Source organism: Sus scrofa, chromosome 11, assembly GCF_000003025.6.
Source record: "Sus scrofa isolate TJ Tabasco breed Duroc chromosome 11, Sscrofa11.1, whole genome shotgun sequence".
Taxonomy (NCBI): domain Eukaryota; kingdom Metazoa; phylum Chordata; class Mammalia; order Artiodactyla; family Suidae; genus Sus; species Sus scrofa.
Window position 1 is genome coordinate 74,571,160 of NC_010453.5, and position 144,179 is coordinate 74,715,338.

At 43.4% G+C, this 144,179-nt stretch overlaps 3 long non-coding RNA genes across 6 annotated transcripts; 1 reads left to right on the top strand and 2 right to left on the bottom strand.

Annotated features, from left to right (window-relative positions):
- LOC106505351 lies at window positions 45,091-103,899 on the top strand. Of its 3 annotated transcripts, XR_002336758.1 has the most exons (5): window positions 45,091-48,197; window positions 49,430-49,558; window positions 51,988-52,089; window positions 55,868-56,022; window positions 102,988-103,899. It is a non-coding gene; the product is annotated as an uncharacterized LOC106505351 (long non-coding RNA). The 3 variants fall into 3 exon arrangements; XR_002336756.1 differs by having other exon boundaries at window positions 45,091-49,558; XR_002336757.1 differs by lacking the exon at window positions 51,988-52,089 and having other exon boundaries at window positions 45,091-49,558.
- On the bottom strand, window positions 56,017-61,569 carry LOC106505353. The gene is made up of 3 exons (XR_001299682.2): window positions 60,084-61,569; window positions 59,076-59,252; window positions 56,017-57,010 (listed from the first exon to the last, which is right to left on the bottom strand). It is a non-coding gene; the product is annotated as an uncharacterized LOC106505353 (long non-coding RNA).
- LOC110255855 lies at window positions 65,817-111,589 on the bottom strand. Of its 2 annotated transcripts, XR_002336755.1 has the most exons (4): window positions 110,483-111,589; window positions 106,928-107,575; window positions 71,991-72,197; window positions 65,817-69,748 (listed from the first exon to the last, which is right to left on the bottom strand). It is a non-coding gene; the product is annotated as an uncharacterized LOC110255855 (long non-coding RNA). The 2 variants fall into 2 exon arrangements; XR_002336754.1 differs by having other exon boundaries at window positions 65,817-72,197.

Below are 144,179 nucleotides of genomic sequence, written 5' to 3' on the forward strand. Positions count from 1 at the left end.
AGTGTGCACGTGCCAGTTCCAGATCCCCAGTCCCCTGCCTCCTTTAGGCTCTCATCTTAACCCAACTAATTACATCTGCAAGGACCACATTTCTATATCAGGGCACTTTCTGAGGTACTGGGGGGCAGGACTGCAACATGCCTTTTTAGGGGGACCTATATCCATTCATAAGGACTTCTGGTGGAACATGCCTTTGTAGAAACAACTCATGATTTTCAGAGCAGCCCTTTACGCAAGCAACTTCTGATGTGTTCAGATACTGGAAAAGAAGGGAGATTAACTCATGGGTTGTAGGAAACAAAATCACAGAACCTTAGAGCTGAGAGTTACCTCAGACAACTTTAGTGACTTCCTTTTTTAATTTAAAATAATAAAACAGCACAAGTTTATGATAAAAAATACTCAACTATATTAAAGAATGAAATTCCTCATACACTATTTCTTATCTTTGGAGGAAATCAGTGTTAATTTTTATGTTTGTTCTTTCTGCAATAGTCTATGTATATTTAAGAATATATATGTATATATACACACAGATACATATGCATCTGTGTGTATATATAAGTGTATAAATGGAGTTACACTAAATACACTTCTGTGTAATTTGCCTTTTTTATTTTATAATAAAGCTTGTAGCCCAAAGGTATAACACACTAGTTTTCAAAATGAGCTCTATACAACCCTGGGCTACACACAGGTGTTTCTGGGGCTATAAAAATTAAACATTTATTTTCACCAGACAATTAAAATGTATGCTGCCTGAGGGTCCTTTTTATTACTTTCATCTATTTTTTTATATTTGGGGGTTCCTTAATAAGATTTCATTTGAAAATAAGAGTTTTATTGCAAAAAGTGAATGCAGAGAAAAGTAGAAAGAATGGATTAGAAAGAATTCATCTGGAGTTCCCGTCGTGGCGCAGTGGTTAACGAATCCGACTAGGATCCATGAGGTTGCGGGTTCGGTCCCTGCCCTTGCTCAGTGGGTTAACGATCCGGCGTTGGCGTGAGCTGTGGTGTAGGTTGCAGACGCGGCTCGGATCCCGCGTTGCTGTGGCTCTGGCGTAGGCCGGTGGCTACAGCTCCGATTCAACCCCTAGCCTGGGAACCTCCATATGCCGCAGGAGCGGCCCAAGAAATAGCAACAACAACAACAACAAAAGACAAAAGACAAAAAAAAAAAAAAAAAAAAAAATTCATCTATTTCAATCATCTCATTCTAATGCTGAGGAAACACAGGTCCAGAAAAGGGCATTAAAGCCGTAACGGGAGGCAGTGTATGTCCTAATTTTCCTGGTGCTCTACAAGGTCGAAAGCTTTCCTGTGATGGGTGAACCTCTGATGCCGTGTTTGTGGGAGCTTCCTTTGTCTTCCTTTTGTTGCTCACTGGATCTCAGCTCCTTGCTTCAGGATTCTAGAATTGATGAGGGTCATGATTTTGTCGGAGGGTGGTGCGGATAGAAGTGGGAGTTAAAGGAAACGAAAGGTTCTGGTGAAAGGCTGTCTCACCTGGAGACCAAACCAGGTGGACAGGAGGTGAAGCCATGACGGTCAACATAATGCGGAGAAATTCAGGAATGGAGAGCATGGAGTCTTGGGAGAAGATAAAGTGGGTACCACGGGTTACTGGCATCTGTTGGTCAGAGAATGAAACACAGAGTTGAAAATATGATGGAGAGAAGTTCTGGCGATGAGACGCAGCAAACTCTGGTTGTGGGTGATGACGAGTGACCTGGAAAAGAGATGAAGCTGGGAAAGAGGTAAATGACCACGTGGAAACTCCATGTGGATATCAAAGAACTTCATGACACTGGTGGAAGCTGGGGTGTAGAGTAACACTGTCCCCCTTTTGATAAACCCCCCAGGGACTGGCGAGCCAGCCAGGAGCTCTGGAGATGATGCTGACATGGCAGGATTACAGGACATTTAAGCAGGAGTGAAGGAGGGGGACCATGGAGCCAACAGGAGGGGAAAATACCTCATTGCTTGAGGCACTGAGGCTTTGCAACACAGCTTCTGAAGACGGTACAAGGGATGTAATTTCTGGATAGGGCCCAGAAGATGAGGACATGCTTAGGAGAGAGTTCTGGTTTTTGCAAGGTCAAACCTACATGACTGCACTGGGAAACTCTTCGAGACTGGCCCTAATAGAGGAGAAGGGACCCACCTTGACAGAGTCTATAAATGGGGTCCGACTGACGAATATCTGTCCGGCATCCCCGTGCGTGATTTCGAGGAGGAGATGGACGTATATTTCAATTGCACATGGCCTGTCCGACTTTCATGTTAACTCCCTCTTGTTAACGCATCCTTTTGTTGTTCCCTGAAATGTCAAAGGACAGAGGGTAATGAAGACGGTGGGTGGAGAAGAGAATGCGCTTCCCTTTCAACCCTTCTTTTTCTTTTCTCATGGCTCCTTTCACTGTTTTCAGCATGAGGGAAGCTGTCCACTATGGATTACTGTAAGTGCCATGTAGAAGATGTGGGTTTTGATGAAAAGTGCCCCCTGGCAGATAAAAGAGGAGGCCAATCAGGGCTAACCCTAGAGAAATAAGGTGTGAGGTGTCATTCGGGTCCCGCTGTCGGACTGTTTTAACTGGGCTCCATGATGGAATGATGAGGATGAAGATAAGGGGGCATAAAGAGACAGTCCATGTGGACTCGGGGCTTTGGATCATGGATTGCACCCAGCAACTGATTCTGCACTGACCTTAGAAGTAAACAGTGCTGGGACCAGAATTACGTGGCATTTAATAAATAATCTATGCAGATGAAGCGTTTGAAAAGCACTACCATAGATATGCTTTTGCTCTGAGTGTTCTGGAAGAGAAGTCCCTTTAAAATGACCCCAAAGAATTAGAAAGATTATATCACAAAGCAGAAAGATATGTAAAGACACAATTTTATAGCCCTAGATTTATAACTCACCAATTGCTCTTATTTCCTCCATGTGAACCACATTCATAACTCTGAATCTTTATTCATGACGCTCAGTCTTTTTGATATTTTTCCAAACATGGCAATCTGTCTTCTGGAGATGGTCTTAAATAAACCAAACCAGTGTTAAGATAATAAAAGAATTTAATTTTGCCATTTTTCTATGTGCTTTATATCATTTTCTTCTCAAACTGTCTGTGGTAAAAAGCCAGATTTTTACATTTGCTGCTCATTGCAAAACCATGTATTTGTAATATACAAACAAAGCGAAGTGCTAGGAAAATGAAAAGAGAAGAAAGGCACACAAAATACACGTCTCAATCTTTTAAATTATCACATTGGACAGACATAAAATCCGTCTGTCACAGTGGCTCGATGTCTGTCTAGCCCAGAGCAGGTAGCCGTTTTGGACTGAGAAGCATGGTTTACCCGGATAAACTCCCTCAGTCCAGCGGGGGCACATCCACTGCTCCCTGCTGGGAAACCTCCACCGTCCCCAGCAGGGCTTTCAAGATGCCTAAGTCCCACTTCCCTTCCCTAAAGGGCTCAGTCTGATGCGAAATTTCTGCTATTTCGGGCGCTTGCTAACTCAGCCCTACACAATTTTCTTGGAAGCCTCTTTTGTTAAATCATCATTTTTAAAGGTAAAACCATGAATTCCATCATTTTAAAATGCCCTTTGCCTGGAGTTTGTGTTGTGGCTCTGTGGTTATCCGACTAGCAACCACAAGCATGCGGGTTCGATCCCTGGCCTCCCTCAGTGGGTTAAAGATCCAGCATTGCTGTGAGCTGTGGTGTAGACCGCAGACACAACTCCAATCCTGCATTGCTGTGGCTGTGGTGTAGGCCAGCAGCTACAGCTCTGATTCGACCCCTAGCCTGGGAACCTTCATATGCTGCAGGGGCAGCCCTAAAAAGACAAAAGACCAAAAATAATAACAATGATAATAAAATGCCCTTTGCCCTCAAATCTAGTTCTGTAATGAATTTTTTGTTGTTGTTACTGAATAATTACCCGCATTTGTATTTCAGTTCAAATTCTAGATTTTTTTTCTTTTTAATACATGCCTGGAAATTCCTTCATGGTCCTTTCTTATTCGATTTCCTTTTTTGTTATTCAACAAGAAAAATATCCTGGTATCTATCTTTCCCCATGCTGCGAGCTTCACTCTGTTTATTACTTCAGTATTCTTTTGACTTTTAATACTATTACTAAAGGTGGTAATTGTACCTCTTAGATTTTTATTGGTTCATTTGATAAGAGTTTAGTCTGTTGGTGGCTCAGAGGGTTAAGGATCTGGTGTTGTCACGGCCAGGGCTTGGGTTCCATCCTTGGCCTGGGAACTTCTGCATAATAAAAGAAAGTGATGAAAATGCTTTAAAAAATAAGAGCATGGTCTATTTTTTATATGGTAAAGTAAAAAATATCAAATGGTCCTAGATGCCCATGAACATCTTACAAAATCTCGCTTTATGAAGCTATAAACTTGAAATGTAATTATTCACTGATTAATATTTCAGTGAGACACCACAGTTATGTCTGTGCCCAAGGGACTTTATGATGACCTCCAGTCCTAGTTCATATTTACCCAGATTATATGGGAATGTTACAAGGGACTATAAACTTTATTAGTGAAGAAATACGGTGCCATGTTGCCCTCGAATTTACCAGGCTCTCACTATCGTAGGAAGAAATTATAAAACTTAGACAACCTTTTGCTTCACGATGGCGGTGAATTATTATCTATCACGATGCGCTCTCCGCCCTGCTTGCAAGTTGATTTTTGGATGATTTGTTCCGGTTTTTCCAGGTAAGGAAAATAAGCTGATGCCTGTAGTTCCGGGGTCATTGTTCATCCCACTTTTAAATACAGACACTGCCTTTGCCCTTTTCGGATCCTCTGGTGCTTTACTGGTGTCCTCCATGTGTCCTTAAAAATCACTGCCAGTCACCTGATGAATATGCAGCCAAGTCCTCTGACATAATAAACTGGTAGACCGACGCATTTGAACAAATCTATTCTTTAAAAAATTTTTTTTTTTCTTAAGTAGAAGGAAACAGGAAGACGGAGTCCCCAGCAGTACAGAGATAGAAAACCAGAGTCTCCTGGCGGCCTAGTGGATTAAGGAGCTGGGATTGTTACCATTGTGGCACAAGTTCAGTATCTGGCCTGGGAATTTCTACATGCCAAGGGCATGGCCAAAAAGAGAGAGAGAGAGAGAAATCTCTTAAAGATAGAAAACCATTTACTTCCAGGAGCCTATTTGGTTCTGATAAGAGAACACCAACCAAGCTTTGATAGGAAAGCTCCATTAAATATGATTTCTAAAGAGTTCCCATCGTGGTACAGCAGAAACGAATCCGACTAGGAACCATGAGATTGCAAGTTCGATCCCTGGCCTTGTTCAGTGGGTTAAGGATCTGGTGTTGCTGTGAGCTGTGGTGTAGATCACAGATGAGGCTCGGACCTGGCCTTGCTGTGGCTGTGGTGTGGGCTGGCGGCTACAGTTCTGATTAGACCCCTAGCCTGGGAAACTCCATATGCCATGGGTACGGCCCTAAAAAGACAAATAAATAAATGTGATTTCTATTTTTACTTTTTTTTCATTTTTTAAAAGTTGTATTGCAGTGTAGTTGACTTACAAGGCTGTGACAGATTCTGTTGTACAGCAGAGGGATTCAGTTAGACATGTACACACATCCTTTCTCTCTCAGATTCCCCATACTGATGATCACAGAATATTGCTGCACCGCAGGTCCCGGTGAGCCAGTCTTTCCACCTCCCTCAGGGTGCATGTGCCAATCCCAAACCCCCAGTCCATCCCTCCCGCCGACCCGGTCTATTTGTTCTTATACAAACACCGTGATGTATTCAAATACTGGCATGCTAGTTTTATGCCCCCTCCCACAAGGCAGGCCGAAAATGAACAGCACTTGTCACCCTTACCAGGATCTCCACCAGCATTGCAAATCCACGTGGCCCCCAGAGAGGGCTAGGCTGAGGCGGAGCGACCAGCAGCCGTGTGAGGGCGGAGACCCGGTTCCGGAAGAGCTCGGGAGCTTTCGGTGGATGCTGCGAATGAACGAAGGCACAGCGCTGGGGTCAGCTCTGCCCTCTCCCTGAGCTTACTGCTGGGAGGGTAGGTTCTTTCTGACTTTTAGTAGGATGCTCTCAGAAGCTCTCGGCCCAAACCAGCAGTTTGTCCTCACTCGCCGAGGGGAGAGGATTTAGGGCAGAATTCTTCCCCATCTCCACTCACTTGTCCGGATCAACCCAGGGAAGGGCTTGGCCCTCCCTCCAGGGAGGCCCGCGTCTTCACGTGTCCATTCTGGGGGCGGGGGGAGGGGGTGGCAGGGGTGTTGCAAACTAAGTCTGGGGGCCTCGCATCCGTGTTCTGTAGTTGTATCTTCTGGTACCCAGTCCCGAGAACTAGATGTCGGTCTTGTCATCTGGCAAGCTCAGTTAATGGGTTAATTTGCTTATAAAATATTTAAGAAAAGCCTATCTGTTGCCTGAAGCAGGCAGTCATCTCCGTACATAAATCTGGCTAGTTGGAGCAGATAATGCTGCACGACGATTCCCCTAACTTTACATTTCTGGGAGAAATAGAATGCACGTTTCCTAGGCTTTCCAAACCATCTGGAGTTGTGGGGGTGGGAAAACGACATTTACTGAATGAAGCTCTAAATCTCTCTACCGAAGCCAACCTCCACCCCTGCCCCCACCCCCACAGCAAAAATGGTAGGTAGAGCAGAGGTGTAATAACCACCTTTACCTTTGAATACCAAACGCCACTTCTACAAAGCCTAGGTGAGTGCATCATTGATCATGTATTTCTATGCAGATCTCAAAGAGGGACATTTAACACGCGGAGACACATCAATGATACCCAAGTTCCTAATGATCAAGGATAGGAGTTCCCTGGTGGCTCAGTGGGTTAAGGATCCAGCATCACTACTATGGCTCATGGTTACTGCTGTGGCTCGGGTGACCACTGTGGGGTGGGTTCAATCCCTGGCCTGGGAACTTCTGCAAGTCAAGGGTACAGCCAAATAAAAAAAGGAATAGACAGATATTTAGCATACTTGGACAGAGGCTCTGAGTAGTCTGAGAAAGCTGATAACTGTAGTTAATATGCCTTCGTCTTCACGTGTTCACTGGCACCAAAGTGCCTTCCATAACAGGGACTGAGCAAGTGAAAGAAGTATTCATTGTGGCCCCAAGGGGGGGAAAATGTACTTCTTTTGTTGGTATTGATGGCCACTCAGTGTTTAACTTTAGGTGTTATTGTTAAAATACTACACGTGCGTTTTTGGTACAACCTGTACGTTTGGAAAGCATGTCATTACAATTGGCAGAATTTGTATTAAGAGTTTAGTTGTAGCTATCAGAGAATCTACAAATACAAGCTTGGTGATAAAAACAGAATTTAAATCTTGAACTAGAGAAAAATGAGAAATGAACGGGTAAACGGAAAAGCAGAGAGTGAGAGAGGTTTGTTTCATTTTTTTTTTTTTTTAACCTAATTGCGAGGAAAAAAAAAAGGAAAAGAAATGGGAACTTGGCATGCCTTGAACTGAAGGTGACCTGGCAGGGTCCATCAGAGGCAGCATTTTGTTATATAATTTAATGACCCTCACATACTTCTATCAAGGTGTCTGAAGCATTTTTTCCCCCTTTCATACAAATCTCATGGTAACCTTTGCTCCCCAGTGGTTTAAATCACATTCTTAAGGGATTAAACTGTTATGACAAAAGAGGAATGTTTAGATATTGTGCTTTGCAGCTCCAAATTTGTCAGATTAGAAACTGTGTATTTTATAATCTTTAGATCAAAGAAGCTCTCCATCAAAGCTTTATGTCTACTACAATATTTTCCCAACCTTTGTTGAACCTGAATTGTTTTGGATTATCTCACATCGGGTTCACTGAGTAAGCCTAGACTAATGTGTGCAGGGAAAAGCTTTCGTCCAAATATTTTAAACATTTTGCATGTGCAGGGCTGGGGCGCTAAGCTCCAGGTATTCACTGACGGAGTGGGCAGTCTGCCTTGACAGGCTTTGTAACTCCGGTCTCATAGGGATGCTTTCTGAGATGAGTATGACAGCTAAAACCCTATAGGGCCACCGTTTACCTTCCATTAAGAACCCTGCTCACTTTCTTTAACTGGCTGACCAGAGCGCTCAGTAAAGAGGCCTTTATAGAGTTTTTTACATCTCCATGGATTACGTATCATTACCCCTTTGGAAAAAGAACAGCTCAATTTTCTCAGAAGAATGGTTTGTCAGAGCCAGGCAGTTTGTCTTTATCCATCTCTAAATCCAGCCATCATGTTTCCCAAACAGGCACAAAGCAATGATCATTCAAAGTTCAAACTGCCAATTAATTTAGAACCTGCTCCCTGAATTCCTTTATTACGGTACTGCTGTGAATCCAGAAAGGCAAGCATGAGGTCAAAGTAACTTGATGGTATCCCTCATAAAGATCTTTGTATGTTAAAGGAACAACAAAAAAAATCGATACCGTCTTTCTTTCAACAGAAGATATTTTCAAAATCACATCTATGGCTAGACAATATGTTTTTAAGGGAAGCCAAAATTAAGATTAAGTGCTTTAAAAATCACTTTTTGCTATAATGAATAGGGCAATGCAAGGATGCAGCACATGGAAGATGTAAGTCGATTGCATTTATTTCTGCATGAAAGATGTCTTTCCTTCAGAGATCATAGAGTGTAAGGTGCGTTGCAGAAGAGATGAAGGACTTATTGAAGATTGTAAATATGAACATGCTGTTTTCTCTTCTAGACCAGCACCTATATTGTCACGTGCTGGTCTATTTCTCAAATGGATTGAGGAGAGGACCAGATTTGAGAGGGTGCAGCCCTTACATTTATTGTTACTCATAGAATTGTGTTCATCACATAAACCCACAGGAGCAATGTCTTGTGTTTTAGTACTGGGAAGAGTTGTGGGGTTTTGTTTTTTGTTTTTTGTTTTTAAAGCGACTGCTTTGTTTATAACTCAGGTGCACAGTAACTCCTGCATCTGAGCGTTCCCTCCCATCCTTCTGACTGCTGGAACCCCTCAGTCTAGGTTTGCAATCTGTCTCCAGCAGGGTGGAGAGGAATTTTCCAACATCTCTTTGCAACCTAACTCTACTCTCGATGGATCCCATTTTGCTTTTCAACTTGTCATGTTACCTTGAGATTGTTTTTATTACCTATCTTCGTTAACTTTCTTCCTGTTCTATTGTACATATCTTTGTAAGTTAACATGCTCTTGGGAACAAGGAAAGGATAAGACAACAACAACAAAAAACATAGGGCCTAGGAGTTCCCTGGTGGCTCAGTGGGTTAAAGATCAACTGTGGCTCGGGTCACTGCTGTGGCTCAGATTCAATCCCTGGCCCAGGAATTTCCACATGTCACAAATTTAGCCAAAGAAAAAATATAGAGCTTATATTTTTGTAAAAATCCCTGTGAAGTAAAAGGCAGAAGTTGAAGATGTGCAGATACATAACATCATTAGAACAACGTTGCACTGGTCTGGAGTGGGTCCCGGGAGACGCTTCTGTTTCTGCAGGCGCTGTCCATCAATGTACACCTGGCCAGAGTCCACCAGCGGCATTGCTCACTTTGCCTAGTCCCAGAAACCAGCCAACTGGGCAGCAATAATCCTTCCCCGACAAAGGTCTGTCCTAGAAGAAGTTACATGGTGTCAGAAAACATCCTCTCTGTTCTCAGGGATCCAGTGCTTTGCTGAGGGAGACAGATTAAAATGCCTTTAGATGCAACTAGCACTTATGTCAGTCTAGACATAACTAGCTCTAGCTTTGCAGAGCTATCTTTGCATCTGCAGGAAAAGGAGCTGCTGGGGTGGTTGAGGAGAAAGGAAATGGGGAATGCTGGGAAACTGTGCGGTCCTAACTCAGGGGTCAAGGAGAATGTGGGGAGCAGCCAACAGGGTACTGGCCACGGCTGGACCCTGGAGAGTGCAGTGAGATTTAGAATACCTGCTTTTCCCCAAGTCAGGGTCATTAGAAGGCTTAGCTGATTCAGTTTGGGAGAATGTTGCTGTTATTTTTAAATTAAAAAAAGTAGAAGAGAGATTTAAGGAGTTCCCTGGTGGCCCAGTGGGTTGAGGATCTGGCATTGTCACTGTTGCAACTCGGCTGACTGCTGTGCTCAGGTTTGATCCCTGATGTGGGAACTTCCACATGCCACAGGCACAGCCAAATAAAATAAAATAAAATAAAATGAAATAAAATAAAATTACAGACTGTGGGAAGTAACCACTGATTAATTTGAAAATTAATGTCCTTAACAACTGCAATTTACTAAGCAGTATTTTGTCCTTGCTTTTCAGTTTGTAGCCACTGTTACGCATACTCTTTATGGCTGTCTTGAGATGCAGTCATTGGTCCTATAATTTACAGATGAACAAACACACGGACACACTCATTGTGGTCCCTCAGCAAATCATGACGAAAGCAAGACTCGAACCCAGGTCTAGCCCCCAGTGATGTAACTCATGGGGTGATTTATGTTGACTCCCAAGAATAAATGCCTCTTTCATGCTGGTTTTCTAAGCTTTATTGAAATTGGCCCATTCTGGATATTTCACATACACTGATCATATAAAACACGTGACTGGCTCCTTTCACTTACCATAATGCTTTCAAAGGTCATCCATAGAATGACTTGAGTGAACATGTTTTAGCGCTCTGTTCCTTTTTATTGCCTAATAATGTATGGATTTACCCCATTTACGTACTCATCCACCGACTGAGAGACATTCTTTCCACTTTTTGGCTATGATGGACAACAGGGCTCTGAGTGTGTGCACAGCTTTTTGTGTGGACACATGTTTTCATTTCTCTTGGATAAATACCTAAGAGTGGAACTGCTTCCTGATGCGGAGTGCTACGTTTCGCATTTGGACAAACTACCAAGCTGTTGCTGGGATGGCCTCGCCACTTTCTCCACATCTTGCCAGTGTCTGTCTCTTTGATTCTGGTCGTTCTGGTGTGTGTGAGGTGGTGTTTCAGTGTGGCTTCGATCTGCATGTCCGCAATGGCTAGTGATGCCGAGCATCTATTCCTCGACGTCTGGGCCATGTGTACGTCTTTGCAGCCTGCCCCCTCCCCAGGAAGCTTCCATAACCCGAGACTGGGTCGCGGGGACACAGGGAGGTCTGCATTCAGGTTGGCGCTCACCTGCAGGGGCACTTCCATTACGATGAGCAGAACTGGGGAGGGAGTGGGCTTGGCTCAAATGCCACAGACTCCTGGTGCTCTTACTGAGATTTAGTTGACATTCTTCAATAAAGGTTTTTCCTTTTTTTACTGTAGTTCATTAGGACAGGTTCCAGGGGGCTGGTTGTGTGTGTGTGTGTGTGTGTGTGTGTGTGTGTGTGTTTAGTAATTTCCCCCAGTTACAGTTATTGAACTAGGAAAATTGTCCATGGAGCTCCTCACACTGCCATCTGGAAAGTGTCACCTCTGACTTTTTTTGTAACATTCACTTCATTGATGACTTAGCTTGAGGTCAGTCATAACTCTTCCTGGATCTTTCTGCTAGATATTGGATTTCCTTGATGTCTCACCGATTTTACCTTCACATTCCAATGACATGTACTTCCGATTTCTCTGGTCATTCAGGCTCGAATTTACTCCCATCATTTTGTAATATCACATTCCCCACTGATGTGGTGATTTTTCATTTTATATCTGTATTTTATAGAGTAAGTATTAAGAATTCTGCCTAATGGGGCATGTGCGGAATCGGAAGCAGCAGTCCTTTCTGGCAGTCAACGTAATCTTGCAGTAGCTTCTAAATATATCTCAACATTTGATGGTCAGATTCTCTGTTCCTCCAAGTAGATCATTAATGCCTAAGTCTAATAGCTTAGGTGCTACAGTCATTTTTATGCTACAGCCCAAACTCACATTGCACTCCTAGCTGAATCTCTTTAGGATAGGACACTTCACTAAAAGCCTTAACTACATGGTCCCAGTACATAGAAACCATACCACATGCTCTCATCAACCAGCAAGCTCCGTCATGATAGGGCTCTAGGGGTCAGACTCCGAAGCCTCATCATCGTTGACGGTCTGTGTTTATTGTTGTCCTTTTGCTGATGTGGCTGCTAGGCTCTCAGAGACAGAAAATGAACCATCTTGCCTCATTTGCTTCTTACGAAGCCATTTCGATTGTTCCAAAGTGGCACAGTCCTGTGGTGCTTACAGAGTATGGATTTCTGTGCACGTGTCCCGACGCATGTGTGATGAGGATGTGCTGGGGTAACCAGAGGGGAGAGAACTTCAAGGGGGTTGTGGCACCACTGCCAGCCTGTGTCTGTGGCTACCTTTTACGTCCATGGCTCTTGTCATTTCTAGATGTGTCTAGAATGTAGATATTGAATGTAGATATTTGATATATTTGTGGAGTAAGCTAAGAGACTCTTACATCCAATTTTTAGAAATAGCTTATTCATACTTGCATTATACCATTCCTACTTACATTATTAAATTTACTTTTATCGATTTCATCATGTGTCAACATCATATTTTAAGCACTCCCTAAATTATATAGACTGCTCTTATGAGCTTTCATTTCAGTGTTTTCCTCTTTTACCTTCTCCACCTTGTAAGATTTCACTGCTTCCTGGGACGTTTTTTACAAGTTCCTTCCCTTTACACACACACATACACACATGTGCACACGGGTTCCTACTCTCCCCTTTTACTTTATGGTAGTGTGGGTATGTGTATGTTCTACAAAGACCGTCAGCAAGGTAAACCTCTAGGGTCCTCCGTCTCCCCACCATCAATGCTGCTTCTTTGTCTCTGATCTTGAATGTCAGTCCAGAGTTATGAAAAATACCAATGAACTTCGCCTTCACCGAGAAGTAAAGGATAAATAAGAATTCTGCAGACAGTCCCCCCCCAAAAAAAAGCCACCTCTGAGAAGGCATTGAAATTTACATTTATAGCAAAATCATGCGTGGTGTGCTACCTTGTGCTGTTAGAGCATTGGCTGGAAAGATGCATTAGACTTCATGTGTAAAAAGCCATTGAGTGCCATGGTGGGAGTTTCATGTTTAATCTGTAAGAGGGAAATTGGGAAAGCCATTTTTGTAGAAGCAGGTGATGTTATCTCAGCTCTATTTTATATGGATAGTACATTAATACCAAGGAGAGATGGATAGCCGACCAGAGGGAGAAAAAGGCTGGGGACAAGAAGATAAATGAGGGGATTGCTAGTGTAGCCTGGGGCAGGTAATATGAGTCCCTGAACTTAAGCAGTGCCAGTGGAAATGGGGTAAGTTGTTGGGCTGAAGTTCCCCAAAGTTGGGAAGACTTAAATGTACCCCACTGGGCTTCTGAGTAGCAGAGGAAGTGATGCTGGCTCTGTGTTCTCCAGTTTGGGGATCAGCTTTGTGGTGATTCCACTAACTGAGACATGGAAGGAATGCGCTCATTTACCCTGGAGTTTGAGATCTCTGTAGCACATCTAAGAAGAACCGTCTAAAGGGAACTTTACAATAGGATGCTCAAAGACCAAGAGAGAATCAGTGGCTGAAGAAATAAATAGAGAGTCAGCATACAGCTGGAAATTGAAGATGGGATGGATGCCATTACGTAGGAAGATGGTGCAGGAGGAGAAGAGAGAGGCTGTAGGGTTAAAAGAAGGGCTAGAAAGAGCCTCAGTGGGATGGTGACATGTGAGAGCAGGCTCGTCACCCAAGGGGACGGGGAGCTGGCAGAAGAATCAGGATGGGGGGTACTGATGGGGTGTATCAGGGAAAAGATCATTGACGCCGGACTCATCTGTAAATAACAAATTTACCCAGTATTTCACCCTTCTATCAGGAGCTTACAGAGTGACAGGGTGGGCAATAGCCAGCTGCCATTCATCTATAAAGAGTTAGCTGTCTTTGCAGGTTGTATCTGCAGTCTTAACTAGAATCCATTTTTCACATGGAAAAGCTGAAGATCAGGTGACAAAGCAAATCTGATTCCAGTTCTAGTCCATTTCCCCCTGCTCTGAGCTCTTGGTATTATAAGTCACCTGTACCATCAAACTCATACTTCTCAAGTATAGGAATCACCTTGTTAAAATGCGCTCGACCTGGAGTCTGGACTGAGATTCTGCACTGATAATATTCCCAGGTATTGACAATGCTGATGAGCCACAGACCACACCTGGAGTGTGGAAGCATTAAAAGATTTTTTTCTTTTATTCAGAGCTAAAGATCTAATTTCTTTCCTTTCTCAAGAAACTACTTTCTTTTTTCATCATGTATTATAGGAAAAGAGATTGGAAATGGGGCAGAAATAGATCCAATATACATTCAAATAGCTTCTTCCTTAAAAATTGTATTGATAGGAGGTTCCCTAGTGGCTCAGCAGGTTAATGATCTGGCATTGTCACTGCTAAGGCACGGGTTCGATCCCTGGCTCGGGAACTTCCACATGCTGTGGGTGCAAAAAAAAGTAGTGAATATAATAACGCCTCCCTTACATTTATTGCATGATAGTGTAGAGTTCTTTTAGAACTATTTCCTCACTTGCCACTGTCCTAATTATCTAAATATTCAGCCACTATCATTACATAAATTATGTATATATATATATATATATATATATATATATAATTGAGATCACTTAACATTTATTTTACTTATAAATTTTTATTCAGGGTGACATTTGTGATGATTAAAAATTTCAGAGATGATTATCTGTAATGAAAAATTTTATGTCCTCTTGGACATAAAGTAAGTACAATTGAACCCCCAATAGCCAGGTTACCCTAAAATCAGAGCTCTAACTAAAATATGTGGAGGCCCTTTGTCTCAATACAAAGTATCTAACACAGGTGAATTTCTTAATGAGAAAAAGTAGGTTGCAATAATAAATACTGCCATTTATGGATTTTTTTTCCCTCCTTAAATCATGTCAGTATCAGTTCACCTCTGTTCAAATTGGTTTTTATCATCACCCACACTAAGACCCCAAATGACTTTCCCTAGATTCTTCTTCCCTTTTCCTCTGTTGCCCTATGTGCTAGGTCAGCGCCCAAACCCTCCCTATCCTTGCTCAATCTAAGTTCTCCTTCCCAAAATCTCACTGTAGAACCCAGTTCTCTTGCTGCCTTTTTCATGCCCAGGCTTCTCTCTCCATCCAGATTCTCCGCCCTCCTTTCTCGAATTCCCTGGGCCCTGAGTTCATCTCTTCTGGCACTTACGGCCGGTATTGTAGGTATTTGCTTATGATCCATAATGGGGTGCAGGAGCCACGAGCTGTTTTCCTCTTCTTCCCAGTCCTTGCCATGCCTGGGACGTTTGCGTCTCCACAGCGACCGCTTGGAAGCAGGTTGAATGAATTAAGCGGAGTTCTCAGGCGTGTACATTGGGTTCAGCAGGAGAATTGGGGTGTGGGGGTGCTCAGGCCCCTGTCTCCCAGGCCTGGACTTCCTCCTCTTCCCAGAAAATGCCGTTCCTCCTGGACATGCATCTCTTCCTCCATACTCTGGCATATGTGCTTTAAGAAGAGTAAACTTGGGGAGTTCCCGTCATGGCTCAGTGGTTAATGAATCCGACTAGGAACCATGAGGTTGAGGGTTCCATCCCTGGCCTTGCTCAGTGGGTTGACAATCCGGCGTTGCCGTGAGCTGTGGTGTGGGTAGCAGACGTGGCTCGGATCCCACTTTGCTGTGGCTCTGGCATAGGCCAGCGGCTATGGCTCCGATTCAACCCCTAGCCTGGGAACCTCCATATGCCGAGGGAGCGGCCCAAGAAATGGCAAAAAGACAAAAAAAAAAAAAAAAAAAAAAAAAGAGTAAACTTGGAGCTTTTGAAAACATTTTTCCTTCCCATTTCTTTGAAAGCCTGTGATGAGCTGCTTTACATCTTAATTTCACAGCATTGCATGCCACATTTTACGATTCAAGGTTCACTTTTTTGCTTAGTTTTTCATAATTCAGACTATTCTTTCTTAAAAATAAAATGACTCACCATCAAAATACTTATCCATAAGTATTCAAAATACTTAGAAGAACTTACCATGTGAACATTTTTAATCCAACAATCTCAGTAGACTGTGAACACTGGTTACCAAAACAGGGCTACAAGAAAACCTACAGAAACCCTATATCATTAAAGAAATGCATGGTATGCTTTTCAGTTTAATTTAGCAAGAAATAGCCATTACACCATCTGAACATTTCAACTGAGGAACTTCTTATACATGAATCAAATATCAGGATTAATACTGCAATGATTCCATTTTTTATGACTCTTCTAGTTTTATGGTAGTTTTATTTCTTCAGTGGAAGCATTTCTAGGTCTAATAAATTTTTGCAAATATTGGAGCATTTATTTAATAAAATAAAGCAAGTTCCTTTGCTTTGATGTTACCTACAAAAGCATATCTTGAACTTGTCGGGTCATAAAAAATATTAATGAGTTTGTGATTTGTCATGAAATCTTTGGGACCAAAGAAATGAGTTTTAAGAAATAAATATGCCTTGAACCTTCTAGAATACTTTCTCCTCCTTTGCTTTAGAAGACAGAGTAATGTATTCATAATCGAGAGAATTTAGAGATTTCTCTGTGAGGTGAGCTGAAATAAGATTTCAAAACACTGTTGGGCTCTTCATGCTTGAGTAGCACAAAGATAATTATTTGTCATAACTGTTGCTGCCTAGCAGAATGACAGAATTAGGGAATTGTATTTTCGAACAAATAGTTTATTACTTTCTGCATTATTTTAAGCTAACATCAGTGTATAACTAAAGGGAAGGTTTTTTTCCTTTTTTCTTTTCTTTTTGAGTGAAGATAATAAGTTTATGCACAGTAGCCACTGTTCTGTTTTTCAAACTTTCAAATTTCACAATGAGATGAACTGAAATACCTCTTAATGCAAATACATCAGTGCCTGGTTAGCCTGTTTTAAGCCTCTGTGATTGACCGTCAGTTTCTTGGTCACCTGTCCTATGAGCCAAGTTTTCATTGACTATCCACTTTTTTTTTTTTTTTTTTTTTTTTGCTTTTTAGGGCCACACCTGAGGCACATGGAAGCTCCCAGGCTAGGGGTCTAATCAGAGCTACAGCTGCCGGCCTAATCACAGCCACAGCAATGCAGCATCAGAGCCACGTCTGCCACCTACACCACAGCTCACAGCAATGCCAGATCCTTAACCCACCGAGCAGGGCCAGGGATTGAACCTGTGTCCTCATGGATGCTAGGCAGATTTGTTAACTGCAGAGCCACGACAGGAACTCCAAGTATCCACATTTTCAAAGACCCTGGGTCGTATAAGACTTGCAGAGGCTTAGTTAGGACTCAGTTTGTCCTGGAGAAATTTACAAATTCTGGGAGAACGGACCATTTTCTAATTCATGCCCTTCCCTGCTTGTCAAAGATGAACGCCATGCCCGACAGGCTTTGTTCAAGTTCGTACTGAAAATTGGCTATTGATTCAAATTGGGATGGGTAATGCTTTGTCATCTTTGGGTTTAGTAAAGTTTTCATGGTGGGTGAATATCCTTAAGTTATAATCCCTCTGAGTGTTTGTCATCAGGATAACTAGCAAGGCCCCCTCCCCCCATACATTTTTCTTGAGACTTTCTGGGTTGGCAGCCAGTGTGTTTACTGACAAATCTATATGGCCATTGCATATACTGAGGGAAAAACTACAGCATCATCTAGATGATTATAATCTTGTTTAAATGTTGACAGATGTGATATCTGTGTAATATATATATTTACTCATAAGTATTATAAATACAGTCATACACATCTGTGTTTATTTGCCCTCTTTGTATTATGCCTCTTTAAAATTGTAAATATTTAATGAAATATTTGATCAGACTTAAATGAAGATGTAATGTTATATTGGAAAGGGTGACAACTGCATTCTACATAAACAGTACTTATTTTTTACGTAGAACCTACGAGCGAGAACACAAAAGGGAATAAAGGACCAAGGTTAAGAGCATAAAAGCTAATTGATATTTACTTCTTTATTTAAAAACCAAATAAAGCAATGCTTATTTGGTCCAAAACCTTAGACCATGCCAACATTTAGAGTAAATAAGAATATATAGAAAAGTGTGGATCTCGGCTAGGTGATTAATAACTTTTTATCAGGGGATATTCTAATTTAGTGTCATTAAGATGCATGAAATACATATACTGAGCCCATACTAATTACATTAATATGCAACTCCGTATTAATGTAATTAAGACAAGATGGCGTCCATTCAAACTCGCCCCAAACAAAAATGCTCTTAAGACCGTAGTTCACAGATAATTCGAAGCTTTAGAAGTTCTTTGTCGCATTGTCTCTTTGTTTACATCTTGATCCAGACTTCTGTGTGACAAGCAAAAGCATAATAGCTAGCATCTCACTCAGCAGCTTCAAAATGTTCATCCCTTGATATTACTTAGACACTGTTACAGAGCGTTGTTTAGATAAGGTGGCCCCGTTATCTGCAGCACTGACCTTACAATGGAGCTGATTTGATCAGATGGCTTTAGGCTGTATCAGTAAATAATCTTGGTGCTGAGGAAATTATCTTGGGTCAGCCCTTGGATGAAGGGCTGTACAAAATAACAGGTCAAAACCTGACCCTCTCTTTACCTGTCTCCCAAACCCATATCCACACTCACTGTTTAATTAAGAGGATTGAATGCTCCATAGCTATAGGAAAAAGTGAAAACAAAACCAATGACTTTGAAAAGCTAGGTTCTTAAGTTTATAAGCGTTCTCCAGTGGGCTTTAGATGTGAATGCAAGTAAAACAGCCCCCTTGTCAGTGGATCTCAAACTTGCATGGGTATTGGAATCTGTGTTGAAAGACCAATTGCTGGCGCCCCTCCCTCAGAGTTTCTGACTCAGTGGTTAGGACCGGACCTAAGAGTCTGGGTGTCCAGTGTCCCAACCCACGTTGGAGAACCAGCGCTCTGCTTCTGGGTTCCACTTGGAAACAGTTTTGTCTCCTGTTTTAAAAGCAGTAGGGCTGCCTTGGAGGAAGGTTTTTCCTTTCTTCATTCCAAAAGGAGTCATGTAAACTCTGGTCATGTGTCTTGTGTGCTTGGTGGTGCTGCTCTAGGATGCCAGATGGAATACAGGACACTCAGTTAGGCATGACGTGAAGGTAAAAATCAATAGCTTTTCAGCCTGAGCATATCCCATGGGTAGATTTGCTAAGTTTGGAAAACCTACATTGAGTCATAAAATGTTAGATCATAGCCTATTTGTTTTGTCCTGAAGTATATATAATCTTTTCAGTTAAGCAAATTGCCACCTTAATGGGAAAAAATGTGTAGTCTCTGACAATGTTAAAATTTCTGTGATACCTGAACATGTAAATAAGTCTGAGGTCATTTTTTTGTAGTTTTAAATAAAAATGCTGCAATGCTGCAAATTTGAGATGATCACTGTTCATTAATTATGAGATTTAATTTTTTTCCTTAAATGTCTTTTTTTTTTTTTTTTTGTCCGCACCCACAGCATACAGAAGATCCTGGGCTGGGGATAGAACCTGCATCACAGCAGTGACCTGAGCTACAGCAGTGCCAATGCTGGATCCTTAACCCACTGAGCCACCAGGTAACTTCCATTAAAGCCTTTTCAAAATGATTTTCTCCAAATTAAGGCAAGTGCTACAGAGGTAAATTAGCTGACTGATTTAACTTTAAGAGGTTTAGAACTCACTCCAGCTTTGTCGAATTATAAAAGCAATGGCAGCCATGGAGAGTGGACAGTCAGGGATGTGGATCAGTTGTAATCGCAGGTCACCATGAGCCTTTGAGAAAGCCAATGGCCTCCGTTTTCTAACTTGTAAAGAGGATTGCAAGGGATCAAGGCTGCACATTTGGTAAATATTAGACTTCAGAAACTCAATGTTGAATTGGGGCTCCTTGATCACCCTTGAGCTGATGGATAAGAATCCAAGTACAAAGGTGTTGCCCACGTGGATTTCAAAGGATGATTGACTAGAAGACCCCGTTTCAGATTGATGCACAGCTTCTGACAACACTGGTTGGCATTTCAGGAGTTAACCGGCATCAGAGCTATGATTTCTTAAATGCCTCAAAATTCTCCTGTAAAGCTCATGTTTTCATCTTCCCTTCCATGCAAAAGAACCTTTCTAGTAGACAGAAATTGATTGCAGTTCACTCTGGCAGGCGCCCATGTGCTTCTTATTCATTGGAAAGAGAAGGAGTTATTATTAGAAAGCCAAGTGGTGACCATGATTTCAGAGATTTCATTAATATTTTTTACTGCCATCTGATCCCTTTAATTATCTGACATGACAAAGATGTGTCCTTCTATCTCTCTGTATAGAGTCCACGGTAGATTATGTTCCTTCTGGCACAAAAACTAATAACTGAGCCCAGTATCTACAACTTTAAAATATGTCTTCTGACTCTTTTCTCTCTAGTACTTGCGGTTGATATAGTTTTTATTTTTACAAAGTGAAAATTTGAGTTGCTTCTAGGCTGAGAAATATTTTGCATGAAGGGCTATGAAAACTACAAGAAAAATGATGTAGACTTTGGTATTTTGGTACTTATACACAAGAAGAAGCTTTTAGGAGATTATTCCGAAAAAAAGAAATGCCAGCTTTCCAGGATTTCTTAGTAATCATACTCTAGCCTACAATTTTCAAGGAAAAAAATGCCTGTAGATTTCTGGATGAAAAGCCAACTCGAGTGCTGATTTGGAACATCCCTATGGAAGGAACTTTGCCACCAGGATTGCTGTAAACTAGACGGTGTTTGCCAAGCTGCTCAAGTAACACCTCAGCTCAACAGTATCCCCCTGTGTCTTTCAGACATTTTTATAAGAAAACAACCCATTTATTGCTTTGCTTAAAAAAAAAGAAAGAAGTTCTTATTGCCAATCCACTCAATAAAGCAAGCTTTGGAGAAAAACTCCTGGTACCTAAGAAACCATTTCTTTCTTCCCTTTCTTCCCTAGTTCACTGCAGTTTGGTCTCCTCTCACTACCATCCACCCCTAAGTCATCAGTGGCCTCCACGTTGCAAATTCCTTGGCCGTTTGGGTCCTTGTGTTGGTTTTCCCTCAGGAGCATTTGATGGAAATGATACTCTGCTTTGAGATGTTTTCTTTTCTTGGTTTTAAAGAGGCCACCTTGTCTGGGTTTCCTCCTGTCTTCCCAGCTGCCCCTCCCCAGGCTCCTCCATCTCCCTGATGCCTAGAAAGCTCAGAACTGGTACCTTCCTTCTTCCTCTGCAATCCCTGGGGACTCTTATGGCTTTACCCATCATCCAGAGATTGTTTCCCAGGTTCATATCTAATCTAGACTTTTCTCTCTAGACACAAGTGTCCAACTAACTTCCTGAATTCCCACTTGACTCTCACACTGAAAATAGATACTAGGCCCCTGATATTTCCTGACATGTGACCCCACTCCCAACCCAACCCCTTTCAGGTAAGTGGACTCTATTCCTCCAATTCCTTAAGCCGACTGGCGTGATGTCAACCTTGACATCCTTCTTCTTATTTTTTCTCATTCCTTGAGCTGTTCTATCTCAACCCCCAACCTGGTACTTTATATTCATTTATATTCCTTAGCATGTAGGATTATCTAACATGTTACATATCTACTTTTCATTTTATTGCCTCTAGTCACATAGTTCTATTGAAGCAGAGATTTTTTTGTTTGTTTTGTTCACTACTCTAACTCTAGACCAGAGACGTGTCTGATGTAGAGTATTTGCAAAATAAATATTTTTTTGAAAAAAAAAAAGAGTGAATAAACAACAAATTACATTAAAGATCTCTTTTAACCCCAGATACTGCAGTGGGAGAAAGAGATTGTTAAAGTTGGGAGGGATGCAGAAAACTGTTCCCACAAACTTAGAATAAAATACTTCAATTAGGAAACACTTCTAGTTAATACTCTACCCAGAAATTATTCTGTCTTTGCCCAAACCAGAGAATTCTATAAAATTTCTCTCACATATTTTATTGTGTCACCATTTTTTACAACAGGTAGTTTTACAGAGAGCATTAATATTAGAGAAGATTAGTTTTTCTGACACTTCAAGGATCTGTGGAACAGCAATTAGGAGGAGAAAATGCTGAAATGACAGAAATTCAGTAGGTGAAATCAATAAAATTTAATAAGTCAACTTTGAGATGGAAGAGGAACTGACTACCCTCTCTAATTAATACATCCACCCTTATTAAGATATTTGGCCAAGACAAAAGACTACAGGGAGAACTAAAGGTATAGCCCAAATGAGAAGAAAGACATTCTTAAGGCTGGGGATTTCTTTAGTGGCTGGTCATTCCTTATGGCTTGTTTTCCATGGATTTATTCCTTAGTATTCTGCTTAATATTTTTCATCTTAGGGTTCCTGTAGTCTCAACTTTGTTGATGGCTCAAAAGAGTGTGTAAAGTATTACTGCTATTATTTAAAATTGTATTGAAGTATAGTTGATTTACAATTTGTGTTAGCTTCAGGTGTATAGGGGAGCAAATCAGTCCTACATATACATGTATCCATACCTTTTCAGATTCTTTTCCCATGTAGGTTATTACACAGTATTGAGTGGATTCCCCTGTGCTATAAAAAGGCCCTTGAAACTTAGCTATTTTATATATAGTAGTGTGTATATTTTAATGTCAACCTCCAAATTTATCCTTCCCCTCAGTGTTTCCCCTTTGGTAAACATAAATTTGGTTTTGAAATCTTTGAATATGTTCCTGTCTTGTGAATAAGTTCTTTTATATCATTTTTATTCAATTCCATATATGATTGAACTCATGTTTGTCTTTCTCTGCCTGACTTACTTCATTTAGTATGATAATTGCTAGGTCTATTCATGTTGCTTCAAATGGCATTATATCATTCTATTTATGATTGAATAATATTTCACTGAATACATGTACCACATCATCTTTATCCATTCCTCTGTTGATGGATATTTAGGTTGCTTCCCTATCTTGGCTATTGTAAATAGTGCTGCAGTGAACACTGGGATGCATGTATCTTTTTGAATTATGGTTTTCTCTGGATATATGCCCAGAAGTGGGATTGCTAGAAAACTCTAAGACACTGATAAAGGAAACTGAAGATTACACAAACAGAAGATGTACCATGCTGTTGGATTAGAAGAATCAATATTGTCAAAATAACTATACTACCCAAGGCAATCTACAGATTCAATGCAATCCCTATTAAATTACCAATGGCATTTTTCACAGAACTGGAATGAAAAGTTTTTAAATTTGCATGGAAACACAAAAGACCTCAAGTAGCCAAAGCCATTCTGAGAAAGAAAAATGGAGCTGGAAGAATCAGGCCCTCTGGCTTCAGACTACATTACCAAGCTACAGTTATCAAAAAGTATGGTACTGGCACAAAAACAGAAATATAGATCAATGGAGCAGGATAGAAAGCCCATAAATAAACCCATGTACCTATGGTCAACTAATCTACAACAAAGGAGGAAAGAATATACAATGGAGAAAAGAGATAGTCTCCTCAAAAATCATGCTGGGAAAACTATACTGCTACATGTGAAAGAATGAAATTAGAACATTCTAGTATACTTTGCACAAATATAAACTCAAAATGGAATAAAGACTTAAATGTAAGGCTAGGCACTATATAACTTTTAGAGGAAAACACAGGCAGAACACTTTGCCGTAAATCACAGCAATATCTTTGTGATCTCTCCTAGAGTAATGACAATAGAAACAAGAATAAACCAATGGAACCTAATTAGACTTAAAAGCTCATGCACAGCCAAGGGCATAATAAAAAAAAAATGAAATGACAACCCACAGAATGGGAGAAAATCTTTGCAAAGGAAGCAGCCAACAAGGGATTAATCCCTAATATATAGAAACATCTCATAGAGCTTTATATCAAAAAAAAAAAACCCCAAACAACTCAATTTAAAAATGTCTAAATAGACATTTCTCTCAAAAAAGATAGATGGCCAAAAAGCACATGGAAAGATGTTCAACATCATTAATTATTAGAGAAATGAAGATCAAAATAACAATGCAGTATCATCTCATAGGAATCAGAATGGCCATCATCAAAATGTCTGTAAACAATATGTACTGGAGGGGATGTGGAGAAAAGGGAACCCTCCTACACTGTTGGTGGGAATGTAAGCTGGTGCAACCACTATGGAGAACAATATAGATGCTCCTTGAAAAACTAAATATGAAGTATTATTAAAGAGAGGATCTTGAACTGGGTGTGCTATTACCATCCTAGACACATTTGGGAAAGAAGCATTTCCTTACAAAATGGCAACCAAGTAAGACCCATTGCCAAATGGCAGTCTTAACTGATAGCTAGATAAATACCAGAGCTAGTTGCAAGAGCCATGCATGTTTAGTTTCATCTCAGGCCCACCATAGGACATTGTAGGAAACTGGCTGAGCGAGAATGTGAAGACAGAGATGTTGGCAGTGAGTTGGGTGAGTAGTGATTGATTAGCTTTAGTTAGCACTAAGAATCTGTTGTTCAAAGCCAGAGATTCGAGTTGGATTGGCAGGTAGGTTTACCATGGCAACAGGCACTGTCTGCCACTCATATTTCCCTGATGCCCTGGAGATTATTGGGGCCTTTTTTCCTACTTATATTTCCACAGCCTCCTACCTTATAAGATTTCTTTCCAGGACCACTTCTTGGGTAAGAACATGGCAACTTTTTCCCATGTTTTGGTAGCAGTGAAAGAGAAGCTACCAGAACAAATCTTAAGGGAGGGGTGTTGTGCCCACCCTAGAAGGCATGAGATTAATTGGTGAGCTGTGCTCCTTTGTTACCACCTTCAGCCCCACCTATGTAATCAGGATAAAGCATCTGGCTCAATGGTGTGTATGCCTTTGAGCTTTGTTTGTTTGAGAAAGAATATCTTAGGACCAAGTAACTCAGTTTGGGAAACAGTTCTTTAGAAGGTCCATGACTTATTATCAATAAAATAATAAGACAGGCTTCTTTGTTCTGACGTTTGCCTAAATTTACTAACCATGAGGCATAGCAGGCAAAACTCACGTCTTCCCATATTCCTACCTTCTTTACTCCACTTTATCTCAGCCTGCTTTGCAAGACTTAATGGGGGTTACTCCCCCTGCCAAAAAGCAAACAAACAAACAAACAACCCTTCACTTGAACCAACAGAGTCTTGGGAGAATTTGACTCATGGAGATTATCGGTACTAGAAACTCTCTTCTTTCTTTCTTTCCTCCTCTCTCTCTTTCTTTCTTCTTTCTTTGTTTTTTCTGTGCCTGCAGTATGTGGAGGGATCAAACCCAAGCCACATCAGGGACCCAAGCTGCTGCAGTGACAACGCCAGATCCTTAACCCATTGAGCCACACAGGAATTCCAAAAGTCTACTCTTTAAATCAGGCTTTTCTGGTCCTTCTCTGCCTTCTTCCTGGTACCACCATCCCAATGTTGCCATATTGCCTTGTGCAGGACTCTGCACACATTAGGTACCTAATACACGCTTTTTGTTATTTAGTTGCACTCGTGAGGTATGTTGTCACCATTATTACTGCCAAGAGGGGAAAAAATGAGAGGGTGTTTGATGGTAACATGGCGGCACCACAAAGTTCACAGGTAAATTCTCCTCTTGAGATATTTTTAAATGAATGTGTGACACTTTATGGGTATCACTATAACTTCTGAGGAAAATAAGTCAGTGAATCAGAAAATGTCTATTAGCCCATGTGCTGTTATTTCATAAAGCACTTCTTCCACTCGTGATAAAATTGGCAGCCAGGGGAGAGAAAAAATTTGGAAGCGTTTGATCCCTGGATCCCAGATGAATTGCAGAAATACAGTGCATATTACATGAGAAATGCTGTTCTTTCATTTCACTGTGACGTTTAGAAAAGTACTATTTTTAGGATGTTATCTTTCCTCCAACTCAGTTTCATTAAAACATTTCATGATTATAATGTTAAGAGGGAAGGCCACGTTCATTCATTTATTCTCCTCCTTCCTTTCAACAACTAGCTCCTGATGTCTGCAAATTACTAATTGGTTTCTCATCTGTTTTCCATTCCATGTTCTATAATAGTTATGCTACTGGTCACTCTGCCTTCTCCTCCATCACAGGCAGCACATCTAAGTTTTATGATAGTTTTTTGTTACACTTGGGGAAAGATAAAAGAAGATGGGGACTAACACATCTCAGCAGAGCTATGAAGCAGGTCAGAAGGATGCTGTCCTGTTGGCTGCAAGTTCCCCACAAAGCAGGCCTCCTCACCTTGCCTTCCACTCTGCACGGAACTTGCTCAAGACCCCATGGGTTTTTGGCTTTGCTATGCCTGTTGGATTTGGGAGTTCAAACAGCACCTGTCCCAGAAGCAAATAGGGAGCAAATAAGAAGTTTGCCTGGTGGCCTGTGCCTTTCCTGTTTCCTTGTTTCCTCCTTTCCTCATCCCAGAAGCCAGGATGTCACTTCATCCCAGGCAGGGGTCAGCAAGGCATGGAGAACAGGAGCAATCGCACTCCTGGGCATCTATCCAGAGAAAACCGTAATTGGAAGAGATACATGCATCCCACTGTCTATTGTCTGTCCATTATCTATCCATTATGGACTTTCTGGAGAACAAATGAAAATGGAAGTTAAATAAATTGTCTACAATTTCACTCTCCTAAGATAAATAACAGGTACATATTATTAAGATTACTTCTAGTCTTTTTAATATACAAATATATACAGGAGACAAGAGATGATCCCTGTTTGGGGGCTGGAGCAGGACAGGGTATCTGGTGAGTTTCCAGCGAGAGCAGGAAGGGGTCTGACAGCAGACTGCGCTCTTCCAGTGACCGTGCAAGCTTAGATGCTCAAATCGCCCTTGAGATTTGAAAAATGTAAATACAAAACATTGTTCACAAACAAAATGCGCTCATCTTCATGGAGAAAGTATACATCGTTTCTCTCATGTGTCTAAAAGGTGATGTGGCCTCTGCCCTTCCCCAGAGAATGGGCTGTGACGTCCTGGAAAACTCCATCCGTGCCCTCCTCTTCCCCATCAGTGTGTATGTGCAGAACGGCGTCACTCTGTGGTCCAGCAGAAGTTCTCACAACACTGCGAATCAACCGTACTTCAACCAAACTTTAAACAAATGAAAAGCAAAAGAAAAAACTTCTAGATAGGATTTTCTCTTGGAACACCTTCAGTCTTTTGTGGATTTCATGTCAAATTCAGAGCTTTTTTAAAAAAATATTTGCCATAAATATTGTTCGATCCATCTTTTCAGAAATATGCTACTGAGTTGGATAGTCTCCCTGGGCTGCGTCTTTGGGTCTTCCGGGCACGGGGGTGGGGTGGGGTGGGGGTGGGTGGATCTCCGGGCCGCCTGTCTGCGTGAGTGGTGTGGGTGAGGGGACACCACGCAACACAGTGAACGCGAACTGCTCCGCACAGTGAACTCCCCCAGTCCCCCAGGCTGGACCGAGGTCTCCCCTCCCTCCCTTATTCAGAGCTCCCTCCAGTGAGCACTTCCTCCGTGTCTTAACCTCATCCAAATGTCACCTCGCAGTCACAATGCTGCGTAATGAGGACAAGAAGTTGCCCTCGGGGGCCGTTGTTATTGTTGGGATTGAGCTGAAGCTAAGGTGGCTTAGGAGGAAGAGCGGTGAGCATCCACGTTGCTCTACTTTTGCATAACAGCTGGGAGGAATCAGCTCGGCCTACAAGCGCGGGCTGCTGCTGGCCAGCTGGCAGGGAGCACAGCAGAGCAAGAGTGCCAGATACTTAACAGCTGTATTATGGCTGATCCATCTGTAGCGCAAACCACATGCCAAACCCCAAAGGTGGGGAGGGGATCCCGTTAAAAAGAGATTTTCAAAGCCGCAGAGAGAAGGCGTTTTTCCTGTAACGTACAGGCTTTGATCTCAGATTCCCAGGCGCCATTCTCCCTTCTTCACCCGAGCACAACACCCCTGGTCCTTTAGAATCGATGCAAAATAGTAAGGGGCATGGTGCTTGGTCAACTTCAGGAAGTCATTTTTCAGGGAACTTGGAAAGAAAGCTAACACCTGTATGCATTTTAAAAAGAATCATATAATCCTTTAATTTGGGAAAACCTCTCAGGATGTTTTAAACCCTTTGTCTTAAGTTTTCATCATCCTACCCTGTTTTGAACTGTCTTTGAAAAGCATAGAATAAGTACCTTTAGGAAAAAGTCCAAGATTTTCTTCCTCATAGTAATTTTAGAAGCTCATAATCGACAGTTAAGGAACACCATATCCCAATAAGACCATCCAGTCCTTCCTTCCCTTCCAAGGTCAATGGGGGATCGTGAGAACTGAACTCCAGCGGCTGTCTGCTCAGATCCCTCATCTTATAAAAGGAGATGCCCGCTTAAGTAAATGTGAATGCAAGAACGAGCACTGTTTAGAGTGAGTCAATCACTTACAGAAATTATTTCCTGCTGGAAACAAGAAGAAAATATTTTCCCACTCTTTTGCGAACATCTCAAAATACAAATGGCAAAGGGCCAGCAGACACGAGAATACGGAAGGACTTGCAGGGGTCACCCAGAGATGGCAGAGCCACCCCGTGACGCAGAACCCAGCTGCCTTCCGAGCTGGTGGTCTCCTGTGAGGCACTTCTGTCCTGTAACTTGGCCAAGCACGGCGGTCACGGCAGTCCTGGCTGAGTGATGGAAAAGCCAAGGCTTTATTGCATTTCCCCCCTTTATCAGCTTTTACTTTGATTTCTGAGTCTTCCTCCTTAATTCGTGAAGTTAAGAGCAAATTTCACATCTACATATGGCTTTGCTGTTTAAGAAGTGTCTATTTACAAAAGAAGCCCTTTGAAGAGCCGTCCAGGCCTGAAAAGCGGGGAGTCCCTCAGAAAGTGCCACACTCGGTAGAAGTAATCAGGGCCTCACTGTTTGGTGACTTATTTTTACATCATCCTAAATGTAAGCCACGGGGCCATCGGCTCCGCATGGAGTGGCATTTGATAAAGAGGGCAAAGGAGTTCTAATGTTCACTTTTATTTTTCAAATTACATTGAAGGGAATCCATTCTCTAATTTTCAGCAGCACTTCTTAAGAGCTCTCTTTACTCAGTTTCCAATTGTTTACTCCTTCTCCAGATTCTGAATCACAAGGAATCTAGGTTGGCAGAATCTTTGGCTGGCATCATAGGTGCAGTGTGTGTGTGTGTGTGTGTGTGTGTGTGTGTATGTGTGTGTGTATCTGTGTGTACTGTATGTATATATTATGTTTATACACACACATATATAATGTACAGATATATTGCTCACAGACATATTTATACACATGTGTAAACTTACATATCCACTACATACACATGTAATACTCATGAATGTAGAATAACACGAACACACACACCTGCGAATATATGCACATTTATGCTTCAGTTTAAGCATATATTTGTATGTTAAAAAGTCGAGAAGGAATCTTAACAACACACACTTGCTATTTATCTTCTGATGGTGGAATTGTAGATAATTTCTTTAATTTCCATTTTCATTTATTCTCCAAAAAAGTCTATAATGGCTATACTAAAAACATGCTCCAGTAGCATTATTGCATAGGACAGGAATCTCTGTCCTCGCCTTGAGTTGCCGGAGTTTAGAGAGTCAAGAGGAATAGCTCCACACCGTCAGTCTAGTCGCCGGGGCCCTGGGGAAGGAGGAGCCCCACCCGTGGGTCTGGAAGAAGTTGAGGGGGGCACAGAGGGGTGACTGTGAGAACCATGCAACAAGACTGTCTTAGTCGGCTGGGGACGCCACAAGAAACTCCCATGGATGAGGGGCTTAGACTCTGATTTTCTCGGAGTCTAGAGACGGGAAATGCAAGGTCAGGGTGCCAGCACTATGGGCTTCTGGTGAGGGTTCTGTTCGCAGCTTGCAGACGGCTGCCTCCTTGCTGCGTCCTCACTGTAAGAGAGACAGGGAGAGAGAAAGAGAGAGGGGGCGAAGGGTCTCTGGTGCGTCTTCTTACAAGCGCAGGAATCCCAGCCCAACCCACCCTCTGACCGCCTCTGACCTTAATGACTTCCCTGAGACCCCATCACGTTGGGGGTTAGGGCTTCAACACATGAACTTGGGGGTGGGAGGAACACATTCAGCCCCTAGCAGCAGGCGTGCGTGGTTGTATGTCAGTGAGTTTTCCAGGCTTATGAAATAACTAAGGGGAGGTTTTCAGGGACACACAGCTTCGTTTCCGTCCCCTCACACGGAGGTGGCTGCATGGCAATGGCCACATGATCCATAAAGAGGTAGCACACATGTCCTTTTGGAGTCTCCCCAGGGTGCAAGGTAATAGCATCCTAGAAATGGCCCCAAAGCCTTTTAACCCAACATGCTATTTTCAATTCAGTGCAGATGATAGGAAAAAGGCATACACAGAAATTAAAAGAAAAACAAATTCAAAACAGATGTCAGGAAATACTTTGCTCCCCAGAGGAGGGAAAAAAAATAGATGAGAAGAATATTTAAACAAGGCAGTTTACTGAGCTAAGAAGTCAGGATCATCATTTAAAAATAGAGATGGGGCGCTGGGCTGCAGGAGAGGCCGGGCAGATGCTAAACTTAGAGAAGTGTGACCTCGTGCATGAGAGCAAGCCCAGGGTCAGTTGGCCGGCGGCCTGGACTCCCTGCCCCTGGGCCCTCGTCCTTCCTCGGGCATTTGAAAGGTGTGTTCTAGTTGCACTTAGAAGACAGGAAATATATGTTTTAGCAGGAAATAAATCTGTCCCCTGCACAGATGGCTGTGTATTTCATTAAGTCGGGAGCCAACGGTGCCCTTTCCACCTGCGTTTTCCACTTTGAATTCCCTCACACGGACAGAGCTTTCCAGACGAAGGTCTTAAAGCCGGTTTTCTGAGTGACTCCAGGTCAGGTTTACAGACCAAAATTTCCTGAGTCCTCTTTCAGCTGTGCGTCTCACACTCTCTCTGGTTTCAAGGGTCGGGTAGCTGGGGGCTGAGAAGCTGAGGGAAGTTTGGGACCAAGAGAATTTCAGTTTATTTTAGGAATGCGAGTCCGAGGAAAAGCCAAGGAATGTGAAGCTCCTTGGACACATCACTGTGGGTTCCTTCCTCTCTGTACCACTGAGTCCCTCCTCAAACCAGCCCAGGGAATTAGGCTGCCATAACAAAGAAGGAAATAATGCCATTTGCAGCAATGTGGCTGGCCCTAGAGATGAAGACACTGAATGAAGGAAATCAAAGACAAATATCATATGATATCACTTATATGTGGAATATAAAATGTGATGCAAATGAACTTATTTGTGAAACAGAAAGAGACTCGCAGACATAGAGAACAGACTTGTGGTTGCCAAGGGGAAGGCGTGTGGGGCAGGGTTGGACGGGGAGTTTGGGGTTAGCAGATGCAAGCTATTACACTGACGATGGATTAACAACAAAGTCCTACTGTACAGCTCAGGGAACTATCGTCAACGTGCTACAATAAACCAAAATGTAAAAGAATATATATATACTGTATATACATAATGGAATTGCTTTTCTGTGCACCGGAAACTAGCAGAACATTGTAATCTATCATACTTCAATAAAAAATTATTTTTAAAATTTTTTTATGATAGTTGATTTGCAATGTTCTGTCAAGGTCTGCTGTACAGCAAAGTGACCTAGTTAAACATATATATATATACACATTCTTTTTCTCATATTATCTTCCCTCATGTTCCATCTCAAGTGACCAGATCTAGTTTCCTGTGCTGTACAGCAGGACCTCATTGCTTATCCACCCCAAATGCAATAGTTTGCATCTACTAACCCCAACCACAAGTCTGTTCTCCACATTCCTGAGTTTCTTTTTTGTAGATTGGTTCGTTTGTGCCTTAAAAAAAAAAGAAAAAAAAAAAAAGAAATGAGGCTGCCTGATAATGATGCATAAATAGAGGAAAACGTTAGAAAGGGAAGATTTGGATAAATTCTGTATGAAACTGAGAAAGAAAACACACAAGAAAATGGAGTTCCTGACGTCAAGATGCTCACAGGGAAGCGGAAAGTCGGTTTTGCTAAATGTGGTGGAAAACCCTGTCTCCCTCCCTGACCCGGGCCGGTGCCCAGCGGCCAGCGCGCCGCGTTCTAAGCGTTCCTTCGGAACCAGGTTGCGTTTCTCCGCTTGGTTCACATCACTCCCACTTTACCTTTGTTTTCCACGCAGCACGCCGCTCTGTGATACATGTAGCATCACTTTAAACACCTCTTCTGGCAGCATTCCAGAAGAGATGCCTTACTCCCCAGCCCCCACGCCGCAGAAATTTCCTGTTCCCTCCTCTGAGCGCTCAGAGACCTCTGGCCATGCTGTTATTATAATATTCTATTGTGGCCATGTGTCTATTTGTCTCACCCTTTCAGGAAAAGCCACCCCTCCCTGAGATCAGAAGAGTGTGTGGCCGCATTGCTTGTATTCAAACCCCAGCACATTTCCTAGCAGAGCCAATGCCCAGTACAAGCTGATTAAACGGAAGGGATCTGGGAAACTGTTTTAGTTTGGGTTCACCTCCCAAAAGAGCTTGACATGAGGTCTGGGGTGCAGGTGGTCTATTTGAAGGGTGGTTCCAGGAGTGAGGGAGGAGGAAGGAGACAGAGAAGGAAAAAGCCAAAGGGAAAAATCATGCACCAATGAAGGGTGCATTCGCTGGGAGCAACTGGGGCCCAGCCCTCTTACCACCCCCTGAGAAATCACAGAACGGAACTCCCTCCAAAGGAAGATGCTGACGAATTTATCTATCCCTGTCTCCACCTGCTGGTGCTAGTCCTGGGGCCAGCACCCCACCGCTCCTTGGCTGTCCTGGCTGCCCAGACTGGACGACTCTTAAGGCTTTGAGGAAGCCGAGAGACCAAAACAAGGCTGAGTCAGGGAAGCTGCTAGCAAGCAAGGATCTGTCTGTCCAGCAGCAGCGAAGGCAAAGGAAGTGGCCTGGACGACAGTGGTGTCTGAATGGACTTTCCAGCTGCAGTGAAGGCAGAGGAGGTGGCCTGGGCTATGATGGTGTCTGCAATGGACTGAGGCTCACTGAGGAGCAGGGAGAAGCCTGGAGAACGCGGCCCGTGCAAGCATGCATGGCCTCCAGCTAGCCTCCTGTGATGCAGGCAGAGATGGAGTTGGTGGCTGCTTCTAGTGGTCTTTCTTCTTCCCACCCAAGCTGACAGTGACCTCTTTAGAGGGTCATAGCGTAAGAAAATGAGGGACCATAGCAGATTTACAGCTGCGGCTATTGTGCCTTATAGAATCAGGAGGGAACAAGATGTCTTGCCTGCTGCCTTAAAGAATACCGTCCCTCTCCCCACTCTAACCACTGTATCTGTGAAACTGCCTCTTTTTTTGTTAATATCACTAGTTGTATTTGTAATTTTTAAATTTTTTTTTCTTTTTAGGGCCTCACCTGGGACATATGGAAGTTCCCTGGGGCTAGGGGGTCAAACTGGAGAGCAGCAGAGGCCTATAGCACGGCCACCGCAATGCGGGATCCAAGCTGCATCTTCAGCCTACACTGCAGCTTGCAGCAATGCTGAATCCTTAACCCACTGAGTGAGGCCATGTATGGAACCTGCATCTTCATGGATACTAGTCAGGTTCATAACCACTGAGCCACAGTGGGAACTCACTGTTGTATTTCTTAGATTCCACATATACTTGATAACATAGCGTCTTTGTCTTTCTCGGAGTTATTTCACGTAGCATGATGCCCTTCAAGTCCATCCATGTTTTGGCAAGTGGTGTTATTTCATTTATTTCACTATCGTAATTTCATTATTATCATCATTATTATCGCTTCATTATGATTTATGACTGGGTATATTCTATTGTATATATAAACTACCTCTTCCTTATCCATTCATTGCTTGATGGACACTTAGGTTGCTTCCAGAGCTTGGCAGTTGTACATAATGCTGCAATAAACATTGGGGTACATGTATCTTTCCAAAGTAATGTTTTTGTTTTTTGTAGACATATGTGCAGGAGTGGAATTTTTGGTTTTGAGAACCGCTGCGCTGTTTTCCACTGTGGCTGCAATAATTTACATTCCCGCCAGCCGTGTACCAGGGTTCCCTTTTCCACAGGCTTTTATTAACTCCCACATTCATAACCACTGACCTTTAGGGCCTCATGTTGAGTTGTAGAGGATATATTAAAATATCTGTGTCCAATATCTTTGAAAATCCTTAGATATTTATTTACTAATCCTAATCGTGCCCTCCCCCAGAACAGAGAGTTCATTTTATAGGTAGGAAACATCTGATACAGAAATGAAAGAATTGGCAATTAGTGATGGGGAAAGAAACACATTCCCTGACTTTTAACTTCAGCACCATCTCCTGAACTTAGTAACAGTATTGAGTCAACCAGGCAAATCCTTTCATGTAAGACAAAGTGAATGACTTGCTGGAAAGGACCCATGAAAAGCATCACAATGATGGAAACATTTTAAAAAAATTGAGGAGTTCCCGTCGTGGCGCAGTGGTCAACGAATCCGACTAGGAACCATGAGGTTGCGGGTTCGGTCCCTGGCCTCGATCAGTGGGTTAAGGATCCGGTGTTGCTGTGAGCTGTGGTGTAGGTTGCAGATGCGGCTCGGATCCCGCGTTGCTGTGGCTCTGGCATAGGCCGGTGGCTACAGCTCCGATTAGACCCGTAGCCTGGGAACCTCCATATGCCGCAGGAGCGGCCCAAAGAAATAGCAACAACAACAACAAAAGGCAAAAAGACAAAAGACAAATAAATAAATAAATAAATAAATAAATAAATAAATAAAATTAAAAAAAATTGATGGCTCCCCTCTGTGGCAGACATTGATCAGATTGGTTTATCTGTAGACATTTTTTTGCCCTCAAATTATGTTTGACTTTGGAGTGAGAGGAAACTTGATATTTTACTTGGTAGAGAATTAACCCAATTTAAAATTTAAAGGCTGAGATGACATAAAAGAGCATGGGTGATATTTAAACAAAAACGAGGATTTCAGAGATTTGGAAAGTCGCCTATCTAGAGACATAAAGCTATATTTAAAAATAAAAGAGATTTGTGTTTTCTGTAAGAAATACTATGACTAATGCAAGTTAGCCATCTTCTGGTTGAAGCTGAAACAAGGAAAAGGTTACATTTTGAGTCAGGACACATATTCTGGGGAAGTATACTGTAAAATAGTGACTCACTAACGCTATGACAGTAAGTCCCTTTGGGATCACAAGTGAATCAAACCTAATATTTGAGAAATAATTGACTCAGAAGACCCTGTTTATGAATAGGCTGGCTCAAGAAATAAGGAATGCAAGTGTTAGGAGGTAATTCTGGGAAGCTGTCTTTGACGGCATCTTCACAAGTCAGCTGAATCAGAACAGCTTTATGGGTGGGAAACTTCTGTCCAATCATGCTCTCAGCGGCGACCTTCTCACGGATAAACCCATGCTGTACAAACAACGACGTACCGGGTAACAAAGATAAAAGCTATTTAGAAAAGATAAATTCCACGGTATCGGGGTAGAATAGTCAATAATTTATTTGGTCTGAAATACATTCTGCATATCTGCAGAAGCCAAGTTGGGTGAGCCAGGGGAATTGATATTTATCCTGTTCTTAACAGAGGAAGATCTTGGGCAGATGTTTGTGAAGGATTATTGAGTTGTTCAGACGCACGTGGAATTTAACACAAGGTGAGGTCTGGTTGCTCCTCCATTGAAGGCTGGGGACAACTTCCGGTCCTGTCTTCAGTGGGCCAGAGAGGAAAAAAAAAGTTTCATTTTTAAGGAATCACAGTCTCTCAGGATTAAAAGGTACATTAGTATTCAAGTTTAATTGCCTATATGAAGCTTAAGGCTTTTCTCTACTTTCCTTATAAATGGTCCTGCTTGCATTTCAGCATCACTGAAGCATCTCAGACCTCCTCAGACTGCTTATTCTGTATTGACAGATGTGATTTCTTGGACAGCTTACAATTACTTGGGCGCTTTCCAGTGCATACCTAGATATTCTTAAAATATAGCCTCGGGACATTCCAAAAATGATCTGAAAGTACAGAATGGTACATTTATCATTTAATAAATTATGCAACTCTTAATGTAGCTGAAGATCACATTGGCTTTGGTTTGGCAGTTAGTCACACAACACTGTTGATTTATAAAAAGCTTACTCCACCTACGACCTCTTTTATGCCTGCTGCCGCCAGGGCATATATTCTCAGTTGTCTTCTTGTAGAAGAAGTTTTGAAAATCGAAGGTGCCCTAATAATTTTGAATCCAGTAGGTAATTTCATCAGATTCTAGATAGAGTCTATAGTCTCTGCCTGTGCTTCTCTCTTCCCTCACTGGCTTGGGATGCCAAGGTCGTATGGCAGGAATGTGCTGTGGGCTGTATCCCTTCCCAGCTCTGGGTGCCTTGAAAGCCCCTGCACCTGCATGTATATAGGACAGTGGTTTTCAAGTGGAGGCAGTTTTGCTCCCCCCCGCCCCCGCCCCAGGAACAATGGGCAGTGTCTGAAGATACGTTTGGTGCCACAACTGGGAAAGAGTGAACTGGCATCTAAGAGACAGAGCCTAGGAATGCTGCTAAAATCCTGCAAAGCATAGGGCAGCCCCCAACAACAAGATTCTTACAGCCCCAAACATCGCTCGTGCCAAGTTTGGAACTCCTGATGGTCACCATTATCATTAACTAGTTCACAATATCAGTGAAGTGCCCTTCTGTGTGTACTGCTAAGAATTAAATTTAGTTCTTGTCCTCAAGGTGTTTATGCTCTAATTGGAGGGGTGCAGAATGTACTGAGGAAAAACACAATAGTCAATAAAAACAGGTTTATCATGGCATTTCCAGACACATTTAAAAAGAAGACCTGCGACAATTTCTTCTGAGAGAGTAAGTGTCAGAAGTTCATTATGTTAGAGTCACAGTTAAACCCACACGAGTAAGACAATGTGAACCCAAGTGTGAATCCTGAGTACTGGTTGTCACAAGGTGGACGATAGGTATTATGCCCTATATTATTCAAGTCGATACAAGCTATAATCCTTTTAGTTAAGTAACATTAATTGCAATTCCAGAGAGAGAAAGATTTGTCTAAGGCTTTACCCCATCTTTTTTTTATTCATTGTAAATTTACCAATGCAATCCCAAATTTCAGATTTATGATCTTTGGCTCAGCCTCAATGTGACTTATGCCTTAGGCAGCACCTATAGAAATGTATGCTTTCTATGAAAATATTAGCTATTATTGTCCTGATTGATTTGTAAAGGAAGTTGATGTAGTCTTTTTCCAATGATAGCTATTTTTATTGCAAATGTTCTTCCTTCAAATTTAAAATTTTGAGATAAACTCTCAGATACATTCGTTAATCTCTGACTTGATCTCTTCTGAAAGCCCTCCATCCCCGAGCGTCTCCTTAATAATTCATGTCACTATCTTCATAGCTTGTGTTTCTTATACTATAGTAACGTGAGTGGGTCTAAGGCATTGTGCTGTTCATCCTGCACCCTCCACCTCTCATTCTCTACTTGAGTAAATATTAGTTAAGTTAAAAATATTAGCACTCAGTATTTACAAGTTCTTGTCCATTTGGGGAATATTGGGCCAAGATAAGTCTCAGAGCAGGAAGTTCCTTTAGTCAGAACAATTACTTGCTCATCCATTAAATCACAGTCACTATCGTTTATTGAGCATGTACTCTGTGCTGGGGTTACTCCAAGTGCATTACGAGTACAAGTTCACTCAGCTCCCATGACCACTAAGGAGGTGGGTGCTATGATTATCCCCATCTTAAGAGCTCAAGCACTTGGTAAATAACTTGCCCACTGCTAGGGGAGGGACTGAACCCAGCTAATCTCCATGAAACACGTGAGATCAAGCTTCTGCTTCTCCGTCTGACATGAGACCCATGCAAGGCCCTAAATGGGCCCTAGCAAGGAGATATTTGTCATTTTGTATTCTTTTTTTTTTTTTTTTTTTTTTTGCTTTTTAGGGCTGCATCTGTGACATGTGGAAGATCCCAGGCCAGGGGTCACATCTGCAACCTACACCACAGCTCACGGCAACGCCAGATCCTTAACCCACAGAGTGAGGCCAGGGATCAAACAGCGCATCCTCATGGATAGTCGTGGGGTCCTTAACCTGATGAGCCACAATAGGAACTCCATGTCGTTTTGAACTCTTTTTGTTAAAGGAGGTGTAAAAAACTGTTAAGCTTCAGGCTCTGCAGAACCTGAATCAGCCCCTAATCTTTACCATTATGTAAAACAAGATTGCTAGAGGTAGGGAGGCATAAATGAGGAGTTTGGGATTGAGATATACACACTACTGTACAGAAAGTAGATAACCAACAAGGTCCTACTGTATAGGGAACGCTGCTCAGCACTTCTTAATAAACTGTAAGGGAAAAGAATCTGGAAAAAAAATAGATAAATATGTATATGTATAATTGAATCACCTTGCTGTACACCTGAAACTAATACAACATTGTAAATCAACTATACTTCAATTTTTAAAAAAAGAGATTGATGGATATTTTGTTTATACTTAAGGAAATTGCTAAGTGTACTTTTCTTACGTATAATACAGTATAAATTTAGTTCTATCAATGAACTGTTTTCTAATCTTTTAAAAATACCAAATAAAAAAAAACAGCCTGTGTTTTAGATTTTAAGTACCAGATAAATCCAACTGTCTTATAATGCCGCTCTCGTGGGGTCAAGATTGTGAAAACAAGGCAATAACATTCATTCCACTTATCACAGTCGGGACTGTGTCTGTTTCCACCGCCACCACCACCCCATTTAGCCTAACACAAGCAATGTGTTTGAACTGCGACCAGTTTAAAAGGTAAACTTCTAAAACTGAAGCTGCCCAGGTTGGTGGCAAAATATTGGAAGATAAAGATGTGAGCTCCTTTCTCTTAAGAATGCACTTGGAAGTTAGTCCTTAGAATTGCACAGTCACAGGCTAGAACGGGTGGGAATAAAGACCGAAGAGCGAGTTTTGTCTGATAGAAACAAACGAGTGTGTGGTCTGAGTAGCAGGCAGAAAACGAAGAGTATTTGTTTTACGGTCCGTTTCAGGACAGCAGTGCAAAAGGCTGGTAAACCCACAACTGTTGTTCGATATTTGCAGGAAGGCTGTTGGGTGGAATAGCTCCCCTTGGTCTTCTTGCCTTGGCTCTGGGCAGCCTTTTCTGCACTATGTGAGCAGATGCACAGCAAGAGGAAACAAGCCCCCCTCCCGATGGGTGTCTGGGTCCAGATACTCTGAGGTCGGGATTTTAACCTTCACACGCGCAGCCCAGCAAGCTGAGCCCTGCGGAGTGGGTCCTCAGGTAAGGTCTTAGGAGCCGGCCAGAGCCCACCCCCTGGAGTACAAAGGGGCAAAGAAGAGTCCTAGCCAGCTCATGTGGCCGTAACAAAATACTGCAGACTGGGGGCTTGAACAGCACAGGTCTGTTCCTCCCAGTCAGAAGCTGCAAGTCTGAGATTAGGCTGCCCGCATCGTCAGGTTCCGGGGAGGGTCCCCTTCCAGGCTTGTAGGTGGCCACCTTCTCACCTTGGCTCACGTGGGAGAGAGAGAGCCCCGTGCCTCTTCCTCTTCTTCTGAGGCCACGACTTCCATCAGCGGAGGTGGGGCGGGGGGCACAGAATTCAGTCCCTAATAAGAAGCAAGACCAGAGCAAGAAACAAAACACTACTGGGTCATCTCTCGCCTGCGGGGACACTCCGTTTTGATATAAAAACGATTCTATTGTTTCGATTCCCTTTTTTTCCTATCCAGTTTCTTCTTCCTATTTTATTCCTTCTCCCCTTCTTTCCCCCTCCTTCCTTCCTTTCCCCCTTCCTCCTTCCTTCCCCCCTCCCCTTCCCTCCCCTTCTCTCCCCTTCCCCCTCCTACTTCCCTTCCTTCTTCCCTCTCCCTCCCCCTCCCCCCTCCTACTTCTCTTCCTCCCCCCTCCCTCCCCACCTCCTTCCCTTCCTTCCCCCCTTCCCCTCTCCTACTTCCCTTCCTTCCTCCCTCTCCTCCCACCTCCTACTTCCCTTCCCCCTCCTACTCCCCCCGCCACTTCCCTTCCTCCCCCCCACTTCCCTTCCTTCCTCCCCCTCCCTTCCCCTCCTCCTTCCCTTCCTCCCCCCCCTTCCTTCCTTCCTTTCCTCCTTCCTTCTTCCTTCCTTCCTCTCTCCCTTTCTTCCTTTCTGTTGCTGGCATCAGCAATTTAAAATTAATGGACTAAAAGTTGTTCTGTTTTCTTGTTTCCTGAGGTCAAAACCATTAATGGCAAATAGGCTTTAGGCAACCTTTCATCCAACTGTAACTTAATTTGTAATTCTCTATTTCTAATTTAGAAAAAAGCCCTCTTTGCAGAAAATTGAATATGACTTAGACAGTTATTTCCTATTAAAAGATGAAAGTTTAAGGAATAAAAGAATACAATGTGTCAAATTAGAAGCAAGGGTATATAATATTTTAAATAAGTGTGGTATCAGCTGTTTCATAGAACATACCTGGGGGTGCAGGAGACAGGTGATAATAGTTTCTATAGCATTAAACTCTCTAAAATGAAAGTTTGCATCCTTTAAAAAGTTTGACCATCAAATATTGTAAAGATTTCTTCTAGAAAGCACTCATGAGCATTTCTTTATGTCAGTTTGACACTGGCCAAATAACGGGCCAGAAATTAAACGCTTGGCCATTTATAAAACTGTAAAAAAAAAAAAAGGCATTTAAAATCGTTTAGTGCACATTAGCCTGGGAAGTATGATATAACGTCTTGCTCCTTGGATTCCTACGTGTTTGGCAGATTATTGCACTTATTCTCTGTTATTGATATTGATGGACCACTCTTTATTGTAATATGGCAGGTTATTAAATCTCAAGGCCACCCATCATAATTTATAGCACCATAATTTGAAATATTGGAATCAGAATTTGTACTTAAGATATTCTTATGTAGGGGACAAAGAGGAATGAATAGTTTCTTTTTCCTCGTTTCAAGGCCTCCTTCTTTCTCCTCCTTTGGCCGTATAGGAGTTTGATGGGGCATTTTGTCTCCTCCCACATCTGACTAGACCCTGTGGAAACCATGTAAAGATACAGCCATTAACACTGGCAATTTTGGGTTCTTTAAAGAAGCTCTTTAACTATCAGTTCATACAACAGTCTTATTTTGCAAGTTTGTGTGACTTTATCCCAGTAGAAGCATAATTCTGAACCATAATGAGTAGCGATAAATAATGCATGACTAACTGGAACCAAGTAGGCACCAAACAGCCACACTCCTGACCACTCGGCCCTGAAGGCCTGTTCTTCCCATAGTCTTTGCGTTCTCATTAACGACAAGGCCTTCCTTCCAGGCGTTGAGGTCTAAAATGGAGCTATCTTTGTTCAGTCTTTGGAGTAGAGCATGATGGAAGGGGGGTGAGAAAAGGAATGTATATATATATATATATATATATATATACACACACACACACACGTGGCTGGGTCACTAGCTGTACAGCGGAAATTGACGCAACGCTGTAAATCAACTACACGCCAATGAAAAGTAAATAAAAATACAACAAAAATAAAATAGTTATCTTGGATGCCTGTCTTCTTCTCACAGTGTATCCTGTCAACTTTACCCTCAAAGTGTCCACAGCCTGACTCTCTCTGTTTGTACCACACTGGAGCCCCTGCACTGGCTGGACACCCTGGGAGCCTCCGGGCTCTTTCCTTGGCTTCTCCTTTGCCCCTGGAATCCATGCTCAGCAGAGGAGGCCGAAGATCCTTTCAGCATCCATGCTGGTTAATCCCCTCTGCTCAGTCCTGAGACCAATTCAAGTAAAAGCCAGAGGCTCAAAATGGGGCGTTCTCAGGATCTGCCTCCAGGGCCTCCGCCTTCCAGCCGCCCCCCTTTTCCTCCAGCTCCCCTGGCCCCCTGGCTGATTTTTCCAGGGCCTTTGCATGTGCTGTTCTTCCACCTGGAATGTTCGCCCCAGGACCATAAGGCTCCTTCTTCACCTTGCTGGTTGGTGGTTACTCAGATATCACTTCAGCCTCGCTCAAAACTTCAGCCCTTGTGGACACGCCATGTCCACAGGTAACACACGTTATGCATTGATTGGGCGTCTAGCTCCCTCCCCCAGTGACCACCATAGACTCATGTCAGTTCTGTGAAGGCAGAGATATATTTCTGTTTTGTCAGTGTTGTGCTGCTGGGGGGAGAACAGGGACAGGCACAGAGATGGAACACCACCCCCCACAAGATACTGGCAAAAGGAATGAGTAATAACAAATGTTTCTAAAATTTGTTCTTAAAGATGTGTGTCATCTCATTTTCTCTCCCCCCCAGTATGGCTCTCTGTTCATTACTGACGCGCTCCTGAGCCAGAGGGCCCGTCATCCATCCCTGCCTCCCCCTCAGACCAGCCGCTCCTCCTCCATCTAACTCCCAGGGTGACACCTGCCGGAAGCGCTCTCACCTCTTGCAGAGACTGACTGAGGCTGGGTCATGCCTTGTTCCGTGCGTATTTGTGTGTCTTAACTTACACCCACGTTAAATGCCTCCAAAGTCAAAGGACACATCTTATCCAGGCCTGGGGCACGTAGTTACGACTGTTTGCTCCCTAGATACTTGTTAAATGACTAGACGAAGACACGAATAAAGGTGAAGCAATAAACTAATGACAAATGCCAAGCTCTTTGGCGAATAGGAAGAGTGTACAAGATCTGGAAAGGTTTATTTAGGGTGTATTAGAAAAACCTCAAATACGCATTGATGGATTAGGCTGCTGCTACCTTTTATTCATACGCATCTTAGGTGAGTTTTCATCTGATTGAACTTCTTTTGGAAGAGATTATTTACTGAAAACTTATCAAAGCCAAAAGTCACATTTTAAAGATGAAACTTCTACCACCCCCTGCCCTGATAATGACTCTTCTTTTCCTATTGGAAGTTAACTTCTGTATTGCTTTTTATTTTATTTTATTATCTTTAATTATTTTTGGTTTAAGTAAATTCAACTTGAAGAGGTTTTTTAAACAAAGCCCAACCCATTGTCACACAATTCTGAAAGAAAATTTTTTTACATACTAATTCAGGTGTTTGTTACAAAGGTTATTCCTGACGCAATTTAATGAAAGAACTATATATGATGCATAATTAGACTACTCCAAAATATGGAATAATATTAAACCTTTTTTACATTTTTAAAATCTAATTTTATTGGCGTATAGGTGACTTATAATGTCTTAGTTTCAGGTGTACAGCAAAGTGAATCAGTCACGTATAAAAATATACCCATTCTTTTTCCCATATAGGTTATTACAAACCTGTGCTGTACAGTAGGCTATCTTTAATCATCTATTTTATTTTATTTTATTTTTTGTCTTTTTGTTTTTTTAGGGCCGCACCTGTGCAATATGGAGGTTCCCAGACTAGGGGTCAAATCGAAGCTGTAGCCACCGGCCTACATCACAGCCACAGCAACGCCAGATCCAAGCCACATCTGTGACCTACACCACAGCTCATGGCAATGCCGGATCCTCAACCCACTGAGCGAGGCCAGGGATCAAACCCACAACCTCATGGTTCCTAGTTGGATTCATTTCTGCTGCACCAAGACAGGAACTCCTAATCATCTATTTTACACAGTTGTGTGTATATGCTATTCCCACCCTCCCAATTTCTCCCTCGCCCCAGTGGTTTCACCGATGATAACCATAAGTGGCTTTGAAATCTGTGAGTTTATTCTGTTTCTTAAATAAGTTCTTCTGTTTCATTTTTATTAGATTCCACATATAAGTGATATCTCTAGGTCCATCCGTGTTGCGGCCAATGGCATTATTTCATTCTTTTTACGGCTGAATAATATTCCGTTGTATATACGTACCACATCTTTATCTGTTCCTCTGTTGGCTGACACTTAGGTTGCTCCCATGTCTTGGCTATAATATTTAAGCTTTTATAACAGCAAAATTTGGTCCTTCAGTAAAGACAGCTGCATCAGTTCCAATGGGGCAAACTCTCCCTTGTAGATTTTTTTTGGAAGTTATGTATGTGTGAGTTTGTGTAAATTTATTGCATGTGTGTGTGAGTTTGTGTATCTGTGTTTATACATAAAGTATCTGTTCAAATGATATATTTATATGGAATCAGTCCCTGTTTAAAAAGAGTAAGAAGGTTGATGTACTAAACTGAGTTCTCACCTAGAAATCAATAGACATGAGTTCTTAAATAGTAACTTCTCTGTAACTGCAACTATGTATTGAATGTCTCTTGTACTCAGTGCTCTGCCTACATACCTCATTAACATGTGACACAAACACTAGCTCTTATTTGGATGATTAGGAAAAGAAGTGGTGACACCGATAATACTCAGGACCAAAGCCATTCTGCTGACAAATGCCTGTGTGACTCTGAGGCCCACGTTCTGATGCTTTGCCAACAAGATCCAGCTCTGCCATTACCCAGCGCTGGTATCTTGGGAAGGTCAGTGGATGGTTACAGTGTAAGCAGTGCCCTCTAGAATCACCCAATGCCGTCGCCGTGTTTCTGTGACCCTCAGTGTCTTTAGCTATAAAACAGCTGCCGTAACAGCAGTTCTGGTACCTCACAGGTGATTTGTGGTAGAATTCTCACTCAGTTCAATAAATGACACTGGTGTACATGGTTGCACTATGGGTGTATGTTAAAGCTGCTGATAGGAGTTTCAGGCGTCCATGCAGGTCCGGGGAGAGTGGAGCCCTGAAGAGGACACGGCTGCTCTGTGCCCTCACCCAACCTTGCCCTCGGCGTTTCTTCCATCAGGCTATTCCTGAGTTACATCCTTTTATCATAAAGCAGCAATCCAGTAATTTAAAAAGCAAGATGTAAATATAGTGATGCCAGTATTCTAATTCGAATTATTTTCACATAATTATTATTAGTAGTATAGATACGATTATCCTCTGATCAAACAACCCTTTTTCTTTTTCTTTCTTTTTTTTTTTTTTTTTCCTATTTTTTAGGGCCACACCTGTGGTACATGGAAGTTCCTGGGGTTGGGTCAAGTCACAGCTACAGCTGCCAGCCTACACCACGGCCATGGCAACAATGTAGCATCCGAGCTGCAGCTGCAACCTACACCACAGCTCAAGGCAACACCAGCTTCTTAACCCACTAAGCGACGCCAGGGATCAAACCCACATCCTCGTGGATACTGGTCAGGTTCATTACCACTGAGCCACAATGGGGAACTCCAAACGACCCTGCTCTGACTACGGGTCTCTCTCTTTCCATTACTTACGCACTTTAATTTTTCCCATCCTAGATTGTAGGCCTCTTTGAAGCAAGAAACTACAGATTATTCCCCATTCCAGGTATTCCTGGGGTTGTCAGTTCTAAGAGTCATCTAATTTTTTTCCAGACCTGGAATCGATTGATCTCAAACGTTGCCTTGGTTTATGTTTTAAGAATTCACTTAATTCCTCTGAATTCCAAGTTGACCCCACTGTAGCCTTGTTATTCAGACTCTTTCAGATTTCTTGGCTAAGTTCATACAGGGTCATAAACAAATGTTTTAATCATATATTTTTATAGGTCCTATTTTTATAGAACATGATTAAAATTGTTTAAAAAATATAGGACTTAACTATTTTCATTTCAACTGACAAGTATGCAGCTAAGTTTTCATTTTTATAAAATCAATATTTTTGAGCTATTTAAAATACATTCACAATATATGGACCCTAAAAAAAAGTGTTTTTGGAAGTAACATTACATACCACTGCTTTGAAGAATTCCTGTTGAAAAATGGATGCTTTAGATCTACACAGGATGGTATTTGTTCCGCAGCCACCTGGTATGGAGGGAAGAGTTCAACCTCTGAAATTTGTTCCCAGCCTTCCCCTCACCTCACCCACCCTGGGGAGGGTAAAACTCAGCTCTGGAGGGGTGGGACGTCAGGTGCATCCCCAGCTGTGATCCAGCTGGGTGTGCTCTCAGCCGGAGCAAACGCGGAAGTGTAAGCCATCTTGAATTAATCATAATTTTCTCTTGTTGGAGAAACCTCCGCAGCTGCACTGACACTTGACCTTGGGCCGAGTTCTTCTTAATGGCTCTGTGCATGGACAGAGATGGGGTGTGCTGCACAAAACTGCGATGGTGGCACAAATTCTCCCTGCTACCCAGGAAGGGAGGGGATGTGGCTTGTCCAGTCTAACCAAGGAGGGAAAGCAGAAAGAAACCAGCCTCCTCTCGTCGTTTCTCTATTTCTCCATATTGAGTTTATAACTGACGATTGACCCGTAGACATATCAGTTTGTGAGGCGTGAATAGTGCATAGCCCCTTCATGATTTGGTATTTTGAGAAACCATGATATCTCGGCATTTGGGTACCCCCCCCCCCGAGTGCCGTTCAGTGCCCACCTCCCGTGTGCCTGACCTGAGTGTCACAATTCTGGATCTTGTGCAGGATAAAAGTGACCTAACACCTGTTTTCCACATCACAGCCTCTGAGGTCTCTGTTAGATTAATGGGGCGTAGTTAATAAGTTATCAGGAAGAATGTACCCACGTATATTTTAATGGTCTTTTATCATAGCCCCACAAACTATAAAGCAATAAAACACAATAAACTCATTCTAATCTTAGGTTAAATGATTTTAAGAAACAATAGCATTCACTGGCCAGCTATGTCTGAAAGCTTTCGGTAAAAGCCAGAGTGTGATACCCTTATCTTGACTTTTTTCAGTTCATTTTCTTGAGGCCTGTGTGTTTTCTGAATGTGTCGTGAACTGTAACTTGCCTAAGGAATTCCATTGCAGTTAGAACACTGACTTCAGTGGATGCCCATATAAATAGCCTGCAGTGAAGGCATAGTTTGCATTCTACATCATGGAATGCTATGTAAAACCTAACTCTATTGAAATGCTAATTCCTGTGGCCAACATAAACTTGGGTCCTTTCCACAAAGGACGCAAAAGTAGATATTGGCAAATCAAACAAACACAGCTAGTTGGTTTAAGGGAAAAATGTAAAGTCTGCCCTATATGTTTGAGGCATTTGCGTTGACAGAATGTGTACTGTATCATTTATCCAAAGCCGAGGGAAATAGATTTCTCAACACAAATTATGAGTAAAATTCTATAATGAGTAACACATGAATCAGATGTAGCAAGAGTTAAACCAAACATAATAATTCAAAAGTAATATTTGTTTTAGATTTGGAGAAAAAAAAGAAATCCACCTGAATTATTTGTATTTCAGAAAGGCTATGCTTTCAGCAAACATGGAATACACACATAAACACATAGACACCAACACACCCACCTGCACATGCACACACAGACACACCCCATAAAGATACATAAACACACAGCATCCATTTACATACCAACATAAAGTAGTATTAACTCTTGATCTATAATTAATTGCAAACTAGTTTTTCTTTCTCTTGAATTTTTGTTCAGAGGACAAGCAAGTGATCAGCGCCTATGAGGCACACTTAGTGAATATTGGCTGACTTTGACTTAGTTGCATTAAATGAGCTCAGGACTGTGTCACAGAATCCCTGATTTAGAGAAAGCCACTTACATACTGATGGAGTGGAAGGAATAAGTACACACTTTTGATGTCAAATGCTCACCCTGTTTTCCATGGCATGTTCCACACCGACACAGATGCAGGCACAGGGGACAGAATATTCTGAAGTTGGAAAAGTGTGTCCATCACTGGCTCCTAAAGGGACACCTTTAAAACACAAAAATAAACGCCTATTTTTCTTCCCTTTGTCTCATTCTATTTTGAGCCTCTCTGACACGGTTTGGTTTTTCTAATAAATCTCCAGTGCAGAAAGGAAACAATGCCCAGGCTTCTGGAAGCAGAAGGAACTGTTAACTAAACTAAAGCAGAGAGTATTATTTTGCCCAACCTGGGGCAAAGTTAACATGAAAAGAGGAACAATTCTTAGAATGCAGTTATGTGAATTTCCAAATTCAGCCCACACTTCCACATAAAGCCCTTTGCAGAGCCCACGTTTCTCTTCCAAAAGCGTTCCTTTTAATTTTTTCCGCATTGAGGAATAAACAAACTACAGAGAGGGCGTCTATTTTTGCTCTTTAGGTTAAACGGGGAGACGCCCAGGATCTCCGTTTTCCTGAAGTTTGACCCCACTTGCATGGAAACAAGGACCGGACAAACTGTGGCATCTGCAGGGACCTCCTCTGGGCAGATGTGGAAGCGTGATGGGCCTTTCGCAGGCCCTTCCGCAGGCCCTGCCGCAGTGCCTAATCTAAGGTAAATAAGGCTTCGGTATCCTCAGGTGGAGAACCCACATTCCTGAAAGCTTTCTTGGGTCCGCAAAAATAACCAAAATAAAACGACAAGCCAGATAAGATTATCGCACAACAGACCTAAGAACTGCTTGGCATTGACGGTCAATCTCTGCAGATGCGTTCGGTCAACAAGGAGCCATAAAAGGAACCAGGGGTTCACAGAGTTTATTGGTCTCATGGAAACACAATATTGATCCGACAGGCAGGTCCACCTGATAGGCTTCAAACACTGGTCAAATAATCAGTTACTGATTTGAAGCATTCAGAAGATAATTTTAAAATAATTTCTTCGGTGTGAAAAAAAAAGAAAACACCATTTCAGTATTTCAAGCCCTGAACGGTGTGAAGACTTATGAATTGCTAATTCGAGTGATGTGTATGGTAGAGTCAAAATTCTCTTTCAAGACCGAAATCTTTATCGGAAGACGTTTAGTGTTGGATCTTTCACTGCCTTGTGAAACGGTGAAACCAGACGAAGAGCAGGGCAAATGGAAGGCGAGTTACAGATAACACAAATGCCCCCAAACATTTATTCATGTAGATTCATAGACTTTCCCCATAATTTTGCATTTATCATAGAATAAGGGGGAGTCAAGTTTTCACCATGGGATAGATTGACTTTACCTAGGTTCCAGGCACAATACAAATTTTCCTTAGATGTAACACTTTCTGAAAGCAAAGTCCTTTTGAAGTCTAGGAAAAAAGAAGAGACTCATAGAATGACTTTTCTCTGCGGACTGATCTTAGGGCTCTTGGATAAAATGGACCAGGCACAGCACTTCCATAAAAACTAGGATCATGCCGATTTTCAGCTTGCTTTTCATTTTGCAGAATAAAGAAAATCAACAAGGTTGTTTCTGACATACCCAGACCATCACTTTGTCTACCATGAAACTGTTTGTCTGACTTTAGAATCGATTTAGTATTTACAGACACCAAAATACCTTAGGAAGGTGCTTCTTAACCCACTCTGTGGGTTTCCAACCCACTCGCAGTTTGCCTTGCGTTCAGAATTTGGGCAGAGCTGCCAATTCCGTGTTAAAAAAGGAAAAAGTGAAAAGAGTTTGTTTCTGCCTCCTTGGATTCGGTTAACATCTGCCGTCTTCCTGACCTGGATTCTGACAACACAATTGCTATGAAATATTGGTTTGAACTTAAAACCAGAAATCCTGAGTGTAGTTTTCTGCCAAATAGGTGCTAGTTAAAACCAGCTGCCTGAAGCGGAACTTTTGCCTGCTTGAAGCTTTGCCTGTGAGCCGATCTCAGACTGAGCCCTTTCAAAGGAGAGCCTGCTCTGCATGTGCTTTTCCAGGATGGATGAAGGTTTGTCTATAGCCCAAACCATGTGCTATTTCTCTTCTTGTTTGTCATGGGGTTGATCCAAAACTTAAGCAGAAATAATGAATGATCGCTATATTTAGTAACTTAGAGCAAATATCTTGGGTGTGTGCGTTTGGGGGTATGAAAGAAAAGAAATGAACTATCTGTAAATCCAGGGGGCACAGCCTTGTAACACATGTTTGGGAAAGAGGCCTTAACTGTGGGCGTGTGATGGAAACTGCAAGTCAAAACAGGCTCAAATCACTCCTCTGTATAACTTTGTGCAACAGGTGGCCCTGGATCATCAAAAACAATCAAAAGTTTAACTAACAGAAAAAATTCTCCGTGGGTAGAATTGGCCACGGTCATCTCATTAAGCACACAGTTCTGTTTTCACCGTAATTAGTCATCTAATTACTCATCCAAAATTAGTTAGTGCCTTCATATGCCTAATTAATTATAATTTCATTCAAACTACCCTGTTGGTAATGCTTTTGTTCTCCGTTCCAACAAATCAAATTACTGAGGGACAGATTCGATGTGGAAATGGGTTTGGGTTGAGTCTCATCATAAACATATTAAAATATTAATGAATAAAACAGTGAGAGTATTCATTTCCATAATAAAGATAACCCCCCAGTGTTAACTATTTCCAAGGAACGCGGGTTTCAAACATTAGAGCCATGAAGTTCCTAGAACCTCCGATTGAGAGCTAAGGTTGAAAGAATAAGATCTGGGTTCAAATCCATCCATGACTGGGAAGAAGTCCTGTGTACACGGGACTGAAAATGCATGTGTAACACAGCAAACCTGGGGTGTTCACTGCTGTTGGTCCACTGTTCATGGCTAACCAGCAAAGACGATTCTAAAAAGATCATCGGAATGTTGTTTGATAGTTAAGTGTTTTTCCCAGGAAAAATAGTAAACAGCTGTTTGTTGAGACAGTGCATGCACTAGTTGCTACTCTGAGGGTTTGAATTTTGGCTCATTTCGTCCTCACAGTTGGCCTTTGAAGTGGGCACTGTCATTGGCCTCATTTCACAGAAGAAGCAACTGAGGCACAGGTTAGACCACTTCCTTGAGGCCACCGGAGGGGAGCAATAAAGAACTGTTTTTCTTTGTGTGTGTTTGTTTGTTTTGCTTTTTAGGGCCACACCTGAGCCTTATGGAGGTTCCCAAGCTAGGAGTCCAATCAGAGCTGTAGCCGCCGGTCTACACCAGAGCCACAGCAACACAGGATCCGAGCCGTATCCACGACCCACACCACAGCTCATGGCAACGCCGGATGCTTAACCCACTGAGCAAGGCCAGGGATCAAACCTGCAACTTCATGGTTCCTAGTTGGATTGTTTCTGCTGCACCACAACAGGAACTCCAAAGAACTGTTTTTCTTCACTAAAAATAGAATTACTGTATGATCCAGCAGTGCCACTCCTGCACATATACCAGGACAACACAATGATTCCAAAGGATACATGCACCTCAGTGTTCATTGCAGCACCAGTCACAAGAGCCAAGACTTGGAAACAACCTAAATGTCCACCCACAGATGAATGAATGAAGATGCGGTACGTATTTACAATGGAATATTAGCCATAAAGAAGAAGGAAAAAATGTCCTTTGCAGCAACATGGATAGACCTAGATATTATCACATTAAGTGAAGTAAATCAGAAAGAGAAGGATAAATACCATGATATCACTTATACATGGAATCTGAAAGATCGCACAGAGGAACCCATCTGCAAAACAGAAACAGACCCATGGACAAGGAGAGCAGACGAGGGAATGGGATGCACTGGGAGTTTGGGGTTAGTCTATGTAAACTATTACATTTTCTTTTCTGTCTTTTCTCTTTTTAGGGCCGCACCTGTGGCATACGGAGGTTCTCAGGCCAAGGGTCCAAATGGAACCGCAGCTGCCAGCCTACACCACAGCCACAGCAACGCCAGATCCAAGCCAGGCCTTCAACCCACACCACAGCTCATGGCAACGCCGGATCCCCAACCCACCAAGTGAGGCCAGGGACCGAACCCGAAACCCCATGTTTCCTAGCCAGACTCATTTCCACTGCACCACGACGGGCACTCCTATTACATTTATAATGGATAGAAAACAAGGTCCTACTGTACAGAACAGGGAACCCTATCCAATCTCTTCTGACAGACCAGGATGGGAAGGAATACTGAAAAAAAGAAAATATGTATGTTTATAACTAGGCCACTTTGCTGTACAACAGAAATTAGTACAACATTGCAAATCAACTGTACTGCAATTTTCTAAAAAGAACTCTTTCCTTAGAAAGTCAGCCTTCATGCACTCTTTTATGAGTTTTGTCTGGGAAGCGTTGTGGAAATAAAGCACCTCTGATTATGAAGATTGATCACAAAGAATATGAATAGGGGTTTGCTCCTTTTTTCGTCTCCTTTTTAGGGCATACTGGTATTTGCATCCATTTTCAAGCCTGACCATGGAAAAGGATTCAGACTGATGCCCAATGCCTGCCGCAAAGTCTACGTGTCCTAGTGGGACAAGGTATGAGGTCGTAATCTCATCTTTTGGAAACTCTCAAGGACAGTCATTGAGATGCCTGCTTTGAAGTCAATCTGTCTTCTGCCAGGGAAGGAGAAGATGAAATGAGGAAGAGAGGGCTGGTTGCATTCAGCAATTTCTGTGAGAAAGACAGTGATGGGACCCATCTTGTAATTGCCTCTCCAAGACCTGATTGCTAGCCTGACAAATGTCCCCATTCCTGAAGTCCTGGGCAACTTTAGCATGGCCTAGGGCTGGCCTTTAATGGCCATTTCTATCTTGCTCTTCTAACTTAGGACGTCTTTGGGATTAGCCAACACCATCTAAAATAGTTTGTATGCAAGAGTTCCCTGCTTCATGACCTAGTTAAAAAGAATGCCAGCATGTATAAAATATATGCATTTCCATGCTGATTGGACCATTGTGGGGTTAAAGAAAGGGCAGCCTGATCCCATGGCCAGAGCACCCTCGGAGGCCTGATTTCAGGTCCCAAGTTTGCATCTAATTAGCAGCGTGACTTGGGCGAGGCTCGTAACGTCCCTGTACCTCTATTCCTCTTCTGCAAGATGAAGGGATTGACTTCTTTCAGATCTAAAAATGTACCACGTGAATGACCTGGCAAAAAATGATTTCCCTTCAATTGCTCTATGCACGAATAGTAATACAAACAGAAATAGTAATGAACATATCATGATAGTAATGAATAATAATAAAGAACACCGGGGATGCTGTGGGGCCGTCAGTGAAAGGATGATTTTGATAATGTGAAATGACTCGATGAATGAAATGACTTAGATGTGTGATCTAATATTACAGCACGTGGTTACCTTTCCCCCTCCGCACTCAAAAGTAGCAGTTAAATACATTCCCCAACTGCTTTATGTGCAAGACCCTACCATGAATTGGGGCCATTTCATTTCTAACTATACTGTAAACCATGTTAAAAAAAATCTACTCTTTAAAAAACTGGGCCACTGATTCATCTTCGTATTAGAGTTATAAAAGGAAAAATTTAAACTCTTCAAGGGAAAGAGACAAAGCAAGAGAACCCAGTTACCCAGCTGAAATCATACAAATACCAGTTTGAACACCCAGCCTCAGAACAATAGGCCTTGTAACGAATTACCCCTTTTCCATAAAAGGCCTGTTTCTATCCCCTGGTTTGCTATTTTCTCCCAAGGTTGCCATCCATCTGAGCTATAAAGAAATGATGCATTGCCTTCCTTTCCTTGTCTCCACCTTTTGAATTCAGTACAAAAATTAAACCATTCATTTTCAATTTTCTCAAGAGTTTTCTTGCCTTGCTGAATGTGCTTATGAGAAGAAAGGAAAGGAAAGAGTGAAGGTGAAATATACAAAGAAGCTAGAGAAAATCGGAAAGGTGATAAAAACGTGAAAGAGTAAAGTGAGAAGGGGAGAGGCTCAAAGCAAAGAGAATCCAAAAATTAAAAGTGAGGGAAAGGGGCCGCAACGCGGGAGTCGGAGCTCATCTTTCTCCATTTGTTAGTTTCCCACATCCGCGTCTCCTCCCCTTTCATCTTCCCTTCCTCCTGTTTCTGATTGTGCCCTTCAGAACTCCAGGAACTAGAAAGGCTCCTTGTCTTTCTTCCCAGATCCTCTTTGAATGATGAAATCATATCAAGTCTTGGCATAATTGCTCTGTGCTGTTCAAAAACCACTTTCTTGAACGGAGCTTTATACTTTATTCGTTTCAGCTGTTAATGTGTGTATAATACGCCTTCATTCCCAATTATTTTGTCACCATTTTGTTAAGTGTCCACGATCTACATTTGAACTAAGACACTTTAATTATCAAATTAACACAATTTCATGGTTGATATGTTCAATTTCTCACCACTGGACTTTTTAATTTTCTTTTCCTTTTTTTTTTTTTTATTTTTTATTAACTGGCTCCTTTCTGGTCTTTTCCTCTAATCACACAGAGGTGAATAATACCCTTGTTTTACATTCAAGAAGACTTTCCATAAATAACCAGGCCTTAAGGGTTGCCCATTCTTGTAACAATATTTTCCTTGTAGTCTTTCTTCCTTGATTTCTCACCCATTAATGACATTTATTTATTCACAGGTTAGGATCTTCAGTTCAGTTGGAGCTATAAAAATTGTCATAGCTTTTTTACAACTAATTGCTTGAACTCAGCAGTTGCATGTACAAAAAGAAAGGAGTTTTGCATTAATGAAAAGAAAAGGGGCATCTAAAACTCTGGCTGACTTTAAATTATGAAAAAAAGAGAAAGATGGGTTATTTTTTTAAGTTGTCAAACAGAAACGATGGAAATGAAGGAGTAATGGCTGGATAAAAAAGAAAGTAATTACAAGATCTGGAATAATTAATTTCTTAAATTCTCTGTAGGGCTTACTCATTGTGAAGTACTTTGCGCAGCTTCTATCGTGGATTAAGGGACCTGAACACACTTGTTTCTACACACGAGGATGGCAGTTTGCCCCCTGCGGTATTCAGGGCTGCCTCTGAGCAGATTCAGAGGCAAAGTGACCATCACAATTCTTTTTTTTTTTTGGTCTTTTTGGTCTTTTTGCCATTTCTTGGGCCGCTCCCGCGGCATATGGAGGTTCCCAGGCTAGGGGTTGAATCGGAGCTGTAGCCACCAGCCTATGCCAGAGCCACAGCAACGCAGGATCCAAGCCGCATCTGCAACCTACACCACAGCTCACGGCAACGCCAGATCGTTAACCCACTGAGCGAGGGCAGGGATCGAACCCGCAACCTCATGGTTCCTAGTCAGATTCGTTAACCACTGCGCCACGACGGGAACTCCCGACCATCACGATTCTTGAGTTTAGAAATTCATTCAAGGACACCAAGCTGGCTGGGTGGATCTGCGTGCACTGCCATCTTGACAAGCATCATTTCCAACAGCCTTATTGAGGTATAATTTACATACCATAAAATGTACCCTTTGAAGTATATGAGTCGATGAAGGCAGTAAATTTACAGAATTATGCAAACTTTATCATAATCCAGATCTGGAACGTTTCCATCATCCCCCCAATTCTCTGTACTCATTTCCTGTCATCTGCATTTTTGCCCTCTGGCCCCAGGCGTCACTAATCTTTATATATTTGCCTTTACACATCCTTCATGTAAACAGAATCATGCAGTATGTGGTCTTTGTGTCTGATTTCTGCACTTAACCTCAATTTACAGCTGTTCTTCCAACAGGTTTTGGTCTAAATTACGGTTCCTCCTATAATCAGTTTTGCTGAGATCTGCTCTGTTGTGTGGTACCCTTTACTGCTTATAAGGATGAACAAACACCACATCGTGCTGGGGTGAAGAGATAAATTTTATTTTTTACACTTTTAAAAGTTATTGTTGATTTACAGTGTTGTGCCAATTTATGGGGCCCAGAAGAGATAATTTTTAAATGATCAAAAGAATATTACCAAGGGTGAGAAGTGAGAGCAAGCACAACTCCAAGAGTGGGTTGGGTCTACATAAAAATATTTGTTTAGAAGGAAGAAATGTCAGCATTTAGTGTACATTTAGTGTATTAGCATTTTAAAACACTGCAAAAGTGTAACATTGACGTGTGACTTTTTCTGAAGGTATTCTTTTCCAGAGTGTATTATTATTTTTAATTTTTAAAAGAAAATGACAAGCAGTTCTTCTGAAGTATTTTGTTATGGTTACTGAATTTGAAATTGGCTTCTTTGTAGAAGACAATGGAATTTTTTTATAAAAGTCTTCATTTGTTGAGAGGTTTGACTGCTCAAAATCATAGCATTTTATGTTTTTACAGATTCAGGATTGTTTCAGGGGAGAAATCCTGGCTGAAATTCAGTGGGACACATCTACACTCTTGAAATGAATGTACAAGGTATTGGGACCCTCCACTGGAATGAGCTGTGGCAACACCCAGGGCCAGCTGAGCCATATTGGAGCCCAGAGTGAAAGGTAAACATGTGTCCTTATGTCCATGCGTTCATTACTTTTAAAATAGATTTTATTTTTCAACACAGCTTTTGGTTCACAGAAAAATTAAAAAGACAGTCCAGAGAGTTTTCATCTCCGTCCTTGCCCTGTTTCCCCTGTTATTAATGTAACATCTTACATCAGCTCTGTACATTCGTTATGATGAATAAACCAATATTGCTATTCTATCATTAACTAAAATCCATAGCTTACTCAGATTGCTCTAGTTTTGTTTGTCTGTTTGTTTGTTTTGTTTCTTTCTTTATGGCCTTACCTGCTGCATATGGAAGTTCCCAGCCTTGGGGTCGAATCAGAGCTTCAGCTGCCGGCCTATACCACAGCCACAGCAACACGGGATCCAAGCTGCATCTTCAACCTACACCACCGCTCACTCATGGCAACACCAGATACTTAACCCACTGAGCGAGACCAGGCATCGAACCCACATCCTCACAGAGAGTAAACTGGGTTCTTAACCTTCTGAGCCACAATGCGGACTCCAAGATTGCTTTAGTTTTAACTCACCACCTTCTTTCTGATCGAGGATCTCGTCCAGGATGCCGCATAACGCATCATCCTCATGTCTCCTTGGGCTCTTCTTGGCTGAGATAATTTCTTAGACTTGGTTTTGGTGCCCTAGACAGTCCCGAGAAGGACTTGTCAATTATTTTGTAGGATTCCCCTCTATTGGAATTTGTCTAGTGGGTTTTTTCCCCACAACATGTGACTGGAACGATGAGTTTTGAGGAGGAAGCCCACGGAAGTGACATCCATTCTTGCATCATATCAGGGGTACGTGCTGGCAACAGGAGTTATCACCGTTGAGTCCGACCTTGATGGCATGACTGAGGTTGAGTCTGTCAGGTTTCTCCACTGGAAAGTTACTTTCCCCCTATTTCCACGCTGTCCTTTTTGAGAAGTCACTCACCACAGCCAATATTTCAGCAGAGAGAGATTCCGCTCCACCTCCCTGAGGGTAGAATATCCACATAAATCATTTGGACATTTGTCTATTCTCCCTTATTTATTTATTTACTCACTTACTGTATTAGTACGAGCACATAGGTGTTTGGATGTTTATTTTATACTCTGGCTTATACCCCCATGTACTCGAAATTGTTGCTCAAATTGTTGCAGTTTGGGCCTCAAGAGCTCCTTTGCTTGGCACCCACATCACAGAGGTAGGGCTTTTTTTTGCAGGGGCGGGGGTGTGCTTTTTTGTTTTCTGGCACCACCAGTTGCTACAGGCTCAGCATGTATACTTACTGCCCCACCATAAATTCAGCCAGTTCTCCAGGGAGCCCTGATTCCCCTTCCTAGCGAATGGTTTTAGAAACCAAGGGTGTGGGCACTGGGTGTGTTTGTTGCTGCTGGGGTATCATTGCTTCAGTTTCCTTCAGCTGATAAAGCAAGGAAATATATGCGTGCCCTTGGTATTTTGAAATAAGAAAATACACTTTTAGTAAGAGCACCTGGTAATCTGGAAATAAATGATTCTGCATGGATAATATACTCACTTCTGATTTGTTTTCATGTTAAACTATGTAAATATTTCAGGTTAAATATTTTCCCAGGTAATTCCATTTAGGATAATTTCATTCAGTGGATATTTTCATAAGATTCTTTTGAATGTTTTCTAGGGAAATTAAATTTATATGCTGCAAATTTGTAGCCCTTCTCAGTTTACTTTAATTTGCTGCAAAATATTAATTTACTTAATTAAAAATAGGAGTTCCATCAAATGATGTTTATGCGAAATCAATTAATTTCAAAATGTAATGATAAAAGATCACATTTAAATCCTAAATACCTTTGGACTTCTCACCATTTAATGTATTTGACTCATCCTTTGCTTTTATAGGAATGATTTACAGTATCTTCCAATTCAGAAGCTTTGTTTTGAATTACCACATTTTGCTAAAAGATTCACAAGCTGATTTTGGGGGTAGGATGCTTAGTTTATCAGTGATGTGATTGCAGAGTTTCTTTTCTTTTTTTTTTTTTTGGTCTTTTTAGGGCTGCACCTGTGCAATATGGAGGTTTCCAGGCTAGGGGTCGAATCGGAGCTGCAGCTGCCAGCCTACACCACAGCCACAGCAACACCAGATCTGAGCCATGTCTTTGACCTACACCACAGCTCACAGCAATGCCAGATCCTTAACACACCGAGCCAGGTCAGGGATCAAACCTGCATCCTCATGAATGCTAGTCGGGTGCGCCAACCACTGAACCATGACAGGAACTCCGTGATTAAAGATTTTCAAGTTATTTTCTGAGTTCTCAGCGTGGCTCAGCGGAAACAAATCTGCTAGCATCCATGAGGATGCAGGTTTGATCCCTGGCCTGGCTCGGTGGGTTAAGGATCCGGCATTGCCGTGAGCTGTGGTGCAGGTTGCAGAAGTGTCTTAGATCTGCCGTTGCTGTGGCTGTGGTGTAGGCCACTGGCCACAGCTCCAAATAGACCCCTAGCCTGGGAACTTCCATATGCTGTGGGTGTGGCCCTAAAAAGACCAAAAAAAAAAAAAAGATTTTAAAGTTATTTTGAATAAAATTGCAACCAAAATATAAAGATCTTAGTATTACAAAAGCTCAATACCACTTAGGTATTAAGTTGATATTCTTCAGGGCTTCAAACATTTTAAAACCTGAATAATGACATGTAGCAAATGAACTGCCATGTTGACATATTTTTTAAATTCCCATCAGCTTTCTTCAAAAATTTTAGAGTTAAGCTTCCAGGACGAATAAAATTGTTATCTTTCTATATTTGAACTATTGAACTTATTTGGATGCCAGTTATGAATTATGGGTACATTACAGCCAAGTTCACAGATACCCTAATTTAGTAAAAACATTGTTTTCCCACCATGCTGTCCTTGCCCAAAATTTATGTAGTGTTATCACTAAAAGCAAACATACCAAAAACCAACAAAAATACATTATCTTATCTTCAACATTGAACTTCTTATTTGATTTTGTAACAGCATTTGCAATCGTGCTTCACCTTTGACAGAATTAATTTCCAAAAGTCTTACTTTGATTCTGTGAACTGGATGAAAAATCAGAACGCTTATTGGGATCAGCTCCTTTTCCCTCTGCAGCATCTGATGGCACTGGCATGAAAATGGCACCGTATAACTCTTTGACACATTCCTCTGCCAATGGAGCCAATGCATGAACCCACTCCTCTTTTTGTTGGTACAAATGGAAATCTGGAATTAAAAAGAAATAAGTGAAATTAGTTGAAACAGGAGTCACTGAGCTAAAGGAAACAGTATGTTTCATTAAATAATATGAAGTAGACTTTTCTCTTTATATTATTAATGTATAGTTGATTTGCAATCTGTGCCCATGTCTGCTGTCCGGCAAAGTGCCATAGTCATACACATATATACACTCCCTTTCTCTTATTATCTCCTATCATGGTCTATCCTAAGAGACTGGACACAGTTCCCTGTGCCGTAGAGCAGGCCCTCATTGCCCATCCATTCTAAATGTAATAGTTTGCATCTACTAACCTCAAGCCCGCGTCCATCCCACTCCCTCCCGCCTCCCCCTTGGCAATCACCAGTCTGTTCTCTATGTAAAATGGACCTTTTCTAAAGCCTTTAAATAATATTTGGGTCAAGCCTCAAAAGTAAAAATAACGTTCAAGGAAGATGTTGACGCTTGTCTAAGAGCTGCTGGTGGTGTTTTCAGCCCTGCTCCTCGGCGCTTTATAGATGGTAAACGTTGAAAACCAACCCCGTCCACACAAGTGCATCATCACCTTTCTTGCAAAATGGAAACCCAGCACCCCATTTTCATTGAAAATGAACTTTGTTTCCCCGAAGTAGTCATTGAAAAAGAAAAAGCAGTATCCCAAAACAATCATAGTTGTGGTTTGTTGCTCTGTACGTTGAAGAAGGCACAAACTCCTCTCTATCTGCTGGATGTCAGGACAGCTCAGGCCTTATTTCTTACTCATATTTTCACATCATCTCGCCCAGAATTTCTCACATTTCCCATTGAGTTGGATGCCTTGCTGCTCGGTGGCTTCATACCTTTTGTTGCACAAGGTGGCAGTGGCTGTTTGGGGTTGGCAGGCTGACACAGTGATGCCAGATTCTTCCATACTGCTCTGGAGACCAGAGGAGTTGTTAGCCGACCCAATCTGCTGGAGCCTGAATCCACTTGTTTGTAATGAATATCCTGCATGCTGCCCCCAAAGGAAAACCAAGATATACGTCATCCTGGTTGTCTTATGCATGTGCTTTAGCTGTGGAGAATAAGGACCAGAATCGCCCACTCTGGGGCTCATGGACCACAAGGGACCTCGGAGTGGGTTTCAGGGAGATCACAAGCCTCCTAAAATAGTGCACATAGTGCTGTGGGTGGGTGGTCATAGCTTCCACCAAATTCCCAAGGAGGATAACTGTTATGAAGAAAAATGGTCTGGAGTTCCCCTTGTGGCTCACTGGGTTCAGGGCCCGACCTAGTGTCCGTGAGGGTGCAAGTTCGATTCCTGGCCTCGCTGAGGGGGAAAAGGATCAGAAATAGATATTGATCAAATCACAGATTACTTGCCTGGGAGACAAGCCAGCAAGAGAGGTGAGAATTCAAAGAAGGGAACCGAGGGGAGCAGATACCACGACGGCATGTTTAATGGTTCAAGGAAAGGAGAATGCATTCTGGGAAGGAATGTTAAAACTCATATTTTAAAGAGTTTTAAAATGAAAAATTTTGGAAACATTATCACATTTTGAAAAGCCAATAGTTTTCATTTGTTTCTAAGCAGCAGGAACCAAGTGACCAAAGGTATTGTGGTACATCAGATAAATGGCCAGGACAAGGGCTCTACTTGAGAATACCACTCCCCCCCCCCAAAAAAAAAGATCTTTATAAATATTTTCAATACAAAAGTTTCTGGAACACATCTACTTCAAAGAAATCTCTGGAAGTACCAGAGGCAAATTTATCTCCTGTGAAATCATAAATGTATAATTCCAAAGGTGTTGGCTTTATGACACACTTTTTCAGTCTCTATTTGGGGTCCTTCTCTATCATTTTTAATTTTAATTTTTTAAAAAAAAATGGTACTATATTTTTTACCAGTTGGAAGGATTAACTGCAGTTGGTTTCTTTGAATACTCTTTAGCTGTTAGGTCATAAGTGAGCCTTTTCTCAATATAAACCCCTGAGGCCCTTAAATCACAACATTTGTTATATCCTACATACCCTAAGGAGAAATCATCTCCTTACCGCTGCTGCCTCCATCTGCCCGGCAGGCATGGTAAGCCAAGTCAAGGAGACTTTCTAGGTTTCCCTTAATTAATTCTCTAATCTGCTGCTGTTGGTGTTGAGAAAAATCAATCACACTGTAGCTATGGGAAAAAAAAATGGTTCAGTGTGTAATTTCAGTGAATTTAAAAGCTGAGCTAACTACTACAAGGACCTAAGATTATATTTATTCAAGAGTAATAGATTTCTAGGAGTTCCCATTGCGGTGCGGTGGTTAACAAATCCGACTAGGAGCCATGAGGTTGCAGGCTCGATCCCTGGCCTTGCTCAGTGGGTTAAGGATCCAGCGTTGCCATGAGCTGTGGTGTAGGTCACAGATGAGGCTTGGATCCCGTGTTGCTGTGACTCTGGCATAGGCCGGTGACTACAGCTCTGATTAGACCCCTAGCCTGGGAACCTCCATATGCCACGGGAGCGGCCCTAGAAAAGACAAAAAAAAAAAAAAGAGTAATAGATTTCTTTAGAGTTCTATCTGTTATCTGCACAGCTCAGCTCTTTTGGGGGTATATTGTTGAAGGACTATGGAAACAATCATTTTTACTTAGATTTTACAAGTAATTATTTACATGCAAACATGATAAAAAATTTCCAAACTATTTTGCCCCCCCTTTTTTTGTCTTTTTTTTTTTTTAGGGACACACCCTCAGCATATGGAGGTTCCCAGGCTAGGGGTCCAATCAGAGCTGTTGCTGCCAGCCTCCGCCAGAGCCACAGCAATGCCAGATCCGAGCCTCATCTGTGACCTACAGCATAGCTCACGGCAACACCAATCCTTAACCCGCTGAATGAGGCCAGGGATCGAACCCGCAACCTCATGGTTCCTAGTTGGATTCGATTCCACTGCGCCACGACAGGAACTCCTATTTTGTGCTTTTTATATAAGCCAGTGATACTCTGGATCATCAATATATGTGTAAAGACAGGCTTATAAATGTAAGTTGATATATAAAATACATCAATATATACAAATGTGTAAATAGATGGAGAAAGTGATAGATGAACAGCAGAAATGTTGAACAGCCTATTCAAAGATTTGCAGAGAAGCTAAGGAAAATAAATGCACTTTCAACTTTAAAACATGCTAATTGACAAGTGAGAAAATTCTGAGATTTCCTTCCCGTGAAATAAAGCATAGGTGAGAATGAGTGAGTGTTTTGGCCCCTGGCTAAGAATGCTCTAGTGCGGCTTTAGAGGAGAGACAATAGATAATAGGGCTTGTTTTAAAGACAGAGTTATTAGGAGTGGAGAAAAGGACGTTCCTCTATGGTTTGGGGGTTGAAGGAAGAGGTTTGAGCCAAAGCAAATGGATTGAAAAGCCCACTGTGAAAACAGGACAAGAGAGTTACAAATACCTGTGTTAGAGATACGTCTGGAAAGGGGACGTTGGGGAGTTCCCCTTGTGGCTCAGCGTGTTAAAGACCGAATGTTGCCTCTGTAATGATGCCGGTTCAATCCCTGCCCTCGCTCAGTGGCTTAAGGATCCCGCATTGCCGAGAGCTGACCCTTGGCCCAAGAACTTCCGTAGGCTGCAGGTGCCACCTTGGAAAAAAAAAAAGAAAAAGGTCACGTTTGGATGTTGGTCCTAACATAGGGCTAAGGCCTTTATGTCCACGGCTAGAGGTGAGAGGAAGCATTTGGAAGTCCTGTCTGAGGAGGCGGCGCAGATGTACCAGTCAGGCAGGAGTGTGTAGAATGCACAAAAATGTGGAAAGCCTTGGTTTTTTGTTTTTGTGTTTATTTTTTCTTTTTAGGGCCACACCTGTGGCTTATGGACATTCCCAGGCTAACAGTCAAATAGGAGCTACAGCGGCCAGCCTATGGCACAGCCACCGCAGTGCTGGCCCCAAGCCGCCTCTGCGACCTACACCACAGCTCACGGCAACGCCAGATCCTTAACCCACTGAGGGAGGCCAGGAATTGAACCTGCAACCTCACAGATGTTAACTGGGTTCTTAATCTGCTGAGCCACAACGGGACCTGCCCCTTAAAGTTTTTTCATTCACAAAGTTACTGGAGTGTGACTGGCTTAACAAGTGTATCCTACGCTGACTGATCAAAAGATAGCCAAGGTGAAACAGGTGACTTTGTGGTATTAAGACTAGGGAGTTAAACAAATTATTTGTAACCTGTATTCAGAAAACAATGTCAGTGTATAAAATGGAAAATAAAAGATCAAAATTAATATAACATAGGAAGAGCGTGTGACCAGAAATTGGAATTTATTATCTTTCTAGGGAAGTTGAGAAAGTCTTGTTGGGCCCAGATCTCATTGACCATGTTCCAGCATGTGCCCTAGATGGCAGTGAATAAGGAAGATGGTTTTCCTGTTAGAATTTGGCAGTTTAAGGGAGGAAAAGCCATGTCCGTGAGCCATTGCAGTAGAGTGTGATGAGTTTCTTGATAGGGTGTTATAAAAATTTTGAGGAGGGGGAGTTCCCATTTGAGGCTCAGGGGGTTAAGAGCCTGACTAGCATCCATGAGAATGCAGGTTTGATCCTAGTCTCAATCAGTGGGTGAAGGATCCGGTGCTGCCATGAACTGTGGTGTAGGTCGCAGACAGTGCCTGGATCTGGATCTGGCACTGCTGTGGCTGTGGTGCAGGCTGGCAGCTGCAGCTCCAGTTCAACTCCTGGCTTGGGAACTTCCATATGCCACAAGCGTGGCCCTGAAAAGCAAAAAAAAAAAAAAAAAAAAAAAGAGAGAGAGAGAGAGAGAATATTGGGGAGGGAATATTACGATCAGGGGGCCAGGTGACCCTCGAGAATGGAAGGATGAAGAAGGGGATCATTGACGAGGTTCAAGGTGGCGGAGGGGCAGAAGCTTCTTTCCCAGGAGGCGCGGACCATCTAGGAGGTACCCCACCCAAGAGTCACCCTTCTCCCCCTCATCACGATGGCCTGCCCCCTGGTTTCCTTCCCTGCCTTTTCCCTACAGTTGACCCGACATTCCACGAGCAATTTAAGATCCCAAAGGCTCTGTTTTCATCGTCTCGTTTCCCTCAGGGATGCAGGGAAAATGTTATTCGAGAGCGAAGATCCTCCCTGACGGGCCCACGTCTCAGCTCAGCTCCTTCTCCTCTCAGGGATCAATTATATGCACGACTGAAGCTGGTTCATCGACTGCCCTGATTTCTCTTCTTTCCTTCTATTCAATTAGCCTCACACCTGCAGCAGAGGTTGTAGAGATAATTAAGCACGTCAGTTCGTTACCCTCTTCCTCGCTAAAATTTTGGCTGATTCTGTCCCTGACCCTTAGGTCCATTGCTCTCGTTTCAGGGGAAAACTGTACATTCGCCTCATCTTCCCGACCTTTACGCTGCGGGCTCCCTCTGGATGAGCCCTTCTCCATCTCTCTCCCCGCGCCCTCCACCCCTCTCTGTATGTTGTTGGGTGCTTTCCTCCGGATGTGTGGCTTCAGTTACCAGCCAGCGACGCATGACTTGGGAAGTGATGTCTAGCCAAGACGTAGTGCCCGAGACCCCATCTGCACTTCCAGCTGCCCACGAGACCCCCCAGCCTTATTCTAGGAAACATGATTGAGGCCGGAGGACAGTTCTACTCTTCAGCTCAAAGGAAATCACTTCGATGAGTGGAAAAGGGATTCATCAACTCTTTTTCGTGCCATAAGAAATGGTCACCAATGCCAGTGGAATTCTGAGACCCAAGGCCACATGCTGAAATCTTCTCAGTATCATCCACTCTTCATGACAGCGCGGTGTGGTGGCGGGCTTGCTATCCCCATTTTATACATAAGTCGTTGGCATTTGAGAGGTCAGGTTGTGAGATTTCCTCCAGGCCAAATACCTCCTGTTTAGCAAATCCCGTCACATACAGGGGTCTAATCATCTTTCAAAATCCTTGCTTTTAAACACCCCATATACTGTTTTCAGATACAGATGATTTTTTTAAGCATGCTGCTGTGATCTGTGTTCATCTCATTAGAACTCCTATGGATAAATATGTTGTTTATTCTCCTGTTTTGCCAACTAGAAACTAGAGGATAAGGAGCATGAGGAGAGGAGCTCAGATTACGTGAGTTCACACGGCAAAAGGCAGATCCAGAAATTAAATCAAATGTAGTCATGTACACTGGAGAGCATAAGGAAACAGACAGCCCAGGCTACAAAATAACCTAGGAAAAACCTGACTCTTGCTTTTTAAGGTATTTTACTTTTTAATAAAGTTTGAAGACGGTCTGCAATATTTATGTCAAAATATTATTTACTATCATTTTTCTAGACATGTAGAAGCAAGAACTAATTCTCAAAGTCACTAGTTAAGCTTGCCTTTCCCTTTTTATTTTTTGATTTTTAGGGCCACTCGTGTGGCACATGGAGGGTCCCAGGCTAGGAGTTTAATCAGAGCTGTAGCTGCTGGCCTACGCCACAGCCACAGCCACAGCCATACCAGATCTGAGCCTCATCTGTGACCCACACCGCAGCTCACGGCAACACCAGATCCTTAACCCGCTGAGCAAGGCCAGGGATGGAACCTGCATCCTCATGGATCCTAGGCAGGTTTGTTATAGCTAAGCCACAATGGGAGCTCCTAATATTATTTTTAAATGAACATCCTGAGAAACTATTCTTTTTATATATGATGAGGCCACAGCTCTTTTGCCATCTGTTATCTGTGATGACAAAATGAAATATTACTGCACAATTTCTTTCTTTTTCCCTAAAATGAGAGCTAATTGCTGAGATGGCTCCCAAGAATAAGCAGATAACAGGCTTCAAATGACAGGGCAAAAACCAACACATCGAATGCCCTACAAACTTAAGCAAAGAAAGATGATTTTGTTCCGGAATAATCATAAGGATATGAGAAGCCACAATATTATGCTGATGGCTTAAGGTCAGTCTAGAGAACTGGGGTCTGACATATGGCTTCCCTGATCCTATGAACTCCCACACAGGGTCAGAGAGGAAAAAGGTCTTATCCGATGTTGTTGACAGATCCAAAACAAAAAAAAAAGAAACGTCTCTAGAGAAGTGCTGCTAAATAACCATGTAAACAGGAAGAAGTTAAAATGATAAATGTTAAAGCTGAATAAACTCTTTTAACGTGGGATTGATGGATGTTAAAACTCCATGTATGGAAGAGTTTCTAGTTATTTTTAAAGATCAACACAAAGTGTAAAAAGAAAATAAAATCAACAAAAAAGGGTATCATTTCTTACCATGTTCCCCCAGAAGTGGTAGACTATGGCAGCAAATGTTAACTAGTAGAGTGTGTGTTTATATGTGTATGTTTCATAGGAAGATTGTTTGAATGAGACTGACTGTGGCTTCCAGTATAAGTTTTTATCAGTATTTGTATGACTTTTGTTCCCAAAGAAAATATTTTCCAAAGTTCCCTGAGAGTCTCTGGGCGACTTCAGCTCTTGGTGATTAGTCAGACTGCCACAGGCCGTGGGTCAACAGCTGGTGACAGCAGCCTCTGCTGTTGAAGGAGGGACCCCTGGCCCAGAGCTGGATGTCTAACGGGTTCTCACCGCAAATTTCAGTGTGGCTTGGTAGTTAATTCTTTGGCTAACCAAATTAATTTCGCGTAACCAAATTATCCTTAGTCATGGATTCTTTGCGTGTGACTCTTCCTCATTTTATTTTTTATTTTTTTGTCTCTTTAGGGCCACGCCTGTGGTATATGGAAGTTCCCGGGCTACGGGTTGAATCTGAGCTGCAGCTGCCGGCCTCCACCACAGCCACAGCAATGCTGGATCCCAGCCATGTCTGCAACCTGCACCGAAGCTCCCAGCAACGCTGGATCCTGAACCCACTGAGCCAGGAACCTGTGGAGCTCCTCACGGATTCTATTAGGTCCATAACCCACTGAGCCTCACAGGAGCTCCCTCTTCCTCCTTTTAAAGTCATGTCTGCCGTCTAGACTGTTGAACATGTGGTCTCGTTGGTGGCCTGCAGTTCCATGTGAGCAATTTGAAAGTGTGGTTTAAGGAGAGGTGATCAAATCTTCCTTGAAAGCTGTTCCTGAGTCTCTTCTTGGAAATATTGACTTTAGATACTGACTAACAAATCAGAAAGTCCCAATGTCCTGTCTGAAGTAGTTAGGGACCCAGGAAGGAAAGAAAATTTGTGGAAAATATTATAGTATGAATTTAGGTAACAAGAGATTGAAATATATCTTTCTGACAGCATTATCACATCAAATTAAAAGAGAACTATAAAGCATTCAATTTCACAAAAGCTTGTTTTTCCTTTTAATAATTGTCTCTCATAATTTGTTATGACTTCATATCCCAAATGATATGCCCTTGAAACCCCTAATACTTACATTCAGAAAACAATTATCTATTTGGTGGTTATGCTCTTTAGAAAAAAATGGAAGCCCTCACATTAAAAAAAAAAAAAAATCCTATGATGCTCATACATCTTAGGCTAGTGATTATCACTTAAATTTCTTTTTGATTCATTTGGGAATCTGATTAATGGGAAGAACCTGTGCTTAGGCAGATTCTCTGTGTGTTCCTACACTATTTGCTTTTAAGTCAATTCCATGAGGCTAGTCAGCAGTTTAAACCATTATCTCCCATTTTTTTAGTCATTCAGGTGTGGTTCTGCTTGCCAGTCATGGCTCTTCCCAGCCACGGAGAGCCGTGCTCAAAGAGGTCTCTCTTTGCTGGCTCAGAAAAAAAGAAAGCTGACTCAATTCTGGAGGCATCTCTGTGCAGCCTGCATGGCAACATGGCAATAAAAGTTAATCCTAAACTGTGAAGTATGCAGTCAGTTTCTGGCCAAGAAAGATGAATTCAGTGGAGGAGTTCAAACCAGCCTTGCCTTTAGCTACTAGTACAGTTAATAACAGGACTTGCATTTAGTTCATCAAAGCAAAATAATGGTTATTTGCTGAGAACCGTCTATGTTATGAGTGCTTTGTCTGTATCATTTGGAATTTACAAGACGTTCTGTCAAGGCAGTTGGTATTACACATATTTCATAGATGGGGAGCTGGGCTCTGAAAAGTCTAAGTAACTTGCTCAAAATCACAGCAGCTTTTGTTTTACATTGGCTACACTCACAGCATTTGGAAGTTCCTGGGCCAGGGACTGACTCTGAGCTGCACGGATGCAGCCAGATCCTTAACCCACTGTCCTGGGCTGGGGATTGAACCTGTGCTGCCTCAGTGACCTGAGCTGCTGCAGTCAGATCCTGAACCTACTGTGCCACAGCACGAAGTCCCACAGTTAGTACCTTGTTGAGATGGGATTCAGTCCCAGGACCCTGGTGCTGCAAAAGCCAACCTCCAACACACCCCTGATCACTTGACAACACTTAAGAGGCCGCGACATGGTTGTATGAGGCGGGGTTTTCCATGCAGTATGGAGGCTGGCACGTCTAAAGTCTACAGGGTAGGCTGGCAGTCTGGGAGCTCAAGGAAAAAGTGATGTCTCTGGCTTGACTCCAAAGGCCGTCTGGAGGCAGAACTCCTTCTTTCATGTGGCACCTCAGTCTTTCCCTTTAAGACCCAGCTGGATGAAGCCTACTCAGATTATTACTGCTTTATTCAAAGTCAACTGGCTTAATGCTAATCTCACTTAAACGCTACATTCACAGTAACATCTAGACTGATATTTGGCCAAAACTGGTACCAGGGTCTAGCCGAGTTGACATGTAAAATTAACCGCCACGTTGATCATTGGACAAGAATATTGTAAAGTGTGAAGGATCTGATTGGTGATTGATGGCTTCAGGCTTTTCTGAGGTTCTGTGAGTTTGTTATTCTAAACATGAGGCAAAATGCGGGTGGTGTGGATGATTACAACCCAGCCAGGAGACACGTCCTCAAGGGGCTCACCATCAAACACGAGACTCACCACGAAGGTAGAAAAAGCCCATTCAAGGTGAAGTTCATGAGGTGGCTTTCTGGATTTTTATAAATAGATTGTGGACCCCTGCCAGTGGTTTTCAGGCTTGACCTCTTTCCTGAGTTGCAGTGGCTGATCCATTCTCAGGATAAGGAAGCAGAGATCAGAAAGGTCGATACCATAAGTCAACAGGGCTGGGACTGAACCAAGATGTATTATCTGACTCCCAGTCCTTTTCCTGCTGTCTTGGCTTCTGCTTCCGCTCTATCAGTCCAGTGCAGTTGGGTTAACTGAATGATTCTGGGCGTGAAATCAAAATTAGCCTATTAGCATTCTAGTGGAGTTGCAGAGTTGCTTAAACATTCTTGACCAAATAGCGACCCTCTTGTTTTAGACTGTGCTTTTACTGCATGCTCAGTTTCAGGAGGAAAGCTTGGGAAGCTTCAGTGAGGAAGGGACCTTGAGAAGAGGAGGTCACCGGTACCAACTCTGATGTGATGGATGCTGCAATCAGATGACCTTTATGTCCATGAGCTAACCTTGACCTGCCATGCTCCTGTCCAAGAGAGTTTTCTTGTTGCCTGGGTCCCCTCGATGAAACCCAAACCTAGGAGTAACAATACACGCATTTCAAGTACAAAGTCAGTTTTCAGCAAATATGATTAATTTGCTCCCCCCCATCTTTGCCTGATCCAAAATTATTCTTCCAAGAAATCTCAGTAATGGCTAAAAAATAAGTGATCCTTTTTAATTCCTAGCCAAATTTATTGGGTCACCTGGTTTACAGTCCCTTCATCTTGCTAAAGATTCCAAATCATGACCTCAAGCACAGCCAAAGAACTTTATTAGTAAGACTTTCAAGAAACATTTTAAATTTACTTTTAAAATGAATAAGACATTAAAAACCAAGCCAGTCTTTCTGAAAACTAAAATCAGCCCCCAGCACCTTAGCGTTTCCAATGTAAAGATAAGATTTTTCAAAACCAACTTACTTAAAAATCTGAACAGAAACTTCACACCTGCAGATCATCTTAGAAATGTGCAAAATGCAGACACATTTTTAACAAATATAGAAATAACATCCACACATTGAAAATAGAAACTGAGAAACATGAAATCTTACAAACTTGCAATAAACTTTAGAGATGAAAAAATTAAACGGCCCCCAAAAGAACAGATCAGTGACTTTTTATCATCCTAATGCTAAATCCTAAAGATGAGAAGACATTTACTCTCTTTTCTAACACCTTAATTTTTACACGAAGACATTTCAAAAATCGCTTGACAGAAAATATCAATTTTAAACATTAAAGATTTTTCTGAGGACGAAGGTTTTGCTCTTGCAACACTTGAATGATGAGATTAATTACATTAATTTCATGGCCTCACCCACCTTACATTAACCTACCTCTGACCTCTAACCTCTAACCTTACAACCATCATGGTGATTATAAGAGAAATGTTGGGTACTTGACCACAGCTAGCAAGAAATGATTAGAAAGCAATGCATGACAAAATAGTAAGTATATGTGAATTTTTAGGTAAAGAAAGGACAGTGGGAATAGCCAGGGGCAAATCATGGTAAATTCAGACTCTTCAGGGAGGAAATAAATTGTCCATTGGACTCAGCTGGCAGAGACAGATATAGAAACAGCCTTCGTGTTTATTAGCCTTTCAGTAAATAACAAGTGGAAAAAATGCCTTTTCAGTTTTTCGAAGTTGTGTCTGTGTTCTATGATTTGATAAAGTTAACCCACAAATTGACACTATGGTCACTCAAATAAAATTTTAGGGAAAGCTGTGAGTGATTTTTAGTACTTCTGTCATTAGCCCTAAACTTTACGAAAAAAATAAATAAATAACAGCTAGTCAGCGGACCCAGTCTGTTTTAATCACCCAAATACCTTTTAACTTGCTCCCACTTTTCATTTCCACTGTCCCTGCTGTAGTTCACCCTCAAGGCCAGCCCACCGCACAACTCCAGGGAGCAGTGTTGGCTTAAGTTCCAGTGGGTGCTTTGCTGGGGCTCCCTTAAGTGGAGTCCCCAGGCCAACACTGGCCCCTGATTCTCACCCTTATCATTCCTTCCTGGGGCTCCCTTCTTACCTGGTCACCTCCTTTCTGATGTGTTTCTATCCAAATCTACTTTCTCAACGGACACAATAATCATCATGTGAAAATTCAAATCCAACTGTTCTAATTCCTTATGTCACTCATTCCTTCTTGCATTCATCAAAAAAACTACCAGGGAGTTCCCTGGTGGCTCAGCAGGTTAAGGATCCAGCATTGTCACAGTTGTAGATCAGATTGTTGCTGTGGTGTGGATTCGATCTCTGGCCCCGGGAACTTTAGCATGCCATGGGTGCAACCAAAAAAACAAGACAAAACAAAACCAAAAAACTACCAAATTCCCAAATACTCCTAATTTTTGCAAGAACTACTATACCTCTCAAAATTTGAATGATGTGTCGTAGCTTTTTTACTTTATTTCAACAAATATTTGAACATTAGATGTAAGAGCCATGGCCAGCCCAGGAGCACCCAGAGCCTTTTGATGAGACCACCCCGCCTCCCGACACCCAGCTGCCCCTCACCTTGTTGGTTACCTTCCAGCACTTTTGAAGAGTTTGCAGTTCTTTCCTGGGACCTGCCAGGCTGTCTTCTGACTCTTGCCTCTAGCCTGTGCTCTTCTTCTTGCCTGAAATGTCTTGCCTCTCTTATCATCCTCACCACCCACTAGGATGGCCATGATGCCAAGTGGCAGAGGGCAGGGTTCTTGTTCTTTGCTCCCTGAGGTATGAAAAGCACCTAGACCAGGACGCAGCGGGCTTTGGGCACTCAATACATACCTGTTAAATGTGGGAATGAATGAACATACACACGAATGAAGGTCCAGCTCACTTCTGGGCAGCACGCAGAATCTCTTAAAACAAATGCTCCAGCAGCGAAAAAGCGTGATACTGGGGACTCTAGGGGACCCCAGAGACTTCCCAGGATGGAGTGAGCAGGGTCGCTGCCTGGAACTTTCTTCAGAAAGACTTGCCGAGAGATTACCCCTGAAAGAAGAAGGAAGGGACCAACATTAGGAAATGTGAAATGGAAAGTTGTGCCAATCCCGTAAGAATTTTTTTCTTCTTGTGTTCACTGGGTTTTAACTCATCTGTGACTCAGCTTCTCATGAATCCCACCGAACCCGTTTATCCTCTCTAAGCGGGACGTACACGTGCAAAATCAGACGGAAACACGAGGCAAGCATAAAACAGACCTATGAGAACAATGTCAGGAAAGGCTCAAACCCATGACAAATGAAGTCCATGAAAAATGCTAGAAAAAATAGAATTTTTTTTTTTTTTTTGGTCGGAAGCTACAAGAACAAAGAAGGCAGGACCTTGGGAACATATGATGTAATGCTGACCAAAGGCAGAGCTGTGTGAATCCCAGCTGGCTTTGGTGCCTTCAATGCAGATGACAATTCTCTTACCTAGGTGAGAATTATACCTGAATGTGTTCAATAAATCTGTGTAGTCTCAGAAAAAAATGGTTTTAATAAAATTTTTTAAATATATAGATTCTATAAGATTTTTTTTTTTTTTGGCTACAAATATTGCATGTCTTTCAGAATTTCCAGAAACTACAGACTACTGTGAGTTTTGGCCAAAAACATACAATCACCTCTCTTCAGTGTACTGTCTGCGAGTATTTAGAAAAGAAGCTGGTAACTGTGAGTTCACAGAAAACTTGTCAAGCGATTCAAGGTTTTTAGTTAGGGTTACTAGGCACACGTTTCAAACGTGCCAGATGCAGCTGACTCTTAGGCTCATGTCACTGCGACTGCGATCCTGAAATGTGGAAGGAACAGGAGAGGTGGGGACTAACCCAGAGCTAGAACATCGGGGTGCCATCTGCTGTTTAATTATCTGAAGCCACCACGGAGATCAGAAGTTCCACATGCCCCTGTCCTGAGTTCCGTCTTTCTCAAGATGTTTCTTAGTAACAGGAAGGCATGAAAGGCGGCAAATCTATTTTAGGAAGACAAATATGTTTGTGGAATACTTGATATACTGTACTGCACATACTGTGATGCTTATTATTTATTTTAGAATATCTGGGACACTGCATGGAGGAGCATTTTGGGAATTACATGCAATTAACCATGCTAGGTGATGTGTGACAGCAAAGATTTCTGAAAATTTGAAATACGTCCATTTTTATAAAACTCTTTGCGTATTAGAAAGGTTGTCTTTTTTTCCTCTTTTCTTGATATGTTCTCTATAGTTGAGACCCTTTTTGTAGCTGTTAGAACCGTGGAAACCTTGGCACACCTGTCTCCAGGGGGGCTCTGTGAGATGCCGTGTCACATTAATTTGCCCCATCCTGCTCTCTGGGTCTTTATTGTGGGCCACAGCCTAGCTTTGGTAGGAATTTCATGAGGAGGAAGCTGATGGCTACAGAACCAATATGCAGCTGTAGGACATGGTGGAAATGATTTTCGTTCAGGGTTTACTTCTTATCAGCGAAATGCTTGCTATAAGGACTCAAAAGGAGGTACATGGGGCGTGCAGTTTAGGAGGAATGAGCCATCAAATAGAAGGAAAGAGTAATTGACTCTACTTCTCCGAAAGGCAAGAATGTGATTTTGAGGTAAAGTTTCTGCAGAATGAAAAGCATATGCACCAGAGTTGAAACCCAATTCTGGAATCACCTCCTTAGTGACTGCTGAAAGTCAGCTTCCATCCCTCGGCCCCAGCATTCCCATCAGGTACATAACATCACGATAAACATACCCACATAACATAACCTGTTACGTTGGTACATTTATATATGGCTGTACAAATGCTACAGCTCTGTTTTTATAGGTCTGTGCAGGTTACGTAGTGCTGCCATGTGCCTTGCTGATCTGAGACAATAACCACGTGAGAGATTATTCTAGATCCCTGTTTTACAGAGGAGGACACAGATACACACACACACTCGGGGCGTGTGAGGGTCTTGCCGTGGACAGTGACCAAGCTGCCCTCACGTGTCGGCATCAGGACCCAGGCCCAGGAGCCGCAGGCACCCAGGCCACCCTTCCCAGTCCCTGCTCGACCACCAGCCAACCAGCTTCTTCACAAAACAGTGGACTTCCCAAACCAGCAACTCCTTCCTTCTGAGTAGAAGGGGTTGAGGAGCCTGCCGCTCCTACGGCCAAGTCATTCCATCACTTTGTGGCATAAATTCCGTTTATTTCAATGGTCTGCTTTATTCACACTGGTGCTAAACCTGAGGAATTCGGGAATATCGTAGTATTACAGAAGATATGACATATCGGTACTGACTCACGTGGCTTCATTTTTTCTACTGGAACCCGATTTAACGGCTGTTTTCTAAGAACATTTTAAGAAGAATCCCGGGGAGCTGGTTGGTGTTCCTTGCCTTGCCCTTCTGAGCTCTGACCCCCATCTTAATCTCCATCTCAAAAAAGGAGGTTACTCCTCTAGGTGATGGATCCCTCAAAATTTTTTCCGTGTTAAGAATCTTCTACGATGATTTCAGAAAACAGGAGTGCAGGCTGAATTATCTAAAGCAGCAACTCTGTCCCTGGGAAGTTCAAATGGAGGCTACCCTCTACAGAAACAACTTTTAAATAAACGTAGGGACCGAACTATTTATTCTTTCCCTTCTGGGTGTATAGTAGTTTTATTTTAGCGTGGAGGAGGAGGAAGACTTTTCGAGGGGGTCAGAAGTTGCGTCCCATACCCTAGCTTGATTCTCCCCACCTGGAGGGCATTTTCAACCCAATGTGACCGATTTTCAGCAAACGCATTCTTAAAGAGCTTTTCACGTCTCTGGTTTCGATGTGGGCGAGTGGCCACATATGTTAATGACGTCCATTTACGACAGAAGCTGCTGCTGAAATACAACTACTGGTCTCCTGCCATGTCCATTTCTACCTCTGCTGTGGGTATTCTAGATTTTTCTGTGTTCTTCTCCCCTCACCCTTTCTTCTTCTACCCCAAGGAGCTAATTCATACTGACTCTGCATTTCCTGCTCAGCTTGGCTTGGCCCCCACCCCCCGCCCTGGGGGGCACCCTAGGCTCCAGATTATGGCTAATGCTGCAGAAATGTCTTCTTCTAGCTGCCTCAGTTCCAAACTTCCAAATTTCATATTTTATCACGGTGTTCTTTGCCTCTGGTCTCAGGCAAATGCCACTTAAATAAAGTTGCTAGGAAAATTTTTAAAGTCATATCTTTTATTTCGTTTCTCTGCATATTCTAAAATTTCCTGCTTCTGAGAATAAAACTGTCAGGGACAATTCGCCCCAATCAGAAAACACAGTTTTTCCTCTATTTTGGAGGAAGAGGAATCTCCCAATAGTTTGGTCTCTGCCTGAAACTCTGAGGTCAGTTCAGGAGGAGTTTTGAGTAAATCACATTCGGCTGCATTTTGTGGACATATTCCATTGTTATCAAAACACTTGGGGGAAATGGCTTTTTTTTTTTTTTAAACAGAAAATTAAACTAGATGCATTGCAAGTTTGCATACAATGTTCTTCAAACATGGAAATTATTTTATTGCCCTTTCTTATATTTTATGGCCGATTCCTCTGACCCCACATCCATCTGCAGCTGGTATTTTTCCATCTGATAGGAAAGGAACAAACGCTTCTCTGGAGGCTGGTGAGCAAGGCGATCTGAAGTGTGGCTGAAACACACCTGAACTTCAGTCTTTGTTCAGGCAGGAAATCACCCAATTTCCCTGCATTTTGTATTTTCTGTCTTTTAAAGTATATATTTAAAGTGTGCTTTTATAAACGGGTATCATGCGATCTCACTTTCACAGATGACAAAGGCTTGGGGGAAGTTAATGTTTTGCTATTATTAACTTATCAAGCCTCCACAGTCCCCAGGCATTCTTTTAGGCAATAAACCATATTCCTTTTGTTGTTGGCTCGCCCTTTATTTTTATGGCCCATTAACCAGTACTGAATTACAATCAAATTTGTATAAATGATCTAAGCCCATATAAATAGTTCTGCAAACCAGTTAGTCATGTGAATACCCAGCACGTGGCAATGCCACAATCAGGTTATGAATCAAATACAAGCATAGATTTTAAATCATTGATGGTTAAAAATATTCCTTTTTTTTTTTTTTTTAAGAGCTGCACCTGCAGCATATAGAAGTTCCAGGCTAGGGGTCCAGTTTGAGCTGCAGCTGTAGGCCTACGCACAGCCACAGCAACACCAGATCTGAGCTGCATCTGTGACCTATGCTGAAGCTCACAGGAATGCCAGATCCTTAACCTGCTGAGCGAGGCCAGGGATCGAACCCACATCGTCATGGATACTAGCCAGGTTCTTAACCCACTGAATCACAACGGGAACTCCTACAAATATACCTTTTTATAAACCTGATAGCCAAACTGGGAAAGAAAATGTTATTTTAAAAAAGAGGAAGGAGAGAGAGAGAAATTTGGCACAAACTTTAGCAAACATTTCATTTGCCTACAAAGTAGGTTTTATAGCTGAATGAAACCCGTGCTCCCAGGTGGCAGAATTGCAGCTGATAACTTCCTGCCTCCTTTTCCTTCTGGTCACTTCCTATTGGCATGTGGAGTTAAGGCTTCTGGACTAATTTTTCCATTTCTCAATACAAATGCCATCGAAGCTTCCATTTGTGAATCCTTTTACCATCCTGGAAAAAATAGAGATGAAACAGAATTTTGAAATGGGAAAATTTTTGTGGTTCTAATGAGAGGTTTAGAGTTCTCTGAACCACTAATTACAGTGATTTGATTCTAATTTCTCTTCCTCAAATAATAAGCAGCTCTTATTTGGGGTAGAAGAATCTAATTTATTTCCTCCTAAATAAAGGAGGTGACCCTCTTGGCTCCTAGGAGACTTGCCGCCAGAGATCCCCTCTGGCCTGGCCCAGCCACAGCCAAGGTGGGAAATGTCACTTGAGATGCATCTACTCACGTGGCAAGGTCGTCACTAAGCAGAGGGTTTTCTCAAGGACACTGCTGTAATACTGCGATGCATTCTGCTTCCAAATAATACCCCAAGAGTGCATGAAATATGTCATTTCACTGTGGGATTCTGCAAGACATTTTGCCAAGCAGACATCTATTTGGACTGAGATGCTACACCTTGAAAAGAGAGAGGTTGTGAGGTAGGGAGACAGGATGTTTGAGGCAGATAAACTTGGTTCCGATCTTGATTTCACCATTTAAGATACAGGCTCAATGAAGGTTTCTGTAAAACTCTGGAGATGAAAATACCTACCACGGATCTTAGAGCAGGGTGGGAGTTAAGTGAGATAATATGTGGAATTATCTCAGTTTGATGATTGGATATCACAGAAGCTCACAGATGAAATAGAAATAATCTCTTTGCCCAGAGAGGAACAAAAGATTCAACTAGTCTAACTGAAGATGCAAATAGCTGAGGCTCGACTCAGGCACGTGATTGTCTAGTCAGATCCTCGCTATACGCAGACTCTCCATGAACGTGGTAGATCCAAATTCAGACTGATTCAGATGTTTCCTAGTGATGGTGCCAATGCCATGGACAGCATCAGGGGTTTGGTTTTTTAATGAATAATAATTAAATAATAATAATAATAATAAAAACCTTCCTCAGTTTACATATAGTTGCTTTCCTGGAAAAGACTGTTTATATTAAAATTGGACAAAAAGTGTTTGCATTCATAATTAAACCATTTATGTTTAGGAACAAACAATTATCTCACACCAGTTTCTCCTCTTCACATGGACATCCTGTGGGACACGGGAAGGCATGAGAGAGTTGGGACCAGCTCTTCACTCCTCCAGGTACAGAGCCAGCCACACACCTTTGCAGGAGGGAGACTTCCAGCTTCCTGTTGGCTAACATGTAGTTGAGGAGCTAATCTCTGGCAACCAGAAAACCAGGTCCACTGGTTTTCAACATCTGCCCCTGGACTGGCTCTTCTTCTCTCTAGAAGAGGACATTCCAGAGTCTGTTGAGTAGCAGATCAATGAGGCCGTCAGAAAGACACCAGCAGGTGGTCCCAGGCATTGGAGTGAGGGATGCAGAACATCATCAAAGGAAGCTCTCTGAGCACTCAAGGACTGGCCCAGGACCAGAGGCTCTTCCAGAAGGAGGAGCTATAACTGGGCATAGATGACTGAGCATGGTGGGCCCATGACGGAGGGACCACGTGGGCTGAGTCTTAGAAACCACCGCTGAGCTGCATCTGCCCCAAGAGGCAGGTGGCCCCAACAGGCCAGGTGTAGACTGATGCTATGGGAGTCACCTCCCGAGAAGACTACAAGCCATGCTTCCCCCTCTTCTGAAAAACACAGACAGAGGTCTCCTGGAACAGTGTATACCAACCCTCTGTCCTGGCCACACTCTTCTCCACTGGCACCATGAATTATCTCAGCACCAACCACAAGAATCGTTCTCTAGCCACACAACTTGGAAACAGAGAAGGGTAACCTTCCAAGTTCACTCGCCTCCCAGTGAGTCAGTCTGTCTACCTTGAAGACCCAGAAAAACAGTAAGAGCATTCTTGCCTTTATTACCTCAATGTCTTTGATTTTGTCGCTTTCAGTATTATTCTATGAAGCCATTCTCTTAAGGGCTGAATAGGTAATCTGATAGGTTACACCTGCTACTATAATGTTTTATACATAATGTAATTACAATATTTTTTATTGTTAAACAGAACACCGGACCACCGGAGCTTGGTGTTTGCTATTTACCACGCCTCCCTAACATCAGCCTACTGAGTTTTACATGAGAAGTTTCGTTAAGTGAAGTATTTAAAACTCAGGTTTATTTCTATATAACTATGGCTCAATATCCTCTTATTATAAAAGTAACATTATTTACCATTATAAAATGTGGTTAATAGAAAAGCCAAAAAGTTATCTGGATTATGTGTTCTGTTTTGTTCAAAGGCCAGAACGTCAGTTGGGTTCATCAATAACGTACTTCCGAATCTACCTTCTCTCACCAGAAATACAATTAGTGGAAATTCAGCTTTGAAGGACTCTGCCGTCTTCCTCACACTTTGTCATATGGTGGCCTGTTTTGCATTTCTGTGTGACCCGGGAGGACATGTGTCAGGCACGTGTCATCTGCTCCTTTCCAGACCATGGATTTCCTCCAGTTTGTGGCCTCATGGCTGTGGGGAACTTAACTGCCTTGTTTCATTCCTGTATCCACAGCATCTAGAATAGTTCCAGACATGGACTAAGCACCTCTAAAATCTCTGTTAAAGCAGCAAGGGCAGGAACAAGTGGGTAACACATCACCCATCCTTATGTTTTATATAAATGCATCAATGTTTTTCACAAGTCTTGACCCACCGGATTCAGGATGGCGAAGTAAAGTCTCATGGAAACAGTCTACCCATTGAACAAGCATGTATAAACACACACACTATACGAGCCTATGATTTGTAAATCCTCATTAAATACTCAGTTTAAATCAACAACTCGACCTTCTGTGTCTCCTTTGTTCCAAGAAGGCGGATGATCACTGCAGAGAACACAGTGAAAAATGGAACCGATCTGCAGTAAATCTCTGAAAACAAAACAAGCAGTTTGAGGCAGGTCTAGAATTATGAAGTCAGTAGAACTTTATAACATCAGAAATAACTGAAATCTTGGGGTGTTAAGTCTAGAGACTGGTGAATGTACAAGACGTCAAATCTTGGAGACACTACCGTTTTGTGGTCCTGTTATTAGCTATTTGGCATGTTTCCATCATGGGTAAAGTTTGGACTCTGATGATAAGTCAAAGGTGGCTGAGAAGTAGAATCCTTGATGGTTAAATATTTACAGGGAAGTAAGAGGTGGTGAGACCCTTGTGACTGTGTGGTCCGGGGGGATACTTGGAGATTTTTGGAGGAAGCTCACACCAGGTGGCATTCACTTGGCCTTCGGTGTCCTTCCAAAACCTGGGAACTTTTGTAAGACAAAAATCCCAAGTATTATTAAGCTATGAAACTAATGGTACTGGGTCTAAGAGACACGTTTCAGAGAAAGCAAGAGGCTCTAAGGTCGCTCAGAGCCAAATAGTCAGGGGAATATGTGCAGAGGATTTGGGAGGACTCTTAGGATTGGGAGGATGTTCCGAGGAAATAGGCGGAAGAGGGAATAATCATCAAACACACCCAGAGGGCATTTTGGCCAAAATGAATTTTCACGCAAACTTGTATTAAAAATTGGGTTCGGTGAGGTACAGAGGGATACAATCCATGGCAAGAGCTGGAATTTTACTGAGAGATACCATACAAGAGTTAAATACTTTTCTGTCTTCACCAGGAGACTTGAACTGCCAGGCGGACTGTCAGGAAGGTTGGCAGGAGATATGCCCAGGTCCAAGGTTGCCCAAAAGCAGGAGTCCCCACAGAAGTAGAGAGCTAGGAAACCTACCTAAATTCCAGGAATTAGGCAGCTATGCAAGCAGTTGGCATCCAGGGGAAGGGCTTTGGCCGTCAAAAGAGACGAGAAAGGGTAAAGGAACCGAAATCCAAAGAAATGACGCATCCGCAGCCAATGACCAGGCTGTAAACCCAGATCTGGTGCCCTGTACAAAGAAGCCCAAGCATTGAGTTTGCAAGCCCAGTGAACAGAATTAAAACGTGAGATCGCAGAGGGGCCAGCGAAGAGGCTGACTTTTTTTCTCAGCCTCTGAAACACTATCTTGAGGTTCCTTAAACTTTTATCCTTACTGGGAAGTTTGACTTCTGAGCCTGGGATAAACCTGAACTTGAGATGGAAGTCAAAGGGTCTTAGCCACAAGGATTGGAAAATATGGGGAGAAAGAAGCCCCCAAGAACAGCAGATCTATTTAAACCTGATGCTCACTCTGATCAATCCCTCATGCCTTCTTGGAACCTGATCCTGAGAGGGTTTGAGAAGATGTATTACTACACAGAGTGAAAAATAAAAGATGCCACAACTGAGTGATGGTGCCTTCCACGGACACAGGACAGAGGTCAACGCAGGCATCACGCGGTCGTTGTACTGGCACGAGAACGTGTCCCACGAGGGACAAGGCTTTGGAAGGAATTAGAGTCAGAGTGCGGCAGACTTTGATTCCCAGATTGAAGAACCCTGATTTTATAGGCGAGCCGGGGGACACTGCTGAAAGGTCATGGCCAACCCCGCGGTGCCCTTCTGGTGTTAAGTTAGCCAAACAGGTCTACAGGGGAGCTAAACTGATGAGGAGAGCCGAGATTTCGGCAACATCTGTGTTTGTGGCTCTCAGTTTCCACTCCAGCATGAGAGATGGAATCCCAAGCCTTCATGTTACATTTTCTGTGCTGTGAATTGTAAAAGCGATTGCCAATAAGAATTATTTCATGTGCACATAATCCCATGTGCAGCCTGCTGCAAATTTATTCATGATCTTCTCCAGCTAATACGAGGAAACTCAGCCGCAGTGCCAAAATGACAGGATGATTTATACAGAAAACGGAAATCCACATGAAAATTGTTCGACTTGATCTCCAGCTCTGGAATTTGAAGGGGAACGCAAGGGATATTTCTGTCGTTGTTGTTTTTTAGGGCCGCACCCACAGCATATGGAAGTTCCCAGGCTAGGGGTCAAATCAGAACCACAGGTGCCAGCCTACGCCACAATCACAGCAACTTGGGATCCGAGCCATGTCTGCGACCTACACCACAGCTCACAGCAACGCCAGATCCCTTACCCACTGAGTGAGGCCAGGGATCGAACCTGCATCCTCATGGATACTAGTCAGATTCATTTCCACTGCACCACAATGGGAACTCCTATTTTTTTGTTTGTTTGTTTATTTTTTAAATAACCCTTCCTTGGTTTCCAAATAATTTACAGGATTATTTCACTATGCTCTTATTCTTACCATGTTTTATTAAAAAAATAAAAAATAAATAACCCTTTCTCAGAGAAGATGTGCAGGTAAAGATAAGCCTTGTTGCCCAAATAAGGTAGACTTTAATGTGTCGCTTGTGACTACATGGGGTAAAGATACTGAAGAAATGACCCCAAAACGGACGTGTAAACTAAGTAAAACTATAGAATTTTAATCTGAACATTTAAAATATGTTTGTACACACACACACACACACACACACACACAGACACATCTCCGACTCCCAACACATTTTATAGATGAGGCAAGTGAGACCCAGGGACAGAAGAGACCCACCCGAGGTTCTCTTACAGAGGCAGAGGCATGACTTGATTTGCTCTGCCATGTGCAGAACCTTTGTGAGTCCCTCCCCACCATGATGTATTTTGAGTTTTCTACTTTTTTTTTCTGGTACCTTCACGATCCTCCAGTCCTCAGATGCAAAATCTCAGTTTTCCTTATCCGCACTCACTCCCACGCCCCCCACCCCGAGGCCTTTGCTGCCTCACTCTCAGGTGCGATACCTGCCTGTCCTGCTGCCCTGCCTGCCTGCCTTCTTCATGAATGCTTTAATTTCTCAAAGGCACGTCCCTGAGAGCACTGTCATTCGCTTGGAGGCTTTTTAAAGTATTTTTTAAATTTTAGTTTCTCTCCTCTTTGCTGTAGTCCACACGGCACCATCAGATTTAGGCGTAGTGGGCATGTTTCGTGTCATCTTTCTCAGCACCAAAGCCGTCGATGGCATCCTGTCTCCTACTGACTCAGGCGCCGTGTCCCTAGGGTCTCACATTCAGTAATGACACCCCACGTTCCGGCCCCAGCGCCCAACCCACTCTTTTTCCAAGAAAATCCCTCCTTTGATGCCTCTGCTGCAAAGTGAGAATTTTAATGTTTTATGCATATATATATGTAGTTATGAAATGTGGGTCACTTTACAAATGTGTACATGTTTATTCAATTTCTTTTACTCCGCTGAACTTCCGGGAAGCTTTGCACACAGAGAGCCTGTCCAGCCAGCCTGCCCTGGGCTCGGCTGGCTGACTGTTTCATCAGGTGCTCAGGTGTTTGGTGAGCAGAGGAGACGCTCCTCCCAGTTTACACACCCAGTCAGCCATCCAGACTGGATTCTTTCTACTTTTTCAACTCCTGCCTTCTACTCAATGCATATTCTACTCAAATGCTATTTTTTCCTTATGCAGCTTTTCTTGAGTATTACAGCCGGGAGAGACTTTGCCCACTTCAGACATCCTGTTACTTAAGAATTGCACTACCAGGAGTTCCTATTGTGGCTCAGTGGTTAACAAATCCGACTAGGAACCATGAGGTTGCAGGTTCGATCCCTGGCCTTGCTCAGTGGGTTAAGGATCTGGCATTGCCGTGAGCTGTGGTGTAGGTTGCAGACGCGGCTCGGATCCCGCATTGCTGTGGCTGTGGGGTAGGCCGGGCGGCTACCGCTCCAATTAGACTCCTGCCTGGGAATCTCCATATGCCGCGGAGCAGCCCTAGAAAAGGCAAAAAGACAAAAAAAAAAAAAAAAAAAGAATTGCACTACCATATGATCCAGCAATCCCACTCCTGGGCGTATAAGTGGACAAAACTATAATTCGAAAAGTACCTGCACACTTATGTTCACTGCAGCACTATTCATGATAGCTAAGATGTGGAAACAACCTAAATGTCCATCAACAGAGGAATGGCTTCAGAAGATGTGGTATATATGCACAAGGGAACACTACTCAGCTATAAAAAAATGAAATAATGCCATTTGCAGCAACTTGGATGCAACTAGGTATTTTCATATTAAGTTAGAAAAAGAGAGGCAAATACATATGATATCACATATATGGAATCTAAAATATGGCACAAATGAACCTATCTACAGAACAGAAACAGACTCACAGACATGGAGCGCAGACTTGTGGGGGGAGGGGGAGGGAGTGGGATGGACTGGGAGTTTGGGGTTTTGTTGGGGGAAGGTGACTCTGGCTCAGATCGTCAGTGTCAGAAAGTAAGACACGAGGAGATCTCGACAAGACTTCTTATTTCTGCAGAAGGGCGCAAGTGCTCAAAAAACACCCATGAAGAAGGAAGGACCCCCCCCCCCCCCGCCCCATTTGTCCCTAACGCAGGGACAAATCTGTCCCCTTCCCATTGGTCAGGTCAAGGTGCACATTCCTCTCGGTTGGCTAAGTCGAAACTAGTTGTTACTGGGAGAAGGGGGGGCGTGGAGGAGGGTGTCTCAGATAAAGCAGGAACAAAACGGAGTAACCAAGCTTTCCTTTGATAGACATATGCTAATTCTCACAGTTAGTAGATGCAAACTATTACATTTAGAATGCAAAAGCAATGAGGTCCTACTGCATAGCACAGGAACTGTACCCAATCACTTGTGACAGAGCATGATAGGAGAATAGTATGAGAAAAAGAATATATATGTATATATGTGTGTATGTTATATATATATACATATGTGTGTATGTATGTACAACTGGGTCACTTTGCTTCACAGCAGAAATTGACGGGACATTGTAAATCAACTCTACTTTAGTTAAAAATGTAAAAACAGAATTACAATACAAGACATTTCATGAAAAGATCCCTGAAAGCCTTCTATTGAAAAGATTTGTTTTTGTATGTTTTATTTCCTTGTGGATGATGAGGCTTGTCTTAACCAATACACGTGTTTCCTAGACTACTTAGTGCCAAATGAAAGAGCAAATATGAAATATGCTCGTTCAGGATGGGGCACAGGCCATATTACTTAATATTAATAATAGCAGAAACAGAGCTGACCAAAGGAAGGGATTATTAGCAAATCAAAACTTGGAAGAATTTCTGAACGGTAAAAAGACAACTCACATATAAGAATTGACTGGGAGGCCTTTCAGAACCCCATAGACAGAGAAAAAAAATAGCAGCACGTATTAAACACTGAACTTCTCACTAGCAAAACCTAATGTTTGACAGCAATGGAGCAACAATGATACGGGGAAACCACATTCGCATTCAGTCACAAGGGCAACATCGGGTATTTCCAACACAAAAAGAAAGTTTTTTGGTTATACACTTTTTTTTTTTTAATATTTTTGTCATGCCAGAGTCATTTGGAAGTTTCCTGGCCAGGCACTGAACATGCATCACAGCAGTGACCCGAGCCGCAGCAGTGACAATGCCAGATCCTTAACCCAGTGAGCCACACAAAAGCGGTGGTCATACACCTTTCTTAAAAAGTTTAGGAGTTCCTGCTGTGGTGCAACAGGATCGGCAGTGTCTCTGGTACACAAGAACGCAGGTTCCATCCCCAGCCCCAACCTGCACAGTGGGTGAAGGATCCAGCATTGCAGCTGTGGCATAGGTGGAACTCCATGTGCCATGGGGTGGCCAAAAAAGAAAAAAAAAAAAAGTACAGACAATTTTTTAAAAGCCAGGAAAAAAAAAAAAAAACTATACTAAAAAGAAATCTGAAAAAGAAGAGGATACCAGTTTTAAGGTAGAACTAACTTATTCCTGGGAAAAAAAAGATTAATCTCAGAACAACGCCTTTACTGTTGGCATAGAAATAATCATTTCAGATTAGAACATGAAGACTGAGCACTACGCAAAAATGTCCTGAAGAAGAAAAGAGTGTCATGAAAAATGAGTGATTATCTTTCTTGTCAAGAAAAAAGAAAAGCAATTACAAAGTGAGGTTTAAAAAAAAAAGATGAAAATAAATCACAGTCCCCAAATGAAATTTTGACATAGTTTTTTTTAGCAATTGATGGAGTTTAAAGAACAGCGCCTTTTGAAATAACAAAGTCAAACAAACACTATTCAGGTAATTCATAGGAAAAGAGAAGGCTGATGAATATTCTCAGTTGACACATAATCACTGTGGAGTTGTGATAGCCACGCACGTAATTACTTTACTGTGATTTTCTTTTCTAGAGGGTGATTTATCACTTTTTGTGTAATGACCCACTTTCTAAGTTTTTGAAAAATTCTAAACTTTATCGAGATATTTAAGAATTTATTTATTTATTATAATGATTTTTATTTTTTCCACCATAGCTGGTTTACAGTATTCTGTCAGTTTTCTACAGTACAGCAAAGTGACCCAGTCTCACACACACACACACACACACACACACACACACACACACACATTCTTTTTATCACATTATCCTCTACCATGCTCCATCACAAGTGACTGGATATAGGTTCCAGTGCTATACGGCAGGATCTCATTGTTTATCCAAGAATACACACACACTCACACACATGCACATATAGTTGGGAAGAAACTTTTATTCTAAGTTTAGCATGTTTTCCAGTTTTGTTTCTTTTTTCCAATAAAAATTTTTAAATGAAATAGAACACTTTAAAATATTAACAATGATTTTCTCATGATCATTCTTTTTTCTACTTTTCCAAATTTTATAGGCCCAGTATGTATCATTTTTAAAACCAAAACTTAACGTATCATTTTAAGCAAATTAATGCATTGAAAGTACCCAAAAAAAGCATCTTTAATGCTTTTATTAGACATACTGTCACCCAGTTCCAGAAAGAGCTCAGAATTAATGAGAGATGAAATGGTTTTTAAGCCTATTGGGCTTTCACTTTTTAAAAAAATCAAAAATCAAATAGTCCTATTTACTTTGTTGGGTTTTAAAAATTTTCTTAATTTAAAAAAATTCTTTTTTTGGCTGCATGGCCCATAGCATGAGGGAGTTCAGGGGCCAGGGATCGAAGATGCTGTGTGGATTTGGCCCCTGTTGTAACTCAGTGGAGGAGGGTGGGATCCAGGTGTGTCGCCTGGGGGGCAGGAGGCTGATGGCCTTGGCTGGGCAGGATGGGAGCGGCCAGGGAGTCGGAAATGTTCCCTCGCAAGACAAGTTAGATCCAAATTTGAGGGTCGAGCTCGAGATCCATGTTAGGGGCTGAAACGAGTCAGCGTAGACTTTGGAGCCAGACAGGCACGCGATGAGCTCTGCCACTGCAATTACCAGCAACGGAGGGCTTCCAGCTTGCTATTTATCTGCCTTCAAAATGGCGAGACATCTTACCTTGATTCTTATTTCATATTTGCTATGAGGTATATTTACGCCTGGGTCCCCCAACTGCAATTTTTATTTAGTTGGTCCAATGAGCAGTTGGAATTGAGACCCACTGAGAAAATTTCATGAGTGGCCACAGCTAAGTGGAGCTGAGATTTTTGCTACTGACTGGACTCCTGGGGTTAATATCCATGACATTAGTAGATTCCTGTGTATAGATTTATTATAGTTTCACCCTAAAATACTTACATTTGTAAGTTAATTGATAAACTTGTTCATGAGCTTATTGACTTATTCCATTCACCTTTCCAGCACAGGTGTAAGACAAGGTGGCTTCTAACATGTAACCATGACACCACTTCCCTCCCCTTCTCTAGCAGGACAAAATCCAGGCCTCCAGTCTAGGCTAGACTGGCTGGTGAGCGGCTGGTTTGCCTGTTAAACACCCTGCGTCTGTGATGTGGTCACGGTGTGTTCGTTTACTCATCATTCCATATGGCCCGTTGACAGCCTATAGCAACTTCACCCATCACTGCAGTTGGGAGGTTGACAGATGACAGATGTCAGCTGGAGATGGCTCTCTCACACCCGGCCAGCCAATCACCAGGCACCCCCAGAGGTGGGGACAAGATCCCAGCCAACAGATGGCTTGGCCTGCCTTGATTAGGCAGTAATTAAACATTTTGGCTAGAAATCTCCATTTTTAGGTTTCCCTTAAGAAGTTGTCACCCAGCCCCATATGCACTGATTTTTCTCCGTCCCCAAACATTTTTTCACACTGTCATTCAGGCACTTGACAGAAGTTTCCACAAAGTACATTTTCAGAGATTTCTGATCAAACCCAGTCCAGAAAATCAAAAGATGAAACCAGCAATGTCGCACACATCAAAAAGAGACAACTGAATTCCAGGTGACAGTTTATAAAAGGCAGAGGTGGTTTTAGGAGAAGGCTCGTTGCTTCCTTTTCAAAAAGGATATTCTCAAGGGCACCCGCTTTTCTTACAGCTTCTTCCTCATGATCTTGCTGATGGTTTTGTTCCAAGATGATTGTTCTTTTTCCCAACAGGGATCCACCATCTGACTATTGGTGTAAAAATCCTACATATTTTGGCCAAATGTGTGCCGCTTGAGATGGTGTCCTGTAAGCTCACGGTGGAGCACAGGCCCGTGGTGGGAAAGCACAACTTCCTTCCTAGGGAAAGGGGCTGCTTTACCCAGCAGCCTCTCCATCCAGACCCGCTTCTGGGAGTTCTCCGCTTTTTTCCTTTTCACGGAGTTCTTCCTGTATGAGAGATTCCTCTGTCTCACTGACATGAAAAGTACTTGAAAAAATACTGTATGTGTAAAATGGAGGCATGCAATTCATCATTTTAAAGGCTATCAAACATTTCAACATAAAATGAGGAAAAATGCTGCTTGAGGGAAGAATCCTGATTATTTTGCTCCTATCCAATTAAGGAAACTAACTTTCCCCGAGACCACTGGTACGGTTTTGAAAAAATCATGTTGAATAAAAGTTTTCCTAAGAGAATGGAAGATCTTGCTTCCAAAGTCTGAATCTTTGTGTTTCAGTGAGCACTCTAGAGAAGAAAATACGTATTTAAAATAAACTCATATCTATGATTTATTGAAGGAAAAACCTGCTACATATTAAAATATGATGAGCCACACGCTTGCTTTCATCAAACTCTGCGTCTTAACGGAATTTTAATTCAACTTAAGTATTTGTTTTACCTTAAAGAAAAGACACATAGAACCATGACCCACAGACATACACGTCTGGAATTGTGTCATATTTTTGCCGCTTCTCTATGCTATTAGCAAAAGGGGTCACGCCCTTCACCGCGGCAGTGAACTTGGTTCATTGAGCACTGACACTGTGGAACCTGATGGCTTCTACTCGTTGTCACTGAGTGTGACCCAGGTTTATAGTATGGAGCTTTCCATCCATGGATCTGGGATGGGGGACAAGAAGGGGTACACCTTCAAAACTCAACATCATGCCAAGCCAGAGAGGACCACTGGGCTCCATTGGTCCTGTGTTACGGGTCCCATTTCTTATCATGTTTCCTTTTGAGTTGCCCTCATTCATGACGGAAGCTGACCGGAGTCCCACTTTCAGGCCAGTTTTAGAAGCTTTGGGGAGTTCATACCACTTGCCTTAGAAATGGCCCATGGAATCTCCATGTTAGACAAACATCAAGCCATTAGGAAGCATATTGAAAAATAATATACAATAATCTATGCTATTAGTGTTTCCTTCAACTGTTTTGATTTAGTAAAGGTCTCACTTGGAAGGGTCCAAAAGAATTAGTTTACCAAAATGAAGGTCTCTGTAAATAATTCATTTCTAGATGCTTTTCTTTATGACTCTTTATGGTTCTGTTGGCTTTTGCGATGCGAGGAGGAGAGCAAAAGCAGATCAGACTCAGGCTCTGTATCCTTTTAGTCTTGCTGCTGGTATGACCAGCTAAGCCTGGGTTCTCAGGAGCTGAGAGCAAGTCATCGGTTAGGAAGAGCCCCGTGGAGCCGGACAAGCAGGACAGAGAAGGGGTGAAGCTGGGCAGGGTGGGATTTGAGACGAAGACCCCGGCTCTGCCAGATACTACAGGTGCTCTTGGGGGCGGGGTGGGGCAGACTGTAGACAAAGCACTGGGCAGCGGTACTTCTCGCCAGTCGCTGGCCTTGAGCTGGTGTGATGGTGGCGCTGTCGAGGGAATTTCTGGTTCTCTGTTGAGCAGTGTACCCGTGGGTCAAGACCCGTCTCTGAAAGCCACAGACATGAGGCTTTAGCAGGCTGTTCTCAGAAGCTGGGGGAGGAAGCTCAGGGCTGATGAAAGGCACAGGTTCTGTGTTAGCTGGGGCGGGGGTGGGGGGACACAAACTCTGCCTGTGGCCTCGCCCTTGGGAAAATGACACTCTCAGGGGACCAGGTTCCTTACCTGTAGAAAAAAAGGTGGAAAGGAGAGTTCCATAGAAAGACAACACTGCTGAGAGGCTTACGTGATATAAGACTACGTGAAAGTGCCTGACACAGCTCCTCAGACAGACGCCTCAATGAGCAATCGCTACTTTCTTTCTCTGCTTTCTGCATCATTTCCAGCTTAGGAATGTCCGGTGGTTCTGGTTTCCTAAAGAGAGTTCCCAACTTCGGCGTTTAAGGTTGTTTATCAGTGTGAACCCAGTACTTCCACCAGCTACCCCACAGATCAAACTGTTCAACCCGAAGAGTTCCTGGCAGCCTAGCCATTAAGGATCTGGCACGCTTGCTGCTGTGGCATGAGTTCGATCCCTGGCCTGGGAACTTCCATATGCTGAGGGCCCAGCCAAAAACCAAAAACCAAACAAAACTGTTCACCCACGGTCGTGGGGACCCATGAAGTCCACAAAACTTTGAAATTGTGTGGAAATGCAGAATGCACCTTTTTCTAGAAAGAGGGTCTGTTGCTTGGAGAGGCGGGGTGGTGTTGAGCCCAAATTCCAGGTCACCCATTTCTTGCTGAGTGATCTTTAACCTGTTTACACTTCAGCTTTGTCAGCTGGTAAAGGGAGACCTTGACCATGAGACCTCATGGGGTTGGGAGGGTTAAAGCAGTAGCAAGTGCTTGCATGAAAAACGATGAGGGCACTTTGAAATTATGCGTTCCTCTTTCTATTACAACCAGCGTCGTTGCCGTTATTATTATTATCATCCTATCATTTGATGCTTAAAAGCACATTTAGGAAGCTCTGCCGTGAGGCACTGGCTGCTCAAATCTTGCTGATCTCTAAAAGCCCCTGGAGAGTTCCCTGGTGGCTCGGTGGGTTAAGGAGGCAGCATTGTCACTGCTGGGGCATGGGATCGACCCCTGGTCTGGGAACTTCTTTTTTTTTTTTTTTTTTTTTTTTTTTTTGTCTTTTGTCTTTTTGTCTGTTGTTGTTGCTATTTCTTGGGCCGCTCCCGCGGCATATGGAGGTTCCCAGGCTAGGGGTTGAATCGGAGCTGTAGCCACCGGCCTACGCCAGAGCCACAGCAACGCGGGATCCAAGCCGCGTCTGTGACCTACACCACAGCTCACGGCAACGCCGGATCGTTAACCCACTGAGCAAGGGCAGGGACCGAACCCGCCACCTCATGGTTCCTAGTCGGATTCGTTAACCACTGCGCCACGACGGGAACTCCAAGGTCTGGGAACTTCTGCACGCCATGGGTGTAGCCATACTTTTTTTTTTTTTAATTTAAAAAAGAATTTAAAAAAAAGGAAAGCCCCTACACACATTCTTACATCTGTGGCTTTGCTCCAGTGTTAACACTCAGAAGGTGCCTCTCTTCATTACACACTGGCCCCATTCAAGGGCCAGCTCCTCAGTCCAGCCGCTGTGTCTCTGGCCCCAGGAGCTTGGCTCTCCCTCCTCTGAGTCCCCATCTCACCCACAGCTCACTCAGCCAGCGAGCTGTAAGCCGGCACTTCTAAGGCGACCATTAAAGGTCGCAGCTCAGTGTGTCTCAGTGCTGGCAAAGTGCTGTGAGCACTGAGGAGAGGCCTTGCTTCTGGGGCCCATCGTTGCTCATTAATAGTCTTCTAGAACCAACAAGTCCTAGGCATGCCGAGCAGATGCTCAAATACTGTAGGTTCCATGCATCACTTTATTTTTTTAAATTTTACCTAAATACATCTTATTTACCATGTTGTGTTAATTTCAGGTGTACAGTAAAGTGATCCAGTTATACACATCTATGTAAATATGTATATATATGCACTGGTTTTTTTACATTTTCTTCCGTTATGGACTACTACAAGATATCATGTAGAGTTCCCTGTGCTGTACCATAGGTTCTTGTTGGTTTTCTATTTTATATATTGTTGTGTGTATATTTTAATCCCAAACTCCTAATTTATCCCTCCCCCCACCTTCCCCCTCTGGTCACCAAAATTTGTTCCCTATGTCATTGAGTCTCTTTCTGTTTTGGAAATAAGTTTATTTGTATCTTTTTTTTTTAGATTCTGCATATAAGCAATATTATACGATATTTGTCTTTGGCTTACTTCGCTTTGTATAATAATCTCTAGGTTCATTCATGTTGCTGTAAATGTCATTATTTCACTCTTTTTTGGGCTGAGTAATGTTCTGTTGTAATCATGTGCCACGTCTTCTTTATCCATTTATCGGTCAATGGACACTTAGGTTGCTTTTGTGTTTTGGCTGTTGTAAATAGTGCTGCAGTGAACATTGGGGTGCATGTGTCTTCTTGAGTTATGGTTTTCTCCAGATAGATGCCCAGACGTGGGATTGCTGTGTCATCTGGATATAAAGTGGTGCAGCCACTATGGAGGACAGTATGGAGGTTCCTTAAAAAACTAAATATCAAGCTATCAATGCATCATTTTCATAGAGGTCATGCCTGTTGCCATACGAATATCAAACAAGGAGTGAGTCAGCCCCCTGGGAGGGAGATTAATGTTATGAGTGCCTCATAGAATGCCTGGCACATAGGAGGTGCTTAGCAAATATTACCAAATGGATAAAATCATCAGTAGTCAGGTTTTACTTAAATGACTATGCCTGGAGGGGAAACCAACACTGATGAATTTTATAGCATCTTTACTTCTTAAAATGTGTCACATAAAGGAGGGAAAATATTATTTCCATCACAGTCACGGAAATCTTAAAAGGATTACAACAGAAGCGGAAGAGACTCGACTTTCCTACACGCTGCCATTTCTGGGTAGAAAGTGTCACTAGCTACAGCAAACTATTGCCTGACCCTAAAATAACTGTTGCTGTGGGCCTGGTTAATGATACCTCGTTAGCGATGGAAGATAATGAGATGATAAGGGCAAGATTCATTGACCTTTCAAAGGCTTTTGATTTACTAAATGACACTGTTGGATAAGCTAATTAAATTTGGCTTTTTCTCCTGCAGTGATGGCTGGATTCTGATCGCATTTGATTAGGAAGAAAAATCAGGGGCTGTTTGAAGGCTATCAGCCTGATTTATTACCATTCCTATCTGATGGTGCCTTAGGGCTCAATAACTGATTGGCTTTATTTTATTTGTTTTAAAATTATCTTTCTGATGCTCGGGATAAGCCAGGAATTCACTTATGGAGCAATGATAATACCACTTCAAATAATGTTTCCTTCAGCGTCCCAGAACTTAATATGTTTTTCTCTCTGAGTCAGTGCTTTTGCCAACAAGGAAGATCCTGAAAGATAATCACACTGATTATGAAAACCTTGCTTGGTGACAAACTCCCCTGATACATATGCAGGCACAGAAATCTACGTAAATCTTAAAAAAAAAAATAATAAGGCCAAAAGGAATCCATTTGGTATAATTTAGTTATTTGACATGTCTACCTACTTGTCAAGTTCTAGGAAATTTGCTGCATGTCCTAGGAAATTTGCTGCATGTCCACACAACTTTATTTTAATGGTAAAAGCCTGGCATTTTTCTCAATAAGTGCTGGTGTGGCTAAACCCAGTCCTGCATTCAACTACAGACTACTCAATAACCAGGAAAAAATAACCACCCTTGTTTTTCAGACTGAGGCATATATTTAAAATGTTTGACGCCTACAGAGGGCTTGTAATTCTCTTCTTTCTTGAATTCGAATCCTAGTCTTTCTTGGCTGTAGTGAAATGTAAAGAATGTAAAGAAATCCTGTTTTAACTAAAATGAAGTTGTTTTTTAGAACTTGAGAGGTGAGATTTATTTCTGTTAGGCTTTCAAAGACACATCTGTAAATAGTCATTCAAAAAGTTGAGCTGAACCCCAATAAGGAAATAAATCCCAATTCATAACTGGGATTTATAAGAGAATGATAAATTGGGCTCCTGACCTCTCTCTTATGTAAGAGAGAACAGCATGGCGTTAAAAGCCTATTAGCAACATACACCTACCATACGACCCCACAGCCTTTCCACCCCAGGCCTCGACCCAAGAGAAATGAAAGCATATTTCCCCGCAAAGACTTGTACACAAACGTTCATAGGAGAATTTTTTTTGTAAAACCCCTAAACTGCAAACTACTCCAATGACAAGTGAATGGATAAAAAAAAACTCTTGGAGGGAAGCCTCCTGCACTGTTGGTGGGAATGTAAACTGGTACAGCCTCTATGGAGAACAGTTTGGAGATACCTTAGAAATCTATACATAGAACTTCCATATGACCCCGCAATCCCACTCTTGGGCATATATCTGGACAAAACTCTGCTTAAAAGAGACACATGTACCCACATGTTCATTGCAGCATTATTCACAATAGCCAGGACATGGAAATAACCCAAATGTCCATCGACAGATGATTGGATTCGGAAGATGTGGTATATATACACAATGGAATACTCCTCAGCCATAAAAAAGAATGACATCATGCCATTTGCAGCAACATGGATGGAACTAGAGACTCTCATACTGAGTGAAATGAGTCAGAAAGACAAAGACAAATACCATATGATATCACTTATAACTGGAATTTAATATCCAGCACAAATGAACATCTCCTCAGAAAAGAAAATCATGGACTTGGAGAATAGACTTGCGGCTGCCCAATGGGAGAGGGAGGAAGTGGGAGGGATTGGGAGCTTGGGCTTATCAGATACAACTTCGATAGATTTCCTGCTAAGTAGCATTGAGAACTATGTCTAGATACTCATATTGCAACAGAACAAAGGATGGGGGAAAAAAAATGTATACATGTAAGTATAACTTGATCCCCATGCTGTACAGCAGGGAGGAAAAAAAAAAAAAAAAACCTTGGTTTATACATACTATGTTAACATGACTCAGCAATAAAAAGATGAATTATCAATACATACGATATTAATGAATCTCAAAATAATTGTGATGAATGAAAGAAGCCAGACAATAAGAGATAACATACTGTATTATTTCATTTGTATAAATTTCTCTAAAATTCAAACTAACCTATGGTGACAAAAAGCAGATCAGTGATGGCCTGGGACGCGGGTAGGGAGTGGGATGGGGCCGGTGAGGGATTGTCAGGTGTGTTAGTCAGGGTTTTTCAGAGAAACAGACCAACAAGATGCATACAGGTAGGGAGTTCCCTTCGTGGCTCAGTGGTTAATGAACCTGACAAGTATCCATAAGGATGCAGGTTTGATCCCTGGCCTCACTTAGTGGGTTAAGGCTCCAGCATTGCCATGAACTGTGGTGTAGGTCGCAGACATGACTCGGATCCTACATTGCTGTGGCTGTGGTGTAGGTGGCAGTTGTAGCTCCAATTCGACTTCTAGCCTGGGAATTTCCATATGCCATGGGTGTGGCCCTAAAAAGATAAATACAGGTAAAGCTACAGATAGATTTACCTTAAGGAATTAACTCCCATAATTGCAGAAGTATAAGTCCAAAATCTAGAGGGGCCTATTGATATTGCAGCTCAAGTCCCAAGGCCATCTGCTGGCAGAATTCCTGTCTGTCTGCTTGGAAGATGTGTCTTTTCCCTTAATTGATGTTGAACAGCCTTCAACTGATAGGATGAGGCCCACCCCCACCAGAGTGGGCAACCTGCTTTACTCAAGGGCTCTTGATTCCAATGTTTCACATCCAAAAAGTACCTTCACAGAAATATCCAGAATAATATGTGATCAAATATCTGAGCACTGTGGCCCAGAGAGGTCGATCTATAAAACTAAGCACCACTGGGGGGGGGGGGGGGCAGGGAGGGGCAAGAGTGAGGATTAGGCCCTGAGGAAATATGGGGGGAGATCTGTATAGAGACTGATCATCTTGACTCATAAGTGACAGTCTTATGAGCGCCTATGTAAATTATCATTTATCCATCTTTACACTGTACATATTCATAGCTTATGGTATGTCCATTACAGTTCAATAAAGTTGTTAAAAAGACAGAGTCAGACTTATGCGAAAGATCACAGCTGGGCTGGCCAGTCAGAGAGACCTCACCTGTGTGCCTTCAATGACGTCTGAAAAAATGCCCAACATCAGAGAACTGAAATCTTTACGTACGAAAATAACCTGTGGAGAATAATAAGGGTCCATGGGTTCTACGTTTTAGAAACTACACACTAAAAAAAAAAAATAAGGCGTGGGATGAATAGTACATTTGCCACTCCTCTGGGTGTAATTGAAGACTTCAGATTTCTAGTATTTACTCTCGTCTTTAAATAAAGGAGTTTTTCAGAAGATCCCATTCTTTGGTATGTGGTTTTCTGATGTTATGCAGTGGATCCAGCACCAGATGGAGACAAGTGTGGCATACGCTGGGGCACAAGATCATGTTGACAGGGGCATTTCATGCCAACAGATGGTGACTTTTTTTTTCTTTTTAGGGCCACACTTGCGGCATATGGAAGTTTCCAGGCTAGGGGTCGCATTGGAGCTACAGCTGCTGGACTACACCTCAGCCACAGAAACAGCACCTGCAACCTACATCACAGCTCAGCTCGCAGCACTGCTGGTTCCTTAACCCACTGAAAGAGGCCAGGGATCGAACCTGCATCCTCATGGGTACTCATAGGGTTTGTTACCGCTGAGCCAGGATGGGAACTCCCTGAATGGTGACTTTTGGAGAAATAAATAGAACACCCATTTGCCTTTTCCTTTCTCCCTCCCCCCATTCCCACCCCAACTAGCAATCAGAAGATATTTTTGTAGCAAAACACACCTTCAAATGATGCACTCATCAGTGCACCCCTCAGGATACATTTGAGGAGCCTTTCAGAGGTCATGCAGACCCCGAATCCCCCTCAACACAGCGTCCCAGGAAGCACTGACAGTTCATTGCAGGGTCCAAGGGTTGAAACAGGTTTAGGACGGTCAGTGCAGATGACACAGCGCAAGTAGATAGCGCAACTCCAAAGACATTGAAAAGAGGCACAGCCATGAAGTATAAGGATGCCCACTTGCTCTCTGATCTCCTTCGTCCAGTCACCCCCGGCCTCAGCCTCTGGGCACAGAAAGGCTCTGTTCCCCCCATGCCTGCTAAGCCGAGGTGGGAGGAGGGAGAACTGATCATGGGAGAATATTCTCCCTTTTCCAAGGAGAAAACAAGAATATGTAGCCTACATGTCCATTCAAGATGTCCAACTCCGAAAGAGGCTGCCCGAGGCTGAGTCCTCACTAGTATTCTCCATGGGATGGATACTCGCTGTCATTAAAAACGCCAAGGGGACAGTCGCTTGTGACGCTTAAACACCTTTGGAGTTGTTGAATAACTTATACTTTTTCATAACACTTCCATAAAAGAGTAGGGAGCGGTCAACATTTTTGCTCCCATTTGATGGGCAAGGGAGCAGGGCCAGAAAAAAATGCAATGTCTTGAGAAGATGCAGAGTAGTTTAGGCAGAGAGGGAGTCTCGCATTTGTTTTATTGTTGCAAATTCATTTATTTCTCCTGGGAAGTCTAATTCCCTTATACCCTCCCATCCACTTTCTAGTTTCTTATTACATAAGAAAACCAATATTTCTCCCGTGAATATCTGTCTTCTCTCCTACAACACTGTAACCAGGACTTAGAGAAATGGCACCCAGGCAGCCTTTTTCTTTTTTTTCTTGAGGCAACCCATTTTTTGACCGCTATTTCTCCAGCCACACCAACAACCACAACAGGGCTCAGCAGACTGTCTTTTAAATGCAGGCATGTAGGCATGTAGGTGTTCCCTGCTTTCCAAGAGAAGCGCCCACCACCGGAGAGGAGAGCCATTTGCATGACAGTCATTTATTTTGCCTCAGGGCAGGGCAGAGGGATCCTTTCTGAAATTTGTGCTTGTCTGATTTCCCCCCAGTGAGAACCTGAGCAAGCCTTTCCACTTTCCCCCTTTATATGTCTCCTGTGATCACTTCATTCCCGGACCAGAGAAAACAGCCTCTGTGATTGCCCACGTAATTGGCAAGCATGGATCTCCAGGCGGCACTTGTCGTGTCTCGTCATGTCAGGTTGCTTGCAATTCTAGGCCACCCTGGCATCACATTATTCCCAAGATGGCACTTGTGCGTGCCTTTCATTTTCCAATCACTGTGTTAAAAATCCCACACCTTACTCCCGGCTGATTTCAGTGACAGAGACTGCGAGATGGAGGTGAGAAGGACACACCTGCAGCCACTCTGCTGTCACTAGGGTGTGTGTGTGTGTGTGCGTGCACGCACATGTTTGCAAACCCCATTTGTGAAATTGACCCGGGGGCGGCCCTCTGCCAGCAAAGAGTGAGTTGTTCTTGAGAGTCAGCCCAGTCCGTGGACCCCCTAGTGTTGTGCAGGGGACCACGGGGGGGGAGAATTTCTCAGCGGCTGAGGGTGAAATCACTTATTGGAACTGGAAAGAAAAATAACGAAACCACGAGATCACAGATCCAAGGATTTGCGAGTTGAAAGGGACCTTCAAGAATATCTAACTTAATTCCCTCTTGGAGGATGAAATGCGGTCCCAGAGTCCCCGGGAGGTTAAAGATTTTAAAGAGGACGATTTTGTGTTCCTCTTTGTTTTCTTCCTTGGGGGCTTTCAATATTTTCTTGTTTGTCTTGTCTGTATGATGTCTTCTCTGAGAATCAACTCTTAATTACACTTGCTGTCGGGAGGGGAAACACAGATAAAAGGAAGGCCATTTACACCCTTATGTTTGGACTTTACACGTGCGTTCGTGACGTCCAGGAGTTTCAGTGTTAAAGAATGAAGCTCCGTGCCTAAGACCATCCTGGTGTCAGAGTGTAAATTTATTGGAAGGAGTTCATATTTCTTAAATGTCTCCTCATTTGAGTCCAGGCTTCTTTCTCTCTGTCCTCCTGCAGCCTATCTGAGACGACATCAAATTAAGCCAGGAGGAATCAGAGTCAATTGCTTCCTTAAACTTTCTGAAATAAGAGTTCCCATAGTGGTTCAGTGGTAATGACTAGTATCCACGAGGACTCAGGTTTGATCCCTGGCCCCGCTCAGTGGGTTGAGGATCCGGCATTGCCATGAGGGAACTTCCATATGCCATGGGTGCAGCCCCAAAAAACAGGAAAAAAAAACTTTCTGAAATAACTATACATTTCTGCTCTTTAAAAATTAGATATTTATCTATTGTCACCAACACAGGACACATCTGTGAACATAGGAGCTGAAAGAAATCAATAGAAATTTCAAAAATATTGGAGCTTTCCTTACTTCTGCTCTTGGTTCAGCACCTATTCCTTGGGTAGTCACTGCTCTTTTGGAGTCAAAGGTCTTTTTGGTAATCTCGATAAAGATATGGTCTTTCAGCCAGAAACACAGCGTATCTACACATACAGAATTCTGTTTACGACTTTTAGGGAATATAAAGGTGTCAGGTCAAGAACCCCAATTACAGATTATCGATAAGAAACTTCGTCCACTTTTTATAGTGACTTAATAGCTGAACTTGTGTTGGAGTCAGGCTGAACCAATGGTAGGTCAACTGATTTTCAGAACAACATTTTTAACTGAAACTGATGACTGAGTCTAGTGGAAAAGCCACATCAAGATATTCGTAATAACCGAGGCTCCTTACATACTGGCACAGTGGAGACCCGTCAATAAAGGATTTTGAGAAACTTGAAGATAATTATCTTAATGGTAAATACACATGAAAGTACGAATGAGCTGAAAAGTCATTAATGAACTGTTTTAATAAATGTTATCATTTCCATAGAACCAAAAGTATGGTGGTTAAAATGAAACGAGTTTTCTGAAACAGCGCTCCCATCAAACGTGAGTCAAAGGTCCAAAGAAAATAACCCATGTAGCATGTGTCTATTTCAAGAAAGGCAGAATTTTGTGATGAAGCTGCAGCCCACACAGAGTTAAATGCAGTTCACTGGACCTTGACAACTCCTAAGTTTACTCTTTGATGAAATTCCAGAAGGAATTTAGAGGTAGGATCTTGATGAGGAGACTCTTATCTGTCAGATGGGTTTTAGGAATTCTAGAAATTCTAGTTAGGAATTGTCAGAACATGGAGAATGAACAGTTCATCGAGAGACACATATACACATATACTTCGGTCACTATACAGCACAAAGACAAACGCTTTATATCCATTTGCAGCGTCCTCACTGAAGGCAACTATTTATTGAGCAATTACCTTTTCAGGGGCATGTGGCTAGACAAGCTAGGGAAGGAGGACGGGGACCCCTGGGAAGTATGAATCGTGAGTTGTACGATCAAGACAATTACTGAGAAGAAATAACGTGTATGAAGCTGTTGCCTAATTACAGTAGGCAGCCTTGAGGATTGGCCCAAAGGGCGATTCTAAAAATAGAACATGCAAAGTGAAGGAAGAAAGATGAAGACGTATGTGGAGGGAGGGATTGTTCTGGAAGAGCTGGGACTGCAGCTGCATTTGGGGAGCGGAGAGGATGTGGATGAGGAGGCAGAGCTGGAAGAAGGAAGGGCCTGTTGTTTTCAGTTTTCCTTCGTGCGGATCTGACTGGTTTCCCTGCCCTTTTAAGTTGAGGTGGAAGGAGATACTCTGGTCAGTTACCGCTTACCCAGCAGCCCCAGGGGATAGAAGAACCCACAGCCCACCTTTGAACACGATAACCGCGAAGGGAGGCCAGCCGGCCCACTCCCACCTCCCCCAAGGCTGCCTGCGGGGCTGCGCTGCCAAGTCAGGGGCTCCTGACATTCCCTGACAGGTGTGACCAATTAATTCAGCCAACCTATTCGCCACCGAGGGTCTTTTGGTGTCACATAGACAAAACAACCGGATGGAGTGGCTCAATCTGTCCTTTTTAATCGAGCCATTATTTTGAGGACCTGAAATGACAGGTCTCGGTTCTTGAGGCAGGCTTTGAGGATGTCTGTCTTAATGAGAGTAGGGCAGGGAGGTGTTCCGGGGGCGGAAGGGGAGAGAATATTTTCCTCCAGGGAGAGGATCGCCTTCTCGGTGGAAACTCTTCCATGGGAATTTCCAAGGAATGAGAAGTGAAGCAAGGAGAGGTTGACTGTTTCTGGGAGGGGGATTTACAAAACTGAGTGGTTTATGAGATGTAGCCCAGAATACATTCTGGATTTTTCCAAACAGTGTGAAACAGATAAATGTCATTGGTTAGTGAGATGATTTATCTGAATTCTTTCAAATGTGAAAGTATTTTTTTTAATATGATTTGCTTGTGATGGAACATGATGGAGGACAATGTGAGAAAAAGACTGTATGACTGGATCACTTTGCTGTATAGTAGAAATGGACAGAACATTGTAAATCAACTATAATGCAAAAGGTAAAAATCATAAAATACAAAAAAATAAAATTAAATTAAAAAATTTTTTAAACCTGGAAAAAAAATTTTAAAATGTTACGTTCACTTGCAAAAACAGTATACTACTGGTTTGGATTCTCCAGTGGCAGAAGGTCTCTGCCACCATGGATGCCAGGGCACAGTTTTACGTTTGGGGTTGTTTTTTTTTTTGTCTTTACTTTTTACAAACCGATTTTACCTTAAGATAAACATAGAAACCCCTTCTTTATCATCATTTGAAAATTTTACATTTATAAATGTGACCAAAGAAACTAATTATAATCTTGAGCGTGTCTTTCTAATTACTCAGTCTCTGGAGATTCAGAAATGCCCTTTGGTCAATCAAACTTTCCATCTTCCTGTTTGCTGGTACCCGAAGCAAGTTGGAGAGGGTTTAATGGTTACAGCCCTGAGAGTTTATTTTTTTGTGCCGCTCTCTTAGCAACACACTCTCAGATGGGTTTTCTTAAGTTTGAAAATACCACTTTGATATGGGGATAAGCAAATAAGAAGAAAATAACATAAATAGATGGTTTTATACTGAAAGAATAAATAGCCACCTGAAAGCAGTTCCATTTCCATTTTTGCTTTTTCCTTCAAGAATTGATTATAGGAGGCTTTGCCTAGAGGCTAAACTGGCGATTATGTGGATTCGGCAACCCACTTAGGAGTTCCCTTTGTGGTGCAGTGGGTTAAGGATCCAGTGTTGTCTCTGCAGTGGCATGGGTTTGATCCCCAGCCCAGCAGAGTGGGTTAAGGATCTGGTGTTGCCGAAGCTGTGGTGTAGGTCGCTGCTGTGGCTTGGACTGAGCCCTGGCACAGGAACTCCCATAGGTGGGGAGTGCGGCCAAAAAACAAACAAACAAAAAACCAGACACATCTATGTAAATACAAAGGGCCAGAATCATCCAGATTTGTGTTGTAAGAAGCCACTCGTCCACACCACCTCCTCCTGGGAGTTTCCTCCCGTCTCATGCCACCCAGCCCTCACCCTCAGCTGCTTGCCCTTTATTTGCTGAGAATCCTTTTACTGTCTTGCTCACACCTGCCCACTCTGCTTCTCTCTTATCTTCCTGTCACCAGAATGAAAGCTCCATGAAGGTAAGGATCCTGTCTGTCCCCTGTCGGGCCCATCGCCTAACAGGGCACAGTGCATGTCCTTGGTAAACCTCAGCAATACCCATATACACGTGAATAAATGACCACCTTCCCTGAAGTAAGGCCTAATCCACCTGTCCACGTGGTTCAGGCGCCATCTCAAAATAGGGCCTCAAATTTAGACTTTCAATGAGATTATACATCCATGAACTGTGTGGTTAAACCATCATTGATGAGTGCAAAGGAAGCTTTAAAATATTACAAATTATATAATCTTGTTTGGGCTTTTCCTCACTTTGAAGCATAAGTGGCTCCTAGTCTTGCTTAATCTCGAAGTCAATTACTTAGGATGTTTTTTCAAGTATGTTTGAACCCATGTCCTTCCCTGAGGGCCGCAGACCCTTGCCCTGCTGTCTATTTTGAGGAAGTAGAGAAGTGCCCCTTGTTAGTGGTTATTCCCGAACACAAGAGGCATATAATTGTGCAACCCAGATATCACATGTTTAGGTGTAAATAACGAGGTCTGGTTCAACACATGCACCTCAAAAATTGCTTATCATTATACATATAATATTTTATTATGTATAACTTGTATATGCTATGTATTTTGTGTATTATGTCTTTATTAGTGTCTCGGCCATTTGTCAAATGCTTATGAAGCTTTGCTCTGTGGGAGGCGCCATGCTGACCGTTGGAGATGGGAAAGCCAAGGGAAAACGGTCTCCAGGAGTTTAACGTCCAGTGGGAAAGGTAAGAGTGAGAAATGTGACCATATAGCCTGGTCATCACAAAGCCATAAACCTGTACCACCGTAAAGAAACACCGGCTGTAACCACGTTTCCGCCCTCAGACTTGGGAAGCCTCCATCAGGGGAGCACAGTTTGAATGGAGCCTTTCCTAGGAGTTTTCCTGGCAAAGACACAAGTAAGAAGGGCGTGGGTGGACCCTGGTCATGCCCAGGGCACGTGTGAGGTGTGAAAAAGCTGACAGTTCCCAGGAGGGTGGTGGCGTCAGGGGAGGGTATGTCAAAAGGAGTGGAAAGAGATGCCCAAAGAAGGCGCCGTCGGCTGAGGTGAAGGTCCTGTTGAACGGAGTCTGCATCTCACATCCTGGAAGCCGACAAAGCATCGTAAGCACGGGAGTTATCCGTTCAATTGTTTGTTGAAAGCTGATTTTGACAGCAAGGTGGGAAAGGGACTGAGTGACGCAGGTTTGGAAATCAGGGTCACTGTCAGTAAATCTTGATGGAATATGTTCTAATAGTTGAGAGGGGAAATACCAAATCCACACGGTGTTAGAGTGAGGGGAACAGAGTGGCCCACATGAAGAATCCACAGAGAATGGATACAATTTGGGTGTTCACGCGTTTCTAGTTTGGAAGGCTGGTTGACAATGAGGGTATCAATGGAGATGCAGGATATAGTAGGTAGACCATGATTTAAGGGAGGCATTAAAGACTACACACTGCAAGAGTTCCCATTGTGGTTCAGCAGAAACGAATCTGACTGGGATCCATGAGGACGCAGGTTCGATCCCTGGCCTCACTCAATGGGTTAAGGATCCGGCGTTGCCATGACCTGGGGTGTAGGTCACAGATGCGGCTCATAACTGGCATTGCTGTGGTTGTGGTGTAAGCCAGTGGCTACAGCTCTGATTCAGCCTTAGCCTGAGAACCTCCTCCATATGCTGCAGGTGTGTCCGAAAAAAACAAAACAAAACAAAACAAAACAAAAAAGAGAGAGAGAGACTACACATAGTAGGTAGTTGTACATGGAGCTCTAGAAAGCAGAAGGGCAATGACTTGTTACTCATGTTAATGGTAATGGGAGCCTGAGAATGGATACTATCTTTCAGAAAGAGGAACAAAACCCACTATAAACAGCAGCAGGCTATTCTGGGCAGTGGAGGGGGAGCCAGGTCCAAAATGTGCCATGATAAGCACAAGTTTTGAAGAGGTGAAAACCATAAGGGGCCATGAATAAATATACAGACACAATGAAAACAGAGAAAGTAACCAACAGCAGGAAAGGAAAAAGGGGGCGCATCTGGAAAAGAACATGCAGAGAGTACTCACATCTCTGCCCTGGTGGAGAAGTATAATGAAAACCCAAGAACACTGCCAAGTTCTGACTTAATTTTAAGGGCCATTCAGAAAGGTCTCTTTATGATCCGTGCTCCTTCTGTTTCCCTCCTTCCACGTAAGAAACTGGAATGGGTCATTATACATTTCAATTAAAGGAGGTCACTCTTTAAAGGGCTAGAATAAATGGCTAAAAAAAAATCTTTGCATGAATATTAAGCCACATCAGTTAGCATAATTATAACTATATATGCATATGGATCCAGAAAATCTGAAGGAAACAATCAGAGATGTGCAAAAAATTTGCATTCAAGAACAGATATTCATCAGAGTTGTTTTCATCAGCAAAAATCTGAAGACCACCTGACTGTGTAACAATAACTTTAGTAATGGCACACGCACGTACGATGTGTGCAGGAAGGTCATCTAATGACATATAAGATACGGTCTTAGGCAAAAGAAAAAGAGTTTAGAACTGTGTGTATTATATGATTCAATTTAAAATGTTTTCTCTCCCCAGAGGCAGGCTAATAAATACTGAAATGTAAAACACACGGGTTATGTTACAAAGTTGGGATATTTTCTTGTTTATATATTCTAAAATAATGAGTTTGCATCCAATTTTTAATGAGAGAATAATGAAGTGAAGTCAAGAAATGAAATGAATAAAGGGGAGAGTGGAGATAATTACAGAGAAGCTTAGAGGATATAGGAGGAAAAGGGATCTAGGTCACTTGCTTAAAAATTATGTTTATGGTGTATGGATAAAATACTTCCCTTGTATCTTCTATTTAAAGCCATCACAGGACTTTAATTTCAATTTTTTCTGTCCATTCAAAGAGCTGGAAGTTCCCTGAGTACAGAGGTATTTTTCATTTATCGTGCCTGGAACAGTGTCTGGCTTAAAGCAGAAAATCAATAGATACTTATTGGTGAAATGCATACAGAGAGCTAACAACTAAGAGAGGAGAAGTGATACTTTCTTCCCTGACCATAGAGAAAGAGATAAGGATTCACTCTGAAATTGGTTATTCATGTATCAGGGCTGGAAAGTGAGGGCATTTCCCCAGGGGGATCCCACATCCCTGGGTGTGGGAGGAAAAGTCACAGGCTGAGGATGACGGTAATAAAGGTGGAAACCAATCACCATAACATCCATGGTTCCAGGATATCAGTGACATCAAGGGATGGGAAGAGGTCCCAATGACCTGCGTGACTAGTGTAAGTCTGAGTGAAAGAACGTGGTATAATTTTGGCTTTGCTCTGATAAGAACACATCCGCAGAGTTTGCATATTCTAGGAGAGCCTATGCCATGATCACCCAGCCTGTCCCATGACGGGAAAATCCTCGAACCATGTTTGTTTCCTGAAAAGTGTCGACAAGGGACACATCTTAGTCAGGCAATTGTCTCCTGTCACTCATTTTCATTTCTCCTTACTCGCTCCATCAGTTTCTCCTTTGCACAGTCAAGCCCTTCCCTCTCGCAGTGGTGGGTCACTTTGTGTGTGCTCAGAGGTACTTGGAACTTGGAGCCACTCCATGTGTACGCCCTCCATTTTCCAAATGTGCTCACTTTAATTGTGACTACTGGTTTGTTGGTGAATGTGGCTGTATTAGTTTCTCAGGGTTGCTGTAATAAAGGGCCACAAACCTGGTGCCTTAAAATTTATTGCTTCAGAAATTTACTGCCTCACAATTCTGGAGGCTAAAAGTATGAAATCAAGGTGTCAGCAGAGCCATGGACCCTTAAGAATCTGGGTAGAAACCTTCCTTGATCTCTCCTGGCTTCTGGGGCAGTGCTGGCAATCCATGGGTATTTCTTGGCTTATAGAAGCGTCACCCCAATCTCTGCCTTCCTCTTCCCACAGTGTGTGCATGTCTGTCTCTATTTCCAAATGTCCCTGTTTTATAAGGATACCTGTCATGTTGGGTTAAGGTCCAGCCTAAAGTCTTCATTTTGACTTGATTGCCTCTGTAAAAGCTCATCTACAAATAAGGTCACATTCTGAGCTACTGAGAGTTAGGACTCCAACCCATCTTTCTGGGGGACACAATTCAATCCATAATACTGGTATTCAAGACCCAAGGGATGGGAGTTCCTGCTGTGGTGCAACAGGCTCAGTGGAGTTTCTGGAGTACTGGGATGCAAGGGGCAGCCAAAAACCCTAACCCTAACCCTAACCCTAACCCAAGGGTTGACTCTATTTCTAAGTGATTCCTGATCTTGCATGGATGGGTTCTAAGAATCCAGAAGAACCTCCACCCTGTACTCTTAGGAGTGATGTTCCAGAGAGTAAACCCCTGTTCCATCCCTGGTCAGAGGTTCACTGTGTCTAGACTCCAACGTTTGGTCATGTGAAGCCTCCTGCTCCAACCCAACTCTGCTTGGCTATCTGAGGCCATTACAACCCTGCGGTGTTTGCCCACGGAATCTTTAGTTCTAGATTTTTCAGATCACCAAAAAGAAAGAGCCTGGATTACTACTCACCTAACAAGTTCTGTCTGTTTTGTTTGCCGTCAAGTGTCTGCAAGTGTAGCCAGGTTTTGCTGAGATCAATTTCCCTCATGAAGGCAGTGACGTAGGACCTTCTCTGCCTGCACAGTTTTGGTTTATGCCTGTTGTCCAGTTGTAAACACTAATAGCTCTTCACTTCCTGTCCCCAAAGGGACCTGACTTGGTAGCAAGGTGGAGAGACATCTCTAACCCCCGTCTACTTCTAAACTCTTGGCAGAACATGATGTTTGCGCATTATCCAGTTGTCTAGATGAGGACATGCCAGGGTACCCCGAGGATTCTGGTGGAGAGGGTCTCAAAAGCAGACATACTGGAGCTGCAGCAGAACAATCCTGCCTCTTTGCGGGCTGTGAGGAGAGAGGAGTTGCCGGTCTTGAAGGAAGGCTTGTGCTTGAGCAATGAGTAGCTGGATTTACAACGCTGCCTTGGCAGCTAGATGTCTTTTCTCTAAGTTCGTGAGCTCACCTGCCCTGATCTCTACCTGTGGGTCCCTCATGATGACGGATATTGGGCAGATCTCATATCTCAAAGGCTTCAAGCCAGATTCAATGTAATGCAGAAAACTTCTGATGGTTCTGGTACCCGTATTCGGTGATGTCATTTGTGTCCATCATTTGTTTCCTTCAAAGGAAAGCATTATTTGAATCATCCTACATAGATGCTACACAACAATATTGAATCCAAATAGAAAAACTCAGTTACCTTTGACCTACTTTCAGGTTGCCCAACAATTATCAGTTTAACCCAGTGTGGGCTCATTGGCTTACCAATCACTCCACCCTTCCTGATATAGTTGACTAAATTTTTACTAACTTAATTATAATAAATAGTCAGGTAATCTTTAACGATCCATGGGGCTCACAGCTATTCCCTTTGTTTTTGGTTTTTTGTTTGTTTGTTTGTTTGTTTTGCTATGGAAATTTTAATATCATTTAGTTTACTGATTGACGTGTAATAGTTATCATATATTTGCTAGATTAAATTTAAGCCTGAATGTCTATTGATTAATGTTTAGGTGAAGTGTGGGTATCCATTAACCTATTAACTTATATACATATATGCCTGCAGCATATGGAAGTTCCTAGGCCAGGGATCAAACCCATACCACAGCAGTGACCCAAGCTGCTGCAGTAACAATGCCAGATTCTTAACCCGCTGCACCACAAGGGAACTCCAAACTAACAAATGCTGAGTATGTATGGAATGCTGGAATGCTATGGGTTTTCTTCTCGTAGTCAAGTTGAAGACGACTTGTGTGCGTCTCACCCACTGTCTCGCAGTGTCTCTATATCATCTTCCTGTAGACAATCTCTGGGGCCCAGGAGCGCCCCCTACCGCTGCAGGTCAAATTACCACACTTAGCACTTGACACAGCACACACTCACTCTCGCGGTTTCCGTGGGTCTGACATGTGGACAAGGTCCCCACCTCAAGTCCTCATCAGGGTGCGAGTCGAGGTGGTGGCCGGGCCTGTGATCTCATCTGCGGCTCCTGGTTCTCACCTGAGTCCTCTGTTGGCAGAATTCGGCTCTTGGGGTTGTGCTCCTCAGCTCTGAGAGGCTGCGTGACCCTCTCTGCTGTGGACCCTCTACACCATGGCCGCTTCCCTCCTTGAGGCCCATAGGGAGAGTCTGCTGTGGCCCTGAGTCTCTCTGACTTCGTACTCTGTTCTCTAGATCCTCTCTCTCTTTCTTTTTTTTTTTTTTTTTTTTTTGGCCGTGCCTGCAGCATGCAGAAGTCTGTGACCACAGACACAGCAGTGGCAATGCCAGATCCTTAACCCACTGAGCCACCAGGGAACTCCTCTAGATATCTTTTAAAGTGCTTACCTGACACCATTAGATGTATTCCGAATAATCTCCACCTTTTGAGTAATTTAAAATGAACAGATTAGGGGCCTAACAGCATCTGCAAATCTCTTCCCTTTTACCATATAATGTAACCTAATAATGAGAGTGAGATTTCATCATATTTATGGGTCTTGGTCAAGCACCAAGGAGTCAGATTATACAGGGTATGTACAAAAGGGGGCAGGAATCTTGGAACCTTCTTAGAATAGGGGTGACAGCCCACATTCCATTGAAGAGAGGAAAAACTATTGTACTCATCTGTAAAATGGGCATTACAATATATTCACTCATATGAGGATTAAGTAACATAAAGTATACACTTATCGCAGTACCTAGGAGAGTGGTTGTGCTCCTGTGACTTTTCCTTTTTTTTAGGGCCGCACCTGTTGAGTATGGAAGTTCTCAGGCTCGGGGGTCCAATTGGAGCTACTGCTGTTGGCCTACGCCACAGCCACAGCAATGCAGAATCCAAGCTGCATCTGCAACCTACACCACAGCTTAAGGCAATGTCAGATCCTTAACCCACCGAGCGAGGCCAGGGATCGAACTAGTCCTCATGGATACTAGTCAGATTCACTACCACTGAGCCACGAAGGGAACTCCTCGTGTGACTTATTAACCAGGAAAACACTGAACCTGGAGGGGAGTTAGCATCACATTCCTACGGCACCAAAACTTAACATATTTCAAGATTACGATGGCTCCTTGCCTTCCCCTTCCCCACTCGAGACTGTCCAGGTAGAGGGCTGCCTACAGGGTGAATAAAAAGGTGCCCTGGCATTGCGGCAGTCCCCAAATAGCATTCTGCTCCGAGCTGTTGTGGGCAAAATTCAAGCACGTAAGCTTTGAGGATGGAGCGAGGCACCCAAAAGCCAAATATTTAACAACGAGGAAAGCATAAGAAATTTCTGATAAAGACGGAGGCCAGGCTGATATCTGGGGCCGGACCTAAAGCCTCTGGGTGGACATTAACTCTTTAGTTACTACGGAGGGATGAGATCCCACAATCTCTGGGTAAGACATTGGAGCAGCTGCTATTTACCAAAATGAATGGAGATGTTTGGGTATTTTATCAGTTGGTATGCAACGTGGACAGACTAGCCCTAGACTGGACATGTTTGTGGTTTAGGAATATTTACCTCCCAAGGAAATTCCCAGGAGGGGTCATCTGTTAAGCCATTGTCAGCAAACGCTAGAGATTAAGCTCTCAGAGCCTGGGGTGGAAAGGCTGTTTTATGTAAAGGTGTTGCTGTGGTCTCTTTATCAAGGGGAGGGGAGAAGAGACACTCAGATAAAAAGGGGTTGTTCCAGAGTCCAGCCAGCTCTCTCCCCCTTGCCTGTGCTTTGTTCACGACGGCCTCTAAAATCTGTTATGTGTATCAGTTACAGGACCACAGGGCCCCAGCATCGCTCTGGCTCTTACAAAACCATGGGAAACTGGCTTTATTAATTACAGTGCTTGCCCAGTGCAACACTTTACATCCATTCATAATTCACTGACATCCCTGCAAAATAAATATTGGGGTATTCACTCATCCCAAGCAATTATCTAAAAGAAGCTCCATCTATCACCAGGGTTCATAAACCAAGGGACTCGAGTATAAAAAATTCTAATTAAAGGAAGCCGATTTTTAATAGGAAATGCCTCCATTCTCATTCATATGCGTTAAGTACTTACCAGGACTGGAAATGAGCTGCCAGCTAACCTGATACATGAAGACGCAGCCGCAGGGCCCCTCTCCTGGCGTGTGGAACATTCGGGAAGGTTTTCTTCACCAAGTGGGAGTTCTGAGTGGCCCCGTGAGGAGTCTCCATGCTCCTGTTGGCACCAGGATTGGGCTGGAACAAGCCGGGTTCTTACAGGCCTTGTCTGTGTTACCAGTGAGTCCACGGAGGCTGAGACCTGCTCAGCACCTGCGCACCAGCAGACGCCGGGCTGCTTTCCACGTGCAGTGAGGGTCAGACAAGGCTGAGAGTCAGGACCCACACGTGTGTTCCCTGACATCGGAGACCAGAAGTCCTTATGGGCGATTTCTGCCTCAGTCCAGCTTGCTGAGTCTTGAAGGAAGTCAGCACGGCCCGCCCTCTTCCTTCTTTCTGTTTTTGTTTTTGTTTTTTTAATTTTTTTTTTTTTTTTGTCTTTCTGTTTTAAATGGCAAATCGCGAGAGCCTCTGTGGGGCTTGTATCAGCATCTAATTTAAACAAATTTGTTTCTTTCTGCTCTTACTTTCTCACATGATTACAGAAGCCTTCTCCTGGGAGGTAGGTGCCTTTCTGGGTATTGTAACTAAATCCTCCTTGACTTTTGACCTTGACGTGGAGACTGGGGCAGCCCTTCAAGTGAGTCTTTTTTTTGCCCAATCTCTTTGCTGATTTCTATCCCTGGGGAAATGGGTTCCTCATGGTTATCCTCAAAAATACGGTTGATGCTTCTACCGGGTTGTACACAAGTGTGGATGCCCTGGTCAGTGCTGGAAGCTGCTGCAGAGACTTGGCTTCCCACGTAAATGTTGTCACCTCTGGCTCCACCATTCACGCGTGGACAACATACAGCATTAAGTCCTGATGTCCCAGGGGACACATCAGGCCACTCACGGCCTTACCTTCTACCAAACATTAACGGCGATGGGGAAAATGATGAATGGACACTCCACTTACTTCGAAATAAGATAAACTATGAATGCAGAATTTTTAAGATTTCACAGAATGATGTATAGCGAAGACCAAGTTAACGTCTGTCTCCTACTCTGAGTCCAATGTCTTTTTGAACTTTTGGGAGCCAAACTCTTTTTTTTTTTTTTTTTTGGCTTTTTAGGGCCGCTCCCGCGGCACATGGAGGTTCCTAGGCTAGGGGTCCAATCAGAGCTGTAGCCGCTGGCCTACACCACAGCCACAGTAACGCAGGATCCGAGCCACGTCTGTGACCTACACCACAGCTCACAGCAAGGCCGGATCCTTAACCCACTGAGTGAGGCCAGGGATCGAAGCCACATCCTCATAGCTCCTAGTCGGATTCGTTTCTGCTGCGCCACGGTGGGAGCTCCGGGAGCCAAACCTTTGGGAGGCAATGGGGCGATGACTCCTTTAGAAGTTTGTGAAAGTAAATATTGGTCATGATGATGTTAAGAGGCAGAACTAATACAAGGATGCGTGTAAAGGGTTTTCAAAATAGAAGTTGACAGGCAGCCACCAGGTGACTATCATTACGAGTCTATTCTTAGCTCCTTATCTGAAGGTCTCTCTTTTCCTTTCGCGTCTTGCACAGTGAAATGATATTGTCTGCCTGCCACCTGGTTATAACGATTAACGAAAGAATGTTTGCTTGGCATTTGGAATTTTCTGCATCAGGTTCATTCTAAGTATTTATGTATTTTATTCATTTCGAGAATGTGGAATTGAAAACATCAGTTCTGGGGATGTTTTATCCTTTTTTTCTTGTTGCACCCTACGGTTTATTGTCAGTCAAATTAATACTAGTTAAGAAATGATTATTGAATCTTTTCCCCTGCATTGCATTGTGTAGAACAGCAGTGTTGCATGTCTAAATGACAAAACAGCAATTCTCTGTTGTAAACATGAAGCATTATACAATTACTCTTCATTCTGAGAGCAGCTAGCAAATCCTCAGAAGGTTTTTTCTATAGAAAATAGCAAATCAAGCCCTTGTAAAGGTCTCTGTCAGCTTTCAAATGGCATCTTCCAAAGAAAGAAATATAATATTCATATGATGGATTTTTTCAGAAATGTGTATTTTCCAGAAAACATGTCTTTTAGATTTCAAAAGATGGCTTATCACTTTGTGCGAAGACATTGCAAGCTGTCACTGGTTTGAATAAAATTATTCAAAGCAACATAAGGGAAAGAAAATAATTATAAAGGTAACACCTTGAACTTATATAATATTCATTCTAAAGAATATGTATATAGAGAGTCATATAATCTTATTTTGGTATAAAACCTCCAAATTTAGTGGGATGTTGTGTTCTGAAAGTCAGTAACAGAAAGAAATGCTGCATAATTCAAAAGTTGGCAGTAAGTTGAAGGTAGATCACACTCCCTAATTCTTATAAAATGATTTTCCATCAATAATTTTTTATAAAATACTGGCCTGGAAAAAGTGACAAGTTTCTACGAGGCCACCTTGGCTCTTTCTCTCCTTTCATTCTTTCTCTGCCTTTCCTTTCACTTCCGCAGTCATTTCTGCAACCGCCAAGTATTTGCTGAGCCCTACTGCATGTTGTAGCTTGTTCGAGGTGCTGGAGATGGAGCAGTAAATCAAAGAGAATAAACTCCTGCCATTATTGAGCAGGTGTGATAATGGGTGTAGAGAATGAACACTCTCAATATACAGAGAGAGAGAGACAGACAGACAACATACACACATGAAAAGCAACTTTATTTCCCAACACACAAGAAAGTGAGAAGCATGACATTGTTTTATACACTGCAAATCTCTTTCATGTCAGGTTTACTAGAAAGCTGGGAGGGGTTAAAGAGCTCAGCAGAAACAAATCTGACTAGTATCCATGAGGACGCATGTTCGATGCCTGGCCTTGCTCAGTAGGTTAAGGATCTGGCGTTACCACGAGTGGTACTTTTCCTCAGTGGTGTATGTCGAAGATTCAGCTCGGATCCTGAGCTGCTGTGGCTCTGGTGTAGGCCGGCAGCTGCAGCTCTGATTTGACCCCAGCCTGGGACCTTCTATGTGCCATGGGTGTGGTCCTAAAAAAAAACAATAGAAAGCTGGGATTCTCATATCCACTTTTGTGTTTGACCTACTGTGATCCCCTCTTTTGGTTTAAGAGGAGGGGAAAAAAATCTGGCCTCACACAAAAATGACGTTTAAGGAGAGAAGAGTACTAGAACAGTCTTTTCAGATAATTCTGGATGTTCTTGTTTGACTTGTCAACAAAACTCGACAAATGATTGTTTCAGAAAGTTCAGGTGAACCACAGAACCTGAGATCGTAGGGTGAACCCTGCCCGTTCTGCTACTTTAAAGCCTTGGGACTAGCTTACAGTTCGGTTGGATTTTTACTGGTGCATGCTTTGATAAATTACACAGCTAAGACATATTCCCATTGATACTTTTAAAATCCTATTGTTACCATCATCACTGGTCTAATCAGAAAACCCTGAGTATTGGAAAACCATTCCGCTCCAAGGGCAAACGCCAGATGCTCAAAGTTCTCATTTTTGCTCTCAACTCAGCGTTTGGCAACAAATACTGTCAATTGTTTCTCTTGTGCCGAGGACCTCACTTTATCCATCTTGGAGAAAATGTCTGCCGGACACACACGTCTGAATAACCATGTCTGTCCGTTGCTCTTTCAAGCAAAAATATTGTTCCATGAAAAAAAAAAAAACTACTATTCCAGCTCACAACCCAGTGCTGGTGGTACTTTTCCTTTAGGTAACCACCCAACTTTGATTTGCAACAGAGGTGCTCCGTGGATACGTCCCATCCATCACACAGAAAAATAAAAAAAAATACTATTCAAGGGTCGAGTTTAAATAAAATTATTTTTTTGCTGAGTAATCATATTTAAGTGAAATTAACCTTTTGAACTGCATGCTTGTGCCAGTAAAAAATATATTGACTCCAAGTACAATTTGGTGTCACTGCTTTAATTGGCACTAAAGAATCAGTAGGGTCATCGATCCTTGCTTTTACCCCAAGAGGGCAAATGTTAACACAGCATAAAATGCACATAACACCTTAGTATTATTATAAAAGTGGTTGATCTGGCAGATCTAAAAGATTTCGGGGTTCCCTCCAGGGTCCTGCAGTCATACTTTGAGACCCACTGCTAGAGGACTGACATTCTCAAACTCTAGCAGGCATCAGAATCACCTGCAGGGTTTATTCAAATGCAGATTTCTGGGTCCCACCCCAAGATTCTGACTCAGTGGGTCTGGGGTGAGCTCAAGAATTTGCATTTCTAGCAAGATCCCAGGTAAAGCTGATGCTGCTGATCTGGGCACCACAGTTGGAGCAGCGCTGTTGTAGAGGAAGGTCGGTCCAGCTCTTGAATATACCAGCCATCTCTTATGTGACAACTAAGATCCGTCTGTGCGGTTATAAGTATGTCCTTCCCCTTTGGACACCCAGCATTGACTTTGCACACCGCTGACATCACGTCAATAATTTGGTAATCAAAATAACTTGCGTAGTGTTACTGCTATGAATTGTTTTCAGACTGGCAACTCGAAAGAAGACAGGGTCTCATAAGCATAACATGGACGTGTTATGAGGATATTTGATGAGGTCCCTGACACACCACTTCTAATTAGGTTTATAACAGGTAAGATCGTGCATATTTTTTCAAGTTTCTCATGAGTAAGATCATGTGTGTTGTTTCGAGAATGACATGTCTTTTGCTTCTTTTCCCAAGATGTTTCTGGAACCAGCAATGAGGCGACTTCTTGGTCATGTCTGTATGATCCATCAAAGTAGTGCCTTTGTGCCCAGATCCCCCCAATGCCCCCAGTTCCCAGTGAAGATGCATGAGTCTGAGGCTTTATTTTACCCGTCAAGGAAATCTCACCGAAACAAATGAGGACTGCTATCAAGTTTTAGAACCAGTCTGCAAGGTGACTGTGTCTTAGTCACTTTAAGGTCACTTCAAGTTAAAAAAAAAAGAAGGTTGATGGATGAGGAATGGTAAGGCAGACAAGCTCTCATTTCAAATATCAAAATAACTCAAAATGTCCACACTTTAATTACTTTTGTCAAACCACATATTTTAGATTCATTGAGTTCAGAAAAGGATGGTTAAACGTCATGAAAAATTGAAACTGTATTTTTAGTTCTGCGATGATGAAGTGACATTGCACTTCTCAGTACTCTGCTGTTAGCTGGTTCTTCAAAATTTATTGGCATGATATCGTAGTCAGACCCAACGTCAATCACATTTATTAAATATTTATTTTCTGCTGAGGCAAAACATGAAAGTGAAATATACTAATAACCAAGTGCATGATGGAATATTGAAAAAAAAGTGATTTTTAAGGTTCTATTCTCCAAAGTGTCGCTTTTCATTTCACTTAGAAACTGTATTTCTAGATCTTTAACGCGTTTTCTTTTCTTATAGATACAATTTATATTAGAATCGTCCAAATACATTTTTATTTATTGTGGTTAGGTTTTAAGACATTCATTACACTCTTTTGAATTACAGAGGGTTTAAGTATGAAATTGAATAGTAAGCCGTCAAGGGAGGAAGATGGAAGCCGGGTAGGAGAAAATGCTAAATCACACATTTTGGCTGCACCGGGTGAATAATTCTTCGGAAAGAATTAATGTCCAAGTTCTTAGGACCAATGAAGGTTTTATTTACCTAAAATTATCACCACCAGCATTGACTTTCAGAAAGTCACAGAACTGAAACAGGTCATTCTAGCCACTCCTACCCGTTCTCAAACCAAAGGACGGTGACACTCTAAATAACACCAACCCTTTACACGGCCAGGTCCAATGGGACACTCTCGAGGTGGTGACAACGACCCGATCCATGCACCTTCCATAGCTTTGGGGGTTGTGCTGACTTTCAAATAAAGTTTTGTGCTCAATCATCAGCAAAATCATTTCAGTTGCAAACCACTGACCTAACTACATCAATAGCCAGATGCCTCTGGGGGAATCATTAAGACGAGAAGTACATGATGACGGCTCGAAAGCATAAATTAATCTATCATCTGTTGCAGGATGGATTCCTTATTTACACTTTATAACCTACCTATTTATATGATATTTTAGAGTGTTTTAAAATGGATGGTTTAAAAGGAATTTAGTGGAAGAAGCAATGTCTTTTACAAAGCCATTTCCTTCATTTGTTTGTTCTATTAAATACAATTTTTTTTTTTTTTTTTTTTGTCTTTTTAGGGCTGCACCCACAGCATAGGGAGGTTCCCAGGCTAGGGGCTGAATTGGAACTACAGCTGCTGGCCTACACCACAGCCACAGCAACACAGGATCCAAGCGGCATCTGTGACCTACACCACAGCTCATGGCAAACCAGGATCCGTAACCCACTGAACAAGGCCAGGGATCGAACCTGCGTCCTCATGGATACCAGCCATGAGCCACAGTGGGAACTCCCCCACTAAAGCATTCTTGTCTGTATCAACTGGTTCCTATCAGGTGATGAAATTCACTGTGTATCCCTTGATAAGACATGTTCATTACTGCCTGCTACTAACTTCTGAGAGAATTCTGCGGGTTCACAAGAGGCTTGGATCTGCTCGCAAAGGACGGATCCTCTTTCCCCTTCTCCTTTTCCTGTTAGGGCCGCTCACACGCACCCTGAGATGTGTACACGAGGCTGAGAGCAGAAGCCCCATCATCTAGGAAAAGACAAATCACAGGCTCTGTCCTCTGGATGTCTGCCCCCTGGTGAGTGCTTTACGGATGGTGGAATTTCGTATTCTTTTTTTTTTTTTTTTTAATCTTTTTGTGTTTTCTAGGGCCGCTCCTGTGGCATATGGAGATTCCCAGGCTAAGGGGTCTAATTGGAGCTGTAGCCGCCAGCCTACACCACAGCCACAGCAACACGGAATCTGAGCCACGTCTGCAACCTACACCACAGCTCCTGGCAACACTAAATCCTTAACCCACTGAGTGAGGCCAGGGATCGAACCTGCAACCTCATGGTTCCTAGTCGGATTCATTAACCACTGAGCCACGACAGGAATTCCAGAATTTCGGATTCTGTGCTCCTTCCGCACGTCCTCTTTATCAATCTCTTTCTTGTTCGGCTGTAGAGCTTCCCACTGTTCCCTTGGGTTGTTCTCCAAATACGTCAGAACTGCCTCGCGCGTCTCCACAAAGTTAATTCTGTAATATTTTGGTTGTGAAAGCGATCTTTTCAATGATTGCGGTTAAAAACATCCCCAACGGTCAAGATAATAACACTCTGTACTTGTTAAGAGTTTTTTCTCCCCAACATGCTCTATTTTAATAAGGACCCGCAGAACCACCCAGCTGAACTCGAATTTCAGCTTATGTGTCTGAAAGGGACTCCTTCACCCATAATCACCCTCCATTTTGCTTCTTCTCTGTTTTCATTTGAAAGTGAAGCATTTCTGTTAGATCCATCATGGCATTTTTTCCTCCCATGGGAATGTTAAAATCTGGTACTTCCGGAAATTGGGACGTTTGCTCTGTAACTTCCAATGACGTGCCCTGCTTCTGAAACTCAAGAATTGAAACATCTCCCCTTGCATCTTTGAGCATCTTATTCTCCCAAGCATGAAGAATTTCTTCAAACACACTTACTGGAGGTGAATCTCATAAAAGGGCTCTAACAGTGTATGCAAAACCTTGTGGCTTCTGCGAGTGGGAGAGGCCGCCCTTTGCTTCATTAAACAGTCTGAAAGGCCGAGCTAAAGGGCAAAGCCTGGGACGCCTAGGTTATCGCCACGAAAACCTCAGCCCCAAGGACCCCACTGCGGCCCCGCGACCCCTCGGTGCCTGTGTGCAGACGATAAAGACGGACAAAGGCTTGAGCCCATTCAAAGAGGAAGCACTCAGCAGCCCGTCCTCTTTGCACCACCAAAGTGAGGAAATAATTTACTCCAGGGTTATTTCAAACTTAGGCGGGGAAAAAATCACTTCCAGTTGGTGGAAGACCGATTGTGTGAGTAGACACATCAGGTAATTAATCAACAGTGCCTGTGTCACCATGCTGAAGGGCACCTGCCCGCCCTTGTTGGTAGATACAAACACAGATACGGATAAGGACGTGGGTCTTTGCAAAAGCCGCATATGTTTTATTCTTGCCTGCAAGGCCCTTTGAATAAGCAGCATGTATTTTGTTCTCGGCTCTGGAGGTCCCTGTTATTAATAAAATAAATTGTAAGGTGACCAAAGACAGAATAATATGCATTAATAATAAATCCTGCTCAGAAAATGCATTTTGATACGTCTTATGCGCTTTTGGAATGCTATGCTCCGAGCAGGCAGTAAAAGAGATAAGAAGTCTTCACCACCCACCCTCACAGGTACGCGTTTGACTAGTTCTTTGCCAAGTTAACATAAATCATAAAACCTTTTGATCTTCCTTCAGCCCGATAGAAAACGAATGGCAAATATTTACGTGGACTCTAATGTCCCAGGCAGAATGGCTGCAAAATGCAGAGACCTACAGAATAAATAGCCAAATAATGGGAATGGTTTGAATAGGAAGGCTTGCCCCCTCACCCCCCCAGCATCGCCCAGTTACTACACAGCAAACAAAAGTCTGGAAAAGTGGTTGAATTATATAAATGATAACTTTCTCACTCATGGGCGATTTCCTCTGTCCTTGATATGTATCATCAATGTAACTAATAATTACAATATTCAAAATAGGTTTTTTTAGAATGTTTCCCTTTGCTTTTATAATGATTACAGGAAGACAGTGTGGGTTCTATTATTAACAGATCCTTCTAATTATTGTGTGTTTAGGGAGTGTGGCAGGGTTATACGGTACTGTGACAGGGTACCAAGTCTTCTCCCAGTGGTAGTTTCTTTCTGGATTGAAAATACACCATTGAGGGAAAAATAAAGCTGTTTCTGAGTCTTGCTTCTATATGCACATTTTTGAAAAAAGAAAATGTCTTTCTTCTTTTTTTCTTTTTAGGGCCGAACCCGCAGCCTATGGAAGTTTCCAGGCTAATAAGGGTCAAATCAGAGCTGCAGGTGCCGGCCTCCACCATAGCCACAGCAACGCCAGATCTGAGCTGCTTCTTCGACCTGCATCACAGCTCATGGCAATGCCGGATCCTTAACCCACTGAGCGAGGCCAGGGATCAAACCCTCATCCTCATGGATACTCATCAGGTTCATTACTGCTGAGCCACAATGGGAACTCCCTTCTTTATTTTTCATAGGGGGGGAAAGTGTGGCAAAAAAACAAGCGATACACAGATTGAAATACAAGAAAATAAACTCATATGATTTGTTTCTTTGCTTGATGCTGCAAAAAATACTGTCACTGCCAAAGCATTCCCACTTAGTGTTAAAAACGGAAGGGCGCCCACCTGAGCTCACCCAATTTCTTTTATTCGTAAAGCTCTCCTGATTCCTCTCTATTGTTCCCACTTCAGATGCTCTACAGAGCTGAGAGCAGATTGAACTGAAATGGAATTCTTAGTAGGCATAATTTTCTCCACCTTTATAAAGAAGAATTCTAGGCCAGAATCTGATGAGCTCTCTGATTGCTTCTGCGACAGTTAGATAAGCTTAGAAGGGATTCACCCTTTGCTGGAACAGACACAGCTTGAAAAAAATGAAACGTTATCCCGTATCCTTGTTTACATGTATGTCTGTTTCCTTTAAGGCAAAATCCAGTTTATAGACGACATCATTTTCAATTTTATATCTTGTACTAATCATTAGGCAAGTCTGGCCGTAGCTTGTTAAAAATCCCGTCATTGGCCCAAATGTCTGTCTTGGGTTTTTTGCTCCATCGCTGGACTTCTCTGTGATATTCACTCACTCAGAGGGTCTGTGGGACGCTTGAGGGAGCAGGAACACAGCGTCTGGAGTCCCCGCCCTCGGGGAGCTGAGCCTGCCCTGACACCTGGGCATCCAGCTCTCTAGGCATCAAATCCCCTATGAGCAAAAAGGCACACCAGGGTCTCCCGTGCTGGTCCCCTAACTGGGACGGGTCTTTCTGCATAGGATGGGTTGGGGGAAAGTAGAAATTTTCTTGAAATCCTGAACACAAATGTAATGAAGTCTCGATGAGGCAATTCACCAGTGGAGTACCCAGCACAGGACTGGAGACAAATAAATGCTTACAGAATGAAGCTGGATTGGCTACACTGCCATTTTGGAGTTTCGTTTAGCTTCTAACTTCATGCATTTCACCAGGCAGGACTCTGGGGTTTGACCCCTTTTTGTCTTCTCTGTGTTATCGTGAAATCAAAGAAACAAAGCGTTAGCTTTGGTTTACTCTACTCAATAACATTAAAAAAAATCAATCAATCGATCAATCCTGGCTTCCAGAGAAGGATCTATGACTTATCGCGACATAGATTCCCAGGAAAACTATATTCGAGGAGAAGACGCGTAGTGAGCATGCCTTAGATGACTTTAACAGGTTTTTGTTTTTTTCCCCCACTGGGCTCAGGAATTATCATTCATTCCACTCTGTTTTCTTTGAGGCCCACAGCAGGTGGAAGCCTACTTATTCCACGGTTTCATTACAATATATTTAATGTTTAGATTTCATTAACAAAATAGCAATAAAATCGACACCAAATTTATGCAGCCAGGCTGACACTGACTCTGAGATGTTTGATGGCTCTGTGTCAGCTGAATGAAATACGATGTTTGACAAAATCCTCCTTATGATATATGACACTTAGATTTGCTGCTGCACATTTCATCATCCCTAAAGCATGATTGATATTGTATTCTCCATCATCGCAATCAAACCCTGAGCAAGCCCCTCCCCACTGTACATCTAGATCCTTCCTCTATTAATGATCTTCTACGGCTGAGAAGAATGACGGCTCATAACCACGGTATCCAGACAATAACATATAATAAATAATTCTCTCCAAAGACTATGCGTACGGGGATTCCCTCCCCCCCCCATTAAATGAGGATACATGTAGGGATGCACAGAAGCGGGAATCCCATCGCTGACGTGGAGGCACCGGGAGGATGCTGTCGAATGAAACATGCTATTTAAACATCGCAGAGGCGCCAGAGCCTTTCACTACCCACTCCAGACTGTGTACGACCCATCTTTCGTCTCCAAGCTCCAAGGGGCCATCTCCATGCTGTTCCCAAGTTCCTCTGCTCAGCCGTATCACTTGCTCTTTCCAGCAGCTTGGCTATGTATCCCGCTGCCCCTGGGGCTGGGAGAGCTTCCTTGAGCTTCATGAGCTTCTGCTCAACTCCAGTGAAATGCTTCCTCTTCTCAGAAGCCCTTCCCAGGTCCTATAAACAAAATTGAGCCTTTCTGCTTCTGAACTCCTGCAGCGAGGCATGAGATATGAACCTCATGAAATGTGTGTGGATTTATATATAAGTATACAAATTTATAAACATATATCTATATCTTAGCACATTTGGTGATGTTTGTTTACTGGCCTGATTCCTCAGAGGCAGACATGAGTCAAGTTCATCCTTGTCCCTCAAAGTGTCAAGCACGAGGCCCTCGAGAGGTCATTTGATGAATGAATGAATGAATGAAATGTAATAATTGTAAAAATGATTGAAGGGAAGAAGCTGGCAGTACTAGCATTCCTTTCTAAGATGACTGCTGGGTTTTCACACCCTTGAGTGTGCCAGCTTGCTGACCGCCGCTGGCCGCCTCTACAGCTAGAGGCGTGAATCAGAGAGTGTGCTCTTTTGTATTCTTGCTTGTTTTCTGTCTTCTGCACAGGAATGGGGGGGTTCCTTGAGGGTGGAGCCTTGGATCTAAGCCTTCCTGCATCCCCAGCCTACCCTGGACATGATACGGGGCAGGGGCCCCCCAAAAATGTGTTGGATGAATAAACACCCTGTCCTGAATCATCGTTGATTCAACGTGTCTTCAAAAACTCACTCCATCCGTTGGAGTGTCCCAAAGACTTCAGTGATGACGGCAGAATAGATGCTTTCTTCACCATGGAGACCTTCCAGATCTGCCTCTCAGGTAGCCTGTGGCCTTCTTCCTGCAAGGCACACCACACAAGGCCCAATATACACCCAATAGGCGTGTTTACACAAAACACAAATAAAGTAATTGTGGGGTTTTTTGTTTTTGTTTTTTGTTTTGCTTTTTAAGGCTGCACCTGCAGCATATGGAAGTTCCCAGCTAGGGGTCAAATTGGAGTTGCAGCTGCCACTACACCTCAGCCACAGAAAGCCAGATCCAAGCCGAGTCTGCGACCTACACCACAGCTCACAGCAATGCCGGATCCCTGACCCACTGGGCAAGGCCAGGGATCGAACCCTCATACCTCATGGATACTAGTCAGATTTGTTTCCACTGCATCACAAATACAGTAATTTTTAAACAACATTCCCCACAGGCTTTCAGGTACTTGGGATATGAGAAAACTCTAGCCAAATCTTGGCCTACCACCCTTGTAGGAGATGCCCTTTAAGGAGTCTCTTAAAAACATGAATGGGGTTCCTGTTATGGCTCAGAGGGGTGAGAACCCAACTTATACCCATGAGGATGTGGGTTTGATCCCTGGCCTCACTCAAAGGGCTAAGGACCCAGCATTGCTGCAAGCTGCGGCTTAGGTTGAAGATGTGGCTTGGATCTGGCATGGCTATGGCTGTGGCACAGGCCTGCAGCTGCAGCTCCAATTCAACCCCTGACCCAGGAACTTCCCTATGTCACAGGTGTGGCCCTGAAAAAAATAAAAATTAAAAATAGGGATGAACCTGATATAAAAATCATAAAATTAGAAAAATCTGAGAAGCACTTGGAAAATGGTATTATTCTGATGCTCAGCCTAAACATTTCATCTTAGGAACTATTTTGCCACCTCTGCAGAAATAGTTTGAAGGATTTCACTTTAAATCTCCAGGGTACTTGATCCATTTAATTAAATATTTCAGTATCACACAGATGTGTCAAAAGGCTCACTTGAGGTTTACCAGCTTCGGATAGATTTTAATCCCTGTCTACATCTGATGAACGAATACCGTGGATGTTTATTGAGTGACACGAATACATTAAAAACAACAAAATCTTTGTTCTCGATTTGACGGAAGGCCATCCACTTGGACTTCTTTGCACGATGCCTGGTCACTTACCTTTTGGACAGAGGGAAGATGCGACCATTTCAGACATGGAGCGTATTTAAGGTAATAAACACCAAAATTGACTATTTTGGAGACAACATTTAAAGGCCATGTTTCAGCCCATCTTGGCTAAATCCCGCCCAGAAACAGATGCTCCTCAGCCTGTAGGCCCCTTCCTCAACAGGTGGGGTCGGAGATAGGCTCTTCTGCCCACGACCACCCTCTCTGGAGCGTGTGCAGAGCCCAGAGGCCCCGAGCACCTGCTGTTGGGCTATCCAGCTGTCAATTTGCCCCCACCTCCTGGTGTTTGTTTAGTCTGGGGCCCAGGGGCTCCCTGGCCTGTACTGTCCTTCTCTTCTGAGAACGGAATCCCGAGCTGGATTCCAGCTGGCCAGGACCTTCTTAGGTACTGGCTTGTTGCCCTTCTCCCCAGCTGCCCCCGGTCCAGCCCACGTGGTGTCTGGAGGAGAGAGCCTGGGGAAGTCGGCACCTGCTCCCCGTGCCCAGCACGCGGCCGACGACGGAGTAGAAAGCTCTCGGTGGTCAATGGAGGAACGAAGGCAGTAAGTCCCTCTGTCCCCCCAGACGAAGGCCCTGCCTCCACTGCACGCCCCTCCTCTTTCCGGTCAGCCTTCCGCACGAGCCCATCCAGGACCGGCTGGCTAAAGACCCGGTGTGCTAAGATCTCAGGCTTAAGATTCTTCCTCTGATGCTCGTCGGCTGGACCAGGTACAGGGGAAATGCAGACTGAGATCTATCGGGGCTCAGAACCTAGGACATTGTATTTGGGGTGGTTCGTCACCCACGTTGAGTCTCAGCCACTACCCCTAAACCGCTTAGTTCATTCATAAATCTCCGCCGGCCCGTGTCCCACTCTTGAGATGACAATTATTCGTGCATCTGGAATCTGCCTCTGGATCCTTGGGTTAGGACGGGGAGGCAAACCAGTTTCCATGACGGTTTTCAGGCTTCTCGGAGCTTTCTGGAGAAGCGGATATTTCTTCCATGCAAGGAGAAACATTAGAGATGAGAATGGTTGGAAACACGTTGGGAGCTTGTGTGATGAAAATGAAATAACCTTGTAGGATGGATCTCCTTATTTGAGATGTAGGTATTATAAAGTTGATCTTAAAAGTCTGGGGATTGATATTGAATAAAGTGATAAGCAAAATCACTGTAAAGTGCTGTTCAAATTAGGTTAATATCTACCAGGGACTTCATAAAAAGGAGTTTACAAAATTGATTAATTGCAGTACAGATTATATTAAATACAGGACCCAAAATATTATCATAAAAATATCTAGGAGTTCCTGAGTTCCTGCTGTGGCTCAGTGGAAATGAACCCAACGAGTATGCATGAGGACTAGGGTTCAATCCCTGGCCTCGTTCAGTGGGTTAAGGATCTGGCATTGCCACGACCTGTGGTGTAGATGGCAGACTCAGCTCGGATCGGATGTTGCTGTGGCTGTGGTGCAGGCCAACAACTGCAGCTCAGATTCAACCCCTACCCTGGGAACCTCCATATGCCGCAGGTACGACCCTAAAAAAAGAAAATCTCTAGAAGTTCCCCTGTGGCTCAGAGGGTTGAGGATCCAGTGTCACCACTGCCACAGGTAGGTTTGATGCTGTGGCTTGGGTTCAGTCCCTGGTCTGGGAACTTCTGCCTGCTGTGGGTGCACCAAAAAAATTATTTAAAAATTTAGCCTGTGGGATGAAATAATCTTAGAGCAACTGAAACAGTTTTAACCATTGGTTTTCTGAGACTAAATTTTTTATTACAAGGGCCTGACAATTAGGAAAAAAGAGTTCACAATTGTCTTATGTTCCTATTGATTTAATGATGGGGTAGAATCCTTTTTCCTCATCTGTTGGAAATTCTGAAATACAAGTCCTTTTTCTTCATACAATTGTCAAGAAAATTACTTAACCTCATGAGAAAATTTCCTGTTGTCTCCCCCTCCAGCATTAGGACACTTCAAGTGAAAAAAAAAAAAAAAATCAACCGTGGAGTTCCCTGGTGGCTCAGAGAACTAAGGATCCAGTGCTGTCACTGTTGTGACTCAGGTCCCAGCTGGGGTGTGGATTCGATCCCTGGCCCAGGGACTTCTGCATGTCAGGAGCACAGCCAAAAAAACACAAAAAAAGATCAACGCTGAATCAACTTCCAACTAGTTCAGCTGACATGTACGTAACTTCTGGCTCTTGCTGGTATATTTTCTCACGTGAGGAAATGGATGATCTCATGGCTACAACTTGACCCCTGAATTTGTCCCATGGACAAGAACTTTTGGCTGATTTAGATCAGGATACCACAGAGTATCAACCACCACATTTTTTAAAACCGAAATCGACATTCCAAGAGGAGCAGGAGGGGAGGGGAGAGGTTCCCCGGTGCCAGGCACCAGGCTGCGGGGTGTGGACCAGTCTCATTTCCCTTTTACTCACCATCCTGAAGACGGAATCTAACCCCCTCACTTTACAAATGACAAAACAAATCTCTAAGAGATGAAAGAATTATAACAAGGTGACCTAAGGGGCCAGGTCGTATCCACGGAGCAGTGGAACCCAGGCTGCTGCTGCTACACCCGTGTCCTGTCTGCAGGATTGAGCTACGGTCGTTTCCTCCCCGAGGAGCCATTTCTCAACCCCACCATATAATCCTACAATCCTAAAATTTCTGCCGGCACATCTTCATGGGAACAGCGTCTCCAAGGACACAGACGCCCTCCACCCTCCCCGGCAGCTGGTGCCCCGTCAGTCTTGCTCCCCGTGGCTGCGGGGACAGCCCGTGTCCCCGTGACCTGAGGCTCCTCCTTCAGCCCCTCTGTCTTTAGCTACTCGGAAAACGTTTCCCCTTTTTCCTCTTGTGGGGGTCCCACTTATGGTGACCTCCACATTCTCCTAGTTCCTACAATGAGTCTATTCCAGGATGTAGCACGGAAATCCATTCTTCTTCCTCTTAATTTCTCCCCTGACAGTTCAATCTCAGAATCGGTCACCAAGGTTGTACTGATAATTCCATAGCACGACCTTGTAATTTGCTCACTTTATCTCCACCTGGATGCCCTCCTCTTGTGTCTGCCCTTCGTCTTAATTAGCTGATACCATTTGTCTTTGATGTTTTGGATTTAAATCTCTTTGTGTGTAACAGATGCTCTCCCTCTTGCTAGAGACTCCACCACGCTGTATTGCTTGTATGAACTGGATTCACACATTTATGTTGGTTACCTGGTAGCCAGTGTGAGCATTTAAGTCTGTGATTTCTCAAAAGTCAGTTTTTCAAATGTCAACTCATTTAGCTTAGGGATCAGCAAATAACTGTCCATGGGCCAAATCTGACCATCTGCCTGTTTTTATAAAGTTTTATTGGAACTTAGCCATGACCATTTGTTTGCATATTTGTCTAGGGCAACTTTTGTGCTATCACAGCAGAATTAAGTAGGGCTGACAGAGATAGCATGGCCACAAAAACTAGCTACTATCTGGCTTTTTATAGGAAGAGTTTGCCAACACCAGATCTTGCTCCTGTTTCTTTTCTTTTCTTTCTTTCTTTTTTTTTTTTTTTTTTTTTTTTTTTTCTTTTTAGGGCCTCAGCTGCAGCATATGGAAATTCCCAGGGTAGGGGTCGAATCAGAGCTGGAGATGCCAGCCTACACCACAGCCACAGCAACACCAGATCCTTAACCCACTGAGCAAGGCCAGGGATGGGACCCGTGACCTCATGGATACTAGTCAGGTTCCTTACCGCTGAGTCCTGATGGGAACTCCTTGCTCCTATTTCAGATTTCTTTGTTTTGAAAGACAGCACCGTCATTCTTGCTGAAACTCAACTGGAAGCCATATCACTCCATGTACTGCTTCCGTATCTGACCTCGAGGACATTCTGGACGTTGCTTTCCTTCCTTCACACTCTGTTCTTCTGCTTCATCCTATACTCACCGCACTGGTCCACGTCATAGTTACGCAGCTCCTTCAACTAACTTCCTAATTTTCACACGTCCGTCCGCCCTTCGGCTCCTCATGCCATGCCCTCCTCATCATTTTTCCTAAGTCCACAAAATCATCTTCGCTTCCAAACGCTTAAGGAGTCGCTCATTAGGACATGCCGCAGAGTCACCTCCTTATGTGTTTCATCACAGAAAGCTCTACTGGCCACCAGCCTCCACACGCCCTAGCGCCTAACACGGGCATTAAATGAGGTCAGTGGAAGGTGACTAATGTGTCTAAAGTCATACACCCTCCACGCCAGAGATGGGACTACAGTCTAAAGTCATACACCCTCCACGCCAGAGATGGGACTACAGTCTAAAGTCATACACCCTCCACGCCAGAGATGGGACTACAGTCTAAAGTCATACACCCTCCACGCCAGAGATGGGACTACAGTCTAAAGTCATACACCCTCCACGCCAGAGATGGGACTACAGTCTAAAGTCATACACCCTCCACGCCAGAGATGGGACTACTATCCCAGTCCCTCTATTCAGCCTCTCATATGCACCTGAGTTCAGTGAGGTCTCTAAAGACAGGCTGCTATCATATTAAATGAACCCTATGGTTCCATAAAGTATTCACATTTCCCATCTTTGCATTTCAATTTTAGTCTTTGTTCCTGCATACTAGCTCCCTCTGTCTCCTTTGTGTTCTTCCTCAGCCCACCCTAAAACCCTTTCCTCTGATCTCCTACAAGTTTCCTGTTTTTTCTTCTTCTCTTTTTTTGTTTGTAGCAATGCAATGAACATCATTTGCTCTCATTATGCCTTATACATTGCCAGATATATCATAGTCTTTCTAACAGTATTAGAAGCTTCTTCTCTGGGGCAGGAGATCCATTGCTATGACTGGGGAGGGATGCATTTGGGGTCAGGCTGGGATGTGGGGGCCCCAGTGCTGGGGTGCAGGAAAGATGTGAGACCTAAGAGGTGAGGATGATGCAGAACATGGCTAACAAGTAGAGTAGGCCTGGAGGGGTTGACCAGAAGTCCACCCCGGTTGCTGCCGGCAAGTGTTTCTACGCACAGAGTTGCCCTCTTGTTGAGAGGCACCCCCAGACACTGTGCATGCAGCATGCCAGGGACAGGTGGGACACAGGAGGGCATCCAGCACCTCACCTCAGAATGCAGGGAGAGGTCACACAGACAATAGAGGGATGAAGACACTGGGACGGCCACACGGCACCAGCTCTAGGGGCTTAGAGTCATGTTAAGACCTTAATCCCAACAAAGAAAAAGAGAGCAGGACTGAAAACAATCCAAGCCTAGTTATAAAGACAATTGAAGAAATGAGGAGAGTTTGGCAATGTTTGACCATTTGTGCTGATGATAATAATAATAATAATAATAATAAAACCCTTATCATGTCCACTTGGCAAAAAAATATGCTTTGCAGTGCTTCCTGGGGACTTCATTCTACCCTCAGCAGCTGCGTGATTTTATGCCCACAATAAAAGTGGAAGGAGTTCGGGGTGGGGGGCAGGGGGCAGACGTCTCAGAGACGGGTCCATCGTGGTGGGGGTGAGGAGCTCCCTGTGATGGGTGAGCACATGGGTTTATAAACCGCACCAAACAGTAAGACCCCCGGGGGCTGGCAGATCTGGGAATTCTGACACACAGGTTGCCTTGGGCGGTTTGGGTGAAGTGTGGGGTTAAAGCTTTTTGTGGAAGCCCAGACGGTCCCCTGACGAGAGGGTCTGGGGAAGACGGGGACCCATGCGATGTCCTTTTACGATGCCCCTTTTGATCCAGAGCCCTTAGCACCATGCGTGGTTCACATCAGCCTCTCAACACCCGTGTCGCTGCTGCTTACTGAACGCTCTTAGTGTTTGTGAGAGAGGAAGGAAGATTCAAGAGGAGGAGGTGGTGTGAAAACTGGCCACCGTTTGAGGAAATGTGCTGAAGAAATGTGTTGTTGTTGTTGTTGTTGCTTTATGGCTGCATACACAGCACACAGAAGTTCCCAGGCTAGGGGTACAGTTGGAGCTGAAGCTGCAGCCTCTGCCACAGCCACAGCCACTGAGCCTCAACGGAGCCCCTGAAGAAATGTTTGCTGGGTGCTTTGCCATATCAGATCCGCAACCAGTCAGAGACAGAGTAAGGCTACTTTATGCAGGAAGCATGGCGACCTCTTCAAGCTGATGACATGTAGGCAAAAACAGCATCACCAGGAGGCTCCCTGTCCTGGTCACGGCCACCCACTAAACCCTAGGTGGACCCAAGAACAGGTTTCATCTCACCCCGGCTCTGAGTCACCTGTCACTTAATATCCTTCCCTAGGAGAGAAGCAAAGGAACTATGGTGAGGCAAGAAAGTGGCACCTTGGAAAGAAATGAGCAGCTTTGCACGGCAGCTTCTGCTTATCTAAATAATGGATGAACATTTAAGGTGAGGGAGGAAAAGTCCCGCTTGGCTCAGAATCCTATTTTAAGGTAAATTTAAGGTCTGTTAATATTGAAATTCCTCTGCCATTTGGTGAACCAGATGGATCCCACGTTCAGGCTCCAGGGATCGTCCCGCCAGCCCTTCCCCTCTGAAACCCCACTCCAAACACAACCCACACGAATGTTGATTTCAACCATATTCTTTTATAACAAACTGGGATTGATTCTCAGAGCGGCTGACTGAATGCTTTAATTTACAAACAGCTTTCCCAAAGCTGCGGAAAGCCACCAGATGCAAAAGGAGTGGCCCTGCTCAGCCTGCTTAATGCAGGCCACGCTGTAAACAGCACTCGGACGGGGGAGTTTCAGAAGTGCATTTAATTGCATTTTCCACTTCTCGTCACAGCAAGGGATTAAGCCGAGATGGAACGTAATGGAACTTGCTCCATCCTGTCACCTGAAGGAAGGGACTGCAGAGGAATCCAGGATGGAGAGCTGGCAAGAAGAAACCCCACGGACCTGATTTGAATAAGTCTGTGAATGAGCTCGACCCCGAGCAAATACACCGGTTTATAGTTTATCTTTTCCGCGGTCAGGTTTCAGCAGTAGCCGTGCACAGGCATCTCCCATTTGTGAACAATAACTTCCATCACTGGTAATGGAATCTTGATTTCAGAAATAAATTCTAATGTGTATTTTGTATGCAGCGGTATTTAAATCATTTATGCCATATGGATCCACACAATATATGGTGAGGAATGAACAGCCTAGAGGGGCAGACGCATCCTATTTGCTGAACTTTGGGGGACTGTTATAAGGCCATGAGGCAAAAGAAGAAACCCCTATTCGGTTGACTAAGTGGAATTCGGGATTCATTTGCACCACGCCCGCTGAGGTCAGTTCCCCGCAGTGCCGCACTGACGGTGGCATCTCCGCAGACCCTGCCTGCAGAGCCCGTTCTCATATTTCATCCCATAAAGCCCGGGCTGCACCCCTAAATTAGAGCTTAGGTAGTTTTCTCAAAGGAGGTTTGCCCTTCACAGCCTGTGTCAGAATCTCTTGAACGACTGGCCCAGTGAACACGAGGCCTCAAACCTTGAACGTCAGAACTAGAGGTTTTCCCAGGTGATGGAATTTGAGAGCTGGTGTTCTGCAGAAATGCTGCAGGTCCTATTTGGTCTATTCCTAGAGGGTTTTTTAGGCCCGTTAGAAGCTGTTTCAACAAGACTTAGCCAGTGGCACCCCCACGGCATAAACCAACATGGACCACCTACACTGGAACAATATCAGAACCTGCCAGTTCGTCGCCCATTCTTCGTCACAAGTGTCAGGTCACCCCAAACAGCGGACACCCCAGAGATACCTTGCAAACCCATCCTGTCTGTCGCCTGGAACTCAAATGACCCCGGATGTATTCAGGGTAAGCTTGTTGCTGCAACCCACTCCCCCTCAGTGGCTCAGGGCGGTGCAGGGCTGCGCCCCCTGCCGGCTGTTCAGATCCCCAGGCTTTTTCCATGACGGTTGGACCGTGGCTCAGGATCCACGTGGGAATCGGAGCTTTCAGCTGGCAGGTGGGGGAAGGGAGGATGAGCAGGTGGGGGTGGGAGGGGCCAGGCCGGAAGTGGTGAACATCCCGGAAGTGCACGTTCCCCAGACCAGGGATCAGTCCCAAGAGCCCACCTTCCTCGGGGACGTCAGAGCCTGGTGGGGCGCCCAGTGGGGAGAAAGCCCCAGGCTCGGAGACCTCACAGTCTACTTGGTCACACCAGAGACACAATTAGCATCCTTCCACCAAGCCGAGGCCTCTTTCCTCTGCTGCTCCTCCTCATCTGTCCTTTGCATCTCTAGGTGGGACACAGGAGCTGCCTGAGGAATCAAGGAGATCATATATGCCCATCGTGGGGGGTGACATAGGACGGTGGGGACGTAGGGTGAGGGAACGGCTCCTTGCCTCTCCTGACACTTGGCGAATAAGAGTATTTTGGAACTAATCATATGGTAATTCTTTTTGTTGTTGTTGACATGTCCCCTTCTGACTTTTTTATATAACAGGACATTTAGATTTTCACATTTCTAGGGTCTGAGCAAAGTGAAAGTGGAAAGGAGAGGCCTCTGGGCTCAAAGTCTAACCCCTGCCCACTGAGGGGCTATTTGCTCCACTTCTGTCTCCATCTTCAAAGCTTTACCCCGGAGATGCTCAGCCTTCTTACCTTATGGGGCTGTAGGAGACGTCACAGGCACAGATGCTTAGAAGAGTCTCTGGCAAATAATAGACAATAATGTTGCTTATCATGGGTCTTAGCTCTAGGATACAGCAGGTCAAAGTTTGATGAAGGAACGTGAGAGACAGAAAGGCTGGTAAAATCCAGCACCATTCCATGCAGGCATTCAGTTCAGAACAAGCCTCTGTGAAACAACTTTGTGGAGATAATTTGTAGATTTTAGTAGTGTATTCAACAGCTAATGCAAGAGTTTAGAAGTTTGCAGGAGAATACAAACAAATGATGTTTACAATTTTACTGACAAGACTGTGAATTCTCCCAGTAGGACTCTATATGCTCCCAGTTTAATTTTTTTTAATAAATTGGAATTTGACATTCATTTTTTTAATGTGCAAAATAGAACTGCCATGTAGGAATGAACACATCTGAACTCTTACATGTTGAGCTGGGGTTGGGAGGAGCGGCAACAAAAAATACCAAGTAAGTTCTCTAAGAAAACACAGTTTTGATTCATCCTTCAGAGATAAAGTCTACATGCTGGTTGATATTGCATTTAAAAGATCAGAAAAAAAAATAGGTAGATTAGTTGTCGAAAATGTATGCCCTTTAATATCAGTAATTATTAATACTTCAAAATGTATTTGAATTTGCTTAAGCCTGGTTAATAAGAAAACCCTCTTTCTTTTTGCTTTTTCCAAAAATAAGCATTAACCAGGCATCACTTGAAACAATATCTTGTTGCGAGCTGTAGTATGGACTTTTCTCCTAACGCGGGCAGGCAACTTTTTTTTTTTTTAACCTGTGCAAGTACAACCCCAGAGATACAAGAAGAATAAATGAACTATGTGATTCAGTGACATGTTTTGGAAATTCGTTTTAGTAGCACTGACCTGCTTGCCTTGCCAATTCCCCCAGCTCCACCCCAAATATGACTTACCATAGCGAAGGGGAAAAAAAACTTAAACTCACGTTCATAGTTAAGATAGGCGGTCTTTTAAAATTTCAGGTTGACCATCCTTCTCCTGTGTCCTTCTGAAAGAGATCGAAGTCCCCAAGGAGAAACAGTGTGATGGTCAGATGGGGCTTCAGGTTGCACGGGGGTGGGTGGCCCAGAGAAATCCAGAGGTTTCCTCTAGCCCCGTAAGTGTTGTAATAAAGAGAAGGCCTGGTCTATAACAGAACTAGATGATAAGTAGAGTTCCCGCTGTACCACAGCTGGTTAAAGATCCGACTTGTCTCTCTGGCGTTGTGGGTTCAATCCCTGGCCAGGCACCATGGGTTAAGGATTGGTCATTGCCAAAGCTCTGGCATAGGTCACAGCTGCGACTCAGATTTGATCCCTGGTTTGAGAACTTCCATACGCTGCGGGAGCAGCCAAAACAAACAAACAAACAAACAACTAGCTGTGCAGTCGTAGACTTAAAAGACAGAGTTACCCCATCCGATGAACCTGGACAGAACAACCCCTCAGGAAGCTACTGGATTTCCACGCTAAGTGGAGCCCTAGATCTTTCTCTCAAAGCTCTCAATCTCTCTCTTAGTCTGAATTTCAAACCTGCCCCTTCTCCTGAAACTGTTTATTCCCCATGTTAGACACTTTCACAGAGGGGTTCTATCTGGGTTTTGTCTGCTTGCTATGTGGCCTCTTCTGATGCATGTCCGTCTGGACCCGGAGGGCGGCTCAGACACACTGCTGCCCTAAGAGCACCTCGGACCAGCAGGTGGCTGCTTGTTCTGGCAGCTGATGAGGTGCTGGATGGCTGCCTTCCTGTTAAAATAAGATTGGAGTAGTTAGCAGATGCAAGCTATCACATATAGGATGAATAAACAAGAAGGTCCTGCTGTACAGCACAGGGACCTGTATTCAATATCTTGAGATAAACCATAATAGAATAGAAAAGAATATATTTTTAAAAGAATATATATGTGTGTGTATAACAGAATCACTTTGCTGTACAGCAGAAATCAATACAACGTTGTAAATCACCTATACTTTTATCAAAAAATAAGATTGGGGAGTTCCCGTTGTGGTTCAGTGGTAATGAACCCAGCTAGAATCTATGAGCATGCAGGTTTGATCCCTGGCCCTGCTCAGTGGGTTATGGATCTGGCGTTACCGTGAGCTGTGGTTATAGGTCACAGATGCAGCTCAGATCCCGCAGCGCTGTGGCTGCGGTGTAGACTGGCAGCTACAATCCCTAGCCTGGGAATCTCCTCTAAATGCCATGGGTTTGGCCCTTAAAAAAAAAAAAAAAAAAAAAAAAAAAAAAAAAAAAAAGATTGGTGTGAATATATCCACATTACACATTTTCAGTTACTTCATACCAATTACTACCGATATCACAAGCCAGTCATGTGAGTAGACGGATTTCGTGTACAAGGGTCTTCACGGGATCGGATACAATGCAGCTGAAGCGTGTGCTCAGTAGAATCCGATGCACCTTGCCTTGAGCCCCAGCCTTGTACCAACAGAGCCGAATCCGTTTACCTTGGGAAACTCTCCGAGATTTGCAGGTCTTTTCATTTGTCATTTGCTTATTCAGTCGGTGATTAGAAGGTGGACCTGGGTTGGGGAACTATTTGATCGCCCATCTGTGTCCCTCCCCACTAGAGAGATGACACAGTCGTAAGTAACCGTGTGCCCCTTGCTGTATTCCAGAGGGTTTTCAAAATACTTTATCAGCATTTCCCCTCTTGTCCTCGCAGCAGCTATGAACTCAGTGGTACCGTTATCTCCTTTTGCAACAGAAGAATGAAGGTGAAAGAAGATTGAGGGTCCCCTCAGGTCACACAGCTGCGCAGAGACACAGCCACGTGCACAGTTTGGTGTCATAGCCACCGGCCAGTTATGTCGGAAAGTAAAAGAAAGACCATGGATGGCTCTGGACTGTCCCCACGGTGGGGTGGGGACATGACAAGTAGGGCCCCCGGAGGCAGCCACTTGTACACAGTCGGTGCCCCACAAGCCAACAGTCCGGGTTTGCAAACTGGATTTGCATGTAGCAGCTGGATTTGCAAACTGCCTTCCAGACCACTGGACCTTCGTCAGCTATTTCCGTCTCCAGTCCCTCAGTGTCTGTGCCCTGTTTGAAGCTCGTGTGCGACATTCCTTTCTCATGGGAACTGTCATCCCGTTTGGTGGTTCTAATGGTTATAAAGCCCTGGTTGGAGGCGACCTGTAACCTGAGTCCTTGCGGTTCCTGTTCCTGCTCCTGGTTCTGCTAAACGTGTGCTCTCTTCCATCAAGTTTTAACCCAAGTGGGACAGAGTTCCCTGTGCTGTACAGCAGAACCCACTGCTTACCCACTCCAAATGCAATAGTCTGCATCTACCAACCCCAAACTCCCAGCCCATCCCACTCCCCGCTGGCAACCCCACGTCTCCTCTCCATGTCCACAGTCTGTTTCTGTTTTGTACATAGGATTATTTGTGCCACATTTTAGATTCCACATATGAGTGATATCACAGGGTATTTGTCTTTCTCTGTCTGACTTACTTCACTTAGTATGAGAATCTCTAGTTGCACCCATGTTGCTGCAAATGACAGTATTTCATTCTGAGTAGTGTTCCATTGTGTATATGCATTACATCTTCTTAATCCATTTGTCTGCGGATGGACATTTAGGTTGTTTCCATGTCTTGGCTACTGTGAAGAGTGTTACAACGAATATACAGGTGCATGTGTCTTTTTAATTTATAGCTTTGTCTGGATAAAAGCCCAGGAGTGGGATTGCTAGATCATATGGTCATTCTATATTCAGCTTTCTGAGGGACCTCCACACTGTTCTCCACAGTGGCTCTACAAGTTTACATTCCCAACAGTGAGGGAGGGTTAGTTCTACTAAATTGGACTTGAATTAGGGGGGGTTGGTGCCCACAGGGATCAGAATGCTCCCGGCTTTGCTTACCTGAGAGGTTAGTAAGACTCTTCCTTCTGCATCAATATCTTCTCCTCCTGATACATTTTATGTTCAAATTAACTGCACCCCATTTCCAAGACTGAGAAGGGCAGGGTTCAAATGCATCTATGATCACGTTCACCCATTCAGACCGGTGAGAACCTACACCAGCAATCCACTATTTCTAGTTTTCTTTCTTTTTCTTTTTATGGCTGCTCCTGTGGCTTATGCAAGTTCCCAGATTAGGGGCAATCTGAGCTGCAGCTGCAACCTACAGCACAGCTCCAGCAACAGCAGATCCAAGCCACATCTGTGACCTATACCACAGCTTGTAGCCACGCTAGATCTTTAAACCACTGAGCAAAACCTGGGATAGAACCTGCATCCTCATAGTCACTATGTTGGGTTCTTAACCCACTGAGCCACAAGGGGAACTCCTCTAGTTTTCTTGTATACATGAAGCTGTAATAAAACATCTGGTTTATATTTTCTAAAAAAATCCTAAATTTGTTGCTTTGTTGAGGTTGGTTTCATGTAAGTGTCTTTGGTGAGAAATTCAGAAGGCACAAAAACACAGTAATTCAATTTGAAGTGATTTCAGTGATAGGGATAATAAATCAAATATTTGAATTAAACCACAATACATAGAATTTAATCCAGGAAGGCTATTGGTAGCTACTCTTTGTCTCTCTTATGATATCTCAAATTTAAAGACAAAGAGAAAAACCAAGAAACAAGCGGTTCCAGAGCATACAATAGTAGTTTTGTGTGTAATTAGAACTAACTACTTCTTTTCATTTTGTCTCTCCTATGATATCTCAAATTTAAAGATGAAGAGAAAAACCAAAAAGCAAGCAGTTCCAGAGCATACAATAGTAATTTTACATGTAATTAGAACTAATGATTTCTTTTCATTTCTAGAACATACTCTGATGACCTTTGAGGCTGGTGGCAGGATAGGGCATTAGCTTATAATTATGCTTTGATTTGCAATGAAAAATTGAAACGACTATTCCTGTCCAATCCATGAAATAGCAGAACGTTGGGAGTTAAACTATGAGGCATTGCTGCCCTCCTCTGGTACATTTTGGTATAACACATCTAGGAAGGATTTCAACAAGAAACCAAATTTTAAAAATCATCTTACACACTAGATATTAACATTCTCCTTTATGAATTTATACCCAATCTATTTAAAAATCATTATTTCATGTGGCTTATTTAAATTAAAAATGGCATATACATGGTTTGAAATCCGGATATAAATTAATGAGCCAGAAAACGCTGGAAAAATAATGATGGCTCTTAATATCATGCATATACGCGACATTTTCAAAGAGTACTTAATACATGTTTTCTCATTTAGTCTTACATTATCCCCAGGAGGAAGCAAATCATTATATTTTATTTGTTCAACCTCTTAGGTCTGTTGGTGCAGCTGGTAATTGATTTTTCAAAAGCAAGTTGTAGACATTTAATTTGCATGCTTTTGTGATTCGCTTATGTGTTTCATCCTACGATACTGGCAAGAGACAGCTCTAAATATCTGTCAACAAATGGCGAAGTCTCTTGGGGTGATGCTGATCCCCATTCAGATCCGTAAGGACAACCACACAGTTTAGGGATTTCCACCATTTATTTCATCCTGTTTTTAAAACGAAAAATTCAGATCAAAAGGAGAGATAAGGCACGTTTCTATTCAATTATGATTTATGATCCATTTAAGCATTGACACCTGCTCCAAATCAGAGCAGACTTTTTTTTATTTTTGTATCCAGAAAAGAAAATTGCCTTTATCCTCTGCTTAAGGGCTTGGCGGATTACAGAATGATTGCTGTACTCTGGTTTATATCCATGGTGGCACAAAGGGATTCCGGGGAGGGCAGGGGGGAGATTTGCTTTGGATTTGTGCATGAAATTTCCAAGGTTTTGTTTGTTTCTTTCTTGTCTTTGGGAAACTTCACATTTTTAGGGTCTGCAGAGGATATGCCTATCGATTTCATTCATAAGATTCCCCTGGTTAGTGCAACAAAAAAATGGCAAATTGTTAAGCCTCCCCCTAATAGGACTGGGGGGAGAAGCCCGGTTGCTTTTTTTATGTCGTCTTTTATAAAGCCCACGTGTGTTTTCATGGACAAGTGTTTTATGAAGTCCAAGGGCCACAATCAAAGTGGACTTTTACCGCACTGTAGCCTATCGCAACTAACATTCTGCTCCGAACACAGAGAGCCCTGAGGGAGGGTTTCAGCCACGGATTCAGTGTGAATCCAGGAACAGGCAGCGAGAACCCGTCGTGAAGCAGCCACTCTCCTGACAGAGCACAGACTAGCCAGAGTCAACGAGATGTGACTTCGCCTTCCAAGATCCTGGTCACGGAAATAAAGATAAAGGGACGAACAAATTCACAACTGCTTAAGCACCTGGAGGAGAAAAGAAGAGAATGCTAGAGTTACCGGGCATCAGTGAAGGCCTCTGGGAGTACGTGGTACCATCGTTCATCGCATCCCAGACGCACTGATGTAAGATACATTGATACTGCATGTTGTCCCCAAGAAAAAGAAGGTGGCTGTAAGCCAGGGCTCTTCCTTCAATGAACATCTCTATTTGAACTCATCAGAAGAGAGTATTCTTGGCATATTTAGAGGTAGATTTTTAAAACTATGAGTGAACATAAAAAGGAACAGGGGAGCAGAACTAAGTGAGGTAATTTGAAAACTCTCACACTTTCAGGGTTCATCTGGGAGTGAGGGGAACAAGAAGAGCTAAAGACCCCAGGTAGACTCATGAGGAGTCCGGCTGTCAGGCGAGCAGAGAGATGGGGCCACAGGTGTGGGGGACACAGAGACGGGAGGGGCGTTGGGGGGAATGATGGGGGGTGTCCCTGAGAGGGACCTAGCATCCAGCAGAGCACAGAGCAGAAGGAGGCAGGAGCTGGGGCCAGGACCAGAGTGTGCATTGGTCTCTGTTAAGAGACGGCCCGCCCACTGGGGGGACAGGACGAGGAGAAGCAGGGTGACTCAGGTAGGGTCTTAGATTTGAGATGAGACGATCGCAGGATTTCTGTGTGGAGTTTTCCAGTCTCTCAGTTGAACATGAGGCAAAGACCTCAGGTTGAAAAGGAGGATGAGTGGGGAGGAGATTCCCGAAGGTTTGAGGATTGACAAGTTATCAAATAATCTTTCCAAAAGAGCAACTGTTATCTGAGTGAAAAAAGCTGCCGTTGTGTTGCACAGATGGCAGACCTACTGGAGCCGGGGGCTTATGTAATCTTGCGCGCTTGGGGGTCCAGTAACTACTTCCAACATGGGGCAAGCTAGAAATGGATTTTTTTTTTTTTCCTATGTTAGAGTTTGCCCAGCAAAGATCTTGGGAGAAACATCGAGAGAGGTAGAGTGGTTGCAAGGAAATAATTGTAATAAAATTGGGCCACACTTTCAGAGCACGACTGTGTGCCAAGTTCTGCCTTAAACACTTGACAGAAATTTACCCGCTGAGCCGTTCTGTGAAGTGAGAAATCTTATTTACGGGCGTCGCCACTTTATAGGTGAGGAAACTTAAGACACAGTCACATTAAATAACTCGTCAGAGGTTACAACCCGTAAGTGGGAGAACCTGAGATCAAAACATCATAGTCCAGGCTGTGCTGGAAACGCCTGCATGAGACTCTTCTATTACTTAATCATATGGTTTCAACAAGATACTGTCAGAAGTCGGAGTTCCCATCGTGGAGCCGTAGAAACAAATCTGACTAGTATCCATGAGGATGCAGGTTCAATCCCTGGGCTCAATCCGTGGGTTAAGGATCCGGCGTGCTGTGAGCAGTGGTATAGGTTGCAGACATGGCATGGATCCCGAGTTGCTGTGCTGTGGTGCAGGCTGGTGGCTGCAGCTCTGATTCAACCCTTAGCCTGAGAACTTCCATATGCCATGGGTGAGGCCCTAAAAAAGACAAAAAAATAAAATAAAAATAAGCAAATAAATAAATAGTGTGTCTCATCACTTCAACCACTGCTCTGTGTGTGTGTGTGTGTGTGTGGTCCACACATATAACTTAGATTTTCTCCAATAAACCTGCCTGTCCACATTCCATCCCTGATCAATGTTTTTGCACATTTTACCCAGGATGCTGGATGCACCTGGAAAAAAAAAATCAGTCTATGATACTGCTGCTTGGTAGGGCTGTAAATACAGAGCGTCCAGGCATTGACTTTATCAGCCACTGCATTTCAGCCAGTGAACTCACTTCTGCTTCTCAGAGAGAAAACCAGCCACCGCAGGGCATCAGGTCCACCTTGTGTCACTTGCTATGACCACTGGTACCTGAGCACGTGTGTTACACATGCCCAGTCTTCCCATGTTGCCATGGAAGATGCACCTGTCCCACGCCTCCATATGAGCTCAGCACAGCACCCCTTCCTGGCGTCTCCAGGGACTTTTCTCTTTAAAGATGAGTTTTGCTTGTAGCTTTGACTTTTCCTCTGTGTTGGGTTCTTCTAAGCCCGACTGAAACATTCTTCATCCTCCACCTTTTTTTTTTTTTTTTTGCTTTTTAGGTGGTATATGGAAGTTCCCAGGGTAGGGGTCAAATAGGAGCTACAGCCACAGCAACTCTGGATCCAAGCCACATCTGTGACCTACATCACAGCCCAGAGCAATGCCAGACCCTTAAGGATGAGGCCAGGAATCGAACATGCGTCCTCATGGATATTAGTCAGATTTGTTTCCACTGAGCCACGACGGGAACTCCAAGAGTCCCACAGCTTAAACTCGGGGTGGGGGGGGACAGAGGGACATAAATTCTGTTGGGCCTGGCAGGAGATGCCCGGTGCAGAGGTTTCCGCTCCGACTTCAGGTCCTACTGAAGTCAAAGAACGTGTGTGTCTGGTATGACAAGGAAAAAAAGTCTTGACTTGAAAATTGTGCTCCCAAGGCCACTTCCTACTTCTCCATCCTTTTAAATTTAATAGAATGCAATCTCTTCTTGGCCCTGGGTGAAAATTCTTGCGTGGCCCCTGCTTCTTCTGCTTCCTCATGGGTTAAGGAAGAATCCTACAATCCCTTTATGTTTCAAACACAGTTTGTGTTTTTTTCCTTTTTACAGCCACATCTGCGGCACATGGAGGTTCCCAGGCTGGGGGTTGAATGGGAGCTGCCGCTGCCGACCTATGCCACCGCCACAGCAAAGGTGGGATCTGAGCTGCATCTGCGGCTTGCAGCAAGGTTGGATCTTTAACCCACTGAGTGAGGCCAGGGGTTGAACCCACATCTTCACGGATACTAGTAGGTAGTTGGGTTCTTCTCCCATGGAGCCGCAATGGGAACTCCTCCATCACTCACAGTTTTGACTCATTCTCATGTGATCATCAAAATTCCGCATTCATAAAGGGTGTTATCTCATTGCCTCTCCCCCAGCTCCAGCCTGCTTCAGGAGGCAAGACCACGGGGGGCTGGGGAGAGAGGGGGCCTCCTCCGCGCTCTCTGTCCTCTCGCTTCTCATATCCTCGTCCCTGGCACTTCCTCCATAATCCATTTGTCTTGTCTCTGGATTGCGAATGTATACGATTTGGGTATTTTTCTACTTGTCAACGTGTCTGCATTTTTCTAGGTTGATGATTATGTAGATTTAGAATGTGTGGCAGAATAACTTCTTTAAGCGGTTAAAAAAAAAAAAAAAAGTCTTCTCTGATAACTTCCCTTTGCCTTTCCTGCTGATGGCCCAGGCTTTGCACTAAGCTCCCTCAAGAAAAACAGAAGCAACTTGAATCCACCAGGTTTTCTGTCTTCTGTGGGAAAGCGCAGCCCTTTGAAGGGATCAGCTGTGTCCCTGGAGGGGAAGGGTGGGGCAAGAGGGCTTTTGAATGCAGAGGTGGGGATGAGGAAGCTGGGAGCCTGGGGCGGGCCCTGAGGCTCACTAGGCAACAGGTCGAGAAACCAGATGTCTCCAGCCTGCAGAGTCTCCTGTGCTGCTGTGACCAAGTACCTCAAATGGGGAGGGGGGGCCCTCAGGACCCAAGTCCAACCATCTCCCCAAATCCGGATCGTTTCTTTTCCAGGGAACCGCCATTCTAAAGGTGACAACAAAGGGAGAGTCAACTGAAAACATACACTCCACCTAATGGTTGAGAATTACGTTTTATTCGGTGGACAAACATGCGGACTTGAGCCTGGGAGGCAGCATCTCAAGCAACCCTGAGAAAACCACTCCAAGGAGGGGAGAAGGGATCCAGGATATTTAGGAGCTTTGCGACAAAGGCGGTAGGAGCAAAGCCTTCCTGTTATAACCAAAGACAACTAGACACCTCAGGTGAAGGGATTCAGGGCTGTTCTGTGTATGAGAAGCTGCAGGGTCTGGGCTCCGGGAAAATCGTTCCTTTGATACGCACGTCCGCTCTCTGGGGCCAGGATGCTGCGTTTCCCCATCCTGAGGGCTCGCCTTAGGAAGGCCTGCGTTGAAGACAGCTAGATGGCAGGCCTGCGTGTTTCCTTCTGAGTCCCCCAGGGCTCACCCTTGGGGGAGGCTGTGATCGCTGCTGACTGTGACATCCTTTGTTTACTGGTATGCAGGTGGTATTTTATTTCTCAGGAGGAAGATTTAGAATACATAAGAGTTAGCATGCCCAGGTCAAAGGTCCCAAGAAACTGCCTCAAGGGCTTCTCGCCTCCCTTTCCACCGAGATGCTCTGGGTCTGGGAACAGACTTCATTCTGCAGTTTGGTGGGATGCCAGCAATTCTCCTTGCAGGGGTTCACATCAGGTTCCAAGAGATCCAGCAATCAGGAGTTCCCGTCGTGGCTCAGTGGAAACGAATTCGACTTGGAACCATGAGGTTGCAGGTTCAACCCCTGGCCTCGTTCAGTGGGTTAAGGATCCGGCCATTGCCGTGAGCTGTGGTGGAGGCCAGCAACTGTAGCTCCGAGTGGACCCCTAGCTTGGGAGTCTCCATAAGCCGCGAGTGTGGCCCTAAAAAAAGAGAGAGAGAGATTCTGCAGGCAGATAAATCAGAAAAGTGTCCCCCTTCGTGCACTATCCATCTATTACGAGACGCCTGTGCAATACGCTCAGTTAGACGCCGCCTCTGATGCCCTTGGAACCAAGCTTGGTGACGGACACTGCACTTCTGCTTCCCGCGTCCCTCATTTCGGCTCCGTGTCTCGAGCATCTGAGCACTTCCACACGGCCTCCGTCGCCAGGCTCATCACTTCCACACTCAAGATGCCCATTTCGAAGGCTGCCCCGCACACCGTGCTCCTCGGCTACAGAACCACTGCGTGGACGGCACCAAAGAGCTTTTCGAGGTCGCCGGTCTCTCGCCCACGCCTTTCCAAAGTCTTGGTAAACCGAGTGTCTTCAGGGCCCTGTCAGTGGACAGAGGAAAGGGGAAGGTGGGGTATTTGCACACCGTCATCGGCCCCAATGTCTTTACCCCCAAAGCGTTTAGATTTCCTCCTCCAAACTCTGCCCGTTATAGCATCTCAGCTGCATTAAATTCAGAACATCCTCCAGTCCACAGTTCAATCATCCAAGCAAACTCTCTCAGGCACTTGAGCTGCTTGAGAAACACATTACATTTAAATTCCCCGGAAAGTGCACCCCAAACTCTAAGCTTGGGGGAGCCAGTGTTACATTGGTCTGGTGAGTCTACGGTCTTAGAATACATTTACAACACATTGCCACACGTATTTGCTACTTTCCTGCAATATGCGTTACCATGATTTAGTGATGAGTTGTGTGTACAAGCTGTCTCTTCCAAGATCAGATTTTGCAACACCCCACACAGAGTGTGCTCAAAGACGACTGTGTCTATGAGTCTGGAGTTAAGGAGCTTCAGCGGTCATGAAACGGTGCAGGGCCCTGTGGGGCTCCTGGGCACACAAGCTTTTCTGTGCACCCCACTTCTTATTTTGGGGGAATGGGCTTCAGCCTCCAGGACTTTCCCTGAGTACAAAAGGCAGTTGCTAATCAGGGAAGGGAGGGGGTGCAGAGACCCAGGGGGAGCAGTCCAGAGACAATTGTGCAGCCTCGGGGCAGGTCCTGGTTCCTCCTCAAGGAATATACATAACAATACCTTCGAGCACTTCTACCGAACTGAACCGCCCAACAAAGGGAAGCTGTTGATGAGGCCTTTCATCCCAAAAGAAGGA